The sequence below is a fragment of the Budorcas taxicolor genome, chromosome 11 (genome assembly GCF_023091745.1).
Source record: "Budorcas taxicolor isolate Tak-1 chromosome 11, Takin1.1, whole genome shotgun sequence".
In the NCBI taxonomy this organism is placed as follows: Eukaryota; Metazoa; Chordata; class Mammalia; order Artiodactyla; family Bovidae; genus Budorcas; species Budorcas taxicolor.
In genome coordinates, this window is record NC_068920.1 from 33354569 (window position 1) to 33498747 (window position 144179).

The 144179-nt window shown below is 41.7% G+C and overlaps 2 protein-coding genes and 1 pseudogene across 2 annotated transcripts; all 3 read left to right on the top strand.

The window, feature by feature from the left end:
• Positions 1–17001: 17001 nt before the first annotated feature.
• On the top strand, positions 17002–26497 carry LOC128056548 (butyrophilin-like protein 1). The gene is given in 9 exon segments (XM_052649332.1): positions 17002–17086; positions 19393–19740; positions 21097–21378; positions 21495–21695; positions 21966–21986; positions 22082–22108; positions 23144–23170; positions 25392–25418; positions 25827–26497. Coding segments are annotated over 9 exon segments (1689 nt in total).
• Positions 26498–39996: 13499 nt separating this feature from the next.
• Positions 39997–54662, top strand: LOC128056553 (butyrophilin subfamily 1 member A1-like). The gene is made up of 9 exons (XM_052649339.1): positions 39997–40081; positions 42073–42420; positions 46336–46617; positions 46734–46934; positions 47208–47228; positions 47323–47349; positions 48419–48445; positions 53556–53582; positions 53992–54662. Exons 1-9 carry the CDS (start codon positions 39997–39999, stop codon positions 54660–54662), a joined length of 1689 nt encoding a protein of 562 aa, XP_052505299.1.
• Positions 54663–57123: 2461 nt separating this feature from the next.
• Positions 57124–58581, top strand: LOC128056506 (pleckstrin homology domain-containing family A member 1-like; annotated as a pseudogene).
• Positions 58582–144179: the final 85598 nt, after the last annotated feature.

Genomic DNA, 144179 nt, shown 5'->3' on the forward strand with positions numbered 1-144179 from the left:
GAAATGGTAACAGAGTCAGAGAAAGAGTGGTTAGGTAGAAGGGGAACCTATAGTGCGGTGGGCAGAAGCTAAGTTTAAGGACAATGTCAAGGAGGTGCACAACCCACTTCTTGCTTATCTGTGCCTAAGATCTTGGGTTAGACAATGATGTTTTTACATATGACACCAAATGTACACGCAACAAAATAAAATACTAACACTGATCTTCATCAAAATTAAAAACTTTTGTGTTCCAAATGGCACCTTGAGAAAGTGAAAAGACAAGCAACAGAGTGGGAGCAAATGTTTAACATCATATATCAGATAGCATCACTGACTCAATGGATATGAATTTAAACAAACTCTGGGAGATAATGGAGGACAGAGGAGCCTGGTGTGCTTCAGTCCGTGGGTCACAAAGAGTCAGACATGATTAGAGACCAAGCAACAACAATTCAGATAAAGGACTTGTATCTGGAATATGTAAAGAAACTCTTATGAGTCAATAATGAAAGTTTAAAAATGGGCAGGGAATTCCATGGCGGTCCAGTGGTTAGAACTCTGGGCTTTCACTGCTGAGGGCCTGGCTTCGGTCCCAGGTTGAACCTAGCAAGCTATCTAACCACTCCTCTGGCTCTGTCCCAGCTCACCAACAGGGGAATAAACCTTCCTAAAGAGATCAAATTGCCAACATCCGCTGGATCATGGAAAAAGCAAGAGAGTTCCAGAAAAACATCTATTTCTGCTTTGTTGACTATGCCAAAGCCTTTGTGTGGATCACAATAAACTGTGGAAAATTCTGAAAGAGATGGGAATACCAGACCACCTGACCTGCCTCTTGAGAAACCTATATGCACGTCAGGAAGCAACAGTTACAACTGGACGTTTAACAACAGACTGGTTCCAAATAGGAAAAGGAGTACGTCAAGGCTGTATATTGTTACCCTGCTTATTTAACTTCTATGCAGAGTACATCATGAGAAACGCTGGGCTGGAAGAAACACAAGCTGGAATCAACATTGCCAGGAGAAATATCAATAACCTCAGATATGCAGATGGCACCACCCTTATGGCAGAAAGTGAAGAGGAACTAAAAAGCCTCTTGATGAAAGTGAAAGAGGAGAGTGAAAAAGTTGGCTTAAAGCTCAACATTCAGAAAACTAAGATCTTGGCATCTGGCCCCATCACTTCATGGGGAATAGATGGGGAAAGAGTGGAAACAATGTCAGACTTTATTTTTGGGGGCCCCAAAATCACTGCAGATGGTGATTGCAGCCATGAAATTAAAAGACGCTTACTCCTTGGAAGGAAAGTTATGACCAACCTAGATAGCATATTCAAAAGCAGAGACATTACTTTGCCGACTAAGGTCCGTCTAGTCAAGGCTATGGTTTTTCCAGTGGTCATGTATGGAGGTGAGAGTTGGACTGTGAAGAAAGCTGAGCGCTGAAGAATTGATGCTTTTGAACTGTGGTGTTTGAGAAGACTCTTGAGAGTCCCTTGGACTGCAAGGAGATCCAACCAGTCCATTCTAAAGGAGATCAGTCCTGGGTGTTCTTTGGAAGGAATGATGCTAAAGCTGAAACTCCAATACTTTGGCCACCTCATGCGAAGTGTTGACTCATTGGAAAAGACTCTGATGCTGGGAGGCATTGGGGGCAAGAGGAGAAGGGGATGACAGAGGATGAGATGGCTGGATGGCATCACCGACTCGATGAACGTGAGTCTGAGTGAACTCCGGGAGTTGGTGATGGACAGGGAGGCCTGGCATGCTGCGATTCATGGGGTCTCAAAGAGTCGGACACGACTGAGTGACTGAACTGAAAGGAGGTCAAAGACCTGTACATGGAAAACCATAAGATTGATGAGAGTAGTTGAAGATGACACAAACAAATGGAAAGGTATATTGTGCTCATGGATTAGAAGGATTAATGTTGCATTTTTGTTTTGTTTTTCTGTCTCTTTTAAAATTAAAAATAATTGGAATGTAATTGCTTTACAATGTTCTGTTCATTTCTGCTGTACAACAACATGAATCAGCCATAAATATACATATATCCCCTCCTTCCTAAACCTCCCTGCCACCTCTGCTCCCCCATCCCACCTCTCTAAGTCATCACAGAATATAGAGCTGACTCCCTGTGTTATACAGCAGCCTCCCGCTAGCTATCTATTTCACACATGGTAGTGTACATATCAGAGAAGGCAATGGCACCCCACTCCAGTATTCTTGCCTGGAAAATCCCATAGGTGGAGGAGCCTGGTAGGCTGCAGTCCATGGGGTCGCTAAGTTGGACATGACTGAGCAACTTCACTTTCACTTTTCACTTTCATGCATTGGAGAAGGAAATGGCAACCCACTCCAGTGTTCTTGCCTGGAGAATCCCAGGGACGGGGGAGCCTGGTGGGCTGCCGTCTATGGGGTCACACAGAGTCGGACACGACTGAAGTGACTTAGCAGCAGCAGCAGTGTACATATGTCAATGCTGCTCTCTCAACGCGGCCCACCCTTTCCTTCCCTCACCGTGTCCACAAGTTCATTCTCTACGTCTGCATCTCTAAAGAATTAACTGTTACAATGGCCATACTACTCAAAGCAATCCACAGATTCAATGCAATCCCTATCAAAATACCAATGCCATTTTTCACAGAACTAGATCAAATAACTATGAAATTTGCATGGAAACAAAAGATCTTGAATATTCAAAACAATCTTGAGAAGGAAGAACAAGCTGGAGGTCTCACACTTTCTGATTTCAAACCATACTACAAAACTACAGTAATCAAAACATAATGGTTGGTTCAGTTCAGTCACTTAGGCATGTCTGACTCTTTGTGACCCCATGGACTGCAGCATGTCAGGCTTCCCTGTCCACCACCAACTCCCACAGCTTGCTCAAACTCATGTCCATCGAGTTGGTGATGCCATCCAACCATCTCATCCTCTGTCATCCTTTTCCTCCTGCCTTCAATCTTTCCCAGTGTCAGGGTCTTTTCCAACAAGTCAGTTCTTTGCATCCGGTGGCCAAAGTGTTGGAGCTTCAGCTTCAACATCAACATCAGTCCTTCCAATGAATATTGAGGACTGATTTCCTTTAGTATTGACTGGTTTGATATCCTTGCAGTCCAAGGGACTCTCAAGAGTCTTCTCCAATACCACAGTTCAAAAACATCAGTTCTTTGGTGCTCAGCTTTCTTTATGGTCCAACTTTCACATCCATACATGACTATTGGAAAAACCATAGCTTTGACTAGACAGACCTTTGTCAACAAAGTAACATCTATGCTTTTATGCTATTAATATGTTGTTTAGGTTGGTCATAGGTTTTCTTCCAAGGAGCAAGTGTTTTTAATTTCATGGCTGCTGTCACCATCTGCAATGATTTGGAGCTTCTTGGACTTTTGCCTAAGATCAAGTGTAAATATAATGGTACTGGCACAAAACAGATACTTAGATCGATGGAAAGGGATAGATCGTCAGGAAATAAACCCACAATTATGTGATCATTAAATCTATGCCTTCTTTAGGCAAGAAAGTGCAATGGGAAAAAAGCAGTTTTTTCAATGAACACAAGAGTACTGTTAATACTGTGATTATGGGGTTGAATTTATTTCAGAAAATGTTACTATTTTTTAGAATAGCACGCTGAAATTTGTGGGGGTAAAATGACAAAATGACCAGGATTTGCTTCAAAATAGTTCAGGGAAAATTAAGGGATGGATGAGGTAAAAGAGAGAAAGTTGAAAATTCTAGAATATAGGTATGAAGAGTTCATTATATTGTTTTTACCTATTTTATGTTTAAAAATTTTCATAATTATGAAAAAGAGCCAGATTAGAGCCCAACTACTTAAAATGTAGTTTTCAAACTAGGAGCATTGACATCACCTGGGAGTAGAGATGTCAGACTTAGCCAATAGCAATACAAGATGCTCAATAAAATTTGAACTTTAGATAAACAATAAATAATATTTTAGAATAAGTAGGTTTCATGGAATGTTTTATTTATACTAAAAATTATTTGTGAAAATAGCTTGGCAGGGTCTTGTTCTGTTTTAAAATAAAACTAAACATATAATTTCTTGGCTTGGCTAAGAAATTAAAAGACACTTACTCCTTGAAAGGAAAGTTATGACCAACATAGACAGCATATTAAAAAGCAGAGACATTACTTTGCCTATAAAGGTCTGTCTAGTCAAGGCTATTGTTTTTCCAGTAGTTGTGTATGGATGTGAGAGTTGAACTATAAAGAAAGCTGAACGCCAAAGAATTGATGCTTTTGAACTGTGGTTTTGGAGAAGACTTTTGAAAGTCCCTTGGACTGCAGGGAGATCCAACCAGTCCATCCTAAAGGAGATCAGTCCTGAGTATTCATTGAAAGGACTGATGTTGAAGCTGAAACTCCAATATTTTGGTCACCTGATATGAAGAACTGACTCATTTGAAAAGACCCTGATGCTGGGAAAGATTGAAGACAGGAGGAGAAGGGGACGACAGAGGATGAAATGGCTGGATGGCATCACCGACTCAATGGACATGAGTTTGGGTAAACTCTGGGAGTTGGTAATGGACAGGGAGGCCTAGCATGCTGCAGTCCACGGGGTTGGAAAGAGTCGGACATGACTGAGCGACTGAACTGAACTGAACTGAAACATGTAATTACTTTATAACCCAGAAATTGCATTCTTAGACATTCATTCCAGAGAAATGGAGACTTATGCTCACACAAAAACTTGTACAAGAATGTTTATAGCAACTTTATTCCTAACAACCCCAAACTGGAAACAACCCAAATGACCTGCAAAGGGTGAACGGTTAAACAAACTGTGTGTCTCCATACCACAGAAGTAATATAGTGTCTAGGATATTTTAGACATTATATTATTTCTATGATAAATATTTTATTTATTTATTTTTAATTGGAAGCTAATTACTTTACAATATTGTGGTGGTTTTTGCCATGCATTCACATGAATCAGCCATGGGTGTACATGTGTTCCCCATCCTGAACCTCCCTCCCCATCCCATCACTCAGGGTCATCCCAGTGCATCAGCCCTTATCACCCTGTCTCATGCATCAAACCTGGAGTGGTGATCTATTTCACATATGATAATGTACATGTTTCAACGTTATTCTCCCAAATCATCCCACCCTCTCCCATAGAGTCCAAAAATCTGTTCTTTACATCTGTGTCTCTTTTGCTGTCTTGCATATAGGGTCATCATTACCATCTTTCTATATTCCATATATATGTGTTACTATACTGTATTGGAGTTTTTCTTTCTGACTTACTTTGCACTGTATAATAGGCTTCAGTTTCATCTACCTCATTAGAACTGATTCAAATGTATTCTTTTAATGGCTGAATAATACTCCATTGTATATATGTATCACAGCTTTCTTATCCATTCACCTGCTGATGGACATCTAGGTTGCTTCCTATTTCTATGATAAATATTTTAGTATCTTTTAAGGATAAGGGCTCTTAAATATATCCACAGGACTTCCATGATGGTCTAGTGGTTAAGAATCCACCTGCCAGCACATAAGGGACATGGGTTTGATCTCTGGTCTGGGAAGATTCCACATGCTGTGGGGTAACTAAGCCTGTGGGATAACTACTGAACCTGGGAGCTGCAACTACTGAAGCCTGCGAGCCCTAGAGCTGGTGCTCCTCAACAATAGAAGCCACCGCAATGAGAAGCCCATGAGCTGGTGCTCCTCAACAATAGAAGCCACCGCAGTGAGAAGCCCGTGCACCGCAGCTAGAGAATAGCCCTGACTCACCACAACTAAAGAAAGCCCGTGCATAGCAGCAAAGATCTATCACAGCCAAACGAAAACAAAAAATCCATATCCATAGTGTTATTATGATGTCTATCAATTTTCAATAATTCTTTAATATCCTAAAATGTGCAATGTTGAAGTTTCCCAAATTTTCTAATAAATACATATGCAGTTTGTTTGGTTGAATCAGGGTCAAAACAAGATCCACTCATTGCCTTTGGTTGGTGTGTCTCTTTAGTCTCTCTGTCTTCTAAGAAGAACTGTTTTTAAGAACAGTTTTAGCTTCATAGAAAATTGAAGTCATAGTATAGAGTCAAGGACCCTGCAGCGTGTTCACTATTATTAACATCTTATGAGTAAAGTACATTTGTTATAATTAATGAATCAATATTGATAGATTATCATTAAAGTTCATAGTTGCTTTGGATTTTCTTAGTTTTTACTTATTGCTCTTTATCTGTGCCAGGATTGCATCCCAGATATCACATTACATGTAATTGTCCTGTATCCTTGGGCCCTTCTTGGCTGTGACAGTTTTGCAGACTTTTCTGTGTTTGATGATCTTGACAGTTTTGAAGAGTACTGGTTAAATATTTTGTAGGATGCCCCTCTTTTAATATTAGTTTGGTGTTTTTCTCATGGTTAGATTGGAAGCTTAAGTATCCTTTAATCTTTCTTTCCTTGGCATTTATTTGTTGAAGAAATGGCTTGTTTCCTGTAGAATTTTTCACATTCTAAAATCTGCTAATTGTAACCCTGTGCCATTTACCATTTTCCTCTGCCTCCCTCGTTTTTTCCCTGTAAGCTGGTAGTAAAATTTAAAGGCTTGATATGATTCAGAATCTATTTTTAGGCACGGATACATCATAGATAGTGTTTGTGCTGTGTTTTTCCACTAGGAGGCATATAATTCTAGTTGGCAGTCATTGATAGGCATTGCCCGGGTCCATGGTTTTATTAGGGGTTGTAAACTGGTGATATTCTAATTCTATCACTTTGTCTCTGTTATTTTATTTATACAGAGAAATTATGCCTCAATTACTCTTTCAGTATGATTTATTTGGGAAAGGCATTTACTTTACTCTTCATTTTACCACGTTTCAGAATAATGAGTTCATTCCCTAGTATTCTCCAAAGGTAACAAATGAGTTTTTATTTAGTATCATTATGAATAAATCCATTTAATGTGTGTTAATCCCTCTCAGTGATTATTTTGACTGATGCTTAATTTGTCCCATATTTGGTGAGTTTGAGCCTCAAGTTGACAAGATTCTAATACCTTTGATAGCCTTCTTGTCATCAAGATCATCTCATACATATATGGTATATATATATATATATATATATATAGTTTTAGTGGAAATGGTACAAAAGATTTCAATCTGGGTGCAAGGGAAGGATTTTACTTATTTTTTTTTAAGATAGGAAGTATAACATGTTTGGTAATGGGTATGATTCCCCACAGAGGTAAAGGTGATGGTGTGGGAGATGGATTTTTGCTGAAAGAATATCTTTGAGTAGGTGAGAGGGGATGAGTCCAGTGCCTGAGTGGAGGGTTGGTTATCAGTTGAAAGTGAAGAGGAGGGACGGTGTGTAACGAAGAAAAAGGAAATGTGAAATAATCGCCTTGACAGTGTGTGATCGAGTGGCCAAGAAAATGGCCAACTTGAGGTTTGTGATGATAAATACCCCTTGTTTTTATCCAACCACTTCAACTGCTTGGGTGCAGGGATGGAGGAGGTGGGAAGTTAGATTCAGCCAGAACTGGGCTTTTGCCAGGCTGGTATGATGTGGGAGAGTGAGGGAGACTGAGCTTGCAAGGTGGCTATTATAGCAATGGGTCATTAAATTTAAGAGGGGTAAGATTGGAACAGGGCAGTATCTCATATCAGGGGCAAAGGGGTGGGAAATCCGGAGAGTAGCATCATTGTTGGCAAGAGGGCCCACGAGAAAGCGACTTGCAAAGAACAGGGGTTGTTGAGCATAGGGTGGGAGGCTTAAAGCTGAGATTATGGAAAGGTTAATTACTGGTCCAGGTAATGAGAAGACCAAGGGATGACCATGGGTCGGGGGCTGCAGCACAGGGGGGACAGCATCAGTGGAGATGAGGAGACACAGGGGTCAGTGTGTGAGGCTGGGGTGCTGGGTGGATTGCCTTGGTTGATGAGAAATCACCAAGAATGGGAGTAAGAGTGGGATGAGAAAAAGACAATGACCCAGAGGCTGAACTGTTCAGTGACGGTGGAGGAAAGGCGGTCACATCTGGAAGGCTGCTAACTGCTGGCAACTGGAGCAGCTGAGGGTGGTCTAGAAAGGCTGCAGCGGAGGGCCCCAAGATGTGTGGTGTGGGCAGGGAGTGGTCTGCCTGCAACCTGTGATGGAGGCAGCTGGAGGTGCTAAGACCACCAGGCTGGTCTGGTCTGCTCATAACCCGCCATTCCTGGCTGTTTGGGGTAGTAGGTAAATTCTCCAGTTCACGGCCTGTGCTGACCTTGAGGTTGGCAGTGACTCCTTTGTGTCCCGGGCCCCAGACTGGTGCAGTTGAGGGTCAAGGGCTGCCCACCCATGGCCCACATTCCTCATGGGGTCTCTGAGCCTGACCCAACTCTGAGTGGTAGGAGAGAATCTGTCTGCACTCAAGGATCTCTGGCCTCCCATGCTTTACCTTCCAGAGGTTCCCCATCCAGGTGGGAGATTCTGACAGTTACAAGTAGAGCCCTGTGTGTGATGGGAAGTGGTGTGAACATTAGCGGTGGAAGCCCTGGGGAGAAGCCCTGTGGCTCTCTATCCCCACAGCTCCATCTACCATCAGATGGTCCTGGAGCCCACAATGATGTCTCCAGCCCAGATCTCAAGGTCTACATGTTCAATTGCATCCTCCACATCTTCTTGCTGGGATGTCTAGTAAGGAAGTCCACAGAATCGCGTCTAAATCCAAACTCTTGCTTCCCTGCTCCAGCAGCTTTCCCTGCATCACCCTCCACCCTCCCGCACCCATCCTGACAAAGCTGTTATCTTATTGCTCAGGCCAGATAGCTGGCAATCATCCTCGTTCTCTCACATTTCATATCCAGTTCACCAGCCAATCCAGTCACTTTTGCCTTCAAATTAATCCCCTCCTGACCCCTTTTTATGCCCATTTCGAACATGGCACAACTAGTCAAAGCAGTGGGGCCCAAATGGGACTGGCAGAGGCTCTGCCCCTCCCTGGTCTTGCCTGGGTCTTTGCTGTGGCCTTCCTGCTGCTCTCCTGCTTCCAACCTTCTGAGTCTCTTCTCCAAATATTAACTGAGTGATGTTATCAAAGAGGAAGCCTTGTTTTTCCTGGGGTATGAAATGCCAGGAAACAGACATGTTAGTAGATGAAATGATATGAGTCCTGAGATTTGCTTCACTATAATCCAGTAGGAGGGGGAAGTGGGTGGGAGTAAACATGGCTGAGGCTAGGAGGTGGGCATTTATTATCCTGTCATCTTTATACTGTTCGGTCTACTTTTCATAAGCTTAAAACATTTTATAATAAAGGTAAAGGCTGATGGAGGCGGTCTTGAAGGACAAGCCGACTGAAGGAAGTGCAGGCCCGAGACAGTCCAGGGCCATGGCCTTGAGCCCTCTGCTCCCATCACAGTCATTGTGCATGGTGGGGCTGACTGGCCTGTGCTCTCTTCAGAGAAGGAGGCAGGGGTGCACAGAACTGCGGTGGGTTTGGGGTCCCCATGCCTGCATGCTGGAAAGGAGCGTCTTCTGCCCTGTGAAGATTTATAGGGTGCTGATAAGCCTCCTCAGGGTGATGGCTCTTTTTGTATGTGTGTCTGTTAATCTGAAATCCTGCAACCTTGCCAGTTCACATTAGTCCTTGGAGCTTTTTTGTTTTAAGAATAGTTTCTTTATTCTATTTTTGGCTGACTAGTTCTTTGTTTCTGCCTGCGGGGCTTTTTCTAGCAGGGGTCACTCTCTGTTGCAGTGTGCGGGCTTCTCACCGCCGTGGCTTCTCTTCTTGCGGAGCGCAGACTCAAGGCGTGCAGGCGTCAGTAGTGGTGACACCCAGACTTATTGCCCCCTGGCATGTGGGATCTTCCTGGACCAGTGATTGAACCCGTGAGGGAGTGAGGGAGGGGGAATTTGCTTGTAGCTTCTCATTGGGTTTGGCCAATGGTAGGCACTAGGGGGAGACTCATTGTGAGAAGGAGAGAGGATGGGGTATTTCTCTCACATTGTGTCCCTGTCAGTGCCCAGGCTCCTCCGTTTGTCCTCTCACGTGTGTGTGTGTGTGTGTGTGTGTGTGTGTGTGTGTGCGCACGTGGGATGGGGGCTATAAAGCTTCCCAGTGCCTCAGACTCCCCTTTGTTCCCTTCGCCCAGCCCTCACTCATAAACAGCCTCTTCTTTACAGCTCTGTCCTTGAACTTCTCAGTGGAGCTCTGCTTCCCGCTGAGACCCTTCATCTCTCATTCTTCTCCCTCCTGTCCTCAGAGGGGCTGGACCAGGACTGAGTTTCCCCCCGGGCAGGGCTGGGGGTGGGGGTGGTGGGGTGGTGGGGAAGACACTCCCTTCTCACTCTGGACTGTGCTCTTTCTCAGCAGAACCTGGAGGGTAGAGTTCGCAGCTTCATCTTCACCTCCCTGCCTTCTGGGATTCAGCCTTTAACTTCTCCCTCTACCTAGCAATCTGAGTCTTTTCAGCAAGAAAGATGTCTCTTCTGAGAGGTCAGGCTCTGATCAGCCATTTTCAGCTTGAAAGTGAAAGTGAAATTCGCTCAGTCATGTCTGACTCTTTGCGAACCCATGGATTACACAGTCCATGGAATTTTCCAGGCCAGAATACTAGAGTGGGTAGCCTTTCCCTTCTCCAGGGGATCTTCCCAACCCAGGGATTGAACCCAGATCTCTTGCATTGCAGGCAGATTCTTTACCAGCTGAGCCACAAAGGAAGCCCAAGAACCCTGGAGTGGGTAGTCTATCCCTTCTCTGGAGGATTTCTCCACTCAAGAATCGAATTGGTGTCTCCTGCTTGGCAGGCAGATTCTTTACCAACTGAGCTATCAGGGAAGCCCAATTTTCAGCTTAGTTCCAGGATTTTGGAGTTTGGGAATCAAAGCTGAAACAGAGCACTTCTTCAGCAACTCTGCCCAGGGCCTCCGTTGGGTGTATCTTATGTTTGGTGTACCCGAAGGTTCTCTTGTTTTGTGATTTTGTCCACTTCACCATGAGTCCTGTCAGATGGCCAGGGTGTGAGGCTGCCTGGGCCTGCCTTTTTGTCTTCCCCAGATGCCTGCTGTGGCTGTCAACAAATGCCCAGTGAGCCAGTGATTGTGGGGAGTGTGTCCTGAAGTTTCTATCAGGGATGCCGGGAGAGGTGAAAGGGGATGGGGCAGGTGAAGGAAGAAAAAATTCTGTTTGGAGGAAATGGCAGACCCAAGGCTGGGCCTTTGCAAAGTCAGGGTGTGTGTGTATGCGTGCGTGGTCTCATGAACATGTATTTAGGAGGGGTTTGGCGGAGGGGTCCATGAAGGGGGAGATCCTCCCTTCTCAGACTTCAGGGGAACAGTAAGGCTGGGGAGCCTTGGGGCATAGACTAGTGAGTGGGGACCGGGTTGGACAGAGATGCTGATGTTGTCGTGACACTGTCCTGTGGGAACTCAGTTTTGTTCTTCAAACAACGCTATTTTATTAAAAATAACCAAATAAAATAAAAGTAATAAATAAAATAAATAAGAGCTAACTCTTCAGTAAGTCAATAAGTATTTGAATTAATTCTCCCCACCCCAGGACTCTCCCTCAGGTCCCTAACCCTAAACCCTGCAGCAAGCCAGGGACCCCCTCATCTTACTTCTGTGACAGACACACTTTGCGCATTATTTAACTTCATTTGCGAGGAGCTCTGTAGCCTGCAGTCTTTTGTGTCTGGTTTCCTGTGTCCGTGTCCGTTTCTCTAACATTCCTGTCTGCGTCTCCTTTCCTGCTCTCCCTCAGCGTCCTTCGCCAGAGAAGCCCTTTCTCAGGCCACCGCATTGGCCACAAGGGGGCAGCAGAACCCGGCGGAACTTGGGCTGACCCAGCGGAGCAGCCTGGCTCTCGGCCCCGGGTTTCTCCTCCCACCCAGGTAGCGTCCTCTTTCTGGGCTGCCTGTCAGGCAGCTGCTACAGGGTGGTGCTGCTGCCTCCCTCTCTGAATGAAACCTGCTGCTTTAGAGAGGATTTCTGGAGCGAAATTTTGGAGCTTGGGTCTCCAGACTTTCTAGATCATGCACTCCTTTCAGTAACGTGTTTTAAACATATGCCTAATAAGACAAATGTACAGATTATAAAAACCAACACAAATAACGTATTAAAAGAGATCAATTAGAGCATTTATAGTAGAACTTCTAACGTTTCTTCTGCCTCCCTTCTTGCCCCCAGATTCCTAGGGCACCCCTGGGGCGGGTTTGCCCCTTGCTGGGAGCTCCCGTTGAGGTTTAGGGGGGCCTGGAACCTGTGGGTTTGACACACAAAGCCACGACCCTGGGCAGGTCCCTTTCTGAGTCTTTCATCTCAGCTGTAAAATGAAGAAAATAAGACTTTCCTCTGAGGATTATAATAAAGTATGTGCTGTTCAGAGTAAAATTGGCACTGGGTGAACAGTGTGCCTGAGTATTTGGTGACATCATTAGACGGCAGGGCCTGGCCTCAGGGCTTTAGCCCACAACTCAGCCTGTGGAGATGCCATGAAGGAACAGGGTGGGCATCCTAGGGACTGTTAGAACCAGCCTCTCAGGGTTGGTCAGGCCTCTTCCGCCTCTATTGCCCCAGACCTCTCTCCTCGGATTCTCTCAGTGACGGAGGCCAAAGGGCCAGGACTTCAGTCCTTTCTCAGAAGTTGGTACTCAAATGCCTCCAAGCAGGGCTTGCCTGATTTACCCTTGGCCATGGGTGGGCTTGACCTATGGGATTGGGAGAGTGAGTAAATACTTCCCAGGTCATTGAATGAGTCACGCATGTGGGCAGTGCAGTAACTCATCTCTGCAAACTGAACTGAAGTCGCTCAGTCGTGTCCGACTCTTTGCGACCCCATGGACTGTAGCCTACCAGGCTGCTCAGTCCATGGGATTTTCCAGGCAAGAATATTGGAGTGGGGTGCCATTTCCTTCTCCAGGGAAGGAAATTTTGCATCTCTGCAAAATTCACTGGCATCTCAGTGACTGGGGAACGTGCTTGACACACTCTGGGCAGACCTGCCAGGGCTGAATGCCAGGGGGATCCTACCCCTACCTTTTTGCTTCTTCCCTCCCTCCCTCCCTCTCTTGCACTATCTTTTTCTGGTTCCTTTCCTTCTAATCTTTTATTTTCTTTTGTTATTCATCGAAGTAATAAAACTTATAACATTTTCTATAAGACTGTCTCCCTCCTTTACTTTTACACATCTCAGGGCCTGAGTGGGAGATACGTCCCCTGGAAGGAATCTCAGACTTTGGAATCAGAGTGCGTTGTCTACTCAGAGGGTGGTGGGGTTGGTGCTGTGGGCCAGGTGGGCTCTGCAGCTGATCTCTGGTGGGCTGGGCAGCGCTCACTCTCAGGAAGGACTGAGGGGCCTAAGGGTGTCCTGAGCAGCTGCCTTTGCTGGATATTCTAGTTTTGGAGATGACAGCCTGTTTTGGGAGGGGCTGTTTTTACTCAGAGGAGGGGCAGAAGTTCAGGTTCAGAGGAAGGTCTTGGCCCCAGCTGTGCCCTTGTGCTCTGCCCAGCAGACTTCCAGGGCAAAGCCTGCTCACCAGCCAGGATCACTGTGCTGAGAGAAGAAAGGAAAAACCGTAAAGTCAAAACAACCCATCACTTAGTGTGTGCTTGTGTTTGTGTGTCTTTAAGTAAATAAGCAGAAAACAGATCTTCAGCTTTTTCCTGCAATACAGTGAACTTTTCACCTTAACACTGTCAATTAATTTATTAATCATCTCTTTAAGAAAAGGGATTTAATCCTTTTTATAAACTGTCACGTTTAAAAATTACAATTCATTTTACATTCACATTTGTTTTATGGCTTAGATCTGTTATGTGTGTTAAAAAGGAAAGTAAAATATTAATCCCACTAACATTAGGATAATTTGTAATTTGAAAAAAGGGCTTCCCCATAGCTCAGTTGGTAAAGAATCTGCCTGCAATGCAGGAGACCCTGGTTTGATTTCTGGGTTGAGAAGATCTGCTGGAGAAGGGATAGACTACCCATTCCAGTATTCTTGGGCTTCCCTTGTGGCTCAGCTGGTAAAGAATCTGCCTGCACTGTGGGAGACCTGGGTTCGATTCCTGGGTTGGGAAGGTCCTCTGGAGAAGGGAAAGGTTACCCACTCCAGTATTCTGGCCTGGAGAATTCCATGGACTGTACAGTCCACTAACATTAGGATAACTTGTAATTTGAATATAATTAGGATAACCCCACTAACATTAGGATAATTTATAATTTGAAAAAGAAAAATCATTTGTGGCCAGTGAGCAGTCTTTTTTGTTAAAGCAGCTGGCACAGGACCCTGATGCCTTGGCGGGAGCGGGGGTGGGGGGGTTGGCAGTGAAGGTGGCCGCTTTTGTCCATCTTGCCACTGTGTTCAAGTGTCCTTGCAGTGTGCTAAACATTCCCTCCACTTTGTCATTCCCGCCCATTCCCCCTCCCAACATGGACTCAAAGGGCTGGTGAGATAAACTTTCTGGTCAGAAAACCTTGGGACATTTCTGAGTCCAAGGTCCCTGCTTGCTCCTGCTTCCTGTGAAGTTGTGTGGAGCTGGGGGTGGGCCGGGCTGGCTTTGAAGGCTGGGGGAGGACGTGGGGGGGGGGGGCAGTCTCCCTGCAGCTCTAACCCCTCCCTCCTCTGTGAGGGGTCTGGACTAAGTGTCCTCAGTGACAGGACTTACTAATAATAAGAGGTTCATGACCTTGGCAGGAAAATAAACTGGAGGGGGTGGGGTTGGAGATGGGGTGGGAGACCTGCAAGGAGATTACTACTCGAGACTGTGGAGAATTGACGGCGGTCTGGAAGTATGTTCTGGCCATTGATGTGAATTTGTGAAAAATCTTAAACATTTTGGAAGCACACTGGGTGGGAGAGTGGGGTGTGAAATATGCCTCTCAAGTTTTTGGCAGAGAAAACTGAGTGAACACAGGTGCCCTTTACCAGGTAAGGAAAATGTAGGATGGGATGAGCTGGAGAGGAAGAGCCAGCCTCCTTGGGTTCGTTTGTTTTTTTTTGAGACCAGAGGGTCAGGCCTTGCCTGGTATTCACTGGGACTGGGCCAAGAGGGGGTCTGGATGGCTGCACCCAGGCCATGGGTGATACACAATCTTAACAAGCCTTAGGATACTGTCTGTTCAGCCTGGAGCTGGTCCTGGAAGCTCCTGATATCTGAGGTTAACCCATGGGGGGCCAGGTTGTGAGAGCTCCTGGGTCTTCTGTTGGGGAAGAAAAATCAGCCAGGCTGGGGGCCATTCCCTGCGCAGTTTACCAGCCGACATGGAATCGTTTCAGTGGTGCAAACAGACCAGGGAGGGGCTAGATGTTAGTCTTGGCTGGCAGGTTAGAAGCCTGTCAGCCTGGAGCGGAGCGCTTGTCGAGAACGGTTATCGGGTCTGTGGGTCTCTGTGTCCCCCTCGGGGTGGTTTCAGCTTTACTTGAATCCACTCTCTTGTTGCTGCTCCGATCGTGCTGTTTCCTTCTTGTTAACCGGGTGACTGTCCAGAGGGCAGGGCAGAGTCTCTGCGGGGATTGCTTTCTCCAGGTTTCACTTTCCAATAGTGAAGGAACCAGAGAAGGGCGGACTGAGCTGTCTGGGATTGTTTCTGAGGGTCCCACGGTCTGGTCTCTGCAGACACCCCGGGCCGGGCTCTGCTGCTTCTCCACTCTCCTGGGACCACCTGCCCCCAGACACGAGGAACTCAGACTTGGATCTGGACCAGGATTGGGGCTCTGAGTGACTAACTTCAGGTGCGAATTCTGAGGGCAGATTTGGGGTCTGCCAGGGTCCCTGAACCTTCTCATGCTGCTGAGCTTAGAGGCACTCCTGAAGTCCCGGCCTTTCAGAGCAGGTAAGTGGGTTTTGAAGACACTGTGGGCAAGAAGAGCAGGCAGGGAGCAGCAGGGTTGAGGGGGAGGCTGAGCAGGTGGCGGGGCTGGGGGCAGGTGGGTGGTGCTGGATGGTGGAGGGGCTCTAGGGAGACCCAGGACCACCACAGTGAGGGGTGTGCCTTCACTCATTTGCTTCAGTGTTACGGCTATAGCACTTGCTAGTAATAGGTTGTTTTCTAATTCCATGTAGTGACTATAAATATAATTTCATGTGATTCTCATGAAAACCTTGAGATGGAAATGCCGTTAATATCTTCATTTTGCAGAAGAGGAATAACACGAAGATGGTTGAGAAACTTGGCAGACAGGGGCCCAGTCTTGGGTGGAGGATCAGCGCTTAGCCCCTAGTATCTGTCCTTCCCAGGACCCTAAGCTGCCTCCTCCCCTGCCTCAAACATTTAGTGTTTTGGGGTCTTTTCTCTGACGAGGACTCATTTTTTCTCTTTGGCTGCTCTGTTTCCACTGGGATCTCCAACCCCAATGCAGAAATCTTTAAATTCAGTGCAGATGAGGATTAAGCTGTCTGTGGGGACTGACTGGGCACCTGGATACGGGCCTTGTCCTTGGTCCCTGCAGGAAAGGGCTGGGTGGGGTTGAAATGCAGGTGAACTAACCCAGCAGCAGAGGCAGCACACAGTGCCTCTGAAGGACCCACAGTCCCCTTGAGGAGGGTGTTTGTGGGGCCCCAAGTGGGAGCTGGCCTGTACTTCACATTGAGGAGCTGAACCTGGGTCTCTGTACATAACTGATGTACAGGCGTCGCTGGTGGTTATGAATAATGGGGAAATGCAGGATGGTCCCAGCTTGGGGCCCCCAGTGCTGGGAAAGGAAGCACCTGGTGTTCTGGGCAGAGTGGGCTGGGCTGCAGGTGTCATTGGGGTGGGAAGGGAAGGAGGGCGTTTTTCCCAAGCAAACCTTGTGGTTGTTTAGCCCCACAGAGGCTTCCACGGGGCTGGGAGGAGCCCAGGCTCAGTGCTTTCTGGGTGGGAGAGTCGTGGGGAGCCCAGCACCTCATCAGCCCAGGGATCCAGTGGGGGGTTCTGCTCCTGCAGGACTGTTTCTGGCCCTGAGCCCTCCTCCCCACCGGGGTCCCTGAGCTCTGGGCCAGCCCTGGGTCTTCCTCCTGCCCTGTGTCTCCCCAGCTCTGAGGAGATGGAGGACTTCTCCCGCTGCTCTGGGCTCAGCCACCTCACCATCCTGCTCCTCCTCCTCCCTCTGCCCACTGGGGGGTCCACAGGTGAGTGTCTCCCCACTCCCTTCCTGTGTGGGTCCCCAGGAGCTAGGCTGGCTCTCTCCACCCACAGTGGGTGGGCAGTTGAAGAATCCCTTCTCTAGAATAATTATGATGCTTCCCCAGGCAGTAATTGTAATTATTTAATTGAGAAGAGTCTCTAAACCATAAAATAAGGGAACTTGACAGTTTCTAATGTGAAGATTATGAAGATTATGATGTTTTCAAAAGTCAACTATCAGGACTTGCCTGGGGGTCTAGTGTTTAAGACATCATGCTTCCATTGCAGAGGCATAAGTTTGTAGCTGGTTAGGATGCCTGGTCATGCATGCCTTGCAGCAAAAAAGGCAACTATGAAAAATGTTACCATGGGAGAATGGATACACATATGTGTATAGCTGAGTCCCTTTGCTGTCCACCTGAAACCATCACAACATTGTTAAATGTCTATGTGTTGTGTGCTAAGTTGCTTCAGTCATGTCCAACTCTTTGCAACAGCATGGACTGGGCTCCTCAGCCAGACTCCTCTGATCACGGGGATCCTCCAGGCAAGAATGCTGGAGTGGGTTGCCATGATCTCCTCCAGGAGACCTTCCCAACTCAGGGATCAAACTGAGGTCTCCTGAATTGCAGGCGGATCCTTTACTGACTGAGCCACTAGCTATCCTCCAATATAAAATAAAAAGAACAAAAATGTGACAGTAAGAAAGTGAAAGTGTTAGTCACTTGGTCGTGTCGGACTCTTTGCGACCTTGTGGACTGGGGGCCGCCAGGCTCCTGTGACCATGTGGATTCTCCAGGCAAGAATACTGGAATGGGTTACCATGCCTTCCTGCAGGGGATCTTCCCAATCCAGGGATTGAACCTGGGTCTCCAGCATTGCAGGCAGATTCTTTACTGTCTGAGTCACCAGGGAAGTCCATTAGGTGCTGTACTTGAACAAAACAGACAGATCTTAACTTTATAGCACTTACAATGTAGAAGGAGGCTGTGAGTAAGAAATGCACAGAAGACTGTAATTGACAGTTTGTTGTAAGAGATGAGAGGAGGGGCAGTGGAGTAGTGAGGGTGGAGGGAGGCAGCCAGGGGTGGGGAGGTGGGAAGCAGGAGCCAGCATGTTCAGTGAGAGGAGAACAAAGACCTGGAGGAGGGGGTGAGTCTGTGACCGTTCCAGTAGAAGGATGGTTTCTGCAGGAGAGAACAGCCAGTGCAAAGCTGCCTGTGTGCCTGTAATGCTCAAAGGACTGTGGAGGCAAGTCTTGGCTGGAGCAGAGTGTGTGAGAGGGAGAAAGCAGGAGTAGGAGTCAGGGAGGCCCCGGGGGTCAACCCCAGCGTGCCTGAGGTCCACTGAGGGGACCGAGGAGCCATGGCAAGGCTTTGAGCCGAGCAGGGACAAGGTGTACAGCTGTTAAGAGTGGCCTGTCCTTCATGGTGAGGGGCTGATCGTGGGCCCTCACCCCATGGGAGTGGGGAGAGGAGACCCAGGGAGCCCAGTGTACCATTGTCCTCCAGGTGAGAGACGATGGTGACTCAGGCCAACTCTGAGCAGCTGAAATCTTTCTTCAGAGATCCGGCAGGGCTGTCTCGCACAGGGGTCATGTTGTGACCCATCCACCAGGTCTCAGAAGGACAAAGGCTCTAGGAAGATGTTAGTGGGGTAAATACGGGTTCCTGTGGGTGATGAAAAGAAAGGCAGCTTTTTAACGGAAACAGCATTTGGATCTGGGTTTTAGTGCACATTTGAGCTGAGGAGAAAGTCTTGAACACACATGATAAAGTTAGGGCTTGAATAGAGTAGCTCCTGGGTGTGGCTGATGATCAAGAATTTCTGACCTAGACCCCGGGTATGTACTTTGTTCAGGGTTCAGTCCTGCCCAAGGAGTGTGGGGCAGGGTAGAGCTGTGGTTCTCAAAGTGTTGTCCATGGAGCATCAGTATCAGCCTCCCAGGGACTGTTTACAAAGGCATTTCCTTGGGTCCACCCCAGACCTGCTATATCAGAAGGTGTCCTGGGGGTGAAGGGGGTCCCTGCCAGTTGTGATTCCCTTGATCTCATGACGATTCTGTTGCATATTCACGCTGAGGGCCTTCACAGAACGGCCTGGGGCCAGGAGAACAGGAGGGTGAGGGATTCTCCTTGAAACTGTTTCTCGGTCACAAAAATGTGATCAGAGTTGTTGCCCAGATTCAGTCGTCAAGCTCAATCCATCAGTCCCGTGGTCATCTCATCCGAGCCCGGGGCCTTCCCACCTGATGCTGTGCGTCCCCTGCCCTCGGTCTGCCTCTCTCTCTCACTGCCGTCTCTGTTCACAGAGACGTTCCGGGTGATTGGCCCTTTGCACCCCATTGTGGCAGTGCTGGGAGGAGAAGCTGTACTGCCATGCTCCCTATTTCCGGCTGTGAGTGCAGAGGACATGGAGCTGAGGTGGTTCCGCTCCAAGCTTTTGGAAGCCGTGTTCGTCTATCAGAACCGACAGGAGCAGAAGGAGGAGCAGATGGCTCTTTATGCAGGGCGGACCTCGCTGGTGGGGGACCTCCTCAGCCAGGGATATGCTGCCGTGCGCATCCAGAGGGTCCAGGCTTCTGACAATGGGCTGTACACCTGCGTCTTCAGAAAAGGACACTTCTATGAAAAGGCTGGTTTGGAGCTGAAGGTGGCAGGTGGGTGACTTGGGTAACTAGATTAGAGTTTTGGGGTGTTGGAACTGGGAGGGATCTGAAAGATATAACTCAGCCCCTTATTTATCACAGGAGGAACGGAGGCTCTTTGATCCATTCATTCATTAAATGCAAATATATATAGTCCCTCCTACGTGTCTGGGCTTCTCAGGTGGCTCAGTGGTAAAGAATCCACCTGCAACATTCTATCCCTGGGTTGGGAAGATCCCCTGGAGGAGGAAATGGCAACCCACTTCAATATTCTTGCCTGGAGAATCCTATGGACAGGGGAGCCTGGAGGGCTACAGTCCATATGGTCGCAAAGAATTGGATCTGACTGAAGTGACTGAGGTTGCACATACTGTGTCTGGTCCTGTTCTAAGCACCTTGGATGCATCAGAGAACCTAACAAATATCCCTGTTGTTATGAGTTTATATTCTCAAGTGGATGATCAAGCAGTCACAATGAAGAAACAGATTATAGGTGATGTTAGAATGTGGTAAGTGCTGAGGAGGAGGAGCCGAGTGGAACAGGGGAAGGGGATCAGGACCGGGGGTTGGGAGTGAGGCCAGGCTGCAGTGTCACACAGTGGCGCAGGCTGGTCCTAATGGAGAATGTGTATCTGAACATAGACTGGAAGGAGGGATTCAGTGTCTTGGACATCTGGGGGTTGCAAGTTCAAAGGGGAGGGAACACCACCCTTAATGGCCTGAGGAGGGTGTGTGTGGCTGGTGTGTTCTAGGGACACCTGGGGTCCTCATGGCTGGTGGGAGTGAGTGAGGGGGCAGGGTGTTCAGAGGGGACCAGAGTGAGGCAGACAGGGCGCTGGATATAAAGATGAGTGGAGATGTGGGAATATTTTCATAATCAAGCCATCAGAGATGGGGCCAAATCACATATTAGTTCTGGAATTAGGAGTTTGAAGTACATGTGAGGAGTCCATGTGGAGGTAAACCTGAGGATAGAAGGAAGCAGAGTTCAGGACATAGAGTTGTTAGATGACTTAATTTTGGTGGTGATTTACAAAGAGAGGCAGTGGGTGTGGAAGCAGACGCCCTGGGAGAGTGTGAGGTGAGGAGAGTCCAGGATAAGGGTGGACCTGGGACCACATTCCTCCCTTTGTTTACATGGCATCAGCCTTTCCACCTGCACAACTTGGGAGAAGGGCCCCAGCCCTCTGAAACCCTGGGGGTCCCTATGCTTCTTCCTTCTGTTCTCCGAGGCAAGGCCGCCTCCTTGTTCCCTGTGGGATCAGGCTGCCCCCAGGGCCCCCAGAATGCCAAGTGCAGGGCGCCGCCTGGAGTTGTGCACACGTAGGCACTGCTGGGTCCTTGGGCTCTGCATCTTGCCTCCCGCAGGTGTGGGCTCTGCCCCTCAGGTGCGCATCACAGGGCCTGAGGAAGACGGGGTCTGAGTGGTGTGCATGGCCTCGGGGTGGTTCCCAAAGCCCCAGGTGCAGTGGAGAGACGTCAGCGAAGAGAAGTTCCTGGCGTTCTCCGAGACCCACACCCAGGATGCTGAAGGGCTGTTCAGCGTGGAGGCGGCGCTGGTGGTGCGAGACAGCTCTGTGGGGAATGTGACCTGCTCCATCCTCAACCCTGTCCTGGGCCAGGAGAAGGCCATGGCCATTTTCATCCCAGGTCAGAGGGGCTCCTGGCTTCCAGCAGGGCTGGAGGAGGGGACCCGGTGTTCCTGGGTGTTCCGGGCTGGGCTGTCCTCGGTGGGGGTCCTGACGGGGTGTCTGGCTGGGCTGCAGAGCCCTTCTTCCCCCAGGCCTCTCCCTGGAAGGTGGCTTTCTCGGTGAGCCTGACTGTGCTGGTGATCTTGCTCCTTGGGGCTGGATGTTACACCAAGAAAGAACATTCCATGAAGGTGCGGGAGATGGGAGAAAAGGAGATTCTGTGCCAGATTAGAGAGCAGGACTGTCAGACAAAGGAGGAAGTGCTGAAGGACGCAGGTAAGGCAGGACAGGGGTCAAGGCTGGTGAATGTGGCAGCTGGTGCTGAGAGGGAGGAACTGACCACAGGGCCTGAGTCCAGGGCTCTGCGGATATCCCAGTCCAGAGCAGGTGGCTAGGGAGACCTGGGCGGATAGCTGGAGCCGTGGAGGCTCCGATGGGTCTGCAGTTGGAACGTCTTCGCCAGGGGTGACACACAGAGAGGTGGTATTTGTGAGTCTTTTTCTTAGGGAGTGGAATTCATGCATTTTCGTTTTCACTCTTTTTCAGCTAAACTTCAGGAAGAACTAGGTAAGCTCTACTTTTCCTCTTGAGCTCTCTGCATCCCCTTCATAGGAGATATTCTTGTTCTTAGCTCACCTGTTTTTTTGTGTTTTGCTTTTCAGAGAGGAGGAAATCCACTTACCTGGCTGGTGAGTGACTCTCCAGATGTCCTTGGGTCTGTCTTACCTGTGCCAAGGTGTCCCTTTCCTTGTTTGTGTCTAGACATGTGGACCCCCTTTTGTGGGGTGGAAGTGGAGGCTGGGGGAGACAGAACCCAGTTCCTAGGCCCCTTGCAGACCTGGGCTGGCAGGAAGCTTGTGTCTGATGGTGACCTCAGAGTTTCTCATGCTCCCTGGGTCTTATTCTAACTCTGATCAACCCGAAAATTACTGATAGCTTTGTAGCCTGAATGCATCTGGTTTTTGATCAGTACCTGAGGGCCAAAACCACATGCCCTGAGATTTCACTGAAGGAGCTACACAAACAAATGGTGATTAAGTTTGTGTGTGGCCTCCTTTCTCTATCCCAGCACACCATCCAGGGAGAGTCTCTTCTCTCCAGTTCCTCAAGATGATGATCAGAAAGTGATTGAGGGGATACCTGGGCTGACGATGCATGGCAAAGTCATGGGCTGCCCAGAAAAATGACATGTATCTCTAGAATGATTTCCTCTGGGAATGCTGGGCCAGTTTTACCTTGGAGTTGACCTTGTATCTATGTTGTTTTAAAATTCCTGCTTCATGTCAATTTTTCATGCATATTTTTTTCCAGAAAATACTTGTGCAATAATTAACTGTTAAAATTGTGGAGTAATTTATACTTTTCCCCCCTAAAATCTATTCAAACAAATAGCTTCTGAGCCTGAGTAGCAACATGGAGTAACAGGTGAAACAGGAGTTTTGAAGGATTTTGAAGGAGGAGCAACTAAGTGAACTAGCCAAACATCACACAGCAGTGGGACAGTGGTGCAAGTCAATCCAGAGTGCCGCAGGCTTCTGACCTGTGCTCCAGGGGATTCCCCACCACCCTGGCTGTCTGCACGTGGCAGGAGGTCACCTCCTCTCCAGCCTCTCTCCCACTGTGGTTAGTCTCACCTGCAGAGCAGAGGGGAGGCCACAGCCAGTGAATTCACACTGAGCAGGTTTCTTCTGGCTGAGGTCTCACCAGAGTGTGTTCCCTTTCAGCCTGGAGGAAGGCCCAGCTGTATGCAGGTAAGTGGATCTGAGTTCCTGTGGCCTCCCCTCCCAACCTAGACTCTATCCCCTTCCCCCTGAGGGGACCCCACAGTAGGGTGGGGTAGTGTCCCTGGTCTTCTTGTCACCTTTGTAGCCTCCACCTGGAGACTGCAGGGACTCCTCAGGACACAGGTGTGCCTCCATCCTGCCTGTGCTCTGCTGCAGGCACTGTCAGGGTTAGCAGCACCCTCCCCAAACGCCTGTTGCAACTGGGACTTCTGGTGACAGTGACAGAGGAGGGGTCACTGGTGAGGAGGGATGGCAGCAGGGAATGACTGTGTGGACCAGGGATCGCTCATCTCTGGAAGATTTCAGAAGTCATGCTCGCTTGCTTATGGGACCCTTGGTTTGAATCCTTCTCTCTTTGGCTCTAGTTTTGGTTTCCCCGTTTCTCCCTGGTCCTCTGGAATATTGGTCTTCTCTCTGCTTCCTCATGCTCTGACCCCATGTCCAGGCTGGCTTTCATCCTCCAAGCCTCATTGGTTGATGAGGAGCAGGTGTTCTGACTCTGGGGTCCACCACCTCTGGGATATTTATGGACTCCAGGGATGAGCATGTGAAATATCTAAAATTATATGGAAAATCCCAAGTGTGTTTATTTTTTTGCCATAAAACCAAAAATGTAACATATGATGGATTATTCACGACATCATCTTCCATTTTAGGAGAATATTTGTCTGAAGGGCTCAGGCTCCTCCTCCCTTTTTCAGGGTTAATGTAGAAGATTGGAAAAGGAGACCGTGAGAGAGGTTAAATTGCTTATTGGAGAAGGGGTAGGGGAACAAACCACGGAAGAAAAGATCAGGAGGAAGAGAGGAGATGTGAAGGAAGTATAGGAGTGTGTGGGGGAAATGCCCTGTAGAGGTTTTGAGTGGACAGAGTGACTGAAGAGAGGCCAAAGGTCACAAGTTCAAAAGTCACAGCCACGTGGTGTGAATCTGAGAAGTGCACTGAGAGTTTGCAAGGTTCATGACATGAAATGTGATGGACTCCTTGAGTCCTCTTTAAAATATTTCAGAGAAACTTGTATTCCTAAGCCTTTTTTAGGTAACCATATAATGAGTTTGCCTCTGATCATGAGACCATCTGCACCTCCCAGAGGAGCTGGGGCAGGTGTGTGGTTGCAGGGATGCCCGTGCAGTGAGGGTGGTCTCAAGGACCCTTAGCAGTAGGGTGAGTGAAGGCTCTGTGCCCTCTGAGCCTATGTCATAGGCCCTGTTCCTGCTTGGAATGCTCCTGTTTAGGGTCAGGAATACAGATTGTGAGAGACAGTGGGGAACCCAGAGGGTGAAGGAGGCCTGGGCACCAGATGGATGAGAACCACCACCAACATCTTACTGATTCTTGCAGGGATTTCTTTCTAAACAATGACGCTCGTGTAGTCTTCTTTTACCATCCTCACCTTCTCTGCCAAGTTTAAGTCGTCTGTATTTTAATGTATATCTATTTTAATGTATACCTTTTATTCTATACCTTTCATTAAAAAAAAGAAACTGTACCATGAAACTAGAATCAGCATTTTTTAGTATTTTCACCATATGCCATGTCTATAGGGATGGTTTTGTTCCTACAGAAATGGAAGGAGAAGTTATTTGTGTTTCTTCTTTTCAGCGCGTGTCGTGCTTCCTTATTTGAACGTCTCTCTCCCTTTCTGGAAACCTCTGCATGGTCTTCTACCCGGGTCGGATGTCTCCAGTGCTGTGCGCTGAGCTCTCTTCTCTCCTGGCACATAGTCATGGTCCCAGTTCAGCTTAGCCACTTGTATTCTCTCTACCCGTGGCTCAGAGACCACCTGCAAGCTCAGCCCGATCTGTTCTTCACTAGTGAACGAAAGCTTTTATCTCCCCAATTGTTTCTGTAGAAAACCCACCTTTCATTATAGATATGTGGCTAGGGCCTTGAGAAAGAATGATTTGGTAGGCAAATATGGCAAAGATCTTTCTGTTCAGGTCAGTCTCCAGCTTCTCAATCCCTGAGTATTGTGGTTTATGGCTAGGTCTTCATCAAAAGGTTGCAAAATGATCATTCTCTGTGTGTGTGTGTATAAAAGAGCAATACATGTATCAAGTGAAGTTTCCAAACATTTTTCCTACAAATCCTTCATTAGCAGCTCCAGTACCCACCCCAGGTACCCACCCTAATGTGTGTTGTACAGTCTTTGTGAACCCCTGATAAGAAACGTGTGTTTTCCTCGTAGATTGGCGGAAGGAGGAGTTCCAGGAATGTGAGTGACTTTGTGTATTTTCTAGATTTTCCTACTGCTGTCCCCGTGGTCTCTCCTTCAGTTCTCAGTGGTGATATAGATGCTGGCACCATCAATAGTGTGGGATGGGAGGTGGTGGTGGTAGTCACACACAGGTGGGGCTGATGACTTTGGCTGATATTGAACGCTAAATAGACATCCTTCAGCCCTTGGAGAGCAGGCTGGTCCTCAAGGGCCCTGTGACATATTGCACCCTGAAATCAGTCTCATGGGTCCTTTTCCTGCTTGGAGGCCCATCGACTTGAATCACAAGTTTCTATTGTCAGGATGCTTAGCATTCCTCCCATGCAGCTGAGATTCCTGGTTGAGGGGTGGTTGAGTGTTCTTGGGGAGGGGAGGACCTTGAATGATAGATAACTTTCTCTGCAGGGCCTGTCACTCTGGATCCAGGATCTGCCCATTCAGACCTTGTCATCTCTCATGAAAAGACAAGTGTGACCTTGAAGGCCTCCTGTGTGACCTCTGGAGATACCTGCAGTGTACTGGGCTTTGAGGGCATCACATCAGGGCGCTGTTATTGGGAGGTGGAGATCAGGGATGGAGACGAAAGCGAGTGGGCCCTGGGGGTCTGTAGGGAAGGTGTGAACAGGAAAGGCTGGTACATGGAGTCCTCAGATAAGGGGTTCTGGGTTGTGGGGAGAGTTGAAAGAGGATATTGTGCCTGTACTGTACCTGAGACTCCGCTATCCCTCATGCAGGCTCCCCACCCCAGGCTTAGGGTGGGGGTGTTCCTGGACCACCAGGAAGGGGACGTCTCCTTCTACAACATGACTGATGGCTCCCACATTTTCTCCTTCCCTCAGACTTCCTTCTCTGGGACCCTCTTTCCATACTTCATGATTAGGTCAGGAGACGTGTCCCTGACTGTCTGCTCCAAGGTGGGAGGGTCTGAGGGGCTCCCTGTTGCCCTTAGCAATCCTTCTCTGGAGGAGTCTGTGAGCCTTCCAGGGGCGGGGTTCAGCTCAGGCTCTGGTGCTGATGGTCCTCCAGGGGCCGAGTCTCCATTGCTCCCTTGCAACCCCGAGGCTGTGTCCCCATAGGGCTGGTCACTGTCCTGGATCCTCACTATGGCTCTTCCTGGAGCTTCAGACCCCTTGTGACAGAGGCCTCTGAGGTGCAGCCTGGATGGCTGGGGGGTCTCGTCCCCCTGCTCTGGAGACAGACTCCTGGGCCTGTGGTTATAACAATTGTCAATTCATACCATGGACTCAGGTTTGAGAAGCTAGACATGGACTGTTTCTGAAGTAGTTTTGATTAGGCTGTAGTTTGCCATGGGAAGTCAATTTTCTGGTGGCAATAAACAATTTTTTTAGTGCTTTTTAGAAAAAATTTGTTTTTATTTTTTTATTTGGCTGCACCAGGTCTTGGTTGTGGCATGTGACCTCTTAGTTGGGGCATGTAGGATCTGGTTCCCTGACCAAGGATCGAACCCAGACCCCTTGCATGGGGAACACAGAGTCTTAGCTACTGGATCACCAGGGCAGTCCCTTTTATGGTGTTTATACACCATTTGGTTATTAAAGGGCATGAGGGCTGAATCACTCTGCAGAATAAAAGGGGGTTATTTTATTGAATCAATGCAGAGGAACCCAGAACTGAAGGTGGGTCTCCAGTTGTATATATGAGGATCCAGAGTCTGACCAGAAGCATTGGCCATCCAGAATCTTGCAGGGAGATGGATGGCTGATGAATTTTAGAGGAGTTAGCATTTTACTTTATATACTTCCTATTCTGAGGTGGATGAAACTCACCTATTTTTATCAACCTCAGTAGATTTCTGTTACTTGCAAAAGCTTGTGCTGTTTGTTTCAGGAAAGGAGAAGGATCTGGGTTTTTCTGTAGTGTCTGCATCAGGAGGAAAGAAAAGAACTGTTACCAGCATTAAGGTGTGAGTGAAGACGAGAGTTTTCAAAGGCAGGTGAATTGCAGAAAGCTTCGACCGTGAGCACGATACTAGTAATCAGTGTATTGCCTCTTAGTACTTCCAAGTCCTATGGTAAAGGGCAGAAAAGGAAGCAGCACTCTGAGGGACCCAGACCTCTGGGGATTTGCTCAAGCTCCTTAAGTTTCACAGACGCCTGGAGAGTAAGCCCGCAGGCTGTGGCTCTGCTTCACTGAAGATGTAGAATGGCTGCTGTGGGTCCTAGTTGGATAGGCACTACTCAGTTTCTGACTGTTTGTGTGTGTGTGCACAAACTACTTTATTCAACTCATTTAAAGGGGGAACAGTAGCTGTTACAACCTGTTCAAAGAATTCAAAATACTACCTATTGATAGATTAAAGTGTGCTTAAATTTGCTTACAAATAGATGCAAAACTGGTCAATATTTAAGAAGGTTTAACTGGACTCCATTGAATGCAATTTTGAATTGTATGGAATTGTTCTGATAGTTTCTAAAATGCTTATTTTTAAAGAAACCATCTTTTATTACCCACTCCTCTATCATTCTTGAAATCTTTTCCTTGTATTGCAAAAATATGTAATTATTTAAAACCTGGAAATATTCACTTTGCTGAATATATGTAGAAGCATATCACATTGTAAATCAACTATACTTTAAAATATTAATTAAAAAATCCTGGAAATAGACAAAATGTAAGGTGTCATGTTGGAGTAGGAAATTGCAACCCACTCCAGTATTCTTGCCTGGGAAATCCCTTGGACAGAGGAGCCTGGAGGGCTACAGTCCATGGGATCGCAGAGAGTCAGACACGACTGAGTGGCTGAGCACAGCGCAGCACGGTACAGGACATTAACCACTTCCCCCCCAACTCAGCATATTTATTTCCCACTGCTTTTCCTGGTGAGACAGTAATTAAGCTATCCTTCAAAATGCTCTTTGAACCAGCTTTATAATTGTAGCAGTTCCATAACAGATTATTTCTCTGAATAAATTCTTTGACTTCTCTACTTGTCTGAGAGGCATGTATATGACTTTATGAAAATTATGTATTTTTATAATTTAAAAATTATAAAAGGGGCAGAAGGAGGAGGGAGGAAGAAGGTGAGAGGGAGGGACGAGGAGGGGAAGACGGAAGGAAAGAAGGGGGAAAGGAGAAAAGGAAGCTTTCAAAAATGGGCCCAGCCAGTTGCAGCACAGCAAAGACTTATCTCTATGCAGTACTTTGATTTCAAATTATTTTTAGCGTGGCTTTTATTGTACTCATTGTTACATACATAAATCTTTAAAGTAATACGTTTTGTAAGAAATGGTCATAAAAATTTACAGCCAGTAACTTTTCCCCTGTCCCTTACAATGATATTCTACTAAAACCATTAAATGGTTCTCATTAATGCCCTTTAAAAAAAAATTAATGAAAAATTTTATGTTAAATATAAGCAAAACCCTTTTAATACAGATAATTTTAGGGATAAGTACATTGCAAAAATCCTATGTTATTAACATAAAAATAGGAAACAGTGAAATAGCAGGTATAATTTACCTAAGTATTCTTCCCCCCCAGATTCAAAGAGAAGCCTGAAAAGACACACAGACTTTTCTAGATCCCCCAGAGAAGGCTGGCGTTTGGATCTTTATTCTAAATCGAAAGCTTCTTCTGTTCATGGATCCCTTTCTCATTATTTATTTGTTGGCTGTGCTGGGACTTCCGTTTTGTGTGAGGGCTTTCTCTAGTTGCAACAAGTAGGGGCTGCTCTTTAGTTGTGGTACACAGGCTTCTCATTGTGGTGGCTTCTTTTACTGTGGAGCACGGCCTCTAGGGCACACGGGCGTTAGAAGGGGCAGCATGTGGGCTCAGTAGTTGCGGCTCCTGGGCTCTAGAGCACAGGCTCAGTAGCTGTAGAGCACGGGCTTAGTTGCTCTGGGGCATGTGGGATCTTCCTGGATCAGGGATCAAACCCATGTCGCCTTTGCCAGTTCAGTTCAGTCTAGTCACTCAGTCGTGTCCGACTCTCTGTGACCCCATGGACTGCAACACACTAGGCTTCCCTGTCCATCACCAACTCCTGGAATTTACTCAAACTCATGTCCATTGAGTTGGTGATGCCATCCAACCATCTCATCCTCTGTCATCTCCTTCTCCTCCCACCTTCAATCTTTCCCAGCATCAGGGTCTTTTCCAATGAGTCAGTTCCTCGCATCAGGTGGCCAAAGTATTGGGGTTTCAGCTTCAGCATCAGTCCTTCCAGTGAATTTTCATGACTGATCTCCTTTAGGATGGACTGGTTGGATCTCCTTGCACCTTTGTAGCCTTTGTAGGGAGGTGGATTCTTTACCACTGAACCACCAGGGAAGCCCTTGATTCTTTTCAAGTGCTGAGGTGATTTTTAAACTTTAAAGATGCATTTTTTGGTTTATCATAAATCTGTGTATAATATTATATGTTTTACTGTACATTTTACATGTTTATGTTTCCCTTATGCACAAGTATGGGGCAGTACTTTATGAGCAACGTAACCAATTTTCAAGGGTTATTTTTTTCATATAGAAGACTTGCCTGCCCAAGAATCAACTTTCTTGTGTAAGATGGGACTCCACTCCCTTGACATTTCCATGGAGAAACAGATTAATTTTTTTGGTTTATTTCCCCTGAAGTCTATTTCTGCTTCATTGCTACACATCCAGTTGAAACTCAGGCTGTCTCTCCAGTCTCAGTGGAGTATCTTCACTGTTTGGCTTCATAGAATCTTGTTCCTTAGACAAGGTTCCTAACAGATCTCATCACATCCATCACAGCCGGCCCTGTGCTAAACAGACATTTCTCCAAAGAAGACATACAGATGGCCAACAAACACATGAAAAGATGCTCACCATCACTCATTATCAGAGAAATGCAAAAGCACAATCAAAACCACAATGAGGTACCATTTCACGCCAGTCAGAATGGCTGCGATCCAAAAATCTACAAGCAATAAATGCTGGAGAGGGTGTGGAGAAAAGGGAACCCTCTTACACTGTTGTTGGGAATGCAAACTAGTACAGCCATTATGGAGAACAGTGTGGAGGTTCCTTAAAAAACTGGAAATAGAACTGCCTTATGACCCAGCAATCCCACTACTGGGCACACATACTGAAGAAACCAGAATTGAAAGAGACACTGCCGGGAGCCAGCGTGAGGAATTCCACCCATGACAAGGTCATGGGGCAGAGCTCTGATGGCAAGGCTAATCAGACCTCAGGTTTTCCCCCTGGAATTTCCTGAGCATCCACCCCTGCAAAATAAGAATCTGCCTGCTTTTCCACTCTTCTAATATTCTCTGGAAAAAGTCAAATCAGGGCCCTCTGATAACTCTCTAGCTTGCCTAACAGGTTACCCGGAACTCTTACAGCTTGTAAATTGCTTATACCCCGCCCCAACCACGAGAGGCACAAAGCTTAAAGCATCTTAAAGATACAGAGCCTTTTCTAAAGAGTTAAAAATTATATCGATAGAGGGTTTTCACTGTTGACTCAATGACTGCTGCCAGGCCTCCATATTCTTTATCTTTTAGGCACCTGGGAGGATGTTAATCAATGTAGACGGGATATGGAAAAAGATATATAATAGTTTTGATGTTAGCAACTCTAGACTTTTGAGTTAATTACTTTTCTCTTTGTTATATATCACTGCATTCCTCTTGTGTCCTTGCTATGTAAGAATGTGACTTTATTTAGTGCTTTTTGAGACTGGCACCAGACTTGGGGAAGATCAACACAAATAAGTCTTCTGGTGTCACATACCTCCTCCCCAGAAGTTTCTGTTTTTGTTTTAGTTGAGAGGCAGAAAGGAGGCATAGGGGAGCAAAAGGTAATAATCGAATGGAATAAAGGGCACTGATGTCCAGTGTGCAGTGTGATGAAGTTTTTTCGTATGCACACAGCTGAGTAACCACGCCCAGGTCATATCTGATAGCTCCCTGGTGTTCCTCTCTAAGTGTCCCCTCAAGCTTCCAGGACCTCCTCATCTGACTTCTGCCACCACTGACGCATTTTGCCTGTGCTCTAACTTCATATATGAGGAATCCTGTAGCCTGCAGTCTTTTGTGTGTGGTTTCCTGTGTCCACGCCCATTTTTCGAACATTCCTTGTCTGCCTCTCCTTTCCCTCCCTCCGTGTCCTCCTGCAGGAAAGCAGTTTTTTCAGTCCACAGCGCTGGCCACAAGGGGGCAGCAGAACCCGGTGGAACCCGGGCTGATCCAGCAGAGCAGCCCTTCTCTTGGCCCCCGGGTTTCTCCTATCCCTGTAGCACCCTGTTTCTGGGCTGCCTCCCAAGCAGTTGCTGCAGGTTGATCCTGCTGCCTCCCTCTCTGATACCTGCTGCTTTAGAGAGGATTTCTGGAGTGGAAGACTGGAGCTTGGCCTCTAATTCTGGATCATGCACTCCTTTCAGTAATGTATTTTCAACAAGCAGCTATCAAGTATGTGGAAATGTTGTACAGATTCTAAAAACAAACACAAATAGCGCATTAAAAACCAGTTAAGATGAAAGGTATTCTAACATTTCTTCTGCCTCCCCTCCTGCCCCCAGATCCCTGGAGCACCTCTGGAGCTGTTTCGCCCCTACCTGGTGGCCCCTGTTTAGGGCTCAGCTGAGCTTTAGTGGGGCCTGGAGCCTGTGGGTTTGACACACATAACTCTGGGCAGGTCTCTTCATGTTGCTGAACCTCTGACTCTCAGCTGTAAAATGAAGAAAGTAAGACTTTCCTCTGAGGGTTATAATAAAGTATGTGATGTTCAGAGTAAAATGGCACTGGGTGAACAGTGTGCCCGAGTGTTTGGTGACATCATGAGGGATCAGGGCCTGGCCTCAGGGCTTCAGCCCACAACTCAGCCTGTGGAGACAAGTCTCCTGACATGAAGGAACAGGGTGGGCATCCTAGGGACTGTTAGAACTGTTGCAGGAAGGGCGACCACTTCCAGGGTCCGAAAATGGGCTCTTGTCTAACACTCGGAAATGAATTGTCTGAGGAAACACACGTGCTGACAAAGCAAGAGATTTTATTGGAAAAGGGCGCCCTGGCGGAGAGCAGTAGGGCAAGGGAACCCAGGAGAACTGCTCCGCAGTCTTGGGCTTTATGGTGATGGGATTAGTTTCCTGGTTGTCTTTGGCCAATTATCCTGATTCAGAGCAGGCATTGCTCAGCCAAGATGGATGCACTGCTCAGCCAGTGAGAAGGATTCTGGGAGGTAGTTGGACACGTGTGTCAACTTTTGACCTTTCCTGAACTCTTCCGGCAGCTGGTGGCTTATTAATTCCATGTTCCTTACCAGGACCTCCTGTTACAAAACAACTCATACAAATGGTTTCTAACGTGCCGGGCCAGAGTGGGTGGCTTTCAGGCATTGTGCTGAAGAACCTAAGCTACTCCATTTTGTTAAAAGAAAAACTCCATTTTGTTAGTTTCTGGGAAAAGAGCCTTTGGAAATCCCTTGACCTCACCCCACCACCCAAGAGCCAATCGAACCCCAGACCAGAATCTCCTGACTTAACGTTCAGGAACTTGTGGTCCACCTAGATAATAGGGACCAATCAAAAACCAACACACAACCCTTCGAAAGAAAGTGACCAATCAGACGTCCCCCTACCTATAAATTCTTTTTTTCATGAACACTCCCTATCTAAACAATGTAATCCAAAACCCTGGGCTCCTCCCTATAGCTGCTGTGTCGGTAACGGTGGGAGCCCCAGCTCGAGCTTGGTGATAAAGACTCTCTTGCTTTTGCATCGGATATCGGCTCCCTGGTGGTCATTGGGAGATTTCGCGACTTGGGCATAACAGTGCTTCCCCAAATAGAGCCAGCCTCTCAGGCCTTGCCTGCCTCTCCTGCCCCAGACCTCTCTTCTCTGATTCTCCCAGGGACGGAGGCCAACGTGTCAGAACTTCAAGGGGTGCTCAGATCCCTCTGAGCAGGGCTTGCCTGACTAACCCTGGGCCATGGGTGGGCCTGACCTATGGGTTGGGAGAGTGAGGAAAGACTTCCCAGGTTACTGAGCGGGCGTACACTCAGGTCCTGTACTCAGGGCAGGTACACAGGTCGCTTCCATGTGGGCAGTACAAACACTCACACTGTAAACAGTACCCTGACATCTCAGTGACCGAGGACATGCATGAGACACCCTGGGCAGACGTGTCCATCCTGGAGTCTGGTCCCACATGTGCCAGGGTAAATGCAGGGGGATCCTACCCCTTCCCTTTTGTCCTTTTCTTCTCTCCCTTTCTCCTTCCCTCCCTCCCTTTTCCCTTCCTTTCTCCCTGCTCTTTCCTTTCCTACACCCTCTTTCTGTCTGCCTTCTTTCCCTTTAGAACCTTACTGTTGAAGCTGAATCTGGCCTCTGTACCCCGACACCATATTAAAGCTTAGAAACAGAGTGTTGGGTGAAGTAGAAAATAGCAGCTTTATTGCTTTGTTAGCCAAAGGCGGCCACAGTGGACTAATGCCCTCAAAACCGTGTGATCCTCCCTGAAGAGGGTAGTGAGGAGTTCTATAGTAATGTTTTCAAAAAAAGCATGATCAGCTCGCGGACATTCTTCTGATGGGTTGGTAGTGAGCTGAGTGGGAGTTAGCATTACCAACCTTCTGGTTCCAACTCATCTGGGGTCTCTGTGCTTGTGGTCAGCATACCATCCTTGTTAAACGTTAACTTCTCCCCCGTGGCGGTTTCAGTATCTCTGAAATAGCTCAAAGATATTTTTGTGTGTTTCCTTTGATGGGGAATCAGACCTTGCCCCAAGGCTGCACTACTGTATCTCTTGACTGTTCTCTCTTATCTCACATCCCCACCCTCACCCCCCCCTTCCTTAATTAGCAACCACTTGAACCTGCCTGTTGGACTCAGGGAAGGTCTTGGAGGTTGAATGAATCCTATTTTCTGTAATCAGAGAAATTCGGGGCACAGAAAGGCTTTTGTGCCCAAGAGTCCCACGGGGTCCTGCTTGGTATCATAATCTTTTATTGCTAAAATAAAACATATTATATTTTCTGTAAGCCTGTCTGACTCCTCAGTGTCCCTCCTTTACCTTTAGACATTGCACAGAGTCGGACACAACTTAGGGACTGAACAACAACAACAATCTGAGAGCTTGGGTGGGAGCGATGCCTTTTCATGTTCCAGGAAGGAATCTCAGACTTCAGAATCAGAGTGGATTGTCTACTCAGAGGATGGTGGAGTCAGCGCCATGGACCAACTGGACTCTGGGTGGGCTGGGAAGCACACACTCCTGGGAAGGACTGAGTGACCTAAGCATGTCCTGAGCCGCCTTTGCTGGATATTCCAGTTTTGGAGATGACAGCCTCTGGTGGGATGGCCTCTCCTTCCTCAGCAGAGAGACAGAAGTGCAGGTTCAGAGGAAGGTCATGGCCCCCAGTGTGCCCTTGGGCTCCACGCAGCAGGCTTCCAGGGTAGACCTTGCCCACCAGCCAGGATATCATGGTTAGAGAACAAAAGAAACCTTTTAAGATTGAAATAAAATCATTGCCTCTGGAGTGTGTGTATATGTGTCTTTCTAAAAATAGCTATCAAAGGAATTGTTTAAACTTTGCCTACTGTATAAATTAATCTAGTGAACTACTCAACTTAACAATGTGAAGGACAATAAGGTTTCCAGATTGTATATTGTTTAAAATAGGAGTTTAATATTTTTCATCTACTGTAGCATTTTAAAAATCACAGTTCATTTTATATCACTATGGTTTTATGCATTAGAAGTTTTTCTGAAACTGTTTTGAAAGCTCCTGAAGCAAATTAAAGATAAGGGATACTGTGACTGTTAAATATTAACCCTGTTAGCATTAGGATAATTTATATTTTGAGAAAGAAAAGTCTTTTGTGGTGAGTGAGCAAGAAGCAGCTGGCACACGACCCTGCTGCCTGCGGTGGCGGGGGAGGTCGGTGAAGTTGACTGCTTTTGTCCACCTTGCCAGTGTGTTCCAGTGTCCTTCCAGAAAAATCTTTCCTGTACTTTGTCATTCCCGCCTCTCTCTCCTCCCAGTATGGACTCAAAGGGCTGGCATTCAGGGTGAGATAAGCTTTCTGGTCAGATCATCTTGGGGCGTGTCTGAGTCCAAGGTCCTTGCTTGTTCCTGCTTCCTGTGAAGTTGTATGGAGCTGGGGGTGGGTTGGGCTGGGTTTGAGGGCTGGGGGAGGATTGAGGAGGCAGTCTCCCTGCAGCTCTAACCCCTCCCTCCTCTGTGAGGGTTTTGGACTAAGTGTCCTCGATGCCAGCACTCATGTCTTACTTCATGTCTGTCTGCACGTGTGAGAAGGAAGTAGCATAAATGGAATCTGTGTGGCTTGGTTCTTGGCACATAGGAAGTATTCAATAAAATATGGTTGTTATAAAATTCCTCTAATGTCTCTGAGACCTTAAAAAGTCTCCTTGTGGTGAAGGGATTGGTGGTGTAAGTGGGGGATAGAGATTAGGGGGGTCCTGGAAGCTAAATTTTGAACTTGTCTCATTAGATCTCCTGCGGTTAATATAAATATTCCAAATATTCCTGAGTCCAGGTGGATATTAGAGGGAGTTGACCTTTTGGGGAAGACAAAGTGGGATGTGTTCAGGTATACCCTGATGGTCTGGGTTTGTCCAGAGCTATAACACCTCAGACCAGACTTCTGGGCACTAATCAACAGTTCGTGGTTTTGTGGGTCCACTGGTCCTTACTCTGTGGAGACAAATATAATGGGTCCAACCCAGAGTGAACACAGGCTGAGAGAGATTTGCTGAGTGTGTGGCTGTGAATCTGTGAGATTTGGTTTTCTCATCTGTAGAATGAAGATAACAGTGACAACCACGAGGCAGAGGTGAGGAGGGAGAGACACGAGCCCAAGTCGCTTCAGACCTGAACCACTGACACTGGGACACTGGGCAGGCTGGAGGGAGCACTGTGCTTGTGTGTGCTTAGCCGCTCAGTTGTGACTGACTCTGTGACCCCATGGGCTGTGGCCTGCCAGGCTCCTCTGTCCATGGGATTCTCGAGGCAAGAATACTGCAGTGCGTTGCCATACTCTCCTTCAGGGGATCTGAACATCCTGACTCCCACCCTGCAGGCAGACTCTTTACGGTCTGGGTTACCAGGGAAGCACCGAGGGTGGTTGAACCTGGTGTTGCCAATCCATGGCTGCAACTAGTGAAGTCTTTATGTCTGGGGTAGACAGGAAAGCTGGAGAAGGCAATGGCACCCCACTCCAGTACTCTTGCCTGGAAAATCCCATGGACAGAGGAGCCTGGTAGGCTGCAGCCCATGGGGTCGTGAAGAGTCAGACACGACTGAGTGACTTCACTTTCACTTTTCACTTTCAGGCATTGGAGAAGGAAATGGCAACCCACTCCAGCGTTCTTGCCTGAAGAATCCCAGGGATGGCAGAGCCTGGTGGGCTGCTGTCGGTGGGGTCGCACAGAGTCGGCCACGACTTAAGTGACTTAGCAGCAGCAGCAGCAGACAGGAAAGCAGAGATGGGCAGATGGTGGGGCTGTTGTGGCCTTCCAGAGGCTGACTCCATTAGTTCAGAGTTAGCAGTCTTCCTGTTTCTCTGTGGACTAGAGTGTTCTGTGAAATTGGATGAGGTTTAGTAGCCCACGTGCTAATGAAGAGACTCCTGCCACTCAGCTCAACCAATGTTTATGGAGTGTTTCCTACCTGCCGGGAAAGAGTGCCTCCTCTCCTGGATTCCCTCGACATTCCTCAGGTGAACACAGGTCAGGGCTGTGGAGGAGACAGGGTGCCACCCAAACCGCAAAAGCCTTGTGTATGGATCTCATAATTGGGATCAGGAGGTCAGCAAAGCATGCCTTGAGCAAGGTCATTTGAGGTGAGAGCTGTACAGTGGACCGTGATGAATGTGGGGGAGGAGCAGGATCATCCAGTGGCTGGTGAGACCAGTAAGGGGGCAGCTGGGAGAAGCACGGGATGAGGTCAGATAGGAAGCTGGAGGCCTCGGAGCCGCGGAGGTGAGGTTGAAGCAGAGGGGTCCCTTGAAGGGTGAGGCATAAAGTTGACATAAACTGACCTGTGAGTGTCATGACATTGGAAAGAAAATAACCTGGAGGGAGTGAGGCTGGAGGTGGGTCGGGAGACCCATGAGGAAAACTCTGTGTCAGCAGAGAAATGAGAGTATGTAATGGCTGTTAGCATGAATTTGTGAAAATCTTGAATGTGTTGGAAGCACATTTCATGGGAGAGTGGGATGTGAAAGATGCCGTTCAAGTTTCCGGCAGAGAAAACTGGGTGAACACAGGTGTCCTTTACTAGGTAAGGAAAGTTCAGGGAGGGATGAGCTGGGGAGGAAGAGGCAGTCCCGTTGGTTCTTTTTTGGAGACCACAGAATCAGGCCTTTCCTGGTGTTCACTGGGCCTGGCAGAAAAGGGGTCTGAATGGCTGTGCCCAGGCCATGGGTGATACACAATCTTAACAAGCCTTAGGGCACTGTCCATTCAGCCAAGATTCTGGAGTTGGTCCTGGAAACGTGTGAAGCCTGGGGGTTAGCCCCTGGGGGGCCAGGTTGGGGGAGTTCCTGGGTCATCTGCTGGGGAAGAAAAGGAAGCAGCCACGCTGGGGGCTGTGCCTTGTGTACTTTCTAGCCGACATGGAGTCAGGCGGGGGTAGGTGTTATTCTGTGCAGGCTGTGTGCTGCGTACAGTCCCCACTTCCGAGGTTAGAATGCTGCCATCCTGGAGTATGTCTTCTCAGGTGACCAATTAGTAAAGAATCTGCCTGCCAATGCAGGAGACCCAAGTGATGTGGGTTTGATTGCATGGTTGGGAAGATCTCCTGGTGCAGGAAATGGCACTCATTCCAGTATTCTTGCCTGGAAAATTCCAGGCTGGACAGAAGAGCCTGACAGGCTCAGTCCATGGGATCACAAAGAGTGAAACACAACTGAGGGAGTGAGCAAACGTGCACAGCCTGGAGCGGAGCGCTTGTCGAGAACGGTTATCGGGTCTGTGGGTCTCTGTGTCCCCCTCGGGGTGGTTTCAGCTTTACTTGAATCCACTCTCTTGTTGCTGCTCCGATCGTGCTGTTTCCTTCTTGTTAACTGAGTGACTGTCCAGAGGGCAGGGCAGAGTCTGCGGGGACTGCTTTTTCCAGGTTTCACTTTCCAATAGTGAAGGAACCAGAGAAGGGCGGACTGAGCTGACCGGGATCGTTTCCGAGGGTCCGAGGGTCCCATGGTCCAGTCTCTGCAGACACCCCTGGGCCAGGCTCTGCTGCTTCTCCACTCTCCTGGGACCACCTGCCCCCAGACACGAGGAACTCAGACTTGGATCTGGACCAGCATTGGGGCTCTGAGTGACTAACTTCAGGTGCGAATTCTGAGGGCAGATTTGGGGTCTGCCAGGGTCCCTGAACCTTCTCATGCTGCTGAGCTTAGAGGCGCTCCTGAAGTCCCGGCCTTTCAGAGCAGGTAAGTGGGTTTTGAAGACACTGTGGGCAAGAAGAGCAGGCAGGGAGCAGCAGGGCTGAGGAAGAGGCTGAGCAGGTGGCGGGGCTGGGGGCAGGGTGGGTGGTGCTGGATGGTGGAGGGGCTCTAGAGAGACCCAGGACCACCACAGTGAGGGGTGTGCCTTCACTCATTTGCTTCAGTGTTACGGCTATAGCACTTGCTAGTAATAGGTTGTTTTCTAATTCCATGTAGTGACTATAAATATAATTTCATGTGATTCTCATGAAAACCTTGAGATGGAAATGCCGTTAATATCTTCATTTTGCAGAAGAGGAATAACACGAAGATGGTTGAGAAACTTGGCAGACAGGGGCCCAGTCTTGGGTGGAGGATCAGCGCTTAGCCCCTAGTATCTGTCCTTCCCAGGACCCTAAGCTGCCTCCTCCCCTGCCTCAAACATTTAGTGTTTTGGGGTCTTTTCTCTGACGAGGACTCATTTTTTCTCTTTGGCTGCTCTGTTTCCACTGGGATCTCCAACCCCAATGCAGAAATCTTCTTTAAATTGAATGCGGATGAGGATTAAGCTGTCTGTGGGGACTGACTGGGCACCTGGATACGGGCCTTGTCCTTGGTCCCTGCAGGAAAGGGCTGGGTGGGGTTGAAATGCAGGTGAGCTAATCCAGCAGCAGAGGCAGCACACAGTGCCTCTGAAGGACCCACAGTCCCCTTGAGGAGGGTGTTTGTGGGGCCCCAAGTGGGAGCTGGCCTGTACTTCACAGTGAGGAGCTGAACCTGGGTCTCTGTACATAACTGATGTACCGGCGTCACTGGTGGTTGTGAATAATGGGGAGATGCAGGATGGTCCCAGCTCAGGGCCCCCAGTGCTGGGAAAGGAAGCACCTGGTGTTCTGGCAGGGTGGGCTGGGCTGCAGGTGCCATTTGGGTGGGAAGGGAAGGAGGGCGTTTTTCCCAAGCAAACCTTGTGGTTGTTTAGCCCCACAGAGGCTTCCATAGGGCTGGGAGGAGCCCAGGCTCAGTGCTTTCTGGGTGGCAGGGTTGTGGGGAGCCCAGCACCTCATCAGCCCAGGGATCCAGTGGTGGGCTCTGCTCCTACAGGACTGTTTCTGGCCCTGAGCCCTCCTCCCCACCAGGGTCCCTGAGCTCTGGGCCAGCCCTGGGTCTGCCTCCTGCCCTGTGTCTCCCCAGCACTGAGGAGATGGGGGACTTCTCCCGCGGCTCTGGGCTCTGCCACCTCATCTCTCTGCTCCTCTTCACGCAGCTGCCCACTGGGGGTTTCGCACGTGAGTATACCCCACCCCTCTTCCTGTGTGGATTCCTGGGAGCTGGGCTGGTTCTCTCCATCAGGAGTGGGTTGCTGTTTCAAAAGCCTCTTCTCTAGAAAAATTATGATACTCCCCAAACCAGTAATTGCCATTCAGTTTTTGAGAGTCTTCAAGCCTGGTAGCTCAGACGGTAAAGCGTCTGCTTATAATGTGGGAGATCTGGGTTCGATCCCTGGGTTGGGAAGATCCTCTGGAGAAGGAAATGGCAACTCACTCCAGTACTCTTGCCTGGGAAAATCCCATGGACAGTGGAGTATGGTAGGCTACAGTCCATGGGGTCGCAAAGAGTCAGACATGACTGAACGACTTCACTAAGCCTCAGTATAAAGACTATAAGCCTTATAAGTCTTTAAGCCTCAAGGCATATCAAAATGCCTTGATAGCTATCCAATGAGGTGTTTATCATGTTTTAAAAATTCAACTATGGCATATATGACAATATCTTTCACCTCATTTTTTTGTGTAGTATCTTGATTTTACATAACACATTCATTAATTAATTCTTTCCATTTCTCATATATTTACAGAGTATTGAACATGTGGTAGGTGCTTTTTATGAACAAACCAGGCAGATTCGTGTCTTTGTAAAATCTTACAATGTAGCAGGGAACCATGAACAATAAATGCATGAAAGCAGTGTAATGAATAGTTTTTTTTATAAGCAATGAGAGGAGAAGCAGTGAAGCATCATGGGGTAGAGGGCAGTCAGGCATGTGGAGGTGGGAAGTGGGCAGCAGTGTTCAGAGAGGTGTTCAGTGAGACAGTGAGATAAGAATAAAACCTGGAGGAGGGGGTGAGCCTGTGAGGGTTCCACTGGAAGCATGGCTTCTGCAAGAGAGAACAGCCAGTGAAAAGCTGCCTGTGGGCCTGGATTGTTCAAGGGACTGTGGAGGCAAGTCTTGGCTAGAGCAAAGTGAAGGAGAGGGCGAGAAGTAGGAGCTTGGGTCCAGAAGCCCTGGGTGTCATCCCCATCAGGCCTTTGGTCCACTGAAGGGACTGAGGAGAGTCGGCAAAGCTTTGGGCAGAGTGGGGACGTGGTTTACAGGTGGAAAGAGCTGCAGACTTGGGAGTGAGGAGAGGAGACCCAAGGAGGCCAGTGTACTGTCGCCCTCCAGGTGAGAGACCAAGGTGACTCAGATCAACTCTGAGCAGCTCAGGAGCTGAGGAGTCATTCTCTGTAGATCCAGCAGGGACGTCCTGCACAAGGGTCAGGTCATGGCCCATCCTCCAGGCCTCAGAAGGCCAAGGGCTCTGAGGAGATGTCAGTGGGGGTGAAAATGGGCACTTGTGGGTGAAAAAAGTGAAGGTAGGCTTTTAATGGAAACAGTATTTGTGTCTAGTTTTTAGTGCACATTTGAGCTGGGGAGAAAGTCATGAACAGAGATAAATTTAGCTCTGGAATAGAATAGTGTGGCTATACTAGGATGTGACTGAATGATCAAGGAGTTTTGGCTTTGACCACAGGTATTCTGTTTGGTCAGGGTTCAGTCCTGCCCAAGAAGGGCAGGATAGAGCTGTGCTTCTCAAAGTGAGGCCCCTGGAACATCAGTACCAGCATCTTGGAATAGTTTAGAAATGCACATCCTTGGGCCCACCCAAGACCTTACTGAATCTCTGGGGGTGCTGGCCCACCACTGCGGTTTTGTAAGCCCTCTTGCTGATTTTGCTGCATGCTGAAGGTGGAAACCATTGAGCTAGAATTTTCCATGGAAGGGTGTGAAGACAGCAATACAGATGGATGAGGGACTGTCTTTGACATCTTTTCTGGGTCACAAAATTATCATCAGTCTAGCTCAAATTTAGAATCATCACAGCTCAACCTATCAGGTCAGGGTTCATCCCACCCGACACCTGTCCCCAGCCTGCCCGGGGCTTTCCATCACACTGAGCGTGTGTTCCGTGCTCCCTCTGTGTCTCCTCCTCTCTCACTCCTGTGTCTGTGTCCACAGAGGGGTTCACCGTGATCGCTCCCCCAGACCCCATTGTGGCAGTGCTGGGCGGGGAAGTCCAGCTACCCTGTCGTGTATCTCCAGCTATGAGTGCCGAAGACATGGAGCTGAGGTGGTTCCGCTCCAGGTTTTCAGAAGCCGTGTTCATCTATCAAGACCGACTCGAACAGAAAGAGGAGCAGATGGTTCCTTACGCAGGGCGGACCTCGCTGGTGAGGGACCTCCTCAATCAGGGAGAAGCTGCCGTGCGTATCCAGAATGTCCATGTTTATGATGATGGACTGTACACCTGCTTCTTCAAAAAGGGAGGCTTCTACGAAGAGGCCAATTTGGAGCTGAAGGTGGCAGGTTGGTGACTTATTTTTGATCCTGGAGTATTGGAGTTGGGAGGAACTTCAGGGATAATGGCAATCAATCCCTCATTTTATAGATATGGAACAGGAGGCTCATCCACTCATTCCAGTTTTTGGTACAAACATATTAAAACCCTACTCTATGTCACATCCTGTTCTGGGCACCTGGGATGCATCAGTGAACCAAACAATGTTCCCTGTTCTGTGGAGTTTATATTCTAGAGGCAGTGCATAAATACTTTGACAAATAGGTTATAGAGGAAATTAGGAGGTGGTAAGTATTAATACTTATGATAAAAGGGCAAATATAACAGTGGAAGGGGATCAGGATTGGGTGGGGTGGGCTTGTGTTATGTGGGGCTTTGGGTTGGGATTTTCTGACAATTTGAGCAGAGGCTCAAAGGAAGTAGGGATTTAGCCATGTAGATATCTGTGGGACCAGAGTTCCCAGCAGAGGAAACACCTGGCGTGAAACCCTGAGGCAGGAGTGTGGCTGGAGGAGTGTGACTGGAGGAGGAGTGGCTGGAGCAGGAAGCCCTTGTGGTTGATACGATGAGTAAATGGAGGGTTGTAAGAGATGACAACAATTGAATAAAGATATGTTCTTGGCACGGGGTGCACAGAGAAAGGATTGATTAATGCTCTCTCTGGTGGTCAGGAGAATTTTGCAGGTAATGTACACTGAAAGGGGCCCCTGAGTTCATTAGATCAGGCTGCAAAGAGCCCTTGAGGTTGATGCACTGGAATATGAGAAGTCAGGGGAGAGGAGAAGAAAGAAGAGAAAGAGAGAAGAGAGGAGATAGAGTGTGGTGATTGCAGTCGCTAGCAGTTAACCAGAGTCCTTGGTGCTGCAGTGTGTGGTCCCTGAGGGGCACAGACAGTGGAAGCTGGGGGGAAGAGGAGAGGAATTTGAGGGGCCAGGTAGATGCTAGGTTGTAGAAGACTTTGCATGCTGTGCTATGGATGTTGATGCACCACTGAGGAAATTTTCAACAGGGCAGTTCCTGGGAGATTTCTTTGGTCAGCTGTGAATGAAAGGTGAGCCAGGCCGAAGGCATGGATGTAGTTACGAGGTCCACAGGCTGACCCCCAGAAGAGGCAATGGGATCACATAGAGGGACGAGGGGATCAGACATCTGTGATGTTTAGAAAGTAGAGCAAGCTGATTGAGTGTATTTGTGGACAGAGTTTGGGGGGGAGAGGAGACTGCAGAAACTCTTAGGGTTTTGCATTGGCTGTTTGTTGTTTAGTGGTAAGAATATTGAAAATTATGTGTGTTGATTGAAGAAAAACACACAACTTAAGAACTGTGAGCTGTGTTTTATTCAGGGTCTTACTGAGGGGTATATAATCCAGGAAATAGCTTCTCAGTAGCTCTGAGAACCTGCTCCAATGAGGCAGGGGGAGAAGCCAGTTTATACAGGATTTTGGCTAGGGAACAAGTGCAGTCAAGCATGCTTAGTATGCTAAGTGGCTTCAGTCGTGTCCGACTCTGCGACCCCATGAACTTGTAGCCCACCAGACTCCTCTGGCCATGGGATTCTCCAGGTAAGAATACTGGAGTGGGCTGGCATTTCCTCCTCCAGGGGATCCTCCCAGCCCAGGGATCTAACCCACGTCTCCTGTTGCTCTTGCATTGTAGGTAGATTCTTTACTGCTGAGCCACTGGGGAAGCCCAGAAGTCAAGAGTACACTTTGGTAAAATGTTACTGTTTGTCGCGAGGATCAGATATCTCAGTTAACAATATTAGCACTTTTCTAGGAAGACGCGGAGAAGGCAATGGCACCCCACTCCAGTACTCTTGCCTGGAAAATCCCATGGACGGAGGAGCCTGGTAGGCTGCAGTCCATGGGGTCTCGAAGAGTCGGACATGACTGAGCGACTTCTCTTTCACTTTTCATTTTCATGCACTGGAGAAGGAAATGGCAACCCACTCCAGTGTTCTTGCCTGGAGAATCCCAGGGATGGCGGAGCCTGGTGGGCTGCTGTCTATGGGGTCGCACAGAGTCGGCCACGACTGAAGCGACTTAGCAGCAGCAGCAGCAGCAGGAAGATGCAAGAATCTAGGTTCACTAAATATTTTTTTCCTGAGATATCTCTAAGTATCTAAGGGGCCTGTTTTTCCAAAGCACAGAGTGCCTTACCGTATTTTCACCCCGAATTCCTTTCAGAGAGTACTGTCAGTGAGTGACTGAGAGGTTAATGACTTGAATCTTGTAGAATTGGATGCTGGGCAAGATTCTTTGCTTTATGTATGTTAGTTATCTATTGTCAAGATAATGCTGTGTAATAAAGAGTCACAAAGATCACAGTGGCGTATAACAGTAACCATTTATTTAATTCAGGCATGAAGGGAGTGCAGCTAGTTTGGGCTGTATTTGATTAATCTTATCTGGGTTTATTCATACCTCTTTGGCCATGTCGGCTACAAAACAAAAACAAAATCTCCCAACCCAGAAATCATCTTCACAGTTAGTGGAGAAAGAACACAGTTTTATTACTGAATGGGCATTCAACCAGTATGTGATAGACATCACAGGCAATCGACTAAGAGATCATAAAGACAGAAAGATATCTCCCCCCTTTTATAAAGCCAAGCAGATACAATCCATTACATACTTGTTTTTAAGAAGAACAATAACTATTCCTCATGTCGGAGGACTTGACAGCACCATCTGTCACACAGTTCACTCTAAATTTTCCTGGCAATTGAGCTGACCATCCATGTTAGCTAACTGGTTTAAGCCAGAGGAAAAACAAATTCTTATGTGTTTATGACAGGAGGTATTTTTACACCTTGTAACTTGGTGATGGCTGAAGTTGGGCTCCTACCCTCCCACAGGGAAGGGGAAAGTGGGGTGCTGTTTCCCTTGAACTTTATATATACGGATGGCTCCTAGGTCCTAGTGAAAGACATTCCTGGGTCAAAATTCTTATGTAGTTCTCAAAAAGGATTTATATACATTTAAAACTGGGGAGAAAATACCTACAATTACAGGTTTTCTCAAATAAATATTCTAAGAAAAACAAGGGAAGGGGAATCTCTGCCCTTATTTTCAACAGGGAGAATGAGCCTGTTATTTTTAATTCGTATTTGTCATTACAGTCAGCTGAGGAGGTCACATAAGAACCTTTGCTGGGTCTGTTCATGTGGATTTGTTCAACTGGCTATTGATTGATCTAGGAAAGTTTCAGCAGGAAAGGCTGTACTAGAGCAAACATGTCCTTCCCCTGGTGGAGAGCAGCCCAACAACACAAGGACTTTACAACCTAGTCATGTGACCTAATCTCTTAGTGGCTAGTTGAGTCACAGGACTGGCCCAGAGGCAGAGTGTGGAGGCACCAAAAACTGTGGCCGACAGGGAGCTGGATATAAAGGGGAGTGAAGAGTTGGCAATATTTTTATACAGAATCCATCACAGATGGGGCCAAACCACATATTCAGTTCTAGAATCATGAGTTGGAAGTATATGTGAGGAATCTGGGTAGAGGTAAACCTGTGGATAAGAGGAAGGGATGTTCAGGACATAGAGTTGTTAGATGACTTAATTTTGGTGGTGATTTACAAAGAGAGGCAGTGGGTGTGGAAGCAGACGCCCTGGGAGTGTGTGAGGTGAGGAGAGTCCAGGATAAGGGTGGACCTGGGACCACATTCCTCCCCCTGTTTACATGGCATCAGCCCTTCCATCTGCATGACTGGGGAGAAGGGGTCCAGCCCTCTGAAACCCTGGGGGTCCCCATGCTCCTTCCTTCTGTTCTCCGAGGCAAGGCCGCCTCCTTGTTCCCTGTGGGATCAGGCTGCCCCCAGAGCCCCCAGAGCCCCCAGAATGCCAAGTGCAGGGCGCCCCCTGGAGTTGTGCACACGTAGGCACTGCTGGGTCCCTGGGCTCTGCATCTTGCCTCCCACAGGTGTGGGCTCTGCCCCTCAGGTGCGCATCACAGGGCCTGAGGAAGATGGGGTCCGCGTGGTGTGCACAGCCTCGGGGTGGTTCCCGAAGCCTCAGGTGCAGTGGAGAGACGTCAGCGGAGAGAAGTTCCTGGCGTTCTCCGAGGCCCACACCCAGGATGCTGAAGGGCTGTTCAGCATGGAGGCGGCGCTGGTGGTGCGAGACAGCTCTGTGGGGAATGTGACCTGCTCCATCCTCAACCCTGTCCTGGGCCAGGAGAAGGCCATGGCCATTTTCATCCCAGGTCAGATGGGCTCCTGGCTTCCAGCAGGGCTGGAGGAGGGGGCCAGGTGTTCCTGGGTGTTCCAGGCTGGGCTGTCCTTGGCGGGGGCCCTGACAGGGTGTCTGGCTGGGCTGCAGAGCCCTTCTTCCCCCAGGCCTCTCCCTGGAAGGTGGCTTTCTCGGTGAGCCTGACTGTGCTGGTGATCTTGCTCCTTGGGGCTGGGTGTTACACCAAGAGAGAACATTCCATGAAGGTGCGGGAGATGCGAGAAAAGGAGACTCTGTGCCAGACTAGAGAGCAGGACTGTCGGACAAAGGAGGAAGTGCTGAAGGACGCAGGTAAGGCAGGACAGGGGTCAAGGCTGGTGAATGTGGCAGCTGGTGCTGAGAGGGAGGAACTGACCACAGGGCCTGAGTCCAGGGCTCTGCGGATATCCCAGTCCAGAGCAGGTGGCTGGGGAGACCTGGGTGGACAGCTGGAGCCGTGGAGGCTCCGATGGGTCTGTAGTTGGAACGTCTTCTTCAGAGGTTACAAACAGAGAGGTGGTATTTGTGGATTATTTTTTTTAGGGAGTAGAGTTCATGGCTTTTTTTTTTTTTACTCTCTTTCAGCTAAACTTCAGGAAGAACTTGGTAAGTTCTGCTTTTCCTCTTAAGCTCTCCGCATCCCCTTCATAGGAGACAGTCTGGTTCTTAGCTCACCTATTTCCTGTGTGTTGCCTTTCAGAGAAGAGGAAATCCGCTTATCTGGCTGGTGAGTGACTCTCCAGGTGTCCTTGGGTTTCCTGTCCTACCTGTGCCAAGGCATCCCTCTCTTCCATTCTGTCTAGGCATAGAAATGTGGACCTGCTTCCCTGGGACAGAAGTGGAAGCTTCTAGGAGGCAGAATCCATGCATGGGCTCTCCCAGATCTGGACTGCTGGTTCCCACCCATTTCTTGGGATCCTGGGTGTAATGATGACCCCAGAGTCTATCATGCACCCTGGGTCTTATTCCAACCCCGACTGACCCACCGTATTAATAGTTTACTATCCTTCTGTGCATCTTGTTTTCAGTCAGTACCCAGAAGCAAAAGTCATGTGCTGTGAGATTTCATTAAAGGAGCTATACAAATAACCAGCTTGATTAAGTTTAGGAGTTTGACCTCCTATCTCCATCCCAAAACACTGTCCAAGGAGTCCATTCCCTCCAGTTTCTTTGGGTGATGATCAAAAAGTTATGGGGAGAACTGAAATGACCATGTACAGAATAGCCATGGAATGAACTGTCAGTACCCCTGAATAGTGTTTATCTCTAGCAATATTTCATCTGAGAAAGATTAGCCACTTTTACACAGAGCTCATCTCACTTCTTAAAGTAGTTCCCATATCAAGTTATTTCGCAAATTTATTTTTTCCAGGAAAAAAACTGAATATAATAATGCTTTCTTAAAATTATATAATAATTTCTATTTTACTCCTTAAAATATTTTCACACATAGTAGAATTTTTGACCCTTAGTAGCAAAAGTGAATATAGATAGAATAAAAATTTTTGAGGGTTTTGAGGCAAGAACAGCTAAGTGACTTGCTAAACATCACACGCAGCAGTGGGACAGTGGTGGAAGTCAGTATGGAGTGTGCAGGCCACCTGACCTGTGCTCCAGCGGATTCCCCACCACACCCGCTCTCTGCACATGGCTGGAGGTTACCTCCTCTCCAGCCTCTCCCCCAGGTTAGTCTCACCGGCAGAGCAGAGGGGAGCAGAGGGGAGGCAAGGGCCAATAGTTTCACACTGAGCAGGTTTCTTCTGGCTGAGGTCTCACCAGAGTGTGTTCCCTTTCAGCCTGGAGGAAGGCCCAGCTGTATGCAGGTAAGTGGATCTGAGTTCCTGTGGCCTCCCCTCCCCAACCTAGACTCTGCCCCCTTCTCCATGAGATGACCCCACAGCAGGGTGGGGTAGGTGTCCTTGGTCTTCTTATCACCTGCGTAGCCTCCACCTGGAGACTGCAGGGACTCCTCAGAACACAGATGTGCCTCCATCCTACCCGTGCTCTGCTGCAGGCACTGTCAGGGTTAGCAGCACCCTCCCCAAACACCTGGTGCAACTGGGACTTCTTTTTGTGAAAGTGACATTGGAGGGGTCAGTGGTGAGGAGAGATGGCAGCAGGGAACGACTGTGTGAATCAGGAATTGCTCATCTCTGGAAGATTTCAGAAGTCATGCTTGCCTACTCAGGACTCAGTTCTTCTCAAGGGGGCCCTTGATTCCTGATCTGTCTTGCTTCAAAATTCCTTCCTTTTTTGGCTCTAGTTTTGTTTTTCCTATTTTCTCTTGGTCCTCTGAGATACTGATCCTCTCTCTACCCCCTCATGCTCTGACTCTGTGTCCAGGCTGGGTTTCATCCTCCAAGCCTCTTGGTTGCTGAGGAATTAGTTGCTGTAGAGTAGGTGTTCTGAATCTGGGGTCCAAAAACCATGGGGTGTTTCTGGGCTCCTTGGGTAAGGGTCTATGAACGTTCTTAAGTTCTACTCAAAATCTTGTGTTTATGTTTGTGTGACAGGGACAAAAATGTAACAACCATGATCTTCCTTTTCAGAGAATTCTGTATTTGCTGATGGGTTAATTTTGGTTGGGTATATTAGGGGCCATGGACCAAGATTGGGAAAGAAGAAATGTAGAGGAGACAAAATCATTTCACAGAGAAATGGTGGGAAACAAATCAGGGATGACAAGACCAGAAGGAGGAAGGGAGGAGGAGAGGAGGAGGAAGTGCCGTGTCTGAGATTTGTCTTGTAGAGATGGAGTGGCTTGTAGTGGTGGAAGAGAGACCACAAGTCATAGCCATTGTGGTTTGCTGGGGAGCACACAGACGGTGTGCAAGTTATTTAGGTGCATAAAGTGTGATCGAACCCATCTTTGCATCATGCAAAGATGGGCTCGATAAAGGACAGAAATGGTATGGACCTAACAGAAGCAGAAGATATTAAGAAGAGGTGGCAAGAATACACAGAAGAACTGTACAAAAAAAGATCTACACTACCCGGATAATCACGATGGTGTGATCACTCATCTAGAGCCAGACATCCGGGAATGTGAAGTCAAGTGGGCCTTAGAAAGCATCACTATGAACAAAGCTAGTGGAGGCGATGGAATTCCAGTTGAGCTATTTCAAATCCTGGAAGATGATGCTGTGAAAGTGCTACACTCAATATGCCAGCAAATTTGGAAAACTCAGCAGTGGCCACAGGACTGGAAAAGGTCAGTTTTCATTCCAATCCCAAAGAAAGGCAATGCCAAAGAATGCTCAGACTACTGCACAATTGCATTCATCTCACATGCTAGTAAAGTAATGCTCAAAATTCTCCAAGCCAGGCTTCAGCAATACGTGAACCGTGAAATTCCTGATGTACAGGCTGGTTTTAGAAAAGGCAGAGGAACCAGAGATCAAATTGCCAACATCCGCTGGATCATGGAAAAAGCAAGAGAGTTCCAGAAAAACATCTACTTCTGCTTTCTTGATGATGCCAAAGCCTTTGACTGTGTGGATCACAACAAACTGGAAAATTCTAAGAGAGATGGGAATACCAGACGACCTGACCTGCCTCTTGAGAAATCTGTATGCAGGTCAGGAAGCAACAGTTAGAACTGGACATGGAACAACAGCCTGGTTCCAAATAGGAAAAGGAGTAAGTCAAGGCTGTATATTGTCACCCTGCTTACTTAACTTCTCTGCAGAGTACATCATGAGAAACACTGGACTGGAAGAAACACAAGGTGGAATCAAGATTGCTGGGAGAAATATCAATAACCTCATATATGCAGATGACACCACCCTTATGGCAGAAAGTGAAGAGGAGCTAAAAAGCCTCTTGGTGAAAGTGAAAGAGGAGAATGAAAAAGTTGGCTTAAAGCTCAACATTCAGAAAACGAGGATCATGGCATCCGGTCCCATCACTTCATGGGAAATAGACGGGGAAACAGTGGAAACAGTGTCAGACTTTATTTTTTTGGGCTCCAAAATCACTGCAGATGGTGATTGCAGCCATGAAATTAAAAGACACTTACTCCTTGGAAGAAAAGTTATGACCAACCTAGATAGCATATTCAAAAGCAGAGACATTACTTTGCTGTCTAAGGTCCATCTAGTCAAGGCTATGGTTTTTCCAGTAGTCATGTATGGATGTGAGAGTTGGACTGTGAAGAGTGCTGAGCACTGAAGAATTGATGCTTTTGAACTGTGGTGTTGGAGAAGACTCTTGAGAGTCCCTTGGACTGCAAGGAGATCCAACCAGTCCATTCTGAAGGAGATCAGCCCTGGGATTTCTTTGGAAGGAATGATGCTAAAGCTGAAACTCCAGTACTTTGGCCACCTCATGCGAAGAGTTGACTCATTAGAAAAGACTCTGATGCTGGGAGGGATTAGGGGCAGGAGGAGAAGGGGACAACAGAGGATGAGATGGCTGGATGGCATCACGGACTCGATGGATGTGAGTCTGAGTGAACTCCAGGAGTTGGTGATGGACAGGGAGGCCTGGCGTGCTGCGATTCATGGGGTCGCAAAGAGTCGGACACGACTGAGTGACTGAACTGAACTGAAAGTGTGATCAACTCCTTGATATCTCTTAAGAAATTTCAATAAAGGCATATTTGTTTTTAAGTCATTTTAAGGTAACCATGTCGGAGAAGTCAATGGCACCCCAACTCCAGTACTCTTGCCTGGAAAATCCCATGGATGGAGGAGCCTGGTGGGCTGCAGTCCATGGGGTTGGGAAGAGTAGGACACAACTGAGCGACTTCCCTTTCACTTTTCACTTTCATGCAATGGCAACCCACTCCAATGTTCTTCCCTGGAGAATCCCAGGGACAGAGGAGCCTGATGGGCTGCTGTCTATGGGGTCACACATAGTTGTACACGACTGAAGTGACTTAGCAGCAGTAACAAAGTAACCATGTAATTCAGTCTGCCTCTGATAATGAGACCATCTCAACCTTCCTGTAGTGGTTAGGGCAGGAGTGTGGTATGGGGCATCCTAATGTAATGTATCGTTGTTCTGAGAACCCTGTAGCTTTGATCTGTACCCTGTAAACCCATGCAGCATACCCTTTCTCTGATTGGAATGTTTCTGTTTACAGACAGGAATATAGATCGTGAGAGACAGAGAAGGGTAAGCCAAGGGTGAAAATGCCTGGGAGCTAGATGCGTGAGGATTTAGGATCCCACCTGAGGGATTCTTACTGATTCACCCTGGGATTTATGTTAAATATGAGGATCAGATAGTTCTCTTTTACTATCTTTCCCTTACCTACTAGATTAAAAAGCATGTGTTTTAATACATACCTTGTGTAATCTTTTGTTTTGTAAGGATAAACCCCATTAAGCTAGAATCAGTTTTTATATTGACAAGTGTCAAGTGGGAGGTGGTCAAATGTCAGATCTCTTTTTATTCATAAAATTGGAAAAAATTGTATTAATGATTTGCTGTAGAAATTAAGTGAAGAATAGCATCACACTTGATACATGTGGAGTCTCACAATTAAATGCCAACTCTCTTTTTCCTTCCTCCCTCTTTTTCTTGTTATTAATCTCTATCATTTGTGGTATAGATAGCTAAGGATCAACTAGTGTCTTGGTGAAGAACAAATAAATGAAAGTTCATTTTTTTCTCAAAGGGTCACATGGGTTAGGCTGCTTTATGTGATCTTATTTCCATCAGGCAAATAAAAGGAATGTCAATTTCATCATGAACCTGTATTAAGTAGGAATGGTGTAATAACTTTATACCTCAAAATGGCTAAAAAAAAAGAGCCATTTACTAATTTCCACAAATGTTCTAATCTTGTTCCTGATTCTCCACCCTGTTGGAGGCAACAGCTCTGTGCAGACATTTCAGCGTCTTATGACATATAGGGTTTGCTTTGCTTTGGTTGTTGAGCTTCCTTTCTTTTTTCCAAAAGCGAGTATGGAAGTTGGAAGGAATTATTTGGCCTTGGGTCAGTTGGGAAAGGGATCCTTATGTTCTTCTTTAGTCATATCAGGCCATTGCCCGGGGGACACTAGTCTGATCTGGTCCTTAAGATTCTTGGTTTGGGGCTGGCCGAGGATCAGCAGGTCTTGGCTAGGTATTTGGGTTATCGCCCCCTGACCCTTGGTCACATCGTAAGGGTCTTAATCGCATCTGTAAATTTCCCTTTACCACAGTGTATTCACACAGTCTGAGGTTTAGAACATGGACATCTTTGGGGTCCTCTTGTGGTTCTCCTGGAAGCTTACAACCTCTCTGGGCAATTATAGGGGGAAGCAGATGACTAGATCTAATATTTTGGGTTTTCCTTCACAGGTAGAACTGTTCTTGTTCCACTAACCCTACAAAAAGCAGAAGAGAATTCATGGGTGTCTTTCCTCTCACTGCATGTCTGTCTTTATCACTTCAAACATCCCTCTCCTTTCCTTGAAATCTCTCCATTGTCTCCTAACTGAGCAAGATTTCTCTGATGCTGTATCCCAAATTCTCTTCACTAATGACTTATAGTCATTCTCTGAGTTTGGTTCAGCTAAGTTATATTCTACCACTGACTTGGAGGTAACCTGCATGCTCAATTCAATTAGCTCTTCATAATTGCTTACGAACCTTGGAAATTTTGATCTCCCTAATTCTTTCTCCAGAAAACTTAGTTTTAAGGATGTCTGGCTAAGGACTGGAGAAAATGTTATTTTATAGTGAAGTTTAGGCAATTTGTTTAGATTGATATCAAGCCTCTTAACCCCTCAGTATAAAGATTTATGGCTTTGCCTTCATGGTAAGGTTGCAACATGATGGTTCTCTGTGTGTTTATGAAAAGAAATACATGCGTCAGTTGAATATTTCCAAAACATTTTCCCCTATAACTCTCTCAAAAGTATGCTTCATGATACTAAGCACTGACCTTGATATGTACAGTCTCTACAAACCCCTGATATGAAACCTGTGTTTTCCTTGTAGATTGGCGGAAGGAGGAGTTCCAGGAATGTGAGTGACTTTGTATTTTTTTCTGGATTTTCCTACTGCTGTCCCTGTGGCCTCGCCTTCAGTTTTCAGTGGTGACATAGATGCTGTCACCATCAATAGTGTGGGGTGGGATGTGGTGGTGATAGTCACACACAGGTGGGGCTGATGACTTTGGCTGATATTGAACGCTAAATAGACATCCTTCAGCCCTTGGAGAGCAGGCTGGTCCTCAAGGGCTCTGTGACATATTGCACCCTGAAATCAGTCTCGTGGGTCCTATTCCTGCTTGGAGGCCCATCGACTTGAATCACAAGTACCTATTGTCAGGGTGCTTAGCCTTCCTTCCATGCAGCTGAGATTCTGGGTTGAGGGGTGGTTGAGTGTTCTTGGGGAGGGGAGGATCTTGAATGATAGATAACTTTCTCTGCAGGGCCTGTCACTCTGGATCCAGGATCTGCCCATTCAGACCTTGTCATCTCTCATGAAAACACAAGTGTGACCTTGAAGGCCTCCTGTGTGAATGCTGTAGATAAATTAAGTGTACTGGGCTTTGAGGGCATCACATCAGGGCGCTGTTACTGGGAGGTGGAGATCAGGGATGGAGACCAAAGCGAGTGGGCCCTGGGGGTCTGTAAGGAAGGTGTGAACAGGAAAGGCTGGTACGTGGAGTCCTCAGATAGAGGGTTCTGGGTTGTGGGGAGATATGAAAGAGGATATTGTGCCCTTACTGTACCTGAGACTCCGCTATCCCTCATGCAGGCTCCCCACCCCAGGCTTAGGGTGGGGGTGTTCCTGGACCACCAGGAAGGGGATGTCTCCTTCTACAACATGACTGATGGCTCCCACATTTTCTCCTTCCCTCAGACTTCCTTCTCTGAGACCCTCTTTCCATACTTCATGATTAGGTTAGGAGACGTGTCCCTGACCGTCTGCTCCGAGGTGGGAGGGTCTGAGGGGCTCCCTGTTCCCCTTAGCAATCCTTCTCTGGAGGAGTCTGTGAGCCTCCCAGGGGCGGGGTTCAGCTCAGGCTCTGGTGCTGATGGTCCTCCAGGGGCTGAGTCTCCATTGCTCCCTTGCAACCCTGAGGCTGTGTCCCCATAGGGCTGGTCACTCTCCTGGACCCTCACTGTGCCTCTTCCTGGAGCTGCAGACTCCCTGTGACAGAGGCCCCTGAGGTGCAGCCTGGATGGCTGAGGGTCTCCCCCTCCTGCTCTGGAGACAGGCTCTTGGGCTTGTGGTTATGAGAATTTTCAGTTCATGCCATATGCTCAGGTGACAGATTACAAAAGTTGACTCTCTGAGCTGGTTTGGGGGTAGCCTGAAGTTTACTATGGGACACTTTTTCTTTTAGTAATGAAAAATATTTCATGAAGCTTTTATACTGTTTGGATATGCTAAGTGATGAGAGGTTGAATTACTCTGCAGACTAATGTTTTTGTTGTTGTTTAGTTGCTAAGTTGTGTCTGACTCTTTTGTGACCCCATGGACTAAAGCCCACCAGGCTCCTCTGTTCACGGGATTTCCCAGGCAAAAATACTGGAGTGAGTTGCCATTTGCTTCTCCAGGAGATCTCCCTGCCCCAAGGATTGAACTCAGGTTTCCTCCATTGGCAGGTGGATTCTTTAAGGCTGAGCCACCAGGGAAGCCTGGTGGTGTTACTTTATCCAATTTGAGTTTGTTAAATAGAACCCAGAGAGTGATGGTTGGTCCCCAGTTTTTTTTGGAGGATGGACACTATCAAATCAGAAAAGCTGGCCATACAAAAATTTCCAGGGAAATGGTTGGCTGATAGAGTCTTAAGGAGTCTAATATTTTACTTTTTGTATTTTCTGTTGTGGAATAGATAAAACGCACGCACCAGTTTCCCCTTAATTTCAGTAAATTTTTGTTACCTGTAAAAAACCTGTGTTGTGTTCATTTAAAGAGTTAAGGAGATGGATCTAGGTTTTTCATTTCTGTTAACATCAGCTAGAAATAAGAGAACTGCTATCTGAATTAAGATGTAAATGAAGAAGAGAATTTTCGGAGGCAGGGTGAATTGCAAAAAGCTTTGATCAATTGCACTCATCTCACACGCTAGTAAAGTAATGCTCAAAATTCTCCAACCCAGGCTTCAGCAATACGTGAACTGTGAACTCCCTGATGTTCAAGCTGGTTTTAGAAAAGGCAGAGGAACCAGAGATCAAATTGCCAACATCTGCTGGATCATGGAAAAAGCAAGAGAGTTCCAGAAAAACATCTATTTCTGCTTTATTGACTATGCCAAAGCTTTTGACTGTGTGGATCATAACAAACTGGAAAATTCTGAGAGAGATGGGAATACCAGATTTCCTGACCTGCCTCTTGAGAAATCTGTATGCAGATCAGGAAGCAACAGTTAGATCTGGACATGGAACAACAGCCTGGTTCCAAATAGGAAAAGGAGTACGTCAAGGCTGTATATTGTCACCCTGCTTATTTAACTTCTATGCAGAGTACATCATGAGAAACACTGGACTGGAAGAAACACAAGGTGGAATCAAGATTGCCGGGAGAAATATCAATAACCTCAGATATGCAGATGACACCACCCTTATGGCAGAAAGTGAAGAGGAGCTAAAAAGCTTCTTGATGAAAGTGAAAGAGGAGAGCGAAAAAGTTGGTTTAAAGCTCAACATTCAGAAAATGAAGATCATGGCATCTGGTCCCATCACTTCATGGGAAATAGATGGGGAAACAGTGGAAACAATGTCAGACTTTATTTTTGGGGGCTCCAAAATCACTGCAGATGGTGATTGCAGCCATGAAATTAAAAGACACTTACTCCTTGGAGGAAAAGTTATGACCAACCTAGATATCATATTCAAAAGCAGAGACATTGCTTTGCCGTCTAAGGTCCATCTAGTCAAGGCTATGGTTTTTCCAGTAGTCATGTATGGATGTGAGAGTTGGACTGTGAAGAGTGCTGAGCACTGAAGAATTGATGCTTTTGAACTGTGGTGTTGGAGAAGACTCTTGAGAGTCCCTTGGACTGCAAGGAGATCCAACCAGTCCATTCTGAAGGAGATCAACCCTGGGATTTCTTTGGAAGGAATGATGCTAAAGCTGAAACTCCAGTACTTTGGCCACCTCATGCGAAGAGTTGACTCATTGGAAAAGACTCTGATGCTGGGAAGGATTGGGGGCAGGAGGAGAAGGGGACGACAGAGGATGAGATAGCTGGATGGCATCATGGACTCGATGGATGTGAGTCTGAGTGAACTCCGGGAGTTGGTGATGGACAGGGAGGCCTGGCATGCTGCGATTCATGGGGTCACAAAGAGTCGGACACGACTGAGTGACTGAACTGAACTGAACTTGACCAAGAGCTGGAGCCATGGTCATTGTATGCCCCTTATCACTGTATTGCCCCTCTGCACTTCCAAGTCCAATGGTCATGGTTAATGGAAAAACACAGGCTGCTTCAGGCAGCTCAGTGCCTGTGGGACTGCGGGCCTGGGCAGGGTTAGTGGGACGGATTCTGAGAGCGCGTTGAAGCAAGCTGTGAGAATTGAGGGACCAAGAGTGCTGGTCAAGCTTAGAAATGACTTACGTGGATCATCAGAATCGCATTTGTGGTTTTCCAGACATTAAAGAAAATGAATAGATTGTGAAATTTCTTTGGAGGTACTTCATACTGGATACTAGAGGAGATAGTTTTGTATGATACATGGATAATCTGCAAAAACTACCTTCTGGATTGGTAATTGTGGAGCCATTAAAAAAAAATGAAAGTGTTAGTTGTGTCTATCTCTTTGTGATCAGATGGATTGTAGCCTGCCAGGCTTCTCAGTCCATGGAATTCTCCAGGCAAGAATACTGGAGTGGGTGGGTAGCCATTCCCTTCTACAGGGGATCTTCCTGCCCCAGGAATCGAACCTGGTTCTCCCCCATTACAGGAGGGTTCTTTACTGTCTGAGCAACAGGGAAGTTCTCTAATTTACCTACATTTCAAAGTTATGAATGCAGGGGTGAAGAACTATTTCCTACAAGCCAATGATTAGCAGGACCTAGTAGAATGGATAAATGTGTTGAACAAATCTTTAAAAATTACAATATCAAAGCAGTCAGTCTCACAGCCTCATTCTGATAACAGGTCACCAAGGTGAATGTGGGAAGAAGAAACTGTCTTACAGAATGGACACTGTTGGTAGTGTGGCCATCATTACTGCAGCTCAAAAAGAAGCAACTGAAGGTGGTGAAACTATTGACAGAAATAATTTGAAGTGGTCACAAATCTATCTTCCTTACTTTACTCCTAAACCACCTTCAGGTAGTGCAGTTATCAAAGCTGGATATTGTGTAAAACGGAGAACAGTGATGAAAAACTGGAAGAGAAGATATTTTCAACTGGATAAAAACACAACAGGTTATTTTAGATCTGAAGTGGAAAAGGAACCTCTCCATGTAATACCACTTAAAGAGGTTCATAAAGTCCAGGAACGTAAACCAAGTGACGTAATAATGAGAGACAAACTCTTTGAAATTGTAACATCCTCTGGCACTTTCTATGTGCAGGCTGATAGTCCTGAAGAAATGCACAGTGGGATTAAAGCAGCCTCAGGTGCCATTGTAGCACAGCGGGACCTGGCAGATCAGCGTCCCCTAGAATAATGTCTCACATTGAGTTAACTAATCTTATTGCTAATGATTGCCTGTGTCTGACCACTTCTCCTCTTTGCAGGAGCATTCTAACAGTCTTTCCAAATCTAAATACGCTCTCTACTCTGTCAGTGTGCAGCAGCCACCCCACATTCCACAGCCTCTTGCAGCAACTCTACTCTTTGATCTCAAGTTTTACCACAGAGAAGCTAGGATTTTATGAATCTCTTGCCAAGTTCAAGCCATGGAACTTCAAGGTCTAGACTGTCTCTCCAAGGGAACCAGCTTCCAAAGTAACTGAACAAGCTCTGCTGAAACCGCAAAGAAAAATGGCCCTCAGAAACAAAATTATGACCCTGTGGGCTTGGATAATGCAAGCTTTCCAGTCAGTGATGTGTGAGGTAGAAACACATGTAGCCTGATATGCCTTATCAGCTCTCAGTGTCCTTTCATGAGTCTTCCAACCAAAGATGATAAAGGAGAAATGGGTTTTAATGCATATAGGATCCTGCCTTGTTGCTGTACTGTTTATAAGCTGGTAAGCCAAGAAGCTAGGGAATGGCCTAACTAAATGTAATTTCTTTAAAAAAAAAAAAGAAAAAAGCCCAAGGTGTCTCAGTATCAACTGTCTGAAGCTTTGTTCTCACTGGGGTGATAAAAGTGTGTGACATTTTTTTCCTAATGAATTGGACAATTAAAATATTTCACAATTTAAAACATGAACAATGCTTATTATTTTGGTTGTATTAAAAATGCTACTGTGACTTCCTATTAGATGTTCAATTTCTACACGTTCTTATTGGTTAATATTATTGAATGAAATATTGCCAAAGATATCTAAACTCATGATGTCTGTGTGCTGTAAAATTTATACTACAGTGTGGACAATTTTGAAATTATAACCATTTTTGATGCTCTGGATCTCAAGGTGTGTGATGTGTCTTGCATAGAGGATGTATACTAATCCCAAGCTCCTGATTTATTCCTGTCCCCCCTCACTAAGTTTCCCCTTTGGTAACCATAAATTAAACAAATTTATTTTTTGTCTTACCCTCTCCCTTGAGTTCTTTCCATGGTTTTTTGCTTTTCATTCAGTTGGTGCTCAGGCTGTCTCTCCAGTCTAAATGGAATGCATTCATTATTTGGTCTCACAGAATCTCTTTTCTTGATTTTGTAGCAGTTATTTCAGTTTACACTTAGTCCTGACTACTTGACTGATGCCTGAGTTTCCTCCAGAGTGTAAGTCTCATAAGGGACATTTATCCCCAAAGTCTGGGGTTATAGTTCCTGTTATATATGTCTAATTAATAAATATTTATTGGATGAATATAAATGATCATTTTCCCTCCTTGTATACTCTGATAGAAGCTCAGTAAAGTTGTAAGAGGAACTATGAGGAATGTTGGCGATGAAGAAAATTGTGAGAAAAGCAGGACATGAGGAAAATAATATGAGAAAAGAAGATGGTGAAAAGAAACTGATGGAGAAAAGACAGTGGGGGCAAATTTTGAGGTAAAGAAGGCTGAGAGGAAAGTGTAAGCTCATAAGTCGGTGCCAAGGAACTTGTGAGAGGAGGAGATGTTGAAGGGGAAATGTGAGAAGAAAATGAAGTGAAAAAGAAAACATGAAGGGAAAATGTGGTGAGGTGAAATTATGAGGAAAAGTCTCTTGCGGGAAACTTGCAAGAAAAAATTATGAGGAGAAACTGGGAGTAGAGAAATCAGTGAGGAAGAATCTTTGAAGAATGAAAAGGTCTGAGGAGAAAGTTTGAGGAGAGGAGGCAGAGTAAAAACTTTGAGTGAGAACAGTCAGAGAGTACCATGATGACTTAATGCTGTGATACAGAAAATCGATGGGACTGACATCAGAAACAACACCCAGCTGTGGATGTGACTGGTGATGGAAGTAAGGTCTGATGCTGTAAAGAACAATATTGCGTAGGAACCTGGAATGTTAGGTCTATGAATCAAGGCAAATTGGAAGTGGTCAAACAGGAGATGGCAAGAGTGAACGTCAACATTTTAGGAATCGGCGAACTAAAATGGTCTGGTATGAGTGAATTTAACTCAGATGACCATTATGTCTACTACTGTGGGCAGGAATCCCTTAGAAGAAATGGAGTAGCCATCATAGATAACAAGAGTCTGAAATGCAGTAATTGGATGCAATCTCAAAAACGACAGAATGATCTCTGTTCATTTCCAAGGTAAACCATCCAATATCACCGTAATCCAAGTCTATGCCCTGACCAGTAATGCTGAAGAAGCTGAAGTTGAATGGTTCTATGAAGACCTACGAGACCTTCTAGAACTAACACCCCCAAAAGATGTCTTTTTCATTATAGGGGACTGGAATGCAAAAGTAGGAAGTCAAGAAATACCTGGAGTAACAGGCAAATTTGGTGTTGGAGTACAAAATGAAGCAATGCAAAGGCTAATAGAGTTTTGCCAAGAGAACACACTGGTTATAGCAAACACCCTCTTCCAACAACACAAGAGAAGACTCTACACATGGACATCACCAGATGGTTAGTAGAGAAGTCAGATTGATTATATTCTCTGCAGCCAAAGATGGAGAAGTTCTCTACAGTCAGCAAAAACAAGACCAGGAGCTGACTGTGGCTCAAGTCATGAACTCCTTATTGCCAATTCAGACTTAAATTGAAGAAAGTAGAGAAAACCACTAGATGATTCAGGTATGACCTAAATCAAATCCCTTATGATTATACAGTGGAAATGACAAATAGATTCAGGGGATTAGATCCGATAGAGTACCTGAAGAACTATGGATGGAGGTTTGTGACATTGTGCAGGAGGCAGGGATCAAGACCATCCCCAAGGAAAAGAAATACAAAAAGGCAAAATGGTTGTCTGAGGAGGCCTTACAAATAGCTGTGAATAGAAGTGAAAGGCAAAGGAGCAAAGGAAAGATATACGCATTTGAATGCAGAATTCCAAAGAATAGCAAGGAGAGATAAGAAAGACTTCCTCAGTGATCAATGTAAAGAAATAAAGGAAAACAATAGAATGGGAAAATCTAGAGATCTCTTCAAGAAAATTAGAGATACCAAGGGAACATTTCATGCAAAGATGGGCACAATAAAGGATAGAAATGGTATGGACCTAACAGAAGCAGAAGATATTAAGAAGAGGTGGCAAGAAAACACAGAAGAACTATACAAAAAAGATCTTCATGACCCAGATAATCACGATGGTGTGATCACCAACCTAGAGCCAGACATCCTGTAATGCAAAGTCAAGTGGGCCTTAGGAAGCATCACTACGAAGAAAGCTAGTGGAGGTGATGGAATTCCAGTTGTGCTATTTCCAATCCTAAAAGATAATGCTGCAAAAGTGCTACACTCAATATGCCAGGAAATTTGGAAAACTCAGCAGTGGCTACAGGACTGGAAAAGGTCAGTTTTCATTCTGATTCCAAAGAATGCTCCAACTACTGCGCAGTTGCACTCATCTCACATGCTAGCAAAGTAATGCTCAAAATTCTCCAAGCCAGGCTTCAACAGTATGTGAACTTCCAGATGTTCAAGCTGAATTTAGAAAAGGAAGAGGAACCAGAGATCAAATTGCCAACATTTGTTGGTTCATCAAAAAAGCAAGAGAGTTCCAGAAAAACATCTACTTCTGCTTTATTGACTATGCCAAAGCCTTTGACTGTGTGGATCACAACAAACTGAGGAAAATTCTGAGAGAGATGGGAATAGCAGACCACCTGACCTGCCTCTTGAGAAATCTGTATGCAGGTCAGGAAGGAACAGTTAGAAGTGGACATGGAAGAACTTTGGGAACAACTTCCTAAACAGGGAAAGGAGTACATCAAGGCTGTATATTGTCACCCTGCTTATTTAACTTATATGCAGAGTACATTATGAGAAACGCCTGGCTGGATGAAGCACAAGGTGGAATAAAGATTGCCGGGAGAAATATCAATAACCTCAGATATGCAGATGACAACATCCTTATGGCAGAAAGCGAAGAAGAACTTGATGAAAGTGAAAGAGGAGAGTGAAAAAGTTGGCTTAAAACTCAACATTCAGAAAACGAAGAGCATGGCATCCAGTCCCATCTCATCATGGCAAATAGATGGGGAAACAATGCAAACAGTGACGGACTTTATTTGTTTTGGGGCTCCAAAATCACTGCAGATGGTGACTGCAGCCATGAAATGAAGAAACACTTGCTCCTTGGAAGAAAAGCTATGATCAACCTAGAGAGCATGCTAAAAAGCAGAGATATTACTCTGCCAACAAAGGTCCATATAGTCAAAAGTATGGTTTTCCCAGTAGGCATGTATGGATGTGAGAGCTGGACTATAAAGAAAGCTGAGCGCTGAAAAATTGATGCTTTTGAACTGTGGTGTTGGAGAAGACTCTTGAGAGTCCCTTGGACTGCAAGGAGGTCCAACCAGTCTATCCTAAAGGAGATCAGTCCTGAATATTCATTGGAAGCTCTGATGCTGAAGCTGAAACTGCAATATTTTGACTACCTGATGTGAAGAACTGACTCATTGGAAAAGACCCTGATGCTGGGAAAGATTCATGGCAGGAGGAGAAGGGGACAACAGAGGATGAGATGGTTGGATGGCATCATTGACTCAATGGACATGAGTTTGAACAAGCTCTGGGAGTTGGTGATGAACAGGGAGGCCTGGCGTGCTGCAGTCCATGGGGTCACAAAGACTCAGACATGACTGAGCAACTGAACTGATCTAAGGGGAAACTGGATAGGGATAAGGAGTAAGGGAGGATATATGAGGGAGTGGTCTGAGAGGAAAGTGTGAGAAGAGAAGGCAGAGGGAATCCTTGAGGAAGAAGGCAGTGAGGGGGACAATCATAGAAAAGATATCTAGAGGGAAACCGGGAGGGGAGAAGGCAGTGATGGAGAATCCTTGACAAAGGAAGGCAGTTATGGGGAAACTGCTGGCGACGGAATGAAACACCAACACTGCAGAGTGGTTTGAATCTTTATATTTTAACCCTTGCTTCTTACAGCTGCTTATTTTATATCCCTTGCACAACAACCTACAGGGAAAGCTGCCAAGCACTATGATTCAGAGACTATACAGTGCGCAGGCGCAGGGCGAGATAACCTTTACCTTGACTTCTTTACTGCAGCTAAGACTTTGTTTTGGGGAACTTCCTTATCAACTTAGAATCCGTTTTGTCCCAGGGTCTGTTCCTTTTGAGGAATCAGAGAAACATCCTTGTGTGCAAGAAATGTTCTTTTCCCACGGGAACAAACAGGATTCTTAGCTGAACATCTCGTTTGCAAGAATGTTCAGCTCAGGTTGAGAGTCTCGTTTGCAAGCACTTCTCAACCTTCCTTAAACCTAGTTCCCTACACTGGGCAGAACATCTCGTTTGCAAGAATGTTCAGCCCTGGTTGAGAGTCTCGTTTGCAAGCACTTCTCAACCTTCTTTATACCTTGTTCCCTACATCTCCCCCTTTCTTTTCTTGTAGATGCTGAATAAGCGCTTGAATACGCAAAGCTTCTTCTTTTGTTTCCCTTTTCGCTAGCCCCGGTAGACTATAAAAGCAATAAAACATAAAGCAACAATTAACAAAGTATTCACAAAGGATGTTGTTAACAATGTAGATACATGCCCTAAAGGATTAAGGTTATCTAATCCTTCTTGAAGACTCTTCAGTATATCAGAACCAAGAATATCAGGCAGCGTCTTACTAAAAGTTGACAATATAGTTTGTTCCAATTCCATAATTTCAGCAGTTAAATTCTGGTGTCCCACTAAAGACCTTTTCACCTTTTCTTAACCCTCACTCATATTAAAGGGAACAGGGGTTACACATAGGTGAGATGAGTTCCCATCACATTTTAACACACTCTTTGTAGCTAACACAGTCACTTGATCTCCTAACCAGGAAACAGTGTGTTGTAAATTTAATACATCAGTAGCCAATTGAGAGTCCAAATCATGCTGTTGTTGCCACAATAAATGAGCATCTTTATGCCATTTCCTGACAGAATCAGCAGTCTGTATGCCTTGATGCAAAGCAAGACCTGCTACAGTTGCTGTTGCTGTTACTGAAGCCACGGCGAGATTTGATGCGATGACAATGCCAAGCATTCTTCGAGATCGATGGAGAAGAGTTTGTACAGCATTCACAAGATGAGTGACAGCAAAAGAGTCCGACCAAGGTCGAGTAAGATTAACAGGCAACCAAAGTTCAGTCCGTGCTTTCACAATGACCAAAGAATAATTACTGGAATGGACCATCTTGTTTTCAACATTTCCCCACCAGGAACGATTTATACATTGAGTCAAGTTGCAATCAGAATATGATATAACTCCCCAAATTTCATTCCAAATCCATTGCCCATACAGTAAAGAATAAGGAAATTTTACACATGCTATAGCAGAGTAAGATTTATTAATATGCAAATGAACTTGAAATGGCCCCTTAGGATCATTAATATTTAAAGTAAAGTTTTTCGTCCATAGAGTAAGGTCACCTGACACTGCCCATAATTTCCATATATCTCCCTGTAATTGAGGGTGCCCATCCATTTGTAATTGAGGTGGAACCAATGCAAAATGTTGCCATTTTACAGTTTCATTTCCTTGACCATTCAGGGTACCATTTATACGATGCCATTTTAAAGATTGATTAGACCATTTTTCTAAAAATTCTCCATGAGTAGGACTCCAATCTACAATTACATGATTTGAAAAATTCATAACTAGACGAGGGTCATGATCCCTGCAATGTTCCCTCAGCTTCTTGAGTCAGCTTCTTCAACTGTCCCCATGTCGGTGGACTTGCCTCTCTTGTCACAAGGGTGAAAGTCCTCTGCATTGACAGTTCCTGAAACTGGCGCACGATTGGGTCGCTTATCCTGCAACTTCACCAATCTCAATGGAACCCAGATCCTGGAATTATTCACAGAAATAAAAGCATACCCTCGCCCCAAGAAGTGAAGTACTGCTGGAATCCATCCCTTTATCTCATCTTTATACCATACCTGGGAATGTTCAAAGCTTTTTGTCTTCTTTTCTGAATTGCCAAAATGCTGTTCTGCTGGAGTAATCTTACTTTTTCCCCAGACATTCAAAAAATTAAGAGTTAATAGTGTTTTATTTAATACATCCCTTGGTGATACCACACCTTTTTCCCCCTTTCTTATTTTTTCAATGTATTCTCGAAGAGTCCGATTAGCTCTTTCAATTATAGCTTGTCCTTGACTATTATAAGGAATACCAAAAGTGTGCTTAATATGATATTGTTCTAAAAATTGAGATAATTTAGAGGATTGATACGGGGGAGCATTATCAGTTTTTAATTCTATAGGTATGCCCATAATAGCAAAACAAAATAGTAAATGAGTAATAACAGAATCTGCCTTTTCTGAACTTAAAGCTGTAGCCCATTGAAAATGAGAATAAGTATCTATAGTATGATGAACATATTTCTGTTTACCGAATGAAGAAATAAAAACAACATCCATTTGCCAGATTTGGTTAGATTGTAGTCCTCTGGGATTTACCGCAGGAGGGGCAAAGGGCAAAATAAATGGTGAACATATGGAACAAGAACGAACAATGCATTGAGCTTGTTTTCGTGTTAACGAATAAGTTTTTTGTAACCCTTTAGAATTAGTATGATGTAAGCAATGTTCTTGTGTTGCAGACTGTAAAGGATAAAGTAAGGCATCTATATTTGCATTTCCTTGAGATAATGGTCCGGGAAGAGAAGAATGAGCTCGAATATAAGTAAAAAAGACAGGGTTAGTTCGCCTAATTAATAATTGTTGAATCTGAAAAAATAATTTATCAATATTAGTTTTTAAAGTTACCGGTAGAGTGGCTTCAGGAAGATAAATACATGAAAAGACTGCATATTTAGAATCAGAAACAATATTAATAGGAATATCAAAAAAATCCTGTAATGCCAAACAAATGGCCCAAAGTTCAGCAGGCTGCACAGAAGAAAAGGAATGTGGAACAACTTTAGAAGTAGTATCAGTCCAATAGCCAGCAGTATTTTTATTGGCATCTGTAAAAATAGTTTTTCCTTCAACTGGAATATTAGATATAGGAGATTTACAAACCATTGATGTATGTCGAAGAAAATCTATCATTTTAGATTGAGGATATTGATTAGAAAAAGTCCCTGAATAAAATGCAAGAGCTATCTGCCAATTTTCATTAAACTGTAAGCAATTAGAAATTTGGGTGGAAGTAAGTTGAGTAATAATTGTTTGAGGGTCACTTCCAATTAACTGAGTAATACGGCCTCGACCTTTCAAAATAAGGAAAGCAATTCTATCCATATAAGCAGTAAGCTTTTTTGTATAGTTGTTGGGTAAAAATACCCACTCAATCAACCCTGCAGATTGAGCAATAACTCCAGTAGGAGAATAGGGAGTATGGAACACTATGAAATATATAGGTTGATCCTGTTGTAGATAAGTAAGAAACCCTTCATTCAACCGTTGCTCTACAAAGTGTAATTCCTCTTTTGCTTGAGAAGTAAGAGATTGAGGACTGTTAAGAGCAGTATCACCCTCCAAACTAGAAAATAAATGACACAATTGATGTGTAGGAATCCCTAACATGGGATGTAACCAGATAATATCACCCAAAAGCTTCTGAAAATCATTAAGAGTTTTTAAATTATCTCGTCTAATTTGGACTTTTTGAGGTTTTATTCTTTGTTGTCCCAAAATAGCACCTAAATATGAAATAGGAAATTCAGTTTGAATTTTTTCAGGAGCAATTTGAAGATTAAAATCACTTAAAGCTTTCTTTACATGAATAAAAAATTTATCTCGTTCCTCTTTACTAGGAGCTGCCAATAGAAGATCATCCATATAATGATAGAGAAGACAATTAGAAAATTGTTGTCTCACAGTAATAAGAGCATGATCAACAAACTCCTGACAAAGTGTAGGGCTATTAATCATTCTTTGAGGCAACACTGTCCATTGATAACGTTTTACGGGCTGCCCATGATTATACACTGGAATAGTAAAAGCAAAATTATTTCTATCTTTTATTTGCAAAGGAATATTAAAAAAACAATCCTTCAAATCTAAAACCATCAAAGACCAATCCTGTGGAATCAAAGCAGGAGAAGGGAGACCTAATTGCAAAGCTCCCATAGGTTCTATACATTTGTTAACTTCCCTTAGATCAGTTAACATTCTCCATTTACCAGATTTTTTCTTAATGACAAAAACAGGAGAATTCCAAGGAGACGTAGAAGGTTCAATATGGCCAGATTGAAGCTGTTCTTTTACTAATTGTTCTAAAGCCTCGAGCTTCACTTTTGGAAGCGGCCACTGCTCAACCCATTTAGGGACATCAGTTAACCATTTCAATGGGAGAGCTCGAGGAATTTGAGCAGTGGCTACAAGTTTTCCGACGAGATGGTAAGCGTTGTTTCTAAAGAAAATAAAAGATCTCTTCCCCAGATATTAATAGGTATATTAACAATGTAAAAAGAAATAAATACTTTCTTTCCATTAGACAATTGGCATGACAAAGGTTGAGCGCTTCTCCACACATCTGCTATTGATCCTAAGCCTGTTAAAACAAGAGGAATTTTTTCTTTTTTCCAGTCATTAGGCCACTGCTGAAGAGAAATAACCGAAACATCTGCTCCTGTATCCACTAATCCTTCAAACTGTTTACCTTCAATAATCAGTGACATTAAAGGATGAGAGTCATTAATAAGCATTTCCCAAAATATACTTTTTCCCGTACTTTCAAAACTATTGACTCTCTCTCCCTATCTCAGCCTTGTCGGCAGCTACCAGCAATAGGGATGCGTAAAGTGGTGCAGAAGGGTTAACATCCTTGGAAGTTTGTTTTTTATTTAATAAAACCTTTCAAAAGGCAGCAGTCATTGCCTCTACAGAATCTGAATCCTCCCCAGAACTCACATCTCTATCTGGCTCAGTGGATGAATCTTTACTATCATCCGGGGGTTTGAGCGGAGGCCGAGATGAAGCCCCCCTTTCACTTTCATCTTCCTTCTCCTCACTCATAGGCACATCTTCATACAGGGGATCTTCCTTTTTAAGAGAACATGAGACGGCCTCACTGTCAGCAGCCATTAATTTTAAAGCCTGTGTTATAGCGCTACATAGAGTCCACAGCCTTAAAGGAATCACATTTCCTTTTTGATGTTGCCTTCTTAACTCTTTCTGCACCACTTTCCATTCCTTCAAATTCAGCTGTACTTCTGTTTGATATTGAAACCAATAACAATGCTGCTCTATAAGACAGAATAACTCACTCAAGCGGCAAGTAGACGTTTTAATTCCTATAGAATGCAGGAGCCCCTTAACTAGTTCCATATATTGTGACTTTAAAGACGGGGAATCCCCATAGTTTTTTCTTTTTCTTTTCTCTTTTTTTCTGTTCTTTTTCTCTTATTTTTCTTTTTCTCGAAAGTCCCCCTTTCAGCGTTTTGCTCTGGGGTGCTCTCCCTTTCGGATTTTTATTCTTTTCTCTTTTTCTCGAAAGTCCCCCTTTCAGCCTTTTGCCCCGGGGTGCTTACCCTTTCGGTTCCGTCGAGCCCCACGTTGGGTGCCAGATGCTGGCGACTGAATGAAACACCAACACTGCAGAGTGGTTTGAATCTTTATATTTTAACCCTTGCTTCTTACAGCTGCTTTATTTTACATCCCTTGCACAACAACTTACAGGGAAAGCTGCCAAGCACTATGATTCAGAGACTATACAGTGCGCAGGCGCAGGGCGAGATAACCTTTACCTTGACTTCTTTACTGCAGCTAAGACTTTGTTTTGGGGAACTTCCTTATCAACTTAGAATCCGTTTTGTCCCAGGGTCTGTTCCTTTTGAGGAATCAGAGAAACATCCTTGTGTGCAAGAAATGTTCTTTTCCCACGGGAACAAACAGGATTCTTAGCTGAACATCTCGTTTGCAAGAATGTTCAGCTCAGGTTGAGAGTCTCGTTTGCAAGCACTTCTCAACCTTCCTTAAACCTAGTTCCCTACACTGGGCAGAACATCTCGTTTGCAAGAATGTTCAGCCCTGGTTGAGAGTCTCGTTTGCAAGCACTTCTCAACCTTCTTTATACCTTGTTCCCTACAGGAAACAGAGGAAAGAAGTCAGTGAGTGGGTGATGTGAAGAGAAAAGGTGATGAGGAAGAGGTTTTGAGAGGAAAAGTAGTGAGGGGGAAAAGGAAGAGAGAAAGTGAGGGAAAATAGTGAGGGGAGAAGGTAGAGAGGGGGAAAACTGAGGAGACAACAGTGAGCAAGTAACTGAGGAGAGAATGTGGTGAGGGGAAACTGTTGGGGGAAAAAGATGGTTGGGGGAAACACAGAGAAGCAGGTGGTGAGGGGGAACTATGAGGTGAAATGGCGGTAATGGAAACTGTGAGGAAAATTAGGTCATGAGGGGAAAATGTGTATAAATAAGTTGGTCTGGGGTAACTGGGAGAGTTAAGTGAGGGAAAACTTTGAGAAGGATCCTGAGGGGAAAGTGTGAGCTGATAAGTTAGTGACTGAGAACATGTAAGAGGTGTAGGCATTTAGGTAAAACTTTTTTTTTGTTATGCTTTTATTTTATTGGAATGTAGTTGATTTGCAATGTTGTGTTAGCTCCAGGTATACAACATAGTGACTCAGTTACACATGTACATATATTCATTCTTTTTAGATTCTTTTTCTTACAGATTTTCACAGAATATTGAGATTTTCCTGTGCTACATGGTAGGTCTTTGTTGGTTGTTTACCTTTATTTTTTCTTTTTTAAATTTTTATTTAATGAATGACTGAATATATTTTTTGGCTGTGCCAAGTGTCTTGTGGGATCTTAGTTCCCTAACCAGGGATAGAAACTGCATTCCTTGCATTGGAAAAGAGGGGTCTTAACCACTGGACCCCCCAGGAAAGTCCCTATCTTTTCAAAAATTTTATGTTTATTTATTTTTAGAAAAATTAATTTTATATTGGAGTATAGTTGATTAACAATGATGTTTTATTTTCAGATGTTCAGCAAAGTGATTCAGTTATACATATACATGTATCTCTTCTTTTTCATATTCCTTTTCCTTTAGCTTATTGCAGAGTATTGCACAGAGTTTCCTGTGCTATACATTAGCTCCTTATTGGTTATTTATCTCATATATAGTAGTGTGTGTATGTTCATTTCTAGCTCCTGACTTATACTACTCCCTCCCCACTTTGCTAACCATAAGTTTATTTTTAATATCTGTAAGTCTGTTTCTGTTTTGTAAACAAGTTCATTTGTATCTTAAAAAAAATTGGATTCCACGTATGAGTGAAGTCATATGATATTTGTGTTTCTCTGTCTGACTTACTTCACTTAGTGTAATAATCTTTAGGTCCATCCTTATTGCTACAAATGGCATTATTTCATTCTTTTTTATGGCTGAGTAATATTTCATTGGACTCCATTGAGTGGGATTGCTATGTCATATGGTAGTTCTATTTTTAGAGATACTATGACAAAGAAGGCAATTATGGGGAACCTGAGGAGAGGACACAGTGAGGGGGCAAAGGTGAGGAGAGAGGGTTGTGAGGAAGGGGTTGTGAAAGGAAAAGTCAATGAGGGGGAAAGGAAGAGAGAAGGTGAGGGCAAACTGTGAGGGGAGAAGTAGTGAAAGGGAAATTGTGAGAGAAAAACCCAGTGAAGGGAAAAACTGAGACTAGAAGCTGGTGAGGGGAAGGGTTAGAAGGGTAAGCAGTGAGGGGGACATTTGTGAGGGGACAAGCCTATGAAGGTAGAACTGTGACAGGAGAAGGCAGAGAGGGGAAACTGAAGAGAGAAGGTTGAGGAAAAACTATGATAATAGAAGGTGGTTAGAGGGAAACAGTGAGGGGAGAGGTGATGAGGAGGAATACGTGGGGACACAGAAGGTATAAGTCAGTAAGAGCAAACAGTGAGGAATAAAGGGCCTGAGGGGAAAGTGTGAGAAGAGAGGGCAGTGAAGGGAAACCTAGAGGGGAGAAGGTAGTTAGGGGGAAACTGTGAGAGGAGAAAGTCCAGGGGAAAATGTGAAGAGAAAAAGTGGTGAGAGGGAAATGCGTGTTGAAGGGGACAAAGAGGGGAGAGACTTTGAGGGAGAAACTGAAAAAAAGGTACTGAGAGGGAAAATGCATTGGAGAAACTTGTGAGGAGGACAGGGAGGGGAGAAAGGAATGTGGGGAAACTGAAAATAGAAGATGGTGAGGGTGAAACTGAAGGGAGAATTGGGTGAGGGGGAGACTATTGTGGGTGAAGGCAGTGAGGGAGAAACTAAGGGGAGAGGAGGTGAGAAAGAAATTGTGAAGGGAAAAGGAAGTGAGGGAGAAACTGTGAGAGGAAAAGGGAGTGAGGGGAAAATTTTGAGAGGAGAAGGCAGGGAGGGGGAAAGTAGGGAGTGAGATTATGAAGGGGAAATTGAGAATGTGATGAGTATACAGTACAAGCAGAAAAGGCAGTGAGGAGAAATTATTACTGAACCAAACTTGGGTTCACTTGCCAATGCAGTAAAGTCAATCTACTGACACCGGGTAGTAGTGAAGGAAAGTGCGATGTTCATTGTTGGGTGAGGTACAGGGAGTTCCAGACTGCTTGTACTCTAAAAGCTGTATTCTCAGATGGTTCAGCAATGCATTTTTATTTTTTTGATTTATTTTAAAATTTAATTATTTTTGTCTGTGCTGGGTCTTCGTTGCCGTGCAGGCTTTTCTCTAGTTGCCGCGAGCTGGGGCTACTCTTCGTTGTGGTGTGAGGGCTTTTCACTGCAGTGATGCCTCTTGCTGTGGAGCACAGGCTATAGGGTGTGAGGTGTGAGGGCTTCAGTAGTTGTGGCACACGGGCTCAGTAGTTGCAGCTCCCAGGTTCTAGAGCACTGGCTCAATAATTGTGGAGCATGGGCCTAGTCACTGTGGCATGTGGGATCTTCCCAGTCTAGGGATGGAATTTGTGTCTCCTGCGTTGGCAGGGGGATACTTGACCACTGGCTTACCAGGAAAACCCAGCAAATCATTTTTAAAGGCAAGCTGAAGGATGGGCTTCCCAGAGTGTGGGATCAGCTGCTGCCCGATTCTCTGACTGGTAGATGGTGTGGTAAGGGGGCAGTGTCATATTATCAATCCTTAAGCGCCAGTAGGTCTGGGGGCTACGAGGCTCAAGGTTGTTAAGTAATTAATTTCTTCGATTTGGTAGGGTTTCTCCATCTGTAAAATTACTCAGGAATGTCCATCAGATATTATTACCAAGATACTTCAGAGAGGAACTAAAGCACAGGACAGGGTCAGAGGTGTCTATCTAGGAAGTCCCTGTAGTGTCCTGCTGCTGCTGCTAAGTCGTGTCAGTCGTGTCTGACTCTGTGCGACCCCACAGACGGCAGGCCACCAGGCTCCTCGGTCCATGGGATTTCCCAGGCAAGAGTACTGGAGTGGGTTGCCATTGCCTTCTCCTTAGTGTCCTGCAGGGTTACAAAACTGAGATGGAGAAGGCTGTGACAGAGAAACTGAGGACAGAAAGTGATGAAAGGAAATTTTAGGGCAAAAGATGGTGAGAGGAAAACTGAGGGGAGAAGGCAGTGACGGGAAAACGGAAATGAAGGGGCTTGAGGAAAAATTATGAGGAGAGAAGGCTGTGAGGCAAAACTGTGACGGGAGAAAGCAGGGAGGGGGAAACTGAGGGGAAAAGGTGAAGAGGATGAAACTGAGAGCAGAAGGTGGTCCTCAGGAAAATGAGAGGAGACAAGGCGATGAGGGAAATAGGGTGAAGAGAGAACGTGTGATGAGAAAGAAATCAAAGCTGGAAACCGAGAGGAGAGGTTAACGTCAGGGATAGTAAAGGGTGACGCAAGCCCCGCACAGGATGACGCAAGGTCGGCAACGTGAGGAGGAGCCTGACGCAGAGGAGCTCGGCGAGGGGCCAGGTAGCAGCTGTAGTTGGGAACCCCAGAAAGAGCTCTACCCGGAGCTGCTGCAACCTGAGACTGTGGTTCCCGCCGGTTTGTCCGAGCTCTGCTCCCTGTGATTAGGAGGATGCCTTCGGGATCTCGCTCCTTAGACCCACCACCGAAAAGAGCCTTGGCTTTGTAAAGGAATTCTCTGAAGGATCAGCCTCAGGAAGAGAGATTGCGCTCGCCTCTTCCAAAGAGCTAAGTTCCTTTCCCACCACTTTCCGTCTCTCATATACACTGGTATCTCACAGTTTGACTGAAACCTGAACAAATGCAATGCGTTTTGACTTGTACTTTCTCCGAGAACAGCAGGTATATGATCCGTTTTGCGGCTTTTCCTTTCTCCCGTCCTTCTTAAAGTCTTATTGTTTTGAATTAATTTAAGATTTACAAGTAGTGGCAAAAAGAGTGTGTCCAAAACAAAGAAGCAAACAAACCACCCCCTGCCCCTCAACTGACGCTTCGACCCTACCACCCCTCACCCCTCGGCAGAGTAGCCTTCACCCATCTTTCCCCAGTGATAGCATCTTACATAATCATAGATTTTTCAAAATCAGGAAACCGACATTGGAATAGTATTATTAAGTAAGACTACAGAACTTGTTCAGATTTCACCAGTTTTTATATACTCTTTTTGAATCTATAGTACTATGAAATTTTATCACATGTACAAGTTTATGTAATTATCACTGCTATCAGAATACAAAATAGTTTTATCATCACAAAGACTCTCCCTCAGGCTATGTTTTTTTTTTAGTTAGACCTTCCCCCAACTTTAACCCTAGACAACCAGTGACTTGTTCTCAATCAATTTGTCACTTCAAGAGTGTTATAAATAGAATCATACATGTATAACTATTTGAGATTCAAACAGCATAACGCCATGGAGGGCCATCCAGATTAGTGTTTGGGTTAGTAATTTGTTCCTTTTTTGATGGCTTATGGTATTTCCTTGTATGAATATGCCACATTTTGCCATATATCATATACATTTGCTCACTGAAGGACCTTTGGATTGTTTCCTGCTTTAGCCTGTTAGAAATGAAGCTGCTATGAATATGCCTGTACAGTTTTTTTGTGTGGACGTTTAGCCTAAACATTTCTCTAGGCTAAATATCCAGTAGTATGATGGTGGCTAGATTATATAATCAGTGTAAGTTTTGCTTTATAAGAAACTGACAAGCTGTTTTCCAGAGTTGCTGTGTTATTTTACAGTCCCATCAGTTCAGTTCAGTTCAGTTCAGTCGCTCAGTCATGTCCGACTCTTTGCGACCCCGTGAATGGCAGCATTCCAGGCCTCCCTGTCCATCACCAACTCTCGGAGTTCACCCAAACTCATGCCCATCGAGTCGGTGATGCCATCCAGCCATCTCATCCTCTGTCGTCCCCATCTCCTCCTGCCCCCAATCCCTCCCAGCATCAAAGTCTTTTCCAATGAGTCAACTCTTCACATGAGGTGGCCAAAGTACTGGAGTTTCAGCTTCAGCATGTCCTTCCAAAGAATACCCAGGACTGATCTCCTTTAGAATGGACTGATTGGATCTCCTTGCAGTCGAAGGGAACCGAGCCTTCTCCAGCAACACAGTCCCATAGCAATGTATAAAAGATTCAGTTGCTCTAAATGTTGTAACAGTTGGTATTATAAGTACTTTTAAAATTTTAGCTAATTTGTAGATCTCTAGTGCTACTTCATTATGTTTAAATTTGCATGTCTTTAATGTCTGACGATGCTGAATATCTTTTCCTCTATTTCCTCTTTGGTGAAATGTCCATTCAAATCTTTTATTCAGTTTTTTATGGGATTGTTTGTTTTCTTACTGTTGAATTTAGAGAGTTCTTGATACTTTCTGGAGATAAGTTGCCAGGGTCCAGCCCCGGTGGATCCAGGGTGATTCGAAGGTGGGGACGGAGTCGGCGTCTTTGGAAAAATACATATTTAATCACAGATATACAGAGATTAGAAATGGATAGTGTAGTAGGAAGATTAGTGGAGAAAAAGAGGCTGAATAACTTGGATTACATGGAATAGCATCCATGCTCCAGATGGGAATTCAGCCAGAAAAACGAGGGCAAGAAAGAAGCAACATGGGGGAATCAGTCTTTCCGGAAACTGATCCGATTTCTTTATTTTTGGGTTTGCTTATATACCTTTTGTTACACATAGGGATGAATACAGAGTCACTCGGGGGTCAGCAGTCCTGACCTTTATCAAAATCAGGTGCTTCACATAAAAAGGTTTTAGGGATTTTACATCATCTTTTGGCCATGAGACCTGCTGACATTTTATGATCCTTTCTTTATGATAACCAAAAAACTTATTTCTTCCAAGGGTGTTTTTTCTTAAACCAGGCACCACCCTCCAAATAAAGTTACATTCCTATAGGGTGAGGGTGTAGTGAGTTACAATCAAGAAAGGAATTTATTTAACCCAAGGTTAACATGATTAGTCTTAAAGGTTAATCCTTATTTCTCCTATATGCTTAAAGGTTAATACTTATTTCTTCCTATATGCTATTTATATTCATTATAAGGGTAGGGAACATGGAGATTTAGCAGCAAACGTCAGCCCAACAAATGAAAATCCTTTCACCAATGCTCCCCTTAAGATCTATGCAGTCTTAAGATATGATAAAGTTACATTTTTACATAGCAAGGACACAGTGATTTATAACAAAGTACAGTGATCTATTACAAAAGAGAAAATCCATTAACTCAAAAAGTCTAGTATTGCTAACATCAAAAACTACTATATTTCCTTTGCTATATTCCAGATACATTGATTAATGTATCCCCAGGTGCCTAAGGATATGGAGGCCTGGCGGCAATCATTGACTCAACAAGAAGAAAAAGCCCTATGCTAATTAAGACTCTCAAAATACTCCAAAACTCTCTGTGCTGTTTATGGTTAAGAGGTAGTAAACAATCATGTGGCAGGAGTATGAATAATCCTGTCACACAAGCTAGTCTGTCAGCAGAGAGGTTCGACCTGAGACATCCTTGTCCCACCCAGAGCAGGGAATTAGCAGCAATTATTGACACAACAAATGAAGAAACCCTTCACCAATATAATTCCTAACCAACCCATTATACTAATAATTTCTAACTCCCCCAAAGAATTTGCTTTTAGTAAGTCTAAAACATCTCGTGCCTCTCAGATTTGGAGGCTGTAAACAATCACATGTGGCCAGACGAACCTATACAGGTGGGCTAGATAACTTTGAGAGGAGTCCATAAGCTGAAACACTCTTGTCTTGCCCAAGAATTTTTATTGCCTTGGAGCTACACGTTTACTCCTTCTCCAAGAAAAACGGTTATGGAGGAGAGCATAAAACAGACTCTGGTTTTGGGGTTAGATGCTCGGGAACAGGGGGTTTCCTGAGGCTTGATCACGCCTTTGCGTATGCCAAGCCTCCTTCCTCATGACCTTTGCCACGGGCGGAGTTCTTCACGCTGGCTCCCGGCAATAAGTCATTTGTTGAATATCTGTTTTGCAAATATTTTTTCTGAGTCTGTTTCTTGTATTTTCATCTTCTCATCAGGAAGTTTTTTTTTTTAACTTTTTATTTTGTATTGGAGTGTAGCTTATTAACAATATTGTGATAGTTTCAGGTGCATAGCAAAGCTACTCAGTCATACCCATACATGTATCTGTTCTCTCCCAAACTCCTCTCCCATCCAGGCTGCCACATAACATTAAGCAGAGTTCTGTCCTCAGGAAGTTTTGAAAATCAAAGTTTTAAGTTTTGAAAGAGTCCAGTTTATCTAATTTTTCTTTTATGGATTGTTAACATGGCTTTTGTGGCTCTTTTATGGATTGTTAACATGGCTTTTCATGTTGTATCTAAGTCAAAATATTTTTCCTCTTATATTTTCTTTTGACAGTTTTAGTTTACATTTTAGATTTAGGATCAATTTTGATTTAATTAAAAAAATAAAATATGAGATTTAAGTTGCAGCTAATTTTTTTTGTTTGGCAGAAGTTCAGTTGTTTCAGTCATACCATTTATTGAAAGTGATTTTGAAAGGATCCAAAATTGCCACTGAATTGCTCTTGATTCTTGTTCTGTGATCTCAGTTCTGTTGGTAACCCTCTCCAGTGATTTTTTCATTTTGGTTATTTTGTTTTTTAGTTATAAAATTTTCATTTGCTTTTCCATTTACCAATCCTATCGATGACAAGTTTATATCTACAGTTCAAACATATCTGAGAAAACAATTGCCTATTTGATATTTCCTCTTGAAAGGCACATCAAGCTCAATATATACAAAATGGAAATATCTCCTAAATCTATCCATTTCTATCTCTACTAACACCACAAGGTTACCTTCATCTTTCATATGATTGTAGTCACATCTGATTTGGTCTTCTCATACCACTTTGGCCCTTCTTCAAACTCTCATTCACTTGCAGTTAGAGTTATTTTTGGTTCAAAATGCAAACCTAATCATGTCTCACTAAAAGCCTTTTGTTGGTTTTCAATTGGTCAAAGATTAAAGACAAAATTTAACATGTCCTAAAAGGCTCTAAACAGTGTACCTTCTGGCCTGCTTCTCCAGGTTTGTTTTGAACTATCTTCGCTATTGGTTTTTGTGCTCTGGCCACTCAGGGCTTCTGTCAGTTCCTGTTACTGTGTGTGTGCTCATCAAGATGCCTTTGCAGTCCTATCCTACTCTTCTCTTTCCTCTGTTTCTAATGCTTCCTATTCCTCTGTTAGTTCTCAGTTTAAGCAGTACTGTCTTCTTTTTTAAAAATAAGTCTCTTAAAATTAAAAAAAAATCGAAGTATAATTGATTTACAATGATGTGTTAGTTTCTGGTGTACAGCAAAGTGATTCAGTTCTACGTATATGTGTATATATATATATATTTTCATATTCCATTATAGTTTATTACAAGATACTGAATATAGTTCCGTATGCTATATAGTAGAACCTTGTTTATTTTATGTATAGTAGCTTGTATTTGCTATTCCCAAACTCCAGATTTATCCCTCCCTGCCCTTTTCCGCTTTGGTAACCACAAGTTTGTTTTCTCTGTCCCTGAGTCTATTTTTGTTTTGTATGCAAGTTCATTTGTGTCATATTTTAGATTCTACAGATGATATATGTCTTTCTCTGTCAAGCAGTGCTTTATCAAGGTTATGCTTTCCTTGACCTAGTTGACTAGGTAGAAATCTTCCTATTACAGGTCATTTTAAGAATGATGCTTATTAGAATTGCAATTTTACATGTTTTATTATTGGATTAATATCTTTCTACTTGGAGTAAGTTTCCATGAGGGCATGAATTGTGCCCACCACTGCATTTTCAGCACACAAGGCAATGCTTGGCATGTAATAGGCACTTGATATGTTTGCTCTATGAGTCAATCAAAATAGAGTACTAAAGTATGCAGTTGGAAATATAAGCTTGGATCTCACAGAATTAAAAATGAACTCTACATTGGCCTTATAATGGTTATTGTAGAAAGTCTCTCAAATATGGTATAATTATTATAGGGATAGTGCAAAGCCATTATTTATTACGTCTCAGTGGTTCACAAACAGTTTAGTATCTTTCTTTCTCTGGATTCCCCTTCTTCGCTCATGGTGCTGTCATCAGTTATCCAGTGTCAAAATACCTGGGGTCCTCTTTGAATTTATCCATGTCATATACATTCCATTAGTTGTCAAAGTAAGTTCATTTCTTTTTCAAGTTGGTTCTCATATCTGTTTCTTTCATTTTATCTCATCACTTCCAAATTAATTTAGGCTCTTCTCTTTTTATGGCTATGTCACTACAATATGTGCTTCCCTGGTGGCTCAGTGGTAAAGAATCTTGCTACCCAGGCGGCACTAGTGGTAAAGAATCTGCCTGCCAATGCAGGAGACGTGAGATGTGGGTTTGATCTCTGGGTTTGGAAGATCCCCTGGAAGAGGGCATGGCAACACACTCCAGTACTCTTGCCTGCAGAATCCCATGGACAGAGGAGCATGGGAGCTATATAGTCCTTGGGGTCGCAAAGAGTCATTTATGACTAAAGCAACAGCATGCATGCTTACGCCAGTGCAGGAGATGTGGATTTGATCCCTGGGTCAGGAAGATTCCCTGGAGAAAGAATGGCAATCCATTCTTGCCTGGGAAATCCTATAGACAGAGGAGCCTGGCAGGCTACAGTCCTTGACACCATAAGGAGTTAGGCACAACTTAGTGACTAAAGAGCATCAGCAACAACAGTCACTGCAGTAGTCTTCTACTGATCTCTCAGCCTCCTTTCTCTTGTCCAAACTACCAAATTACTCTTTCTGAAAGTCATCCCAGTTTATGTTGGTATTTCTGTTGCCTATCGAATAAATAAAATAAAAGCTCAAATCCCTCCAGAACCCTGGTTTTAAATTCCAACCTTATTTTCTTCTAATACCCTCAGTGTCAGCCAAATTTCAATCATTCAGATCCCACCACTTGTCATATTTTTTGCCATATCTAAGAAGATGTGTACTATTTTCTATTCAATATTTTTCCTTAAATTAACTCACCATTTTTACTGTCTCATCCTAATCTACAATTTCTTCAAAGTCAAGGGCTTGATGTGTTTGATATACTTTTTTCCTAATTCTTATGATAAATATTAAATGTTATTATTGCAGTGTTTACTTGGGTACCACCTGAAGTTGTCTCATGTGTTAGTGGTGGTCTGGGGACTACACTTTGGGAAACTTTGCTATATACAAATTCTCTACTCTACTCCCTGCCTATAGAATATATTTTTCACGTTTAATCTTTTTTTTGTTGTTGTTATTGTTCCCTCACTTCCTTTCCCAGTCAATTCAATTTAGTAAATGTTGTGGCAGGCACTGAGGATGAAGATAATGGTAAGATACTGATTTTCCTTTTTCTTTCAAGGAGTTTATACTTTGTTAGAGGAATTACTAATCCACGGGCCTCAAACAATATACAAATCCTACTTGTCTTTTTTGTGATGACCAGCTCAAATTTTACTGCCTATTAGAGTCCTTCATGTATTACCTCTGTTCAAAGAGATTTTTCTTTCCTGAATTTTTCCTATTGTATTTGACTTTCTGAATCATGTCTTGATATTTGTCTTTTAATATTGTTTTAGTATTCTCATATTTATCTTGTGATGAAGATATTCTTGTATTCCTCTATGAATGTTGCATTTAGTAGAGACTAAACAGTTTTAGGCAATACCTAAATAAGGAAGTAATACCTAAGTATCTAAATAAGGAAATATCATACTTAGTTGAGAAAAGGAGCTTGACATTTCTTCATCAGGGTTTTATTTCAGAAAAACTATGTTTTGTTGACAATTATACATAATGGATTTACATTTTGAAAAATTTATATTTGGAAGCTGAAGTTTGAAATTGAGAGATCTAAAGAGATGAAATTTATGAAGGCTCTTTTGCCAGGTTGCAAGCAAAGAAGCAGAAATTTTGTGGTTAAAGCAATGTGAGGAATCTATCATTTTAATTGATACTGTAAAAGACTGGAAGCTAGTTTTGAAGCTGATAGTGTTGGAGTAATTCCGTTTGTTAGTTTATAAAATCTGGTGCTGTTTTTCTTCAGTGTGACTTTTTACTGTCCTTTTTCTGCCTGGACCTTTTTCTTTGGTTTATATCCTTGCCCTCTTATTTTTATTTTATCTCTTTTTTTCATGGAATCTCCTTTGATAGTCTTGCTCTTTTTGTCTTCATCTCTCTTTATGTTCTTGTCTTTTATCTTGTCCTCATCTCCCTTCATGCCGTTGTCCTCTGTCTTCTCCTCATCCCCCTTCATGTCCCTGTTCTCTGTCGTTTCCTCATCCCCCTTCATGCCCCTGTCCTCTGTCTTCTCCTCATCCCCCTTCATGCCCCTGTCCTCTGTCTTTTCCTCATCCCCCTCCATGCCCTTGTCCTCTGTCTTCTCATCTCCCTCCATGCCCTTGTCCTCTGTCTTCTCATCTCCCTTCATGCTCTTGTCCTCTGTCTTTTCCTCATCTCCCTTCATGTCCTTGTCCTCTGTCTTTTCCTCATCCTCCTTCTTGCCATTGTCCTCTGTCTTCTCCTCATCTCCCTTCATGCCCCTGTCCTCTGTCTTTTCCTCATCTCCCTTCATGTCCTTGTCCTTTGTCTTTTCCTCATCTCCCTTCATGTCCTTGTCCTTTGTCTTTTCCTCATCTCCCTTCATGCCTTTGTCCTCTGTCTTCTCCTCATCTCCCTTCATGCCCTTGTCCTCCATCTTTTCCTCATTTCCCTTCATGCCCCTGTCCTTGGTCTTCTTCTCATCTTCCTTTATATCCTTGACTTTTATCTTATCTTCATCTCCCTTCATGTCCTTGTTCTTTGTCTTATCCTCTTCTTCCTTCTTGTCTTTGTTCTTGTTGCTATCTTCCTCTTCTTTCTTGTCCTGGTCTTCCCTGTCTTCACCTCCCTTCTTGTCTTTATTATCTGTGTCCTCATCTCCCTTCTTTTTCACATTCACCCTTCGTTCCCCAGTTTCACCTTCATCTTTTATACTATCTCCTTTCTTTGATTGGCCCTTTTCTATTTTATTTTCCTTGTTCATAACCTCCCCAATACCTTTTCTTTTGTCATCTTTTACTCTCTTCCCTTCTTTACTCAGAGTTTTCTCAGGAAGCTTTTCAACTTTCACTCCAGGCTTTTGTATTTGTCCCTTTTCATAGCTTTTCTCAGGGCCACTTAAATCTCTTTTATGCTGGTATTTAGGACCACTGTGGCTATTTTGCGGTGGGACTACTTGAATTCTCAAGTAAATATCCTGTTTTGGGGTAGTTTTTCTTGTTTCTCCAGTGCTACTTTTTGCCTCTGTTTTGGAAAATTTTCTCAAATTACCTGAAAATATAACAGAGCATATAATAAAAGTACATAATTAGCATCTTAAGTAATTTTGATCTTTTCATATCAAACATTTTTGCTTTGGGTTAAGCTTGGGTCATAAAATTTGCCTTCCCAATAATATAAAATTTGTGAAGCTGTGCACACAGAAAGGGTTAGATAAGAGGTCCTTGAAACACAGTATCTTTTCAAGTATTGAATTTGAGAAAAGGGAAAAATACAACATAAGAAACTGGTAATTGCTTAGTAGAATATAGCTAGAGTGTTTGATTAAAATTAAAAGAGATGTAAACTTAAAAGGAGAACTTTTTCTGAGAAAATTATTATATAATATTTATGATTCCTTAAGAAAGCTCCATCTCCCTTTGAGTGATAACAATTGCTAAACTAGCATTTTGAAAGACTGTGAAGCTGGAACTTTCCTTAGCTCTCTCACAGGTTTTCAAGGATTCTGCATTAAAAATGATTTAGAAATGGTAGCATTACTTAAGGTAGGAAAACAATTGGTTCTTATAGTATATAAGCATATGACAACTACATTGAGATTACTACAGTGATCTTTTAATTTAAAAATATTTAACAGTTATATGTCAATAATATTGATTGATAAGATCATTTAAATGTTTACATAAGTTCTATTTATAAAATCTCATAATTTTACAACAATCTCATATTAAATATTATTTTCAAATTTTAATTATTATAAATAATGCTATGATAAACCACCTAATACATATACCTTTGAAAAGCTGTCCTTTTTTTCTTAGAAAACATTTCTGGAAGTATAAATTCTTAGTCAAGGGGTGTGTACATTTTGTATTTTGAAGCATCGACAAATGTACTCTTAAAAAGTTAAACCTTAATGTCAGTAGGGCATAGAAACAGAAATTTGGCCAAACTCTAAAAACATACTCTGTAAACCTTTTCAGTCTTTCGCAAACTGATAGATTAAAACAAAAGAGCTCCTCTTTATCTGTATTTTTAAAATTAACTCTTGTTTTTGGATCTTTAGCGTTCTTTCCTGTATACCCAGCTCATTTATTTTTAGATTTCTCCATCTTTCTTATTTGTTTGATATGTTTTAGAAAACATTTTTTAGAACTTATCAAGAGACTATAAATGTTTGGCTTAAATAAACCAAAGAACTAATTTAGATTAAACTTCTGGATCAGTTGCTACTGCTAAGTCACTTCAGTAGTGTCCGACTCTGTGTGACCCCATAGACGGCAGCCCACCAGGCTACCCTGTCCCTGGGATTCTCCAGGCAAGAACACTGGAGTGGGTTGCCATTTCCTTCTCCAATGTATGAAAGTGAAAAGTGAAAGTGAAGTCGCTCAGTCGTGTCCGACCCTCAGCGATCCCATGGACTGCAGCCTTCCAGGCTCCTCCGTCCATGAGATTGTCTAGGCAAGAGTACTGGAGTGGGTTGCCATTTAGACCATAAATTATTTTTCTGAGAAACGACAAACATTTTCAGTTATACTGAAATGTATCATAAATTCATTATTACTACTTTAAGAATGGCTTTGGTTTTTGGGATTTTATGAACCCTCAACTTGGTAGGCTTCAGGGACAGTTGGGTAGGGGGAGCTTTTTCTAATTTTTTTTCAATTCTTTGCTCCATCAAGAATTGAAAGCCTTCTTTTGACTGGTATTTGCAAATCTAAGTCCTTCCTTTCCTTTCTTTGCTCAGCTACATCTGTCTCTTTTATTCTCTGCTACCTCCTCATTTTTGTTTGAATCACTGAATACTGTTTTTCAAGGTGAATGCCAATTTTTGTGATAAATAATTTTATCAATATATTTTCCCTTCATATTTATTTTCCTTTCAGTTATAAAGAGTTATTATTATTATTATCATTATTTTTGTTAAGTGGCACTAATCCCAAGCAAGGAAAAGGAAGAATTATGTGTTCTCCTCTTCTGCTTAAGTGGTAATACTAAGCTATTATGTTGTTCAAGACCAAGGTGTTTATATATGAAGAAAATGGAAAGGGAAATTATTGATATAAGTACTTACTACAAACTTTTCTAAAGTTAAAAGTTGCTTTTTAATCTTTTATTCTTGAATATGGTATATATTTAATGTTGATAATCTTCTTTTCTTAAGAACATCAGTGGTCTAGATCCCAGGGCCATCAACTCCTCTATGATATTTGCTGGGGTTGATAAAAGAATCTGCTTGCAATGCAGAAGACCCGAGTTCGATTCCTGGGTTGGAAAGATTGCCTGGAGAAGGGATAGGCTACTCCAGTATTCTTGGGCTTTCCTTGTGGCTCTGGTAAAGAATCTGCCTGTAATGCAGGAGACCTGGGTTTGATCCCCCTGTTGGGAAGATCCCCTGGAGAAGGAAAAGGCTACCCCATCCAGTATTCTGGCCTAGAGAATTCCATGGACAGTCCATGCGTGAGTTTCACTTTCAACTTTAGTTGCAGTAGAGATAGACCTTAAGAGGGCTGGGAAGGCAACTACTGCTTCTCCTCAACAAGTGCTTTCTTCTCTTCACTATCTTGCTGGGAATTAAAACCCAAAAAGCATTGTAACTGTTGGCTTACTTTAGACCACAGTTTCCTAAATTCATCAGTTAATTTCTTTCAATTTAATTTTTAACTTCTTTTCTTTTTAAAAACATTTAATCAAAACCAGGAGATACTTTATTTCCTGTTCTTTCATTTTGTGATTTAAATATTTTACCTCCCTGAAATTCCTCCATGAACTGTAGGACTTCTGGGTAAAATGGAAAGAAAGGAGACTGAGATAGGGGAGTCTGAAATGAGATAGACAGTCTGAATTGAAAGTAGACATTTTGTGAAAAGTTCCCTGGATCCTGCAGGAGATTAATATATATTAGAATTGACAAATGCCAAGACACTTACTTAAGGGTGCTGAAGCTGCTCCTAAAAAACAAAACCAAAAATTATTTAGACAAAATCCAAAATATGTTTCAAAAATATAATATATTGTTTACTTTCATATTCTTCCAGAAAGAATGCTTTAAAATGGGACATTTGCAGAGCACTAAACCAACCCTGTTTGTTTTTAAAGCAATTAACTTTATGGATCAGGCGGAAGGATAGGAAAGATCGCACCTATGCCACATTTCTCCGTGTGTTTTCACTGTTTTTCAACATTCGAATTTTCTCTCCTCTTTTAATTCTTTCAGTTTTCCTCATGTAATCTCCTTTTGCTCTCTTCCTTATCCTAGGGAATCTGTCTTTGCAATTAAAAAAATTTTTTTGAACTTGTGTCACAGAGTCAATATATTGCTGACAAATTGGCTTAACACTTTTTCTATGGGCAATGTTATCACAAATCATATGGAATATCTTTTTTTCTGTTAGTAAAGAATATCTACTTTTAAAATTATCAGTAATCTATTGTATTTCAGAGCAATTAGAAGTGCTTTGTAAGGGCTAGAAATGGTAGCCCTTAAATAATATGGAAGACAGAAAAATACCCTGGCAAGAAAACAACAAAGGAGCCAATGAGTATCACTGATTCTTCCTAAAGAAAAATACTACCATTGGAGGTCCCTTTGTCTGCATGTGTTAAATATAATTTATATTGATAATCTTCTGTTCCCCCTTCCTTCCTTCATTCCCTCAATGGTTCATTCAACAAATAGTTATTAACCATTCCTCATGTTCAGGCACTGTGTCTGGCACAAGGGATCCCATTTTGATTGAGAACAACAGGTTCTCTGTCTTCTAGGAGCTTCTAGATGGAGCATCAGGCATAAGCTTTAGGATGTATGCAGAGATGTTTCACTTCTATTTAGGATAAAATGAAAATGCACAATGCAATAGTACCATTGAGTCCATAAATACATATTTTTATACCTTTAATTTACTGTTCAGTTGAATAAACAAACATCAATAGGGAAGCTAGAAGTATTTCAAAGGCATAAAAACGACAAAATTCTGGTCTTAGTTTAGAAATGGTCATGCACAGGCAGCTAAGTTTCCATTCTAAAATCAGATCCCAGATTATTTCATAAAACAAAGCTCAGTTTGCTTTAAACACTCCTCAATAGCGAGTTGAAATTCAGACCCTCCTAAATGTAAGCATTCATTTAAATTTTCTTCCTTCCATTTGTTTTCTCATTGATTTATCTTTTCCTTTACTCTTTTCATAAAACACATTTAAATGGGAAATGTGCTTTATTTATTATTTTCAGGCTACTATAGATAACCATGTACGTGCTTCATGCTGAGTCACTCAGTCATGTCTGACTCTTTGCAACCCCATGGACTATATGGTGAGCCCCACCAGGCTCCTCTGCCATGGAGTTTTCCAGGCAAGAATAGTGGAGTGGGTTGTCATTTGCTACTCCATGGGATCTTCCTGACCCAGGGATAGAACCCATGTCTCCTGTGTCTCCTGCATTGGCATGTGGATTCTTTACAACTGTGCCACCTGGTAGGACAGATAAAATTTCAGATTCTGTATTTGTTCTGTTTTTTTTTTTTTTTTCTTTTTTCACACAGAAAACTAGAATTTGTAACCTGAAAATAATTTTCTTTTTGGTGCTTCCATTGCTTACAAAGAAAAAAATTTATTTATTTATTTATTTTTTTCTTCATATGGAGAATGGTTTCTTAGGATAGTATTCCAAAGGGAGATTTTGCATACCTCTGCTGAACTCTTTAAGATCTTTGGCGTATGCTTGCTAGGATATCCCACTTTAATTTTTTTCCCACAAACACTGAAACCTGTTTCTCTGTCAAAACCCACCCTCTTTCTAGTGAGAGAGGCTTTGAATGTGAAGTGATCATCTAATCATACAAGTGGATGGCCTCTGAGCCCTGTTATTGCATTGCTTTCAGACTTATTTTTTTTAAAGTACAGTTCTGATTATGCATTCTTTGAAAACTTCTAATATCCAAACTCCAAGCATGATTCATAAAGTCCTTCATAACTGAGCCCGGCATACTTCTCCAGTCTCCTTTCCTCCTGACGTCAACGCTTCCTGATTCTTCTCTGGATCCAGCATGGAATTCTGGATTCTTCTCTGGACCCAACATGGAATCAGAGGGAGATAAAGTTGAGAGAAAACTTGAGGACATTGGGTTTACAAAATTTCAGTGAATGTTTCTCTCCCTGAGATAGACTTAGAGCAAGACATTGCCTGACTTCTATAAAATGTATAATATCTTATCTCAGTCACATCCCAGATGCTTTTCTACAGCTGGCCTTCACTTCATCCTTTATTAAACTGCTTTATTATTTACAGAAACCAGGGCTTCTCAGAATTATTAACACAGTTCTCTATATTTATGATCTGATATTTTGAAATCTGATTTCAGAGTAAACTTATGTGGTGACTACTGTTTCACTGCTGAAATAAATCACCCAAGGTTCCTTAACTCTTAATTAGATTCGAACCTTGGCCACTTCGCTCCAAAATCCTTGCCTTTAAACTCTGTTGTGTTGTTAACCACCCTTCTCGCCAACTCCAAATGGACTTCTTTGATACTGTAATCCTAGACTTCCAAATCTCTTTACTGAACTTTATTTTCTTGACTTATTTCCTATATGTATAGGAAATATACATATAAGATTTTTTATTTCTCTATTCCTCCTCTTCTTTCCACTTTGTTGTTGTTCCACTGTTTGACATTCTTTCAAACCAGAAAGGATTGTTAATCTGTCTTTAGTCATAGACTGAGAAGGTGGCAGCTATGTTCTGGGAATCCAGAGCTGACTCCACATCATTTTACCTCTTTCTAAAATTTATAGACAAATGGAAAGACTATAATATTCCTCATTTTATAAAATAAATATTTACAATCTACCATGTTGGAGACAACATGTGTTAGGTCCTGGAGATAGAGGTGCTATTCCTGTACATTTAGACTTAATAGTTAAGAAAATAAATCAGTCACATTAAAAGATACATAGTTTTATCAATGTGGTAGCTATTTGGACTAAAGCAGCATTCAGTCTCTCTAAGGTATCAAAACCCTTTAGGAACTATTGAGCTTTTCTTTTATGGAAGACAGCTTGGTGTGTTGGGAGACCTTAAGAAGCCTGTACTCTGCAGAGGAAAAGCATCACCAATAGATAGATTAAAATCCTAAATGGGAAAGATAAAGCTGTAGATTTAATAAAAGAAAATAAATAAAAGATCACTTCCAATGGTCTTGGATGTAGGGAAGGCCTTCTTGGAATCTCCAAAGCACATGATGTGAAAAGCAAATGTATTTAACTACATCAAAGGTGTTTCTGTTTAACCAAAAACATTATAGACAAGGTTTATGGACATATGGCAGATTGAGAGAAGATATTTTCAAGACAAAGAAGTCACGAAGAATTAATATCCACTTATCCAAAAGACGCTTGACAAATAACAAGAAAGAGATGGAAACTCAAATGGCAAAATGGTCAAAATATACGAATAGGAAAAGGAAAACTTGAAAGGCTGGTAAGTATATAAATATATATGTGAACTCATCAGTAGGCATTGAAAAGCAAAGTAAAATGGCAAGGAACTTTCTTGCATCAACCAGAATGCAAAGACTAGAAAGAGAGATAAAAACAAGTGCTCTCCAGCATAGAAGGTAAAGGGAACATATTCTTAAGAGCTGGGGAGACTGTAGGTTATTACAATAGTTCTGAAAAGCAATCTAGGAGTGAAATTATCTGTATGTCTTACCTATCAGCAATACTACTCCAGGTTTACCTTCTAGATATATAATTCACAAATTATAAAGAGAACATGCTCTAGTTCTTTGATCTAGATCATTGATGGAGACTTTGCCATCAGTCACAAAGGGAGTGGATAAGTACACTGTGGATCCACTGTGGTGGATGCATACTGGTCAGTGAACAGTATGCAGTAATTAGAAGTTATGATCTGGTATTTTGGAATCTGATTTCAGAGTAAGCTTATGTGGTGACTACTGTTTCACTGCTGAAGTAGTTAGAAGCAACTAATGATTCCAAGGATAGATTTTGAAAATAAAGTGAGAGCAAACTAACAAGGTGATTATAAAGTGACATAAATATGTCTTGAAAATAAAGTGACGATACATGAAAAAAGTCAAAGAGTTGGACTAGTGCCTCAGCAACACATTGAGTTGGCCAAAAAGTTTGTTTGGGTTCTTTCCATACCATCATATGGAAAAACCCCAATTTACTTTTTGGCCAACTCATTACTTTAAAACATAAGTGTAAATACTTGTGACTGCTGACAACACTACATATTTTAAAGTGATAGGTGTAAACAGACCAACTATTAATAATTAAAGGATGAAAGACATGGCAGGGTCACCAGAGGATTTACAAAAGTTTAACAATAATATGAATGTATGACACTAGTGGGTAGGATGCAATAGTGAGGGTAAGGTTGAAGATTCAGCAGAGTGGGATGACTGTTGGAGAGAGCTCCCAGAACTGATGAATGGTGATGGAATCCAGATCCAAGAGGGAGGAACTGTTCTTTGAAAGGAGAGATGAGGCTACTGACTGCTACTGTAGTCGGAGGGAAGATAAATGGAGGGCTTCACCTGCGGGTTATTTGGTGGCAGAAAGCTGTAATTGCATGTAATATTTATTTTTATTCATCCAACGTGATGCGTGGTCCCTGTGGGGAGTGAAAGGTGTGGAGAGATTTTATATTTATTTGTGTCACAAAGATTATTTCAAATAGTTTCTGTGGAGAATGGGAGAGCAAGCTGATGTGGAAAGAATTACTGTGGCCAGTTTTGAGTATGAAGCCATCGGCCATGAGTTAATGGAGGCACATGTCTGTACGGCTGGTGTTATTTCCTGTAGCACCCAGTGTAGGAAGTGTTGGTGTAGAGAAGGAGGATGGCAGAATTAGTCCAAGATTACATGCAGAACTGTTCTGATAGATGAAAAGTGGGCCAGAGGATTTGGAGGTATTGTCCTGTAAGTGACAAGAGTGATGTCTGTGGAGTTAGGAAGTAAAGACCAGATAGTGGTAAATGAAACAGGAGAAATTAAAAAAGTCAAGAAATTAAAGGTGTCAGTGAGGTCAGTAACTGGTGATGTGGGATGAAGGCTGCTGCAAAGCTGGAAGCTTGTTGCTGAGAGATGATGAGAACATCAGGGTATCCACTGATTCATCATTGGGAAATGATTTTGTCAGTTTGATTTTTAAAACTTAATTGTTCCCATTTTCTTATTCAGAGTCTTTGTTTTCTATTTTTCCTCTTTCTGTTCAGTTTATTTAAAAAATACCATTCCTTTCCAACTGTGTCCTGTCAACTTGTAAAAACCTGTGGTTCCTCAAAATATTGTACTATCTTTTATTTACTTCTTACTCTGTTGTCTAGCCTCCCAGGTATACCTCTGGGTACCGAGTATAAATTTTAATTATTTAACAAGTTCTTTCCTCCTCATTTTGCACTCTTTTATTTCTCTATTTTCCTCTTTCTGCTTCAGTTCATTTAACTTACAACTTTAGTATATGTTTTCCTGCCCTTTGGTTTGGAATGAGAATAATATCCTTTACAAGTTATTTTTCTACAGATAAGTGGCATTTAATTTCCAGAAATTCAGTAAAATTTTTAACTTGTCCCTCACTGAAAATGACAACCAGCAAAGTTAATAATAGTCCATGTACCTTATAATAGTCCATTACATAAAGTAATTGCAAATATGACAGTGTTACTTACTAGTAACTGGTGGTATAGCTTTTGCTGAAATACAAGAGACATGTTGTTTTAGTCAATTATGGGTACAGCTTATTTTCCCCCTGTTAATCTCCCACTGAGGAATCTTATAAATGACAACTAAGAAGAACAAGGATTTCTGTTATAATTATTTTGATGCTGGAATCCCTGTCAACACAATCACTTATGAAGTATGTCTGTTGTTCAGTTCTGATGTCTTCAGAGCCTGGCAAATACCTGCTTCTTTCTGTTTTCTCCTTTTTTAGTTTTCCCATTTTTCATTCTAACTTTTCTGTCCTCTTTGTCAGTTACCATCCCCTCTTTCAAAAAAGAAGTGTGACTTAAACTATGATTTATTGGTTCTGCTTTTTATTCTTTTTGTTAATCAGTGGAGTTTTGGTCTACAAATTCATTGGCAAATCTTCTTAATTAGCATAAAACTAACTTAAAAAATTAGAGACTTCATGAAAAATTGAAAATAAATTACCACGATGGAAATCTATTACAGAATTTTATTAACGCTAATGGATTTAATAATTTAAAGATAGAAACTCAACTTATTAGTTAATTTAGCAAATAATAATTTAGAGAAAAATGTGTTAGAAACAATCTTAATGCATTATATTGTTGTATTAATAAATGATTACATTTAGGCCTCTAGACTCTTCCTAGATATTAAATATTGTATGCAATTTAGTTCTAAATATATTGCTAGAAACTCTTTATGTCTTTTCATAAGATACATATTATTTTAGTTGTAGTTTAAAATTTTTGTCAATTCTAACCCTCTGCCCTCTCTCCATTTCAGCTTACAGCTCCCAAAACTCTTCCTGAGCATTAAGAGCTATCTGAGCATATTTTGTTATAATTGGTACCTTATCCTCAGTTCTTGAAAATGCTTCAGAGCCATAAAGGTAGAATGGGTGTCTTGTTATTCATAATGAACCCCTTTTCACCACATCTTTGTTGGTCACTGAGTCTTGTCCGACTCTTTGTGAACCCATGGACTGTAGCCCGCCAGGCTCCTCTGTCCATGGAATTCTCCAGGCAAGAATACTGGAGTGGGTATTACCATCTCCAGGGATCTTCCCAACCCAGGGACAGAACCTAGGTCTCCTGCATTGCAGGTGGATTCTTTACTGTCTTTGTTCAGTTCAGTTCAGTTGCTCAGTCATGCCCAACTCTTTGTGACCCCATGGACTGCAGCGTGCCAGGTTTTCCTGTCCATCACCAACTCCCAGAGCTTGCTCAAACTCATGTCCATCAAGTTGGTAATGCCATCCAACCATCTTATCTTCTGTTGTCCCCTTCTCCTCACGCCTTCAATCTTTTCTAGCATCAAGGTATTTTCCAATGAGTTTGGGTTTATGTTAATGAGGTAACTTCTGAAAATCACCTAAAGACAGGGGCTGGTTGCCAGAAGAACCAACCTTGAATAGAGGGTTAGAACTTTCAGTCCCACCCCTTGATTTCTGGGAGGGATGAAGGGCTAGAGATTGAGTTAATCACTGATAGTTAATGATTAATTGGTCGTTTTAATGTTTTAAAGCCTCCATAAAAACCCAAATGGAGGGAGTTCAAAGCCCTTCCAGGCTGGGGAGTCAGAATTCTTCCCCAGATTCCAAAGGACAGAAGCTCCTTTGTTTGGGGCCTTGCCCTATGTATCTCTTCATCTGCTGTCAATTCTTCTCTTTGAGTATTCTTTGTAGTAAAGCAGGAATCTAGCTTGTAAATGGTTTCTTGAATTCTGTGAGCCACTCTAGCAAATTAATCTAACGCAAGGAAAAAGTTATGGGAATCCTGCATTATAACTAAATACAGGTAACAACCTGGACTTGTGATTGGCATCCAGAGTTGGAGGTGGGTAATTGAACCTTCTGGTTTATAGAGCTGGTTAGTCAGAAGCACAGGTAACCTTGAAACAAGCAGGACCTGGTGGGGTCCTCCTGGATACAAAAGCCTTTCTGTGTTCCTCATTTCTTGTTTGTGGGAAAAAGGCTTCAGCCTTCTAGACCTTCCTTGAGAACCAAAACGCAGATTCAAACAATTGCTAATTGGGAAGTGAGGGAATGCAGAAACAAAGAAAGAGCAATCAAGAAACAATAGTGTAGTGATGAAGCAGGTTCCTGGTTCCTCCTCATGGAATATTCATAACAATATATCTTTGATTTCTGCTACAGTGAGTTTGTTAGGGAAACATTGATGAAAACCACTCATGCTGGCCAGGCACAATGATAACCCCTTGTCTGAGCTGTCTCACAACAGGAGGTCAGATAAATTCAGGAGGGGCCAAAAGAGGGAGGAGATGACCAACCTCCCAGAATCTTTCCCACTGGAATCCATCTTGGCTGAGAGATATGTGTGCCATCAGGAAGGACCCTGAGTCAGACGATGGGCCAAGCAAGATGACTGGCCAGAGACAACCCAGAAGCTAGCCCTATTAGCATAAAACCTGAGACTGTCAGCAACGTGGTTACCTTACCCTGCTGCGCTCTGCCTGGGTGTTCCTTTCCAGTAAGGTCTCTTGCTTTTTCAGCATGTGTATCTCCTTCATTTTTGAGTGTTAGACAAGAGCCCACTCTCAGGCCCTGGAAAGTTTCTCTCTTTCTGCAACAAGTTATCTTCTTGGAGATAATTTCACTTTTTAGTTTCTTGTTGCATATGGAGCTCTTACCAGAAACTAGGTCATTTAATTTCTCTTCACCTTGTTATATCCTTGCTGACTGGATCTACCTCTTTGCCTATATTTATGAATATCACATTGAATTATGATTTTGAATTGACAAAAATTTAAACTACAACTAGAATAATATTTATTTTAATATGTACAATTATTTTCAGTGATTTAGTCTTTTCTTAACATTATGATGGTAAGGAAATATTGAGAAATATAATCATTGAGTTCTTCCACAGTTGAAACTGATGATGGCAATGGTAATTAAACGTAGCTCATGCTCTATTCAGAATTTGAAAAAAGTACCTACTGATGAATGGTGCAAGGCTTTTAAAATGAAGCAAAAAGGAAATAAATGAATTTCATCTAGCTTACAAAAAGATATAAAGAATTTAATAAAGGTTTATAAGTTAGAACAAAATTGTTATTCTTGCATCAGAGAATTCCCTAGAAAAGGGACATCAAGGAATTTTCAGAAGAGTTGAGGCTATAGTAATTAATAAAAAGTTACTTTAAGAGTTGGTGTGTCTTGAAAATTTCATGTTCTTTCTTTTTGAAATAACTGGTAGAGTCATAGTAATTTCTTTTGTAGGTGTAACTTCCTATCAGATCCAAAGACAATTAAATGCTTTATGGTATGTTATTGCATTTGAACTTTGGATCTTGTTCATCATCTTCCACTTTTTTTTTTTTTTTCAAAACCTGGCCTTTATTCTTCATTTATATAGATTCATCTGCTATTTTATTATAAAAAGATTTTGTTTTGTATATTTGTTGTTTCAGTTTATTTATTTATTTATGCTTTCAGGAAAACTCTTAGGAATCTCCAAAATTGCTGATGAAGAGAGGTAAACAGATTAGAAGGAAAAAAATTAAGATTTATAAGGTTTTATAAGATCGACTTTGGCCTCTCTTATAATTCTCAGCTGTAGTATCAGGTTGTATTAAACAATGTCAGTTATAATAATATTGTTTATATATTTGTAGTTTATTTGTTAATTTTTCTCCCATAAGGTTGTAAGACGCTTCATGAGGACGAGTCAAATCTGTTGCATTTAGTACTATCAGTGTGTCTGAATTTAATAGATTTATAAATAGGTGCTGAATGTATGAAAACAATGTGAACCAGAGCTCTGGAGTGAGAACTGCACTGGAGCAGTTAACATCCCACACTAAGACTTACAGGTTTTAAAATGTTGCTTAAGCAACTGAGGAGGAAGAAGAGGCTCATGAGAAAGTTCTGAGGAACACAAGCATTTAAGAACCAGGAAGAGGAAGAGGTGAATAACAATGAGATTAATTCAGGGCAAGAAATGTGGGAAGAAAGCAAGGAGAGTGAAATGTCGTTTCAAGGGGGAGAGAGTGTTTCAAGAAAGGGTGTTTCTCAGAATGTTGTACTGTCTTTTATTTACTTCTTACTCTGATGTCTAACCTCCCAGGTATACCTCTGGGTACTGAGTATAAACTTTAATTATTTAACAAGTTCTCCCTTCTTCATTTTGCACTCTTTTATTTCTCTATTTGCCTCTTTCTGCTTCAGTTCATTTAACTTACAACTTTAGTATATGTTTTCCTCCCCTTTGGTTTGGAATGAGAATAATATCCTTTACAAGTTATTTTTCTACAGATAAGTGGCATTTAATTTCCAGGAATTCAGTAAAATTCTTAACTTGTCCCTGACTGAAAATAACAACCAGCAAAGTTAATAATAGTCCATGTACCTTATAATAGTCCATTACATAAAGTAATTGCAAATATGACAGTGTTACTTACTAGTAACCGGTGGTGTAGCTTTTGCTGAAATACAAGAGACATGTTGTTTTAGTCAATTATGGGTACAGCTTATTTTCCCCCTGTTAATCTCCCACTGAGGAATCTTATAAATGACAACTAAGAAGAACAAGGATTTCTGTTACAATTATTTTGATGCTGGAATCCCTGTCAACACAATCACTTATGAAGTATGTCTGTTGTTCAGTTCTGATGTCTTCAGAGCCTGGCAAATACCTGCTTCTTTCTGTTTTCTCCTTTTTTAGTTTTCCCATTTTTCATTCTAACTTTTCTGTCCTCTTTGTTAGTTACCATCCCCTCTTTCAAAAAAGAAGTGTGACTTAAACTATGATTTATTGGTTCTGCTTTTTATTCTTTTTGTTAATCAGTGGAGTTTTGGTCTACAAATTCATTGGCAAATCTTCTTAATGAGCATAAAACTAACTTAAAAAGATTAGAGACTCCTTGAAAAATTGAAAATAAATTACCACTATAGAAATCTATTACAGAGTTTTTATTTACTCTAATGGGTTGAATTAAAGATAATTTAAAGTCAGGTTGTAGTAGACTAAGAAGTGGATGTTGAAGTAGCATTAGAGGTAAGGAGTGAGGACGATTCTGATGCAGTTTAGCCATGACGAGAGAGGGAGTGGCTGGGCTGGAGCACGTGGTTGGGTCATGGAAGGATTTAAAAACATACAGGATGACATTAAAATGTTTAAATGCTGAAAGGGAGAAATTGAAGATAACAGGAAATGTGAGTTTTGAGGTCAGCTAACTCTCTAAGTAAAGAAAGCTGAGTGAAGAATTGATGCTTTTGAACTGTGGTGTTGGAGAAGACTCTTGAGAGTCGCTTGGACTGCAAGGAGATCCAACCAGTCCATTCTGAAGGAGATCAGCCCTGGGATTTCTTTGGAAGGAATGATGCTAAAGCTGAAGCTCCAGTACTTTGGCCACCTCATGCGAAGAGTTGACTCATTGGAAAAGACTCTGATGCTGGGAGGGATTGGGGGCAGGAGGAGAAGGGGACGACCGAGGATGAGATGGCTGGATGGCATCACCAACTCGATGAACATGGGTTTGGGTCAACTCTGGGAGTTGGTGATGGATGAGGAGGCCTGGCATGCTGCAATTCATGGGGTCGCAAAGAGTCGGACAGGACTGAGTGACTGAACTGAACTGAACTGAATTCTCTAAGGGAATGAAATGGGATGGGATCTAGAACTCAATGAAGGAGTTGAATTTTGATACATAAAATACTGCTGTCCTTGTTGAGAGGAACACTTAAGATCTACTCTCAGTAATTTTAAAGCATACAATATTGTATTATTAAGTACAGTCACCATACTGTACATGGGAGCCTCAGGAAATTTTTTTCCTTATAACTACGTCTTCTATTTTTCTTGCTCCCCAGCCCCTGCAGGCACCATTCTATTCTTTGTTTCTAAGAAATTTGCTTTTTTTAGATTCCACACATATTTGATACTATGCCATATTTTCTTTCTCTGTCTAGCTTATTTCACTTAGCACAATGCTAAGTTCATTCATGTTGTGAAAGCAAATATTTCTGAACACGTGATTGTTTCCTCTTCTATTCTTTTATGTTGCTGTGTCACTCTAGGACTTGTGGCCTCTCAAAGCTTTAACAATGCTGTGCTTGTGTGCTTAGTTGCTCTTTGTGTGTCTGACTCTTTGTGACCCCATAGACTATGGCTGCCAGGCTCCTTTGTCAGTGGGGATTCTCCAGGCAAGAACACTGGAGTGGGTAGCCTACCCCTTCTCCAGGGGATCTTCCTGACCCAGGGACTGAACTGGGGTCTCCTGCATTGCAGGCGGATTCTTTACCAGGTGAGCTACCAGGGAAGCCCTTAACAATGCTAATGCTGTGAAATTTTGAAATCAGCTTTTCTAAAGTTCACATATTTGATACTTTTTAGCCATTTTCTCCTTTATAATCACACAGTCTAAGTTCATGTGATCTTTTACCAGGGTTTTCTGGTTCTTTTTCTTATTAATACAATCCATTTTGTTTATGTAAATTAGGTTGAGAGTAGCACCATAGACTCAATGGACATGGGTTTGGGTGGACTCGGGGAGTTGGTGATGGACAGGGAGGCTTGGTGTGCTGCAGTTCATGGGGTTGCAAAGAGTCGGACACGACTGAACGACTGAACTGAACTGAACTGAAGTACTCCTGTTACTTTTTCTACACATAATAAGATGTTTAAAATCAGTTTAAATTTAACTTTGTAGTTTCCATTTTCTTACACGTTATGCTTTTATGTTTTACTCTTCTTCCATTTATCAACTTAGAAAATAGTCACAGCCTACAAGTTGAGAGTTATATTTCATTTGGTGGGAAGTTTTAGGACATCAAGTCCGAGAGACAGTATCTCAAATAACCCTGAGAGAAATGCTCCAATTAGGTGAGGGGAGGAGCCAGGTTATATAGAAGTCTTACAACAAAGGACCAGTAGTCTGAACATCAAAAGATTCAGTTCAGTTCAGTTCAGTTCAGTTCAGTTGCTCAGTTGTGTCCGACTCTTTGCGACCCCATGAACTGCAGCACGTCGGGCCTCCCTGTCCATCACCAACTCCTGAGTTCACTCAGACTCACGTCTATCGAGTCGGTGATGCCATCCAGCCATCTCATCCTCTGTCGTCCCCTTCTCCTCCTGCCCCCAATCCCTCCCAGCATCAGTCTTTTCCAATGAGTCAACTCTTCACATGAGGTGGCCAAAGTATTGGAGATTCAGCTTTAGCATCATTCCTTCCAAAGAACACCCAGGACTGATTTCCTTTGGAATGGACTGGTTGGATCTCCTTGCAGTCCAAGCGACTCTCAAGAGTCTTCTCCAACACCACAGTTCAAAGGCATCAATTCGTCAGTGCTCAGCTTTCTTTATAGTCCAACTCTCACATCCATACATGACCACAGGAAAAACCATAGCCTTGACTAGACGGACCTTTGTTGGCAAAGTAATGTCTCTGCTTTTGAATATGCTGTCTAGGTTGGTCATAGCTTTTCTTCCAAGGAGTAAGCATCTTTTAATTTCATGACTGCAATCACCATCGGCAGTGATTTTGGAGCCCCCCCAAATAAAGTCTGACACTGTTTCCACTGTTTCCCCATCTAGTTCCCACAAAGTGATGGGACCAGATGCCATGATCTTCGTTTTCTGAATGTTGAGCTTTAAGCCAACTTTTTCACTCTCCTCTTTCACTTTCATCAAGAGGCTTTTTAGTTCCTCTTCACTTTCTGCCATAAGGGTGATGTCATCTTCATATCTGAGGTTATTGATATTTCTCCCGGCAATCTTGATTCCAGCTTGTGCTTCTTCCAGCCCAGCATTTCTCATGATGTACTCTGCATATAAGTTAAATAAGCAGGGGGACAATATACAGCCTTGATGTACTCTTTTTCCTCTTTGGAACCAGTCTGTTGTTCCATGTTCAGTTCTAACTGTTGCTTCCTGACCTGCATATAAGATTATTGTCAATTAAAGGAAATCAGATATCCCAAGTTAAGGAATTTAGTGCTTTTCTATGTATGGAAAGATGCAAGAGTCTGGGCTCATTAAAGTCATTCCTTTCATATGCATCTCAGCTATCCTGGGGCCAGTATCGTGTTTTTTTCACATCTTGAGTTTCCTTGGACTCACCATAGTGAGTGGCTACAGTTTGATGGCTGTTATATTGCAAGTATTTTCCTCGTTCCTGTGGGCCTAAGGGCTGGAGGGCTGGAATTGCTGATGACTGTGAAATCCTTTTTTACTGATATGGTAGAAAATATTCCATTTCTCACATTTCACTTAAAATATTACCCTTTTGAATTATATATCCTATCAATTTTGATATCCTGAGAGAAATATATTATGGCTGATTCTTTTATTCACTTTCTGTATTGTCTAGGCATCTGAGTGACTTTGGGGAGGTAGGAATAAGATTTATAAATTTCATCTTGTGATTTTCTTCCCTTACTCTCACCCATTTCTTTTGTTTCTCAGTTTTCCTTTCCTAGCTTCAACTCATTTAATTTATTTCATTTAAATTCTTTAAATGTCTCCTGATTCCTTTTTCTGAGAATGTTATTCTGTGTTTTGGCAAGTCAACTGACTTGATACAGTGCTGAAGTTCTTAGCTATTCTTTCTGCAAATCAGTGAGGTTTAATTTCAAGAAAATTTTCAATAACTGAAAAGTCTTAACTTGTGTCCAACTGACCATGACAACCTTCAAATTTAGTTGAAGTCTTTATACTATAATAGTCATTAAGTAACAAGTTAAATAATGTACTTACCACTTGGTGGTTCAGCTTTTGTTGAAATATAAGCACAAACAAGTAGTTATTTGTTAACTGAGCAGCACATTTTCCTGTTTAAAATCTTCCAATTTGGAAATCTTATAAAATGACACCCAACCAGCACAAACACCTCTGCTGTGGTTATGTATTGCTATAGATCCTGGTCAAATGGTCCTTTTTTGGTGTATGCCATGCTTAGTGCCAAGACTGGAGAGAACTGTGGTAAGATTTTAGTCTCATCACCCACATGTTGTAGTAGCTCCCCTGTGATATCTGTGCTAAGTGAGAAGCTTATTACTGGGGCTCTTTATTAAAGGGGAGTCCATTACTTTCCCTAATCATTTGTATTTATCTTTGAACAACTCATATTCATCCTTTCTTAATAGCCTCTCATATGTATTTTCTCTTTTCTCTTAATGTTGACTCCCTTTTATGTAGACTCCAGTCTATGTTGTTTTTCTTTTATAGTGAATTTTATTTGTTCTGAGGAATATACCCTCTTAGTTATTCAGTGCATTTAAGCTTTTCAGCAAACTGTCTGTAATCTGTAAAAATCCTCACTGCTCAGGGCTGAGTATACAATGAGAAATACTAATATGAGGTTTTCAAATTTGGGTATGTTAAATGTCAGAGTAATCAAAAATTCTTCATGCACTTATTTATCCCAAAATCACTTATGCTGAGAAATAGAAAAAAGCTTAAGCATGGGTTTCTCAGCAGCTCCTATAAACAAACGTAAATGAGTGCAGTTTAACTTATAGATTGTATAATTAATAATATGCTTCTTTAAGTTATTTCAACGTCTAATTTCCTTAGAGAACAAAAACTTTCATGGCATTATTAAGCCCCATTAAAGAATCACATATTGTTTTGTAGTTTGGTTACAGTTTTAAAATCACAATTTCCTACTAATTAGCTATTCTTTCTACAAATCAGTGAGGTTTAATTTCAAGAAATTAGCAAACTTTTGGATATTGAAAGAAAAAGGCAAAAGGAGACATCATAACATTAATGTTGGACACAGAAGCAGCCAGATTCAGCAAAAACATACATACAGCTAACCTGAAATGATTTGGAGTGGAGAAATGGAAAGAACTTACCTCTGGCTCTCACATCTTTTTCTGTAATAAAAAAGAAATAAATGAAGTCTAAAAATCTTGGATATAGCTTTTTCTTGAGTACAAAATAATTACAATAGTTAGTGATAATTGGTTGATTAACATGTGCCTAGGCATTGTTCCAGTTCATTAAACTATTTTAATTCTCCCTGAAATCCCATGAGATGGCTATAATTGTTACCTTCATTTTACCAATGAAAGAACTAGTAGAAATAGGTTAAGTAAACTGCCCAAGACCAGGCAGTTCAGTGGTCAAGTCTGCATTTATACTTAAGCCTCAAAACCCCAGAGCCCATGCTTCCATGGTCTTTTATTTGTATATTATTTTGGGTCTTTAAAGTTCCATGTTGGCTGCTTTGGCACTATAATCCAACACAGAAAAATCTCTTAAACATTAATTCCTTCACTTTTTTATACATGATCTTCTATGTTTATAACTGAAACTTTTGAAGTTGGCTTTCCTAAAGTTTAATCTAGAATATCTGACAATTTTTGGTTGTTTATCATCAGTTATCACAAAATCTAAGCTTATGTGGACCATTATTTTTTAAACATATTTTTTCTGATTAGTACAACTCCTTTTGTTAGTATGAATTGGGTCGATGGTAATTCTATGTGCTTCTTCTATTCATTAAGATAAATTGTAGTTGTTGATTCTTTTGCATTTTGCTGCTTCCATTTCCCCACCTAATTTTTATTTTTTAGGATTTCTGTCTTCATCCTATTTGTAATATTAATCCTAATTGATTCTATTTTATTAATTTTGTAATTTCAGAAGAAACATGTGTGTGCTAATTCGTTTCAGTAGTGTCTGACTCTTTGCGACCCTATGAACTGTAGCCCACCAGGCTCCTCTGTCCATGGCATTCTCCAGAATACTGCAGTGGGTTGCCATGCCCTTCTCCAGGGGATCTTCCCAACCAAGCGATGGATGGAATCCAGTCTCTTCTGTCTCTTCCATTGGTGGATGGGTTCTTTACCACTGGTGTCACCTGGGAAGCCCCAGAAGAAACACAGGTATAGTCTATTCTTTTATTCTCTTTACTTGTTCAGACTCTCAACTAAAGTTTTGATCCTGTGTGTAAGATTTAGATTTATCAATGTGTTAAAAAAGTTATCCTTCATTGTATTTCTCTATTTTTAATTCTCAGCTTTGACTCATTTTTATCTCTAGTAAGAACGTTCTTTTTGTCACTGGTAAGTCCGTTGACTTGATTGAATGATAATGTACTTCTGTGTTTACTTTTTTGATTTGGTTTTAGTTTCAAAATAATTGGCAGAAACAATAAAGTTCTTGATTTCTGTTCCACTGTAAAATAGCAATCACAGAACATAATAATAGTCCTGTGCATGCAGCAACAGATTATTGTCAGTAGAATTATAAGATACTGTACTTACTAAGAGATGGTGAGATTTTTGCTAAAATAAAAGCACAAACAATTATTGTTATTATTTTTAAACTATCAAGTATACAATGTATATCCCTTGTAAATATTCATTGCTAAGTCGCTTCAGTCGTGTCCAACTCTGTGCAACCCCATAGACAGCAGCCCACCAGGCTCCCCCATCCCTGGGGGGGATACTGGAGTGGGTTGCCATTTCCTTCTCCAATGCATGAAAGTGAAAAGTCAAAGTGAAGTTGCTCAGTTGTGTCCGACTCTTAGCGACCCCATGGACTGCAGCCTACCAGGCTCCTCCGTCCATGGGATTTTCCAGGCAAGAGAACTGGAGTGGGGTGTGCCAACTAGGAAATGTATGCTTGAGAGTCTTCATTAAAGAGGAGCTCATTCCTCTGTGCATCCTTTATATAGTCATGTCCAGCGTGGTGACTACAGTTAATAATGATATATTGTATATTTGAAAGTTGCTAGGAGAGTAGGTCTTAAAAGCTTTCAACACAAGAAACAAATGTAACTGTATGGTGATGGATGTTAACTAGACTTACTGTGTTCGTTTCATGATATCTATGAATATTGAATCATTATGCTATCCACTTGAAACCAATAGAATGTTTTATGTTAATTTTATCAGTAAAAAACTATAGGGATAACTTTCAGGCTAGTGTTTAAATTAAAAGACATAACAGTTGAGGAAAAGGAAAACTTACCAATTGGTTCAGCAAATCCTGATTCAGAGAAAAAACATTTGTCAGTTCTAATTATAAAGTCACATGTTATCATATTAACAACAAATTCTATGGTATTTGGATTCTCTTTTAGATTTTAGCTATGGTATTTACTAAGTTATAAATATATTTCTAGAAATTGTGTTCTTTTCTTTTGTTTTATGTCCTTAGTAATGCCCAAATTGGGGACCCGCTGCCTTAAAAAACTAAAAATAGAGCTACCACATGACTCAGCAATCCCACTAAAACACCCAATCATTTCGAAGACTTGCTATGTACCTTTAAATCTATAGATACTAAATCTAGAAACACATTGAAAATTTTTTTTACTAATAGCATCACTTATTTTCATTTATGCTCATGTAGTACATATAAGAAATACATCATACTAATTAAAATTGGAATTCTTTGTGACACAAAAAGTAGTAGTGTTAGTCGTAAGTCATTTCTGACTCTTTGCAATTCCATGGACTGTAGCCCTCTAGGCTCCTCTGTCCATGGAATTCTCCAGGTAAGAATACTGGAGTGGGTTGCTATTCCTTTCTCCAGGGGATCTTCCCAACCCAGGAATCGAACCTGGGTCTCTTGCGTTGCAGGCAGATTCTTTACCACCTAAAGCCCCTTCTAGTGACAATTGAGGCTTAATACTCCTCCAAATGTTTACTGTTTGAATTTTTCTCTTGGGATAATTAATGGTACATGTTCTTCAACCATATAGAAACTATTGACCTAAACAGATGTTTTTGGTAGGTCAAACTTGTGCTAGCTGTGTGTGGTATCGTTTCTACTCTGTTACTTTGAAGAAATTGGATTATACAGCTGATCCTTCTGTTGCGTTCTAAGAGAAGACCCGATGTCTGGAGTTAGAGCTCCTTTATTCTGGTAGTGGGGCTTTTCTGGTGGCGCAGAGGTTAAAGCATCTGCCCGCAATGTGGGAGACCTGGGTTCGATCCCTGGGTTGGGAAGATCCCCTGGAGAAGGAAATGGAGGAGGTTGGTGGGCTACAGTCCATGGGTCGCAAAGAGTCGGACACGACTGAGTGACTTCACTTTCACTTTCAGTTATTCTGGTAGAAGGGCAAAGTGAATTATCTTCTTGGAGCCTATTTAGATATTGTTTTCTTGCCCATTGCAATTGGTTTATACCATTTTTGGACCTGTCAAGAAGTCATACCACTTAATCTCCCTTCTTATACTTTTATTAATTTTCCTCATTTCTTTGTTTATACTTATGAACATCACATTGGATGCAGTATCAACAACTGGTAATAGTATTTCTCATAAAGAGTGTATATCTAATATATATAGATATATGTACACTATACATATATAGTTGATTCTTAATCTTTCACAGCATCATCAGTTATTCATCTGTATCACACAGAGAAAGGGTAGAGAAATATTAACATTGAGGTTTTAGACCACTGACACTGTAATAGCCAATAGCCTATGGATTTTAGGATTTGAAAGGAACTTACTGATGGCTGATACAGGTGCTTTAAAACAGAAAGAAAAATAAAGACATAAGTAATGTGTAGTATATGAAAATATATTAATCAAGAAATTTCTCTATGTGTGTGTGTTGAAACAAAACTGTCAATCATGTAATTTTCAGAGGGTACTCCAAAAAGAAAAGTCAAGGGCATTTCAAAGCAGTTGAGATTCTTTGTGTTTCATGAAAGATCATTTTAATGTCTGATTAATCTCAGAAATCTTAGTGTTCTATTTGAAGGGCCTCTGTTGAGAGGTTTTTTTTTGTATACTTTACTTTTTTCACCCAGAGCAAAGAACTATTAATATTAAAATCTTTTAGGAAAGCAGTATGATACAGTAAAGTTTTACCTATCTATTTTTTTCATCATTGGACTCTTCTGTATAGATGTCATCAACATTTTGAAAGTATTTTTATTTGTTTTGTGGTATTAACCTTATAATGGATACTTTTAAACTTTTCTGAAAATTGTCAGTAATTTCTAAAGAAGGCTCACTAATGTGAGAGGAACATAGAAAGTGAAATAATAGCATTAGAACTTGCAAAGTTGATTTATGGCCATGAATGGACTTATCTATCAAAATGTCTTCATGCATATGTTTTCCAGATACTAGCCATAGAAAAGTAACTTGCTGGAAATTTTCTCAACAGTTCCAAGCCAAACAAAACCAAGACCTACTCTCTTAGGCTTACCTAAAATATTTCTTTTCATTGTTTTAATACTTAGCTTCCAAACCAGTTAATTACTTTTTGGAAGTCCTAGCAGAAACATAGTATAGGCATTATTCTTGTATTCTCCTCTCCTCAATTTTCTATCTTTTTAATTAAACAGTATAATGTGTATAAAATTTAGATACCTCTTCAATTAGTTCCTTCTTCCTCTCCCCTCTTTTAATTCTATGACTAGTTTCCTTCCCTACTTCCATTGCATCATTAAAATATTAATATTTTTCTTTCTCTCCTAGTATGGACATGTAAATTTCTTTAAATAAACAAATCAGTTCTCTTGATATAACAATTTATTTGTCAGTTCATTCTAACTCTAAATTAACTTTTGATCTGAAAATGAAAAATCTGTTAATAAAATCTTATGTATCCAATAGTGGCCCAGTATATGCTAGTGTTATAAATAAGCTAATAAACTTACCAGTAGGTAGTATAGTTCTGCCTGAAATACAAAACAAGCCAGCATTAGCCCATACATGTAAACACATTTTTTATTATGAATATAGCTTTTATTCAAAATTAAATAAGCAAAAGCAAAAATTTTAAGAAACTTTTTACAAATTACTTACATAAAACAAAGTTAAGAGCGACAGTTATAAGTCTGCAACAAATAATTGCAAAAGTATCTAGGGCAGCATGAATACAGACCATATCACAGCATAGTGACCTAACTGTGATATAAATAAGGCATAACTAACATTTGCACCAAGACCAGGATTAAAAAAAAACAACAAAAAGACGTACTTTAAAAGCTTAGTTCTACATTAAGCTTCTTCTCTTCCCTCAGATCCTTAATGGGTTTATACTATGTACTTTGGTTTTAAACAAACACATCATGTCAGACTATAAATTACACAGATGGGCAGTTAATGTGAAAAGCACCCTCCTACCAAAAGTACAAATGAACTGGTACTGAACTGAGTTCTCCGTTTACCTTTATGTATTGCTGCTGCTGCTAAGTCACTTCAGTCATGTCCAACCCTGTGCGACCCCATAGACGGCAGCCCACCAGGCTCCCCCGTCCCTGGGATTCTCTAGGCAAGAACACTGGAGTGGGTTGCCATTTCCTTCTCCAGTGCATGAAAGTGAAAAGTGAAAGTGAAGCCACTCAGTCGTGTCCGACTCTTAGCGACCCCATGGACTGCAGCCTACCAGGCTCCTCCGTCCATGGGATTTTCCAGACAAGGGTACTGAATTGGGTTGCCATTGCCTTTTCCACCTTTATTTGGTACTGTGCATCTATTCATAAAACACTTAAAACTGAAAATATGCTTTGCAATGTGAAAATATGTTTTACACTTAACCCTAAACCATATTTTCAGTTTTAAGTGTTTTATGAATAGATGCACAGTACCAAATCAGGTCTGCAGTTGTTCCTGAAAACTGGCTCTAGGTTCTGCATCCGATGCCCATTGTCTTAGTCAATGATCAAGACAGTTCAGCAAGAGTGGTATTTCCGACAAAGAGTGATACCATAGCTTAAATACTTGTGCAAAGTAAGCATTAGGACAGAGAAATCTGAGGCAAATTCAATTTGCAAAAACTTGTATTGCTACTGTTGTAAATGTGGGCAATAAATGACCCTTGGCAAGTACTGCTCTCTGGCTTTTTATTTTTCTTTTAAAATTTTAAAGCCAGAGAAAATGCACTCATACTACCCCCACATGCAGACACAGACACACACACACCCACACCACATACATACACACAGTTCTCATTTTGTTCAGAGTATGGTACATAGTTCAACTTCATCACAGTGTAGAGGTTTAACACACATTCAGTGTGTGTTTTTCTGTGCAAGTTCTTAGTGGTCTAAATCCTGGTTGAAGGTATTCGTTTGCAGAACCACATGACTCAGGAGATTGAAAAAAAAAAAAAAAAAACAGAACAATTAGTTTCCTTACATTTCTCAAACCAGCGCTGGATGTGCAAAGGCAGTGGACATCCTGGCTGTCACCCCGGCCAGATTAGGGTAATTTTAGAGGAGGATCCGATACATTGTTTTTTTAAATTTTCTTTTCCATTATGGTTTATGATAGGACTATTTTTTTATATTGGAGGGTAATTGCTCTACAATGTTGTGTTCGTTTCTGCTGTACAACAATGTGAATCAGCTATAAGTATACATATATCCCCTTACTCTTGAGCCTCCCAAAGCTCATTTTAATACTTGAAGCATTTTGCAGATTTTAGTGTTCTTTGTTGGAGAATGTCTGTTGAAACCTCTGTAGAAGTGGGTAAATTCCTTTGGGTGCCATTATATTCCCAAATAGTATAGGCAGAAGATGGAAAAGCTTTTAGAAAAATAGTAGTTTAAGCAATAGAGAAATTTCTCTTAATTAGTCTAGAGGAAAAAAAAATCTAGTTTGAGAAAAAAGAGGAAGGAGAAAGATAAGAACAAAAAAAGTACTGTAATAGCTTACATTTGCCTAAATTCTTTTGATCTCTGTGCCCTGGATGAGAAAGTGAGTGTACAAATCAATTTATCAGCCTCTAGAAAGTTATTCTGAACAGAAGAGTGAAACCTCCAGACTTATTTCTTCATCTGTGAGAGTGCTTTAGAAAGTCTGTTGGTAAGTTCTCATTCAGCATTCACAATCTGTGGGCTTCTGTCTTCCCAGCGGACATGTTACCAAAGCTTCCAACGGTTGTTCGTGGTGTTAGTGGTAAAGAATTCTCCTGCCAATGCAGGAGACAAGAGATATGGGTTTGATCCCTGGGTCAGGAAGATCACCTGGAGGAGGCATGGCAACCTTCCTCCAGTATTCTTGCCTGGAGAATCCCATGGACTGGGGAGCTTGGTGGACTACAGTCCATGGGTTGTGAGGAGTTGGACACAACTAAAGCAAACTAGCGTGCTCATGCTCATAGAATATTAAACGTAGGAAAATATAATGCCAGTCATCTTGAAAAGGCCGGAGTCCCAAAAAGACAATGGCTATCTTCATTTTAAGACTGTGAATAAGGTATTCTTGATAGAGTGAATGATTCATTTTTGGCAGTATCTCCAGTACTACGCAGAAATATCCTTGCTTACTGTCAATTTGAGTGTCCTTTGATTTCTTGAAGAATACAGAGATTCCTTTAAAACCTTAAAATAGTTTATTTTTACTGCTGAAAAATCTGGTTTGATTTTGCAGAATTTTGATAATCTTTCTTTAGTTCTTGGATTCCCTTGCATCTGCATTATCCTTCAGGCCCTTAACTGCTGATAAATATGAAAAAACTAAATGCCATCAGTTATGACAAAGTTCAGGATTAAATCTCCTGGGATTAGTTATAATGACTAAGAGAAATACGAATTTCCAGGCTAACTGATTATACTTAGGAGAGTGATGATACAAAAACGCAGAGAGAATAACAAAAGAGGCAACATTAGTCGTTGGTCAGTGTTGGAACTAAGAGAAGTCTAGCCAGTTCCTGCTGCTCAGAAAAGGGAAAGAAAGGGTGCTCACTTCTTTCCCAAATAATGGAAGGCTCAATTTATAATTTATTTATCAACTCCCACAAAGGAGAGGTACAATATCTCCCACTGAAAAGAATTCATCCTTCATTCCCAGGTGGAAAGTATTTCGTTTCTTTTTTAGAAAGAGTAAGTATCTAAGAATAGCTGACGTACCCCAAATTTCCTTTCAAATTCTAAATTCTGGTTTCCTTTAGGCTTCCAGATTCAGTAGTGACTAGGAGGCTGTTGCTCAGCTGGTAGTTTTCATTTCCAGCTGTGTTTATATTAATATACCCCCTTTCTTTCTTATCTTCTTATTTGTTGTTAGTAATTTTGAGGACTAACTCATAAATAGAGAAAAACATTATCCTGGTAACTAATAATATAAAACTCAAGATTTACAAGAATGGTGTACAAATACTGAAAAAGGCAGCAACTGAATTAAAGGGTAGAAAGAAAGAAATGACAAGTACAGAAATGAATTTCAAATCAGTTTCTCTCACTTCTTGCATAGTGTCAGAAAGTGAAATAAAAGAGTGGAGTCCACCTACCAAAGTCTCTCATACCTTAAGAGGTGGACACAAGGCTCCTATAGCTGCTGAAACATAAAAGAACCTATTCTTTCTATACATTTCACTACTCATGAATAATTGCACTTGATTGCCCCTTCCCCCACAAAAAAAGGCCACAAATGGAAACTGTCTTCATTCACTCCTCCAATTTATCCAATAAACAGTTCTTAGAATATCCTCTCTGTACTAAGTAACAGGGTTGTGAAGGTAAAAAAGTTGGTTCCTCTCTTCAAATGACTCATAGTCTGCTAATCTAATAGACAAAAAATTTTAACTAAATTAATATGATCAAATATTCATATGTGCCAGGTAGTATTTATGTGCTAAGGACTCAATGGCAAGAATGTCAGAAAAAGGTTTTTTTTTTTCCATTCAATTTGTTTAAACTAAAAAAATAAAATCAGTTCATCCATTTCTCTCACCTCCCAGCCCCCACCTCTTGTAAGCACCAATCTGCCCTCTGAACCTATGAATTTGGTTTTTTGTTTGTTTCAGATTCTATGTTTAAGACAGATACTATGGTCCTAGTATGATTTATTTCACTAGCATAATGCCCTTAAAGTTCATTCATGTTGTCACAAATGGCAAGATGTCATTCTTTTTTTGTGGCTGCATAATATTCTATTCTCTATATATGTAGATCTCTCAAATTTATTTAGCCATTCATGATCTCACATGGGGCTTCCCAGGTGGTGCTAGTGGTAAAGGACCTGCCTGCTAATGCAGGAGATATAGGAGACGGGAGTTTGATCCCTGGGTTGGGAAGATCCACTAGAGAAGGGCATGACAACAAATTCCAGTATTCTTGCCTGGAGAATCCCATGGACAGAGGAGCCTGGTGGACTACAGTCCAGTTGGAAAGAGTTGGACACAACTGAAGTGACTTAACACACACAATCTCAGATAACATTCTTATTCACGTGGAATTTACATTGAACTGGAGAGAGACAACAAGAAAATAAATAAATGCAAAGGACAATTTCAAAACGTGATCATTGTTATGGAGAAAGTTAAAGGAGATAGTATAACAGAGTTACTGGGGAGAGTTAATTTGTCTTGATGGAGAAGGCATGAAGAAGTGACATTTGATCTGAGACCTAAACAAGGAGCTAAGCATACACATATCTAGAGAGAAAGTATTCCAGAGAGAGAGAGAGAGAACAATTTCAAAGGGCTTGGGGTGGGAATGAACTTGAGGAGTGGGGAAAAATAATAGTGTGATTAGAACCTAGGAAGCAGAGAAGAAAATAAAGAAGAGGTCAGAGAAGTAAGGACCTAGTAAGTCTTGAAAATACATTGGCATTTTACCCTAAGTGAAATGAAGACTCACTAGAAAGTATCAAACAAGGGGGTTACGAGTTCTGATTTTCTTCTGGAGAAGGCCTCTCTGGCAGTCGTGTGCATAATGTATGTCTGGGAGCAGCAAGAGCAGAAGCAAGACAGGCTGCCAGGTGTTACGGTGGTTAATTAGGAGAAAACAATAACAATAAGAATATTGAGATTTCCAAAGCTGGATATTTTCATGGAATTAGGCGTTTATAAATAATTCAAATTGAGAAACAGAAATTGAACTTACTGGTAGTATCTGCTGTTGTTTAGTCACTGAGTCGTTTCCGACTCTTTAGTGACCCCATGAACTGCAGCCCGCCAGGCTCCTCCATCCATGGAATTTGGAAGGCAAGAAGATTGCAGTGGTTGCCATTTCATTCTCCAGGGAACCTTCCTGACCTAGCGATTGAACCTGTGTCTCCCGCATTGCAGGCAGATTCTTTACTACTAAGCTACCTGGGAAGCCATCTTTATAGTTAGATTATATTAGTTCTTTTTTGTTCATGCATGTGATTAAATTTTTACTAAATATGTTTCTGAGACAGGAAAGAGAAGATCAAAGAAAATATGAGATCTTATATTTGAAAAATGAGACTTATTTAAGCTAAAGTTTGGAAAATAACCTTTTAGGTTATTACAGAATATTGAGCAGAGTTCCCGGTTCCATACCATATGACTTTGTTGGTTATCTATTTTAAATATAGCAGTGGGTATTTGCAATCCCAAACACCTGATCTGTTCTTCTCCCTAGGTCATCATAAGACCCAAGAGTGGGATTGCTGGGTCATGTGGTAGCTCTATTTTTAGTTTTTTAAAGTGGTGGTTCCCAACCTTTTTGTCACTGGGAACTGGTTTCATGGAAGACAACTTTGCCATAGACCAGTGGTGGGATGGTTTTGGGATGATTCAAGCACATTACATTTATTGTGGACTTTATTGTTATTACATTGTGATATATAATTAAATAATTATACAGCTTACCATAGTGCAGAATCAGTGGGACTTGTGAGCTTCTTTTTTTGGGCTCAGAAGTGACACAGGTTCTGGGGAGTGGCTGTAAATATACCTCCTGCTGTGTGGCCCCATTCCTAACAGGCCATGGACTGGTACTGGTTTGTGACCTGGGGGTTGGGGACCCCTGTTTTAGGGAATCTCCATACTGTTCTTCATAGTAGCTGTATCAGTTCTCACCAACAGTGCCAGAGGGTTCTCTCTTTTCCACACCCTGTCCAGCATTTATTATTTGGTGATGGCCATTCTGTCTAGTGTGAAGTGGTCCCTCACTGTAGTTTTGATTTGCATTTCTCTAGTAATTAGTGATGTTGAGTATCTTTTTATGTGCCTCTTGGCCATCTGTATGTCTTCTTTGGAGGAATGTCTATTTTGATTTTCTTCCAGTCTTTTGATTGGGTTGTTTGGTTTTTTTGGGTATTGAGCCACATGAGCTGTTAATAAATTTTGGAAATTAACCCCTTGTTGGTTGCTTCTTTTGCAAATATTTTCTCCTATTCTGTGGGTTGTCTTTTCATTTTGTTTATAGTTTCCTTTGCTGTGTAATAGCTTTTGAATTTAATTAGATCCCATTTGTTTGTTTTTATTTTCCATTACTCTAGTAGATGAGTCAAAAAAGTTATTGCTGCAATTTATGTCAAAGAGTGTTCTGCTTATGTTTTCCTCCTCCTAATTCTAAATGGTAAAAGAATTAGTTAATTAATGAAATACTTACCTGGGGTTGCTGAATATCTTCCTAAAATAAAACATAAGCAAGTGAGTGTGGCATGGTTTGCTAAAATGCTTGATAAAAACATTGTTTAAGCTTAAATTATCTTGAAGCATTAAATAATATTGGGTCATTTTTATAGACAAATGATCACGTGCCAAGCACTTGTATAAGAGTTTTATGTATTATATCATTTAATCCTCAACAACACTATGATAAGGATTCTGAGCGCAGAGGTTACCAAGGGTCACACAGCTAATAATTAGGGGAGATAAGACCTGCCCAAAGCAACCAGGACCTACCCTTGCTTTGAAAAAATGGTGTTTTGGTCAATTTGGGACCATTATCTCAGGATTGGTCTGAATCTGCTGGCCTTTTATGAGTAATATCATACTTTCACTCTCTCTTTTTTAATGGTAGTCCTGGAACTGGAATCCAGGTTTGCTCTACTCTAGTCTTTATGTAATTCAGGCTGTTCACAAATTTTTTAGAAGAAACAGCCTACTTGTATTTGTTCTACAGATATGTACTGAGCATCTGTATGTTCCAGACACAATACTAGGTGCTGGCAACAGAATTCAAGATGGAACACTGAGCTGACTCTTGAAGAATTGAGGAGTCTACCAGGGGAATTAGCTATCTTAATAAATTATTGCATCAGGGTAGTGAGTACTCTAATAGAAGTGCAAACATGGTACTTTAAGAACAGAGAAAGAAGTACCACTCTTATTCCCTTTTCTTTCAGCCCTTTTAAGGAGTTGACCCATATTGGGAATTTTGAGCTCTCCCCTTATGTGTGTCTTAGCATGTCTGAATTTTTGTGACTGACCCCAAGGACTATAGCCTGCCAGGCTCTTCTATGGGATTTCCCACGATAGAATACTGGAGCGGGTTTCCATTTCCTTCTCCAGGGGATATTCCTGACCCAGGGATTGAATCTGCATCTCCTGCAATGGCAGGTGGATTCTTTACCACTGAGCCACTTGGTCTGATTCTAAAGGAAAAATGTTTCTTTAATAGCAGGCAGATAAGGGATGGAGTATGGTACAATGAAGGGCACTGGTAGATGCTTTAAAGAAAAAAGTGAAAGATTAAAGTAATATAAAAGTTATGGAATAAATTGTACAAGAATATCTTCATGAGGTTTAAGTTGGGAAAGAATTCAAACCTCCATAAGCCAAATCATATTGTGAAAAGCTGACTTATTTGATTACATTAAAATCTAGTAGGAAAACCACTAGACCACTCAGGTATGACCTAAATCAAATCCCTTATGATTATACAGTGGAAGCAAGAAATAGATTTAAGATCTGATAGAGTGCCTGATGAACTATGGATGGAGGTTCATGATATGGTACAGGAGACAGGGATAAAGACCATCCCCAAGAAAAAGAAATGCAAAAAAAGCAAAATGGCTGTCTGAGGAGGCCTTACAAATAGCTGTGAAAAGAAGAGAAGTGAAAAGCAAAGGAGAAAAGGAAAGATATACCCATTTGAATGCAGAGTACCAAAGAATAGCAAGGAGAGATAAGAAAGCCTTCCTCAGTGATCAGTGCAAAGAAATAGAGGAAAACAATAGAATAGGAAAGACTAGAGATCTCTTCAAGAAAATTAGAGATACCAAGGGAACATTTCGTGCAAAGATGGGCTCGATAAAGGACAGCAATGATATGGACCTAACAGAAGCAAAAGATATTAAGAAGAGGCGGCAAGAATACACAGAAGAACTGTACAGAAAAGATCTTCACAACCCAGATAATCATGATGGTGTGATCACTCACCTAGAGCCAGACATCCTGGAATGTAAAGTCAAGTGGGCCTTAGGAAGCATCACTATGAACAAAGCTAGTGGAGGTGATGGAATTCCAGCTGAGCTATTTCAAATCGTGAAAGATGATGCTGTGAAAGTGCTGCATTCAATATGCCAACAAATTTGGAAAACTCAGCAGTGGCCACAGGACTGGAAAAGGTCAGTTTTCATTCCAATCCCAAAGAAAGGCAATGCCAAAGAATGCTCAAACTACCGCACAATTGCACTCATCTTACATGCTAGCAAAGTAATGCTCAAAATTTTCCAAGCCAGGCTTCAACAGTACGTCAATCGTGAACTTCCAGATGTTCAAGCTGGATTTAGAAAAGGCAGAGGAACCAGAGATCAAATTGCCAACATCTGCTGGATCATCGGAAAAGCAAGAGAGTTCCAGAAAAACATCTATTTCTGCTTTATTGACTATGCCAAAGCTTTTAACTGTGTGGATCACAACAAACTGTGGAAAATTCTGAAAGAGATGGGAATACAGACCACCTGACCTGCCACTTGAGAAATCTGTATGCAGGTCAGGAAGCAACAGTTAGAACTGGACGTGGAACAACAGACTGGTTCCAAATAGGAAAAGGAGTATGTCAAGGCTGTATATTGTTACTCTGCTTATTTAACTTATATGCAGAGTACATCATGCGAAATGCCAGGCTGGATGAAGCACAAGCTGGAATCAAGATTGCCGGGAGAAATATCAATAACCTCATATATGCAGGTGACACCACTCTTATGGCAGAAGGTGAAGAGGAACTAAAAAGCCTCTTGATGAAAGTGAAAGAGGAGAGTGAAAAAGCTGGCTTAAAGTTCAACATTCAGAAAACGAAGATCACGGCATCTGGTCCCATCACTTCATGGGAAATAGATGGGGAAACAGTGGAAACAGTGACAGACTTTATTTTTTTAGGCTCCAAAATCACTGCAGATGGTGATTGCAGCCATGAAATAAAAAGACATTTACTATTGGAAGAAAAGTTATGACCAACCTAGGCAGCATATTAAAAAGCAGAAGCATTACCTTGCCGACAAAGATCCATCTAGGCAAGGTTATCGTTTTTCCAGTGGTCATGTATGTATGTGAGAGTTGGACCTAAAGAAAGCTGAGCACTGAAGAATTGATGCTTTTGAACTGCGGTATTGGAGAAGATTTTTGAGAGTCCCTTGGACTGCAAAGGGATCCAACCAGTCCATCCTAAGGGAAATTAGTCCTGAATATTCATTGGATGGACTGATGCTAAAGCTGAAACTCCAATACTTTGGCCACCTGATACTAAGAACTGAATCATTGGAAAAGACCCTGATGCTGGGAAATATTGAAGGCGGGAGAAGAGGATGACAGAGGAAGAGACGGGTGGATGGCATCACTGACTCAATGGACATAAGTTTGAGTAAACTGTTGTAGTTGGTGATGGACAGGGAAGCCTGGTGTTCTGCAGTCCATGGGGTCACAAAGAGTCAGACATGACTGAGCAACTGAAGTGAACTGAACTGACTAAACTAAGTTATATGACTACATCAAAATTTAGAATTTCTGTTCAAGGAAGCACACTGTAGACAGATTTCAGAGGTAAATGACAGAGCAGGAGAAGATATTTGCAATTCCTAAAACCTGGAATGTAGTAATTGAGGTGTGTGAATAGCACCTGAAAACCAGTAAGAAGAAGTAAAAAAAATCCAATAGAAAAGTGACAACCAATATGCATTCAAGTTCATGAAAAGGAAACGATGGTTAACAAGGATGTATTGAAGTGCTCAAACCAATGGAGATAATAGTGCAAATTAATGCAACATAGATATACCTTCCTTCCCCCTGAGTGGCAAAATTTGCAAGTGGCATAATTCAAGATGTTGATAGGAGTGGGTTGATTGTCACAGATCACAGGTAGGAATGTAAATTGTACAACAGTTATGGAAATTATCTAGCCTATTCTGTACACCGGAACTCCATTTGCTGAACATACTTCTCAAGGAATTTGAACTCAAGTCCTCAAGATCACATCAGTTCAGTTCAGTTTAGTCGCTCAGTCGTGTCCGACTCTTTATGACCCCATGAATCGCATGGACATACTTACATGAGACAAAATAAACTTTAAGCCAAAAACAGTGATAAGAGACAAACAAAGTCTTTACATAATAAGGAAAGGGTCACTTCATCAAGAAAACATAACCATTTTAAATATATATGCACCCAACATTGGCTCACCTAAATATATTTTCAGTTATAATATTGAAGGGAGAAAGAGATAACAATACAATAACAGCTGCTGCTGCTGCTGCTAAGTCGCTTCAGTCGTGTCCGACTCTGTGCGACCCCATAGACGGCAGCCCACCAGGCTTCCCCATCCCTGGGATTCTCCAGGCAAGAATACTGGAGAGGGTTGCCATAGGAGACTTCAATATCCCACTATCAGCAATAGATAGATCATCCAGAGAGAAAATCATCGGAGAAGTGCTGGAATTGAGCTATAAAGCTAGACCAAATGAACATAACAGACATATATAGAACATTCCATCCAACAGCAACAAAATACACATTCTTCTCAAGTGCAATTGGAACTCTGTCCAGGACAGATTATCAGTACAGTTCAGTTCAGTCTCTCAGTCATGTCTGACTCTTTGCAACCTCATGAATCGCAGCACGCCAGGCCTTCCTGTCCATCACCAACTCACGGAGTTTACCCAAACTTTATGTGCATTGAGTTGGTGATGCCATCCAGCCATCTCATCCTCTGTAGTCCGCTTCTCCTCCTGCCCCCAATCCCTCTCAGCATCAGGGTCTTTTCCAATGAGTCAACTCTTCGCATGAGGTGGCCAAAGTATTGGAGTTTCAGCCTCAGCATCAGTCCTTCCAGTGAACACCCAGGACTGGTCTCCTTTAGAATGGACTGGTCTCCTTTAGAATGGACTGGTTGGATCTCCTTGCAGTCCAAGGGACTCTCAAGAGTCTTCTCCAGCACCACAGTTCAAAAGCATCAGTTCTTCGGCACTCAGCTTTCTTCACAGTCCAAATCTCACATCCATACATGACCACTGGAAAAACCATAACTTTGACTAGTCGGACCTTTGTTGGCAAAGTAATGTCTCTGCTTTTGAATATGCTATCTAGGTTGGTCGTAACTTTCCTTCCAAGGAGTAAGCGTCTTTTAATTTCATGGCTGCAATCACCATCTGCAGTGATTTTGGAGCCCCCCAAAATAAATCTGACACTGTTTTCACTGTTTCCCCATCACATCAGGATGTCCAATTAGTGTTTTTGTGACATTAGGGAATTGAAGGTAGTGGAGATATCACTTTTCTATTGGATTTTTTTTGTCCTTTTCTTACTGGTTTTCAGGAGCTACTAATATACCTCAATTACTACATTACATTAGGGATGTGTCTACTTCCAGGAAAATGGAAATGTGAGAGATATATTCTCTGTAATCCGCACAAAACTAGAAGCAAAGTATGGGGTATACATATAGCAACATGGATCTTTAAGGCTATTAACAGCAAAAAATGAGATATAATTGATGAAATTAGATATACATACATGCAAATAAAAACTACAGGTTATTTAGGGATAGAAGAATACTAAGAATAAACATTAATCACAGAGTAGTTATATATGGGACTGAGGTTTCTGGGTGAAGGTGAAATATGAAAAAAACAGAAGAGTTTGAATTTTAAATCCACTTTGATCCAATTTCAGCCTTGGTTTTGCTTAATAGCTGTATGGATTTGAATACATATTTAATTCAATATGCATGATTTCTTGCCTCTGAATAGGATAAGTGATAGAATTATATTGAGTTTTAGGAAAATACTCTATACAAAGTTCTCTTTTCCTGTTGTGTGCTTAGTTCAGGCATGCATGCATGCTAAGTTGCTTCAGTTGTGCCTGACTCTGTGTGACCCTATGGACTGTAGCCCGCCAGGCTCCTCTTGTCTATGGAATTCTGCCAGCAATATACTGGAGTGGATTGCCATCCCTTTCTCCAGGGGATCTTCCCAACCCAGGGTTGAACCTGGGTCTCCTGCACTACAGGGAGATTCTTTACCATCTGAGCAACTAGGGAAGCCCATGCTCAGTTCATATCCTTTCCTTTTCTTCTCTCTTTCCATCCTTCTCTTTATAGGGATACCATCTTTGTTTACCTGCGTTTATTACCTTTTATTTAATCTTACTTCCTTTGTCTTCTTTCTAATCTTGTTATTTTCTCTTCTATTTTTGTTTCCACTCTCATTGTCCCTCATGCATATTAATACATTTACTGCTTTTGATGATGAGCCATTATAATCATTCTAATGAAACTGCACATTTAATCTTTTCCTATGTCTCTGGAATTAAGAAAATACTTCACTAGGAAATATTTCATGCATGTGTGTGTGTATATATATATATATATATATATATATATATAAATATATATATAAAATATGAGTTTAGATATATTTGTGTATAGTTCAAAGAATAATATCCATCTACCCACATCCAGGTGCTCCTATACCTGTTTGTCCTACCTGATTGCACATTTTGCCCCCCTTACACCTCTTCATTCTTTGCTTAAATGAACCATGGTCCTGAATTTTGTTTTAATCCTTCCTGATTTACTCTCCATTCTTTTTTATTAGTAGGTTCTCTTCATGTGCTAAACATTTATAAGCAGTCTAATGAAATTCTGCTTATATACAACTAAAAGAGGCAAAAATACCTGAGTCTAAATTTGAATCTACTCAGCAGAGAAAACAGAAAATTCCCAAAAATTTCCCAGAAGGCTCTGAGAAAACAGTATTTAAGAATTAGATTAAAATAAATAAATTTATATTAAAAAAAAAGAATTAGAAAACTCACCAAAAGATGAAGATACATCTAAAAGGAAGTCAAAGAAATAAGTAAGGTTAGGTTTTCTGGATCAGTTACCCATGTCTTATCTAATCTTTGCATGGGAAACATAAACATTTAGGGAGTGCCTCATCTTCACAGTTACTCAGTTGTAATAAAGTGTACTGGGTGAGCATCTTTGACTTTAAAAATAGTTCTAGTTCTTTCCTATCTCTGAATAATTGGTTTGGTGGACCTTCAGGGATGCGAGAGTGGGTATAATTTCTTCCAGTTTTTCACTTCATTTTTTAGCCCATCGTTAGAAAACATTGCAGTGAATTAAACTTAAAGCATTTAGTATATCCCTATTTCTCATTATTTTTTTTAATCATCATTCTTTCTTTTTGTCTTCTCTCTGTTCTTATTTGTATCACCAAATACAGAAATATGTGATCCACTAGTTTTTGTTGTTCATGAACTATTTTCAGTTTTATCAGTGCATTTACCTCTTTATGTCAAAACTATCTTTACTTTCTAAATGTGTTAGTAACCTGTCAGGATAAAGAGAAGAAAAGTAAAAGTGAAGTCACTCAGTCGTGTCTGACTCTTTGCGACCCCGTGGACAGTAGCCTGCACCAGGCTCCTCCGTCCATGGGAATTTCTAGGCAAGACTACTGAAGTGGGTTGCCATTTCCTTCTCCAGGGAATCTTCCTGACCCAGGGATCAAACCCAGGTCTCCTGCATTGTAGGCAGATGCTTTACCATGTGAGCCACCAGGGAAGTCCATAAAGAGAAGAGTTATGGTCTAAATCTTTAGTGTGACAATGCTGGTGATCAGAGCATTGTACAGTAAGTAAGTCAATAGAAAAAGGGAAGTTACTGGGAGTAACTACAGACATTTTGAAAATAAAACATATTTTAAAATCTCTTCCATTTAACACATGGAGAAGTAGCATGTGTTGATTACATTTTTTTCATAAGGTTACTAAATCCTTCACAACAGATTCTGAGGCATTTTTAACTCTACCAGGAGAGAGATAACTTCTCTTCTTTAAGTTTTTGAAGACAGTTATTGACTGTCAAAATTGCTCTACTTAAAAAATTTCTGCCCCTGGTTTCTTATTTCATTCTTTTTCTTATTTTTAGGTCTGTTTTCCATCTTCCTTTTTTCTTTATTATGTTGGAAGTTTCAATTAATAACCCATTACAAGCAATCTTTGGAGACATTTCTCTTCTGTTCTTTTGGCCAGTCATTGGGATTTTGTCTTCTAAATATGCTCAATGAATGGAAAGGATTTTATGTACTATGAAACCAAAGGGAATAGAGAACCATGTTTCTCAGGTAAATCAGAGCCAGAACAGAAAATGATTAAGTGTGAAATGGGTTTTATATATTTCAAAAGACTGAAATACACCAAAATTGAGAAAGAAATAAGCAACTCACTGCAAGTTGTAGAGGTTTCTAAAAGAAAAAAAAAAAAAAAGAATTAGCTCTAAAAGGTTAGTATTGCATTTTTGAGGTTAATAGCTATTTTCTCCAATATTCCTCCAATAAAAAACACAAAAAAAGGATGTTTACACAACATCAGTTTCCTCTCAATGAATGGTTATGACATTGTGAGAGACAGGTGTATGTGTGTGCTAAGTCGCTTCAGAGTAGCCCAGCAGGATCCTCTGTCCATGGGATTCTCCAGGTGAGAATACTGGAGGGGGTTGTTGTGCCCTTCTTCAGGGGATCTTGTGTCTCTTGCATTGGCAGGTGGGTTCTTTACCACTCGTGCCACCTGGGAAGCCCTTAGTAATTCTGAACAATCCCATTGTGGGGTTCTGTGGTCCTTAGCTTGTAAGAACTACAGGGAGACTAGACAGATGGAACTCATTATATCCTCTCACTTTTCTTCATCTGCTGAGCATCTCTTTCCTATCCCTAATTTTTTTTTTCTCCTTTATGATTTTTTCCCTTTTTACACACATTTGTTTTCTGAATGGCAAGTATCAGTTTATATTGATAGTCTGTAGAAAACCTTTCTCAGACTAATGTTATTCCATACTATGTTTAATTAGAAATGATTATGTTTTAAATAAAATATTAATAATATAAGGGCTTCCCTGGTGGCTCAGATGGTAAGAAGCTGCCTGCAATGCAGAAGACCTGGGTTTGGTCCCTACGTCAGGAAGATACACTAGAGATATGAATGGCTACCCACTCCAGTATTTTTGTCTGGAGAATTCTATGGACAGAAGAGCCTGGCCAGTTACAGTCCATGGAGTTGCAAAGAATCAGACATGACTGAGAGACTGACACCTTCACTTAATAATATAGCAGAATTCTGAGAAATAAGGTGCTAGGAATGAATATTAAACTTTTCGAAGGTTAGAAATGAAAGCCCCCCAGACATTGTGGAAGATCAAAATATATTTGGGAAGCATCTTATCTGTTGTTTTTACTGAAATATAATAAAGATATAGATGTTTTTGGTCTAATAAGAGACTAGACTTTTCTCTAAGCCTTTAAAAAGGGCAGTAGATTAAAATTCATATGATTTTAAGTTTATAATTTAGTCTTATGTAAGTAATACATATATATTCTTAAAAACTTCAAGTAATTTTATAAACATAAGGAAAAAACCCAATAATATCCTGACCTACACCCTTTATTCCTATTTTTCTTTCTTGGAAAGAACTACATTTAACATTCTTTGATTGTTTTTTTCTTGTGTTTTATATCTGTTTTTATCTAAGTAAGATATTTATAGAGTTATTTTTTGATTTATAGTAGTCCATCTTAAGTTTTGACTGCTTACCAGGCTTTATTTCTCATATTCTCTCTCCTTTCCCTTACGATGCATGTTTCCTTCTTCAATCCTTCCAATATATTTTGTCACAATTTTTGATTAAAATAATATATTCAGTGATTACATTGTTACAAACCTGTATCCATAGTTAAGGCTTATATAGTGCTGTGGTGGTTTTGTTTACTGTACAACTCTTTGTATTTGTAATTAACCTTTTTCTTTGTTTTAAAAGAAGCTTGTCTAGGTTATCTTTTGAATTTTATGCCATTTTAATGCCTTAACTGTCACTTCTTTTGCTTTTAGAAAGCACTGATTTCATTAGAGTGGTTAAAACTGGTGTGTTTGAACTGTTACATCTTCCTAAGTCTCCTGTAATACTTTTCTCACAAATGGTTTTACAATTGGATCTGGTAAAAGCCAGAGCAAGAAAATATCTTTCACAGCATTTGATTAAAGCCACGGAGATGAAAGTGGAAAAGGAAAGTGTAACAGGGAAATACAAATCAAAAGCACAATGGGATATCACCTCACATGTTAGAATGGCTATTATCAAAAAGGCAAGGATGCGAAGAACTGGGAATGCTTGTGGACTGTTGGTAGAAATGTAAATTGGTGCAGCCATTATGGAAAACAGTATGGAGGGTCCTTAATAAGTTAAAAATAGAACTGCCATATGATTCAGCAATTCCACTTCTGAGTATTTATCCAAAGAAAATGAAAAAACTACCTTGATAGATATATGCACCCCCATGTCTATTGCACCGTTATTTACAACAGTCAACATATAGAAACAATTTGTGTCCATGAGCAGATAAATGAATGAAGATGTGGTGTATGTATACAATGGAGTACTATACATAAAAAGATGGATGGACTTTGAGGGGATTATGTCAAGTGAAATAAGCTAGACAAAGACAAATACTGTATGTTCTCACTTAAATTGAAATTCAAAGAAAAAAAGAAAGCAACAAACCCCAAAATCCAAGATACAGAGCATAGACACAGAGAACAAATTGGTGGTTGCCAAAGGTTGAGGGTAGGAATTGGGCAAAATGGGTGAGGGGCATCAAAAGGCACAAACTTCCAGCTGTAAAACAAATGAATCATGGGGATGTAGTGTACAGCATGGCAACTATAGTTAATAATGAGAGAATAGATTTTAAAAGTTTTTGTCATATGAAAAAAAATCTGTAACTATGTATGGTGAGGAATGTTAACCAGCCCTACTGTGGTGATTCTTTTATGAAGTATACAAGTATCAAATCATTATGTTGTACGCTTGAAACTAATATAATGTTCTATGTTAATTATACCACAGTAAGAAAATAAAAAAAAGAACAAGGAACTGGGTAGCAAGTTGTGTGGTCTTTCCTTAGCATAAACAAAAGCCTAAGTGTAGTTTGTATGGAAGGAGATTGTTCTTCTAAAGATTCTCTACCAGAGTACATTTTAAGACCAGAAATAACAGAGAGAGTAATAGGATTTCCAAGCAAGTAGATATGAGAAATATGAGAGGAACTTACTCATGGGTGATTCTTTAGTTGTAACTGAAATGCAAACACAGATAAGAAGAATTAGTGTTATTCTGTGAGAAAGAGAAAACAGCTCTTTAACAGTTTTTCATTATCAGAAAAATGCATAATTATATAAAAATTAAAAAATTGTGTTTTTATAATACATGTATATATGTTTTAAAATTAAAAACTTTATTGGCCTATAATGAAATTTAACCATATGACTTAGTTCTTTATACCCCCAATTCCCTCCCCGAAGAATCAAACACTTTCAGAAGTTTCAAAAGATGTTTTGTTTTCTGGTGTCATTTTCTTCTGTCTTTTAAAAAAATGGAAATATAGCTAACTTACAATATTATATTGGTTTCAGGTACTCCATAGTGATTTGACATTTGCATACATTACAAATCTGTCCCCATACACAGTTATTACAACATTAATGACCATATTTCTTATGCTGTATATTGCATGTCCATAACTTATTTATTTTGTAATTGGAGCTTTGTGCCTTTTAATTCCCTTCACTTATTTGGCTCAGCCTTCCACCCTCTCCCCTCTTGTAATCACTCATTTGTTCTCTGTATCTACAAGTCTGTTTTTATTTTGTTTGGTTTTTTAGATTCTACATATAACTGAGATGATGCAGTATTTGTCTTTCTTTGTCTGACTTATTTCACTTATCATAATACCCTCTTGACTTCCCTGGTGGCTCAGACAGTAAAGTGTCTGCCTACCATGCCAGAGACCCGGGTCCAGTCCCTGGGTTGGGAAGATCTCCTGGAGAAGGAAATGGCAACCCACTCCAGTGTTCTTGCCTGTAAAATCCATGGATGGAGGAGCCTGGTAGACTACAGTCCATGGGATAGCAAAGAGTTGGACACGACTGAGCGCCTTTTTTTTTTTTTTTATATCCTCTAGGTTTATTTATGTTGCATGTGGCAAGATTTCATTTTTTTAAAAGCTCAGTAATATTCCGTTGTGTGTATGTGTGTGTGTTCACCAATAGACAAATGAATAAAGAAGATGTAGTATATATATATTATTCATCTACATCAATAGACAAATGAATAAAGGTTCAATATATATATATTTAATGAACACTTAGGTTACTTCCATATCTTGGCAATTATAAAGTGTTGTAGTGAACATTGGGGTACACTTTTCAAATTAGTATTTTTGTTTTCTTCAAGTAACTACTTAGAAGTGAAGTTGCTGGATCATATGGCATTTTTATTTTTAATTTTTAAAGGAAACTCCATACTGTTTTCCATAATTCTGCACCAATTTACAATCCCACCAACAATACATGAGGGTACCCTTTTCTTCATATCCTTGCCAAAACTTGTTATTTTATTTATTTACTTTTAGTAATAGCCTAAAGATGGGCACAATATCACTTTTAGTGATAGCCTAAAGATGGGCACAATAAAGGACAGAAATGGTATTGACCTAACAGAAGCAGAAGATTTTAAGAAGAGGTGGCAAGAATACACAGAAGAACTATACAAAAAAGATCTTTATGACCCAGATGGTGTGATCACTCATCTAGAGCCAGACATCCTGGAATTTGAAGTCAAGTGGGCCCTAGGAAGTATCGCTAGGAACAAAGCTAGTGGAGGTGATGGAATTCCAGCTGAGCTTCAAATCCTAAAAGATGATGCTGTGAAAGTGTTGCACTCAATATGCCAACAAATTTGGAAAACTCAGCAGTGGCCACAGGACTGGAAAAGGTCAGTTTTCATTCCAATCCCAAAGAAAGGCAATGCCAAAGAATGCTCAAACTACTGCACAATTGCACTCATCTTACACGCTAGTAAAGTACTGCTCAAAATTCTCCAACTGAGGCTTCGACAGTATGTGAACCATGAACTTCCAGATGTTCAAGCTCTGGATTTAGAAGAGGCAGAGGAACCAGAGATCAAATTGTCAACATGTGTTGGATCATCGAAAAAGCAAGAGAGTTCCAGCAAAACATCTATTTCTGCCTTATTGACTATGCTAAAGCCTTTGACTGTGTGGATCAAAACAAACTGAGGAAAATTCTTTAAGAGATGAGAGTACCAGACCACCTGACCTGTCTCTTGAGAAACCTGTATGCAGTTCAGGAAGCAACAGTCAGAGCTGGACATGGAACAACAGAGTGGTTCCAAATAGAAAAAGGAGTATGTCAAGGCTGTATATTGTCACCCTGCTTATTTAACTTATATGCAGAGTACATCATGTGAAATGCCGGGCTGGTGAAGCACAAGCTGGAATCAAGATTGCCAGGAGAAATATCAAGAACCTCAGATATGCAGATGGCACCACCCTTATGTCAGAAAGCAAAGAAGAACTGAAGAGCCTCTTGAAGAAAGTGAAAGAAGAGAGTGAAAAAGTTGGCTTAAAGCTCAACATTCAGAAAACAAAGATCATGGCATCTGGTCCCATCACTTCATGAGAAATAGATCAGGAAACAGTGGAAACAGTGACAGACTTTATTTTTTTGGGCTCCAAAATCACTGTAGAGGGTGATTGCAGCCATGAAATAAAAAGACACTTACTTCTTGGAAGAAAAGCTATGTCCAACCTAGACAGCATATTAAAAAGCAGAGACATTACTTTGCTAACGAAGGTCCATGTAGTCAAAGCTATGGTTTTTCCAGTAGTCATGTATGGATGTGAGAGTTGGACTATAAGGAAAACTGAGCACTAAAGAATTTCTGCTCTTGAACTCTGGTGTTGGAGAAGATTCTTGAGAGTCCCTTAGACTTCAAGGAGATCCAATCAGTCTATCCTAAAGGAAATCAGTCCTGAATATTCATTGGAAGGACTGATGCTGAAGCTGAAACTCCAACACTTTGGCCACCTGATGTGAAGAACTGACTCACTGGAAAAGACCCTGATGCTGGGAAAGATTGAAGGCAGGAGAAGAGGACAACAGAGAATGAGATGGTTGGATGGCATCACTGTCTTGATGGACCTGAGTTTGAGTAAGCTCTGGGAGTTGGTAATGTGTGGGGAAGCCTGGCATGCTGCAGTCCATGGGTGCTGGGGTCCAGCCCTGGTGGATCCAGGGAATTCGAAGCGGGGACGGCGTTGGCGTGAGAAAAACTTATTTGTTTATTAATATAAGATTAGATTAAGAAACAATAGTATAGTAGGAAAATTAAGTAGAGAAAGAGGGCTGAATAACTTGGATTATGTGGAAGACCAATAAAGTTCCACACAAGGAACCTGCACCATCTACATTAGGCCACCGGCGTCCGTTTGAATATCGGAGAGTGCCCCACCTTGGGCTCTCTCTCTTACGGATCTTAGAAGCCGGGACAAATAAGTAGACATGATGAGCCTCCCTGCTCCAGATGGGAATTCAGCCGGAAAAAGAAAAGAACGACATGGGGAAGCCCAGCATCGGTGCAAGACTCCAAAAACTATTTTTCAAAATCGGCTTATATACCCCAAGTTGTACATAAAGAAATAGAGTTATGCAGGGGCAGCAGTCCTGACCCTCATTGAGACAAGGCTTTCTTTTTGCATACCCTCCCGTATATAAAAGGTCTCAGGTGGTTTACATTATCTTCTGGCCAAGAGGCTTGTTAACATTTTTATGGCTCTCTTCCTGGATAATTGTCCAGAAAACTCCTTTTCCCTAGAAGTGTTTTTCCTTTACTCTGCATCACCCTCAAAGTACAAAAAAAGTTACGTTCCTATAGAACAAAGGTGCAGTGGGTTATAACAAAGAAAGTACTTAACTCAAAGATCTAGTGTTGCTAATACCAGGTCTGCTACCTGCTTTTCTATATACCAACTATACCTAAAAATAAAAGCTATGAAAATTTGGCAGCAAGTATTGGCTCAACAAATGAAACCTTTAATCAGTCCTATTCTAATGATTTTGACTCCTCGGAAGCCCCTACATTCCTAGGATGTTTTAAGCTTCCTGTGCCTCCCGCAGTCAGGAGGCCTCAAACAATCACGTGCGCAGCTGTACGAGTCCTGCAGGCAGGCTAGAAAGCCATCAGAAGGGTTTTTGGATTGAAACACTCGTATTATGCCCAGGAGATTTATTATCTAAAAGCTCTAATTTTTTCCAGAAAAAGGTGGTGGGGGACAGTCCCCTGTTAATGACAGAAGATTAAGTGGAAAGCATAACACAGTAAAGCAGGCAGATTCTGGTCTTGGGGGGTGGATGCTCAGGAATTTCCAGGGGGAATCCCTGAAGCCGAACACGTCCTTGCGTTTTGTCAGGCTTCCTTCCGCATGACCTTGTCACGGGTGGGATTCCTCACGCTGGCTCCCGACACATGGGGTCGCAGAGTCAGACATGACTGAGTGCCTGAACTGAACTGAACTGATTCTGGTGGCTACCTCATTGTTGATTTGCATTTCTTTGATAATTAATGATATTCGGCATCTTTTCATGTACCTTTTGGCCACTGCTGTGTCTTCTTTGGGAAAACTGTCTATATAGGTCCTATGCCCATTTTTTAATTGTTTTTTTTTTTTTTTTTTTTGGAGGGAGTTTGTTCTTTTTAGATGTTGAGTTGATTGAGTTCTTTGAATGTTTTAGATATTAGCCTTTTATCACATATCATTTGCATATGTCTTCTCTCATTCAGTGAATCGCCTTTTTGTTTTGTTGATAGTGTCCTTTGATGTGCAGAAGCTTTTTAGTTTGAGGTAGTCTTGTTTGTTTACTTTTGCTTTTATTTCCCTTGTTTGAGGAGACATACTCCTGAAATATTGCTAAGAGTGATGTCAAAGAGTATACTGCTTATGTTTTCTTCCAGATTTTTTATGGTTGAATATCTTACATTTAAGTCTTTAATTAAAGTTTATTTTTGATTTTATTTTTGTGTATGGTGTGATTAAGTCCAGTTTGACCCTTTTGTGTGTGGTTATTCAGTTTTCCCACCACCATTTACTGAAAGAAAGAAAGTAAAAGTTGTTCAGTCATGTCTGACTCTTTGTGACCCCATGGACTGTAGCCTGCCAGGCTCCTGTGTCCATGGAATTCTCCAGGCAAGAATACTGAAGTGGGTAGCTGTTCCCTTCTCCAGAAGATCTTCCCAACCCAGGGGTCAGACCCAGGTCTTCCGCATTGCAGGCAAATTTTTTACCATCTGAGCCACCAGGGAATTCTTCATTACATATTCTTGGCCTCTTTGTTTTAAATTAATCGATCAAATATTCATGGATTCATTGCTGGGCTCTCCTTTTCTTTTGATCTACATGTCTGTTTTTATGCTAGTATCATACAGTTATGAATATTATAATAAAGTTTGAAATCAGAGAGCATTTAAGCTTTAAGAATTTTGTTTCAAATTTTCTGCTTGTATTCCTCTGTTATTTCTTAGACATAATAGTTTAGCCTTTTAAAATAAGTCTTTTCTCTCAATTTAATGGGTTCCCAAGCGTGCCTGGAGGAAAACGAAATTTTAATTTTCAGCCTCAGTATCCCAATAGTACTCTTAATAACAAGATTTATAAAAGTGTGGGAAAGGAAATGTTTTCTTTTTCCTAAGAGAGCAAAACATCTCTTGGTGGTAAGCAATATAGAGGAAACTTACCCGTTTGTGTTGATACAGTTCCTATAGAAATAAATACGAAAAAACATGTAAGTTAACTTAAAGATGATACAGCAATTATTTCTAACTTTTAAATGAGAGACGCAAATCTAGAAATGAAATGATGACAGATGGAGAACACAAAGATCTCGTGTTAATTGATATGAAAACACAATATTTGAGATTCAAAAGAGGAACTTACTGACAGGTTTTGAAGTCACAACTGAAATAAGAAGAAAAAGAAAAATATAGGCATTTGTTGCCCATTAGGAAGAAATTAATTTTCTTTGCTATATTTCTAAAATCATACTACAGAATTCAAGTTACATAAGTTATTTAAGTCAAACTTATCCTATATCAAAGTTCTTGTATGTATTTTAAAAGTAAGATTATTTTATGTGAGTAAAAATAGCAATTCTCTATTTCCTTCTTGCCCTTAATTTACTTTCCATTTTCATCTCTTTGGAGTGTCAATTTAACTAATATTTGGTTATAGAAGGTCTATTTTAGGATTAAAAAATATGGATAGTGTATAAAGGCTTCCTACTATGGGTAACTGTGCTTAGCCTCTTTTTTTTCTACCCTTCTCCTTCATTTCCCATGAACCTATCTTTTAAAGAAACCTGTTGAACTTTTTTTTTTTTTTTTGGTAAATCAGTATATTTTGTTAGCAACATCATGATTATGTAAATTATTTTTATTGCTGAGTCATCTAGCTTTCATGTGCAAAATTTTCTTTTCTCTGAGGTAATTGTTTTTTTGGATTTCTTACATAATTTAGAAGATTTTTGCCTTTTGTTATTTTTCCTCAGTCATTTAAGTGAGCTTCTGGAGGGAAAAGAAGATGGTGTCATATTCAATTATCTTTTTAATAAATATATTTTATTTTTTAATTTTTTGGCCATGTTGTGTGGCTTTTATGGGATCTTAGTTCCCGACCAAAGGTTGAACATAGGCCTTTGACAGTGAGAACATAGAGTCCTAACCACAGGACCACCATTGAATTTCCCATATTTAGTTATCTTAATATGGGTTCTGATATTCTTCTTTGGTGATTATATAATTAAAAATGATCATGTTCCAAAATTGCAGATGCTTCACAATTAGTGATCCAAATTATCCCAAGATTAAAAATAGAAAGAGAAGGTACTTAGTGAAAAAATGAAAATATTTCTGACTAAGTTAGAGTGATTTAAAAATTGAAGTTATAACTTGCAAAACTCAAAAGTTTTCCTTTGCACAAACAGAATGTGCAGATTTCAAAACTAACTTACAGATGGATTTTGAAGTCTCAACCAAAACACAAACAAAATCAATGCAAAATTCTTTGCTTAATGAAAGAAAACTAGGTTTTCTTATAATATTTTTGATTTAGTCACATTGTAAAATGGACATAGTCAAATATATCATTAATGTTTACTTGTTTATGAAAGTCATATGTTTTCTAATTTTAAAGTCAACTCATTTTATAGGTGTGTAGCCTAGAGAATCCCAGGGATGGGGGAGCCTGGTGGGCTGCCGTCTATGGGGTCTCACAGAGTCGGACACAACTCAAGTGACTTAGCAGCAGCAACAGCAGCAAAAGTAATTAGTTCCTTAGTGAATATATTCATAGTTGGATTTTTCTCCTCAAAGGCAGTTGTGTGCAATCTCTTTTTCTGGGACTTACAAGAAATATTTCAAAACTGCTTTCTCGATATTTGGTTTCTTGTATTTTTAGTTTTAAATATCAGGCACTGATTTCTTATTCTTAAGATTAGGCTTTCTTGTTCCTCCACTAAACCTATGTGATAGCCATATTTTAAGGTAAATCCAGTGAGTCACACCCTTGTGTAATGCACTCCACTTGAGTGGGAATAGAACCTACAGTTAATAGCAGTTGGCGAAGGTTATAGGACAGTCACTACCATGATAGTGTTTCAGCATCTGTGGCTTAGTTTTAGGGGCTGGAGTGAGATTCTGCCGGCCTTGAAGATGTAAGCTTCTATGTTGTGCGGTGACTTTGAGAGAATAAGGTAGGAAGGAACTTTGGAAGTCTCTAACATCTGAGAGTGGCCTCAGTTGACAGCCAGTAAGCAAACGGACACCTCACGAAAGAGACATATAGTATATTGTGAAATAACCTAACAAACATGACATTTTAGTTATAGAAGTGAGGCAGAGAGAATAGGGCAGGCACTAAAGTAAAGTGAAGTTGCTCAGTCATGTCTGACTCTTTGCGACCCCATGGACTGTAGCCTACCAGGCTCTGAGGAGCCTCTCAGTCCATGGAATTTTCCAGGCAACAGTACTGGAGTGGGCTGCCATTTCCTTCTCCAGAAGATCTTCCCAACCCAGGGATTGAACCTGGGTCTCCCACACTGCAGGCAGATGCTTTACCGTCTGAGCCACTGGGAAAGCCAAGGGAATGTTAAATGAAATAAAAGGAAAATAATTCCTGATGGAAGTATGGTCATTTGGGATGCAATGAGCATAGCACAAATTAGAGATAAACAAATATTATATGTTTAAAAATAATGGAAAGGCATTATCAGATTAAAATAAATGTTGATTTACAATACATCTTAGCAAAAATGAAAGATGAAAATCACATGGGCATCTCAAAAGATAGACAAAAAGCATTTGACAAAATTAAGCATTCGTTTATGATAAAAACTCTCAACAAAGTGGAAACAGAGGGAATGTACATTATCATAGCAAATACCATACATGACAAACCCACAGCCAATATTACACTCAATAGTGAAAAGCTGAAAGCATTTCCTTTAAGATCGGGTACAAGACAAGGATGCCCGCTCATACCACTTTTATTCAGCATAGTTTTGGAAGTCCTAGCCATAGCAGTTAGACAAGAAAAAGAAATAAAGGGATCCAAACTGGAAAGGAAAGAATAAAACTATCACTGTTTGTAGGTGACATAATGCTATTTTTAAAAAATCTTAATGATACCACTGAAAAGCTATTAGGACTCATCAATGAATTCAGTAAAATTTCAGGATGTAGAATTATTATATGGAAATCTGTTGCATATCTATACACTACCAATGAACTGTCAGAAAGATAAAAGAGACAATCCCTGTATCCAGGACTCCTTTGATCCAACTTTTCCTGAGATTATTAAATTGTGGGATCAAAGAAACTTGATTGAGAGAAGTGGAAGAGATGATTTATATAGACTTATTTTAAACAAACTTTTGGCTGATCATCCTGTCTTCATTTCCACCTTTACATGGTTGGTTAAATGTTACCCAGTCTGGAAATTCTGAGTCCTCTGGTTCTACTGTTAGATTTAATTCTCTTGAATTTTCTGGGATTCATGTTTTGTCTTAGCCAAGTTAGTTATTAACCATCCATCTGCTTTTAAACTTGAATAGTTTTGTTTCAGATTTTCATCTGCTCATTTCTTTTGTTATTTCTAGACATCATAGTTTTGCCTTAAATTCTTTTTCTGTTATTTAATGTGTTTCCAGGAGTGCATGGAGGAAAATATAGTTTTTCAAGTGTTCATTTTCAACCTAAAGTACTCCAGTATAAATCTGATAATAATGGGATTTAAACTGTTATGACAGTCATCACTATATAATTAAAATATTTTTCTACTCATCAGATACCAAAGTGTACTAGCCATAAGAGATAGATAAGAAGCTTACTAGTTTGTCCTGAGGTAGTCCCTACAGAAACAAACACAAATAGACATATAAGCAAACAAAGGTATTATTTTCTCCAGTTCTCTAAATAGTATATTTACAAAGGTAGAAATGAAGACAACTAAAGTATGCAAGTATTCCTTGTAGGTTGTTTTTAACACAGGATATTTGAGATTTAAAAGAAAACATACCAACAGGTTTTGAAGTGACAGCTGAAATAGGGGAAAAAAAAGGCATTTATTATCTCTTAGAAGACTACTTTTCCTTAATATTGTTCTGAAATCAACCTATAGAATGCAAAGTTTGCATGAATTATTTAAGTTTAATTTTTATTAAAGCACATGTATTTATTTTTTAAAAATTTACTTACTTATTTGGCTGTGTTGGAAACTTCACCTTGTCATGCAGGTGCTTTCATTGTGGTGCATGAGTTCAGTACTTGCAGCAAGCAAGCTCTCTAGTTGTGGTGAGTGGGTTCAGTAGTTGTGGTATGTGGGCTTAGTTGCCCTGAGGCATGTGGGAGCTTAGTTCCCCAACTAGGGATTGAACTTGTGTCCCTTGTATTGCAGGCAAATTCCTAAGCCCTGGACTACCAGAGACGTCACCACACGTACTTATTTGAAAAGCCAAATTATCGAAGTCAAAACCTCCAGTATTCTTACTCATCCATTCTCACCTGTTAGTTTCTTTTACTTACATACTTTTATGAGGGAGGACTTTAGAACTAATGTTTAGTTGTGGAATAATTGTACGATATTTCATGATTTTCCTATTTTGGGTAATGAACATTTTTAAAGAAAGAAGACTTCTGAACTTATTCTGAAACCAGTATCACTCTGATACCAAGATTAGGCAAAGACCTACAAATAAGAGAATTACAGCTCAATATCACCTGATGAAATAGATGCAAAAATCCTCAATAAAATATTCAGCAATGTCAACTTATTGACATGTTTGAAAGCCATAACTGAAATAGGAAGTCAAATAAAAGTATAAGTGTTTGTTCTTTGGAAGGTGATTACTTTTACTTTGGAGCTTCCATCTCACATGCTAGTAAAGTAATGCTCAAAATTCTCCAAGCCAGGCTTCAGCAATACATGAACTGTGAACTTCCAGATGTTCAAGCTGGTTTCAGAATAGGCAGAGGAACAAGAGATCAAATTGCCGACATATGCTGGATCATCAAAAAAGCAGGAGAGTTCCAGAAAAACATCTATTTCTGGTTTATTGACTATGCCAAAGCCTTTGACTGTGTGGATCACAATAAACTGTGGAAAATTCTGAAAGAGATGGGAATACCAGACCACCTGACCTGCCTCTTGAGAAACCTGTGTGCATGTCAGGAAGCAACAGTTAGAACTGGACATGGAACAACAGACTGGTTCCAAATAGGAAAAGGAGTATGTCAAGGCTGTATATTGTCACCCTGCTCATTTAACTTATATGCAGAGTACATCATGAGAAACGCTGGACTGGAAGAAACACAAGCTGGAATCAAGATTGCTGGGAGAAATATCAATAACCTCAGATATGCAGATGACACCACCCTTATGGCAGAAAGTGAAGAGGAACTAAAAAGCCTCTTGATGAAAGAGAAAGAGGAGAGCAAAAAAGTTGGCTTAAAGCTCAACATTCAGAAAACGAAGATCATGGCATCCGGTCCCATCACTTCATGGGAAATAGATGGGGAAACAGTAGAAACAGTGTCAGACTTTATTTTTGGGGGCTCCAAAATCACTGCAGATGGTGACTGCAACCATGAAATTAAAAGACGCTTACTCTTACTCAAGAAAAGTTGTGACCAACCTAGACAGTATATTCAAAAGCAGAGACATTACTTTGCTGACTAAGGTCCGTCTAGTCAAGGCTATGGTTTTTCCTGTGCTCATGTATGGATGTGAGAGTTGGACTGTGAAGAAGGCTGAGTGCCGAAGAATTGATGCTTTTGAACTGTGGTGTTGGAGAAGACTCTTGAGAGTCCCTTGGACTGCAAGGAGATCCAACCAGTCCATTCTGAAGGAGATCAGCCCTGGGACTTCTTTGGAAGGAATGATGCTAAAGCTGAAGCTCCACTACTTTGGCCACCTCATGTGAAGAGTTGACTCATTGGAAAAGACATTGATGCTGAGAGGGATTGGGGGCAGGAGGAGAAGGGGATGACAGAGGATGAGATGGCTGGATGGCATCACTGACTCGATGGACGTGAGTCTGAGTGAACTCCGGGAGTTTGTGATGGACAGGGAGGCCTGGCGTGCTGTGATTCAGGGGGTCGCAAAGAGTCAGACACGACTGAGCGACTGAACTGAACTGAACTGAACTGAACTTTTACTTTGGAGCTTCCTTGGTGGCTCAGTGGAAGAGAATATGCTGGCCAATGCAGGAGACTCAGAAGATATGGGTTTGATTTCTGGGTCAGGAAGATCCCCTGGAGAAGGAAATGGCAACCCCCTCCACTATTTTTGCCTAGGAAAGTTCCACGGACAGAGGAGACTGGTGGGCTACAGTCCATGGGGATGTAAAAGAGTCTGACACAACTGAGCAACTAAACAACAACTTTCACTTTATATCTTTCTAAAATTACGCACTGGAATTCAAAATTTACCTTAATTTATTAATTTTAATATATCAAAGTACCTGTATATATTTTAAAATCAAATTGTTTTATAAAATTAATATGCCAGGCCTCTCACCAATCAAATCTTACTCCTTGTTTCTTCTTTCATTTTCACTATGTTAAGGAGGTTTGGCTATTGGGTGATATTCAATACTAGAGTATTTAAAAGATATTTTATGATTTTTACAATTTGAACAGTGTACACTAGCTTCCTCTTGTGGAAATCAAGGTTTTACCTCTTTTTCTACCCTTCTTTCTTGCTCTCTCTCCAACAAAGTCATGTCACATTAAAAAGAAAATCAATGTGTTAGCAATACCATGATCATAAAACAATCTTTGTAGTTGAGCCATGTATCAGTTTTCTTGTGCAAACTTTTCTTTGACTTGAAGTTAATTTCTGCAGTCTTTCCTATTTTCTTAAAATGTTTTACAGGTTTATGGCTTTTATAATTTGCTTAGCCATTTTAGCAAGCTTCAGGAGGGAAGAGAAAAAAGTGCCCAGCTTTTGATTTGTATAATATTGTCTCTGATACTGTTCATGGGTAGTTTTACAATCAGAAATGGCAATACATGGAAAGCTCAAATCCTCACAATTAGCAGACCAGATCATCCACAGCTTAGAAACACAAACAGAGGGTACTAATAGCTTCTAGGGTTTTTCCTAGAATACAAATAATAACATTAGTGTAACTTGTCTGAGATAAGATTATATTTTTATTCTCTGATCTTTCCTGCTGCTAAGTCGCTTCAGTTGTGTCTGACTCTGTGCGACCCCCATAGATGGCAGCCTACCAGGCTCCCCCGTCCCTGGGATTCTCCAGGCAAGAACATTGGAGTGGGTTGCCATTTCCTTCTCCAATGCATGAAAGTAGAAAGTGAAAGGGAAGTCGCTCAGTCGTGTCCGACTCCTAGTGACCCCATGGACTGTAGCCCACTAGGCTCCTCCATCCATGGGATTTTCCAGGCAAGAGTATTGGAGTGGGGTGCCATTGCCTTCTCCGCTGATCTATGCTAGAGAGGTTTTTAAAATGTAAATTATAATGGCTTGAGAGAATGAAAAGTTTCATTTGGGAGACTAAAGCATGCAGGGAAGATTGAAAATGGACTTACTAATCTCAACTGAGATACACACAAAATAAACAAATGCAAATTGTTACTTGATCCTAAAAAATAGACTAGTTTTCTCCAATAGGATATCATGATGAAGGGAATGCAATAATGTCACAATCAGATGGTATTATTAAAATTTAATTGTAATAAAATATACTTTCAAAAAATTAAAAAGTCAGTTGTATTACTCATACTTTTCTCTTTTCTGTATTTCTGATGCTTTGATATCTGAGAACTTGCTGCCCCTCCAGGCCTACCCAATTCCTTGAGACCTTAAAATAACTCTCTTGCCAGCATACCTTTAATATGCAAACTAACAAATCCAGAACCTATACCCTCAAATCACTTCCTTTATTGGGCTCTTGTACTCTGAGCCACTGTTTCCCTGCCCTAATTTCCCCGGAGCCAGGTATCAGATAATTAGGTGTAACTACTATACCCTGGAGCTTGCTGAAATTCTTCAAATTAGCTATTCCTAGAACTGCTTAGCTTGTTTACTGTCCTGCTCATTGTCCTCTTGCCTGGACCGCCCCTCCCCTATTGTATTCCCTTTACTCCCTCTATCTTCTTTTTGACCCTGATGATTCCCCATGTAGCCCTGCTCTGGGGACCTGTGAGTTACAAACGATGTTTTCACTGTAGTCATCTACTTATCTATCGGCCTATTCACACATAAATAATAATAAACCCTACAGATTAAAACACTAACTTTGTATGCTTATATTGGTTCCTTACACCAACCATTTGAAATCAGATTTGCTCTTCCAAATTATGTCTACCTTTTACCTAAATGTAGGCTTCTTTTGCTGGAAATAACTTTCTGAAAATGTGATTTCTTTGCTTGTTTTATACAGTATTTCCTGACTTTCTACTAAGATGAGACCTTCCTGTTCATTCACTTAGTACCTCACTTCCTTTACCTTTCTGTGGTATTCAGAATTGCCCTAATCAGTCACCCCTTGTTAAATGCCCTCCCTTTGAGTGAAGGAAGAACCTTTGACTTGCTTCCAGCTTAGAAACATGGCCAATGCCGTAGTATAGTCACTCCCATGATCATATTGCATTATTTAAGACTCTCTGTTAGCAGATAAAATTGAGAGATTCTGCTGCTGGGCTTTGAAGAAGTAAGCTACATAGTTGTGAGACTGCCTGTGTGAGGGCAGTGGAGCAAAGAACTTCAGGGTTTCTGGGATTTAAGTGTCCCCAGGTGACATCAAGTAAGACATAAGGGACCTTCAGTTCAGTTCAGTTCAGTTGCTCAGTCGTGTCCAACTCTTTGTGACCCCGTAAATCGCAGCACGCCAAGCCTCCCTGTCCATCACCATCTCCCGGAGTTCACTCAGACTCACGTCCATTGAGTCAGTGATGCCATCCAGCTGTCTCATCCTCGGTTGTCCCCTTCTCCTCCTGCCCTCAATCCCTTCCATCATCAGAGTCTTTTCCAATGAGTCAACTCTTAGCATGAGGTGGCCAAAGTACTGGAGCTTCAGCTTTAGCATCATTCCTTCCAAAGAAGTCCCAGGGCTGATCTCTTTCAGAATGGACTGGTTGGATCTCCTTGCAGTTCAAGGGACTCTCAAGAGTCTTCTCCAACACCACAGTTCAAAAGCATCAATTCTTCGGCTCTCAGCCTTCTTCACAGTCCAACTCTTACATCCATACATGAGCACAGGAAAAACCATAGCCTTGACTAGACGGACCTTAGTCGGCAAAGTAATGTCTCTGCTTTTGAATATACTGTCTAGATTGGTCATAATTTTTCTTCCAAGGAGTAAGCGTCTTTTAATTTCATGGTTGCAGTCACCATCTGCAGTGATTTTGGAGCCCCCAAAAATAAAGTCTGACACTGTTTCTACTGTTTCCCCATCTATTTCCCATGAAGTGATGGGACCGGATGCCATGATCTTCATTTTCTGAATGTTGAGCTTTAAGCCACCTTTTCCCCTCTCCTCTTTCACTTTCATCAAGAGGCTTTTTAGTTCCTCTTCACTTTCTGCCATAAGGGTGGTGTCATCTGCGTATCTGAGGTTATTGATATTTCTCCCGGCAATCTTGATTCCAGCTTGTGTTTCTTCCAGTCCAGCGTTTCTCATGATGTACTCTGCATATAAGTTAAATGAGCAGGGTGACAATATACAGCCTTGACATACTCCTTTTCCTATTTGGAACCAGTCTGTTGTTCCATGTCCAGTTCTAACTGTTGCTTCCTGACCTGCATACAGATTTCTCAAGAGGCAGGTCAGGTGGTCTGGTATTCCCATCTCTCTCAGAATTTTCCACAGTTGATTGTGATCCACACAGTCAAAGGCTTTGGCATAGTCAATAAAGCAGAAATAGATGTTTTTCTGGAACTCTCTTAGTTTTTCGATGATCCAGCGGATGTTGGCAATTTGATCTCTGGTTCCTCTGCCTTTTCTAAAAGGTTGAACATTAGGGAGTTCGCAGTTTACGTATTGCCGAAGCCTGGCTTGGAGAATTTTGAGCATTACTTTACTAGCATGTGAGATGAGTGCAATGATAAGGGACCTTAGAGAAGATATATAAGATATCACAAAATCATCTAACAAGCATACAATATTAGTCATACATGGATGGGGGAGAGAATGGTTCAAAAGTATTAAAAGATTTTAAAGGGAATAAAAACAAATTTTTTGAAGGAAGCATAGAAATGCAGGAAAGAATCGGGAAAAAAGTAAATATGTGGGCTGCTACTGCTAAGTCACTTCAGTCATGTCCGACTCTGTGTGACCCCATAGACAGCAGCCCACCAGGCTCCCCCGTCCCTGGGATTCTCCAGGCAAGAACACTGGAGTGGGTTGCCATTTCCTTCTCCAATGCATGAAAGTGAAAGTGAAGTCACTTAGTTGTGTCTGACCCTCAGCGACGACCCCATGGACTGTGGCCTTCCAGGCTCCTCTGTCCATGGGATTTTCCAGGCAAGAGTACTGGAGTGGGATGCCATTGCCTTCTCCAAAATATGTGGGCAAACATAAGTAAACATATACTGCAGTTAATTTTTACATTCTTTTATGCTTTTTTAACATGTTTTATAAGTTTGTGACTTTTGCTATTTTCCTGTCATTTTTGTGAACCTCAGGAGGGAAGAGAAGTACCCCTTTTCAATTTATTTCAAAAGGACTCTGATACTCTCTACATAGAATTTTTTACAGTCAGAAATAGTGACATATATAAAGTTCAAAACCCTTGCAGTTAGCAGACCAAATCACCATAGATTAGACATAGAAGAAAGAAACTTATTGAAGAAAGAAACTTACTGGGTTGTTGTGAGATATGTCCTACAAAAGGAAAAAACACAGATAAACATGTAAGCTAGCTTAAAGATAACATGACTATTTTCTCTAATTCTACAAAAGATAAATTAATAAAGCTAGGAATAATGATGACCAGAGAATGCAAAAGTCACATAAATGGTTATGAAAATACATAAGGTTTGAGCTTCGAAAGGGAAACAGGTTTTGAAGTCACAATTGTAATAGGAAGAAAATTGTAGGGTTTGATTGCCATTTGAAGGAGATTACTTTAAAAATATAGCTTTATAAAATCAATCTATAGAATGCAAAGTTTATATGACTAATTTTTCTTATATCAAAGTACATCTTTATTTTAAAGATAAAATTGTTATACATAGGTAAAAATATCAGTTCTCTTACTCATTCCTTTTCATCTCCAGTTTTTCTTTTACTCTTTTGGAGGGCTAACTATATTTGGTCTTAGAATTCCTAAATAATATTTCATGATTTTTCAAATTTGGAAGATGTAGATTGGTTTTCTACTATGCAGAGGGCTTTATCTTTTTTTTTTTAAGGGATTTTTTTTTTTTTTTAACTTTCTGTTTCTGATATATAATGATTGGTTTTAGAAACACAAGAGTTTTCTATATATTAAACTTGTATTCTGCAACTTCACTGGATTCATTTATTAGTTCTAGTAGTTTTTGGGTGGAGACTCTAAGGTTCTCTATGTAGATTATCATGTCAGCTGCATAGTGACAGTTCTACCATCTTCCTTTCCAGTTTTGATACTTTTAATTTTTTTCTTGTCTGACTGCTGAAGCTAAGACTTCCAATGCTGTGTTCAATAGAAGTGGTTAGAGTGGGCATCCTTATCTTGTCTTTGAATTTAATGGGAAAACTTTCAACTTTTCTCCATTGAATATGATATTTGCTGTGTTTCTCATAAATGGCCTTTATCATGTTTAGATATGTTCCCCCTATAACAACTTTGATGAGAGATTTTAAAAATTGTGAATGAATGTTGAATTTTGTCAAGTGTTTTTTTCTGTGTCTATTAAGATAATTATGTAGTTTTTGTCTTTCCTTTTGTTAATGTGCATCACATTGATTTGTGAATGTTGAACCATTCTTGTGACCTTGGAATAAGAATAAATCCAGGTTGATCATGGTTATTTATCCCTTTTATATTTTTTTGAGTTTCATTTGCTAATATTTTATTGATGATTTTTTTGTTCTGTATTCATCAAAGATTTTGGCCTGTAATTTTCTTTTTTTGTAGTGTCTTTGATTTTGGTATCAGGTTAATGGTGGCCTCATAAAAGAGTGACTTTAGACGTGTCCCCTCCTCTTCAATTATTTGGAATAGTTTGGGAAGTATAGGTATAAGATCTTCTTTATATGTTTAAAAGAATTCTCCAGTGAAGCTATCTGGTCCTAGACTTCTGTTTGCAGGGAGTTAAAAAAATAACAGATTCTATTTCACTTCTAACAATTGGCCTGTTCAAACTGTTTGTTTTTCTTGACTTGGTCTTGGCAAGCTGTGTTTCTAGAAATTTGTCCATTTTTCTCTAGGTTGTCCAATCTATTGGCTAGAAATGTTCATAACATACTTTTATGATTTTTGGTATCTCTATTTCTTCTCTTTCATTTCTTATTTTATTTGGGTCCTCTCTTGTTGAGCCTAGCTAAAGGCCATCAATTTTGTGTATCTTAAAAAAACAGTTCTTTGTTCAGTGGATCTTTTCAATTGTTTTTTTTTTTTTTTAATCTCTATTTTATTTATTTCCTTTCTGATCTTTGTTATATCCTTCCTTCTGCTGACTTTGGGTTTTGTTTGTTCCTTCTTAAATTCTTTCAGGTGGTAGTGTAGGTTGTTTATTTGAGATTTTTATTTCTCAAGGAAGTACTGTAATGTTATAAACTTCCCTCTTAGAACTGCTTTTGCTGCTTTTGGAGTGTTGTTAGGACAATTAGTTTTAAGCTGTCAGATGATTCCTGGATCTGCATTTCTTTGGGACAGTAACTGGAGCTTTACTGTATTCCATTTGATGGAGTCATGTTTCCCTAGTTCTTCATGATCCTTTGTGTAGGTGTCTGAATATTTAGAGAGGTTATCTCTTCCAGAATTTGTGGACCTACTTTGGTAACAGAAGACTTTCACCTACAGGTAGGATTATGATGGAGCTTGGTCTAGTAGTCTAGCACTTTAGGTCTAGTGGTGCTAGGCACCATGTGTAGAGGCACATGGTGATACTGGGTCAGGGACGTTACAATATCTCTTTGACTTAGGCCATCAGTGTCCACAACATCAACAGCTGGTTGCTGTGGGAGGGGTGTTTGCAGGGGGTACATGGGTTGTTGTTGTCCTTAGTGGCACCTTCATATCTAACAGTGAGGGACCAGAACTGGTAGTGGTGGTGGCTGGAACCAGTGGTGTGCACATCCTGATACCATTTGGCTGTAGAGACCAACTGCAGGTGCCTGTGTTATGGTATACACTGGTTGCAGACATATAGGTAGTAATGGAGGCCAGGGCAGTCAGCAAGGACTAGGAACAATAGTGGGCACAATAGCAGCTGTGGGGGCCCTGGGTGTCAATGTGCTCTCACATGGCTACATAGAGTCCTCCTGGCTGTGTGCATGTGGTGGAGGCCAGAGACTTGTGTTTGGTTGACACTATGTACTTGCATAGGTAGAGGTGTTATCTTTGAGTGGATGCATGGTGGTGGGGTCAGCTGCAGTGTTCTAGGCTGGTATCTTGCACTTGCAAAGCCACGGAGTACTGGGCTAGATGCTATTATGGTTCCCAGACTCTGAATGGTCAGGGCTGGGGGCTGGGGAACGGGGAGTGACTCAGTTGGATGGCATCAGGGAAGGTGAATATCTGTGGGGCAAAACCTCATGAAACTTCAAGGTTCTGTGGTGGTTGTGCTGACTGATGGTTTCTTTAGTGGCAATAGCTCTGGGTTTGTCTGAGCAGGATACTATGAACTGTGGTTGCTTCTGATTGTGGCTACTCTTGGGAACCCTTACCTTTCTTCCTTGTTCCAGTTGTCTGTATGTGACTCAGTTATGCAGGCCTTTGTGGGGTGGAACTGAAGCAAGACTTTATTTATTTTTCTTTTATTCCAATTTTATTGAAGTATGATCAGTAAATCAAAATTGTATTTATTTAAGGTATACATGGAGTGTGAAGCCAAGTGGGCCTGCCTTAGGAAGCATCACTACCAACAAAGCTAGTGGAGTTGATGGAACTCCAGCTGAGCTATTTCAAATCCTAAAAGATGCTACTGCTAATGTGCTGCACTCAGTATGCCAGCAAACTTGGAAAACAGCAGTGGCCACAGGACTGGAAAAAGTCAGTTTTCATTCCAATCCCAAAGAAAGCAATGCCAAAGAATGCTCAAACTACCACACAATTGCACTCATCTCACATGCTAGCAAGGTGATGCTCAAAATTCTCCAAGGTAGGCTTCAACAGTACATGAACCGTGAACTTCTAGATGTTCAAGCTGGATTTAGAAAAGGCAGAGGAACAAGAGATCAAATTATCAAAATCTGCTGGATCACTGAAAAAGTAAGAGAGTTACAGAAAAACATCTACTTCTGCTTTATTGACTATGCCAAAGCCTTTGACTGTGTGGATCACAACAAACTGAGGAAAATTCTGAAAGAGATGGGAATACCAGACCACCTGACCTGCCTCTTGAGAAATCTGTATGCATGTTAAGAAGCAACAGTTAGAACTGGACATGGAACAGCAGACTGGTTCCAAATAGGAAAAGGAGTACATCAAGGCTGTATATTGTCACCCTACTTATTTAACTTATATGCACAGTACATCATGTGAAATTCCAGGCTGGATGAAGCACAAGCTGAAATCAAGATTGCCGGGTGAAATATTAATAACCTCAGATACACAGATGACCCCACCCTTATGGCAGAAAGCAGAGAAGAACTGAAGAGCCTCTTGATGAAAGTGAAAGAGGAGAGTGAAAAAGTTGGCTTAAAGTTCAACATTAAAAAAAAACTAAGATCATGGCATCCAGTCCCATCACTTCATGGCAAATAGATCGGGAGACAATGGAAATAGTGACAGACTTTATTTTCTTGGGCCCCCAAATCATTGCAGATGGTGACTGCAGCCATGAAATTAAAAGATGCTTGCTCCTTGGAAGAAAGCTATGACCAATCTAGACAGCATATTAAAAAGCAGAAAGATTACTTTGCCAACAAAGGTCCATCTAGTCAAAGCTATGGTTTTTCCAGTAGTCATGTATGGATGTGAGAGTTGGACTATAAATAAAGCTGAGCACTGAAGAATTGATGCTTTTGAACTGTGGTGTTGGAGAAGACTCTTGAGAGTCCCTTGGACTTCAAGGATATCTGACCAGTCCATCGTAAAGGAAATCAGTCCTGAATATTCATTGGAAGGACTGATGTTGAAGCTGGAACGCCAATACTTTGGCCACATAATGCAAAGAACTGACTCGTTTTGAAAAGACCCTGATGCTGGGAAAGAGCGAAGGTGGAAGAAGAGGATGACAGAGGATGAGATATTTGGATGGCATCACCGACTCGATGGCCATGAGTTTGAGCAAGCTTCGGGAGTTGGTGATGGGCAGGGAAGTCGGGTGTGCTGCAGTCCATGGGGTCTCAAAGAATAAGACATAACTGAGCGACTGAACTGAACTGAAGGTATATGTAAGCATTTTCTTTGAGTAGTCTGCTTTTTTCCCCACAAAATTTTCTCTAAGGTTCTACCTGCTAAGCAAGTATATACCTTGTTGCCACTGTACTAAGAACTGTGTAGAATGATGTGTTTATTACTTGGAAATTTTTGTGTTTATTATGTAGTCTCTTATTTAATTGCCTGATAGCAGTACTACTTCTGATCTCAACTGTGTATTGTGTTCGGAAGTTACAACCTTCTCTTTCAACCTCTCTAGTCATTGACTTCTTCTAAAGTGCAGTGTTTGCCTGGTTGTGAGGAGTGAAGAGGGTATTCAAGGTTCTGATAAAGACTTCTAATTAGTCATCTTGTTTTGGTCTCACCCTTCACATCTGCCATCAGTTCTCGAGCCTCTCTGGAGTTCTCCATTTGAATTGATATTTTTCTTGCCTTTCTCCATTGTTTAGGTGCAGGCTTCTTCTGTTTGCTAAGTTAGTCATCTGCTTTTGAAAAACTTCTCAACACTTAAAAATCATTCTCATTTCC

What these genes read in the sequence shown, in the direction of transcription:
- LOC128056553 (XM_052649339.1), top strand. Translation starts at nt 39,997, where the DNA reads ATGGGGGACTTCTCCCGCGGCTCTGGGCTCTGCCACCTCATCTCTCTG. An exon ending in CATGGCCATTTTCATCCCAG is followed by an intron (nt 46,618 to 46,733) that starts GTCAGATGGGCT and finishes GCTGGGCTGCAG; the next exon opens with AGCCCTTCTTCCCCCAGGCC. An exon ending in GAAATCCGCTTATCTGGCTG is followed by an intron (nt 47,350 to 48,418) that starts GTGAGTGACTCT and finishes GTTCCCTTTCAG; the next exon opens with CCTGGAGGAAGGCCCAGCTG.